Source organism: Varroa jacobsoni, unplaced genomic scaffold (genome assembly GCF_002532875.2).
Source record: "Varroa jacobsoni isolate VJ856 unplaced genomic scaffold, vjacob_1.0 scaffold_993, whole genome shotgun sequence".
NCBI lineage: Eukaryota > Metazoa > Arthropoda > Arachnida > Mesostigmata > Varroidae > Varroa > Varroa jacobsoni.
In genome coordinates, this window is record NW_019213895.1 from 237,056 (window position 1) to 360,503 (window position 123,448).

The following is a 123,448-nucleotide window of genomic DNA, read 5'->3' on the forward strand; positions in this document are numbered from 1 at the left end:
TGGCGGCGGAAAATAGTTACTTACATGAAAATTCGCTGCAAACAGGCAAAGCACCAGCACTATCACCCCGATGTTAAGAAGAGAACTCCTTTCATCGACAGCTGGGATATTTCTCCTTCTTTTCACGTTCAGCAGTCGAGATCCACACAAATAAAACACCAGCCGACGTGTTTACCATACGCCGTCGACTTGACGGATATTCCATTTTTACTTTTGGGGTAAGCGAAAGCCGTAGTAGTTTTCTACCGATAAGGAACAGAGGGGCGCAAACATCAAACGAATTGCTTTCAATTTTTATTTGACACTTTCGTCTGGGGTCCTGCTACCATCAGCAGTTAGTGTGTTGTCTATACTTTAAGTAAAAAGCGATTGATTAGAACTTTGTCAATTAATTAATGTGGTAGATGTGCCTACAATAACATATAGTATAGCCATAAAGAAAGGTGGTAAGCGAGCAAAACCATTGGTAGACAAAGAACTTTGTTTAAGCAGTCGGTGCAAGGATTTGTGAGTCTTATTCAAACTCCAATTAGAAATTCTAGCATCGTTTAAACTTTCCTGTTTTTTTTTTGCCTTATTAAGGAAATTATGACCGCTTCAAGGTTCCATTGTTTAGTTCACAATAGGCATTAACCGTTTCCTAACATGAGATAGAAAAAAAAAAAAAAAAAACGACAGCGAAGTACATAACAAAGCCATGCCAGCAACAAAGAGTTTTTTTTATCGTCGCAATTATTCGCGATTGCCGTTGCTCCTCTTCACCCACTTTTCTATTATGACTCGGCCTGTGCAAACATAAAATCTATCGGGTCATTAGGAAACGCTTAATTGTGGGTTCAGCCTAACGTCTAACCTATAGTTAATGGTGCGAAAACGTTCCACTAATATAAACCAGGAATAACATATATTCTGCGGAATTTTCTAGTATATGTTAAGGATCGCACAACTTTCGGCCTGATAAAAAAAAAATAAACATATTTCGATTCTCGTTTTGCAATAACATTGCTCAGCAAAATAGTATTTTTTCAAAGTCTGTTTGGTGGAATACTTCGTTGCTCTTGGACCTGTTGATTTTTTGCAGAAAGCCGCTACTAATGTCTCTACTTAAAAATGGTGAAATATGAATTATATCTAAGTTAATATATAACCCTTTAATACATAAGTTTTATATATGAGTTAATATATAAGTTTTCGTCGGCAGTCTGACGTTGTTGGAAGAAATCCAAAATCTTGTGGGCGTACAGCTTGTTGACGGTGAAAGAAGTTGGGATCCTTTTGTTGGGCCAGAGGTGTCGATAACGATGATTCTAAACGAACAACTCCCTACAAATATGATTTTTTATAGCTAGAAAATTGCCATTGACGTCATCTTCAAAAGGAATATACCAATATAGTTTTCATTCGCTATATATATATATATATATAAATCGATAGCTTCTCGCGAAGGTATTTTGCCAACGATTTCAATGTAGCGTTTCCAAGCAAGATCGGGCGTTTTCATCGCCCGAAAGGCGTTCTTCTTCCGGTAAACATTTTCTCGAAATTCGAAGTCAAAACGTTTAATGTTCATATTCAGACAGGGCCGCTTACGTATAACAACGGTACTCCGTTTTACGTTACTTCCATTCACGTAATCACGACTCTGTTTATTGTCAGTAATAAACTACAGCTGTAAACTGTCACAGTTACTATTTATGTTTGTATTTACTTGTTGTTTAAACTTAATCTTACCAAAATTTCCGCTATTGCCAAAAAGTTCTTCTCTTCATTTGTCTTCCACGAACCAGTCAAAAACACGCAATAGCGTATTAAATGAACACGCTGACCTTAGTGAGGTGTTCAGTTCAATTCCTCACGATGGAATAGAGGTCGATCCAATCGACACCTCAAACGATACTTCATTGTGCACATGGGTCCTTCAATAAGCGCGGGTTTGTCAGCTAATACCATTATCGAAGCTTCAATTGAACTGAACAGAGTACATCATCAAACTGCCAAGATCATCGGACCTTATAATAGTTATCGGAGCAAGGATAACTGCGATCCTCTATTGTTGACGGCATACATTGCTAATTATAACCAAAAACATTGGAAATATTAATATAAACAACAATAATAATAGTTTCAGTGCTTGTTGTTTATTGAATATTAATTCGCGTTTCATTCTGACCTTCGGTCGTGATGTGCTATAGTACACCGATAGCTAATATAGTGTTTGTCGGAACCCTATTATAAGGCTAGTTCTCGTTGTATACTGGTACTTTTTTTGGTGCAAAGTGCCATTATAAACCGCTATGCTCGTTCTTCATTGCCGAACAACCATCACCAAGCGAAACGATCCACGTTGGCGAGACAATATAGCCATGGTTCTATAGAAGTGGTTGCAGTTAAGCTACGAAGGCGGTCAGGGCTAAATGTCAGCGCTCGGCCACTTACCATGCGACTAGCGCCACTACCGGTAGCACATTGGTCTGCTCGGTTACTTAGCTGCTGTTTGGTCTGCCAGCATCGCCGCCGTCCGTGCCACATTTCTTGCCTCGTACTAACGGACAAATCTTAATTATTTTAACAATGTAAAACCTGGGACATAAAACCAAGTCAAACTAGTCATTATTATAGTGGTGTGAACGGCTCCGATCGCGTTGCATATTCAACCTTCACGCTACTGCTGGCGTCCGAAATCTTTGTTCTACCTGTCTTCGCCGAAAAATCATCTTAGTAACACAAGTAATGAACAGATGGATTGGCTGATGAGTGATGTTGTCATGAAGAACTTGAACAGATTAACGATTAACTATGTATTTATATCAGTACTACAGTGAATGGTACGAACGTAAATGCATTGACGTATAGAACATCCTGTTCAAGAAGGGCACATTTACCCTGGCGCTAAATTTATAGTCGCACTGCTTCCATCGTTGACGATATGGCCGAAGAACGGCTCGAAAGGATTAGGAGAGCACGAGATGAGAGGTCATGATATGAGGATTTGAATGATAACTTCATTGCAAACAGCACGATCTGTTAACAGAGCCGATGCCGACCTCGTTACTGGCTATCGCTGTAGTCGCGGGTTGCGTCAGCGTTTTGTTAGAGAACCTGAAACATTATCTTTCAGCAGAAATAACAGGCATCGAACCTTGGTGGTGGTAAACTTCCCATCGGTGTTGTTATAAAACGAGAAGTCCTCATGATAGTTCAGCGGTAATTTGTCTGCTTGTGAATGTTAGAAACATATATGCGATAGCGGATGTAAATACGATGTTGTTGCTGAAGGAGAAAGGCGCGGGGGTGCTATAGCAATTATGACTAACATCTCAGTGTAACGGCTTTGAAGGCAACACCCGAGGCGTTTAGCTATTATGGTGAAGCAGATAGAAAACACGCTCTGAATGAACCTAATCTTAGAAATGAATGAACTTAGAAATGAATTAGCGCAGAATTATTGAGGTATATAAGTTAACGTATTATTAGTTTTGAGCACATGGAGACCTTATGCAGTGTTGCGAAACAACAATCGAGAGACTGGTTATTCTGCTGTCTAATTTCCTATAATGGCGTCCGAAATATTTTGTTCCCATTATTGCTATAGGATCCAGATCCGCTACAAAGCTATCTATTGTTTAACTATAGACAGACAGCGAGCGGTTCGACTCTGCAGATTGGTGCAAAATTGCCTGGACGTTCGCTTTCGCATAATTTGTTTCAGATAATAAATCGCTAAATTAAAACTAACTTCTTTGATACGTTCATTGTGTAAAAGAAGCAAGCTAAATCAGGAAATAGCTAGGATATACGTTTTCAATATACGTCAAGGTAAGAGTACGTAAGAATCGCGCGAGCGTACTTTAGCGTTGTGAGACGGAGCATACTCAAAGGTCCATCGACTTCGGAATAACTCTGAACAATTTCCGAAGAGAAGCTTATTTCTAAAAACTAAAGGCAAGACTACAACGTATTTGCAACAGGATAAGCTTGCTACGTTTCTGTCATTATAAGGTATGCAGCGGTCGATTGTACAGGCCCGATATAGGGCCATAAGACCCCTAAGTTCCTTCAACTAAGTTTGCCAACTTTGAGGTCACAATAAAATATAATAGCACTGTTATAGGTCGATTCTCCTCGAGGAGACAAGAATTCTAATCCAGCCTACTTGGATGAAGTGAGTTTTTTTACTCTAATTCGACCGGCTCATAGCAGATTACGCTATACAAAATAATATCACCTAAAAATACAGCTCATCATGGCGCTTTACCCTCTCTTTCAAATTTACAATGATATCTGACGCCAAAGGTACGACTTCCTATGCTTAAAATATTAGGGGCTAAGGAGATCTTCTTATCGACATCTGTAAAACCTTTTGGTTCATCGAATCTATTCTCGGGGTACGTTGGAAGTGCGGACGTTGATCCGTTTCAATCTATTGCCATCCATTTAAGACTTATGTTATCCGTTTCAACGTAACTCGGCTCTCATCCCATGGGACAAAAGTCAACTTCTCCATACAATTTCGGCTAAACATAAACAAATTTACTTTTTCATTGGTTCACGTTCATACCAAGCCTTTCCTTTATAGACCGACTACAATATAATAGAAATAAATTCATTCTCCTTTAATTCTGTATAAACCGCGACCCCAGAACGCACCCAGAATCACGATGCCATAGATTTCTTAGAACCTAAAATGGCAACCTTTTGTAAAAGTGCTGAAGTTCTTACCGGCCAACGCAGAGTAGCAATTTGCAATTCACTGAGCTACCAGCGTTATAAACCAGCATGACACGTAACCTTCTACGGGCGCGAATGCATCACATGACCTCAGAGAACGCACAACGAGATTATCGATACGTCTCTGCTAGGTTGTCTTTATTAGAACTGTTCCAGCTACTGCTGAGACTGCCACCGTACTGCGTTGGTTCCTGTTTCTCGTTTTGGAGGAGTGGCGATACCTTCTCGTTGTGTCAGACGCCCGTTTCCCTATAGTTTGTTGTTGCTGTTTCTACCAATAGCGGTTCTTGGTTTCGATAGCGAAGGTCGTCAACGTCTCTTCCTACATAGTGAAAATCAAATGCGTTATTATAATAAGTTGTCGCCAGCCATGATGTCTTAGTATCTTCACACATTTACTGTTCTACGGATCGGGTTTGCGGATACAAAATCCGTCTACGGCTGGGTACACGCTGTTGGTTTCTGATGGCGGTGCCGTTGCTTGGCAGAACTATGAGAAATGAAATCATTCTAAGATACAGCGAGCTTCAATGCAATTAGAACGACAGTCGTGCTACGCGCTTCGAAAATTAACTAGCGTCGTCGGGCGATCGCGGCCATTGGCCAATTAACAGCAGAAATCAGATCAAGTCTTCGGGCCAGGTTTTTGTCTAGACGAAGACTCGACTTGCTGGTTGCTTGGTTGGTTTTCGTTTGGTGCTGTCCTAGGCCCGGGATTATTTTGCCTGGGTTTGATCCTGCCGCTGCCGCTGCTGCTACTGCTGCTCGTTCAAGGCGTCAGGATGCTTCGAAAGGACTCTGGTGTTCCAGCTCAGATAGACCCCATGGAGGGATCCGTTGAGCCACTGCGAAAGAAGACGCAGCAACGGAGAGGCTTCTTGCTTTTCTGATTTCTTTACGATTTTCTTTTTTTTTTTCAACTTCGTTCAGTGCGATGCTTGGCGGCGCAGTACGCAGAGTGACTGCACGATGGGCGCCATATTTAATGCATACAAATAAAGCTGACACGCGAGGGCTCAAAGGCGTTTGATTTACAAAGAGAAAGCCTTTTGCAAGAAGCCCTTTTTATTACAGAAGTGTAGTAGAATCAACCACCGTCACCGCCGCTGCTGCTGACCCTAACAAACAAGCCACGCTTAGCAACGGTGGTAAAAATTCGAAAGCCAGCTGTGCACCGGCGCCCCTCATCAAAGGTGACGCTGCAAACACCCCTGGCCCCTAAGATAGCATTAAGCAAATGTCCTTATCTATAACGTAATCATGCTTTCTCTAACTAATTTCATGTAGTAGTACATCTTTAAACAGTAACTGCTGTAACTAGAAGAAATTTTAACTTCTTACTGGCCCCCCACCGCCGATCAAGTTTCTATCAATTACTTTCCGACTTTTTGAAACTTCAGCTGAATTTTTCTCGTTTACACATTATTGTTTACAATATAATGCCTACCCTATTTTGAGTAAATAACATTTTTGCGTCCTATATTTCTATCGCACACCGCCGTACGGAAAAACGTTCGTGTGCAACATTCGTCTGTATGCAATTTCGGTATTCTCGACAGCTGAATTCTGACTTTTCAGCGTCCTACATCAGCTCTATCGAACCACTGCTTACCAGGCCGAAACTCGCCATACGGGTTTTACTGCGCGAAGAAGCTCGTGCGACGTTGAAAAATTGTCTGAAAATTACCATGTTGATATCGAAATCGAAGAGACGACCACGTCTTTTACCACGTCCGCTTCGTTGGTTAGTCAATCTGCCCGCTGGCTATCTGTCGACCCAAGCTAAGCTATGCGATGCTATACGAGGCTACACATACAATCGCTACGACCGAAGTCGATAACGCTGCAACGCCAGCCTCGCTATTACATATTACCGCACCCATACGTCATCACCGCCAACGAAGGAGTATCCGAGATCCAAAAGAACTAATGCGATCCCGCCAATGTAGCTAACAGCCGGCTGAGCACGCAACTGGGAGACCAGCCAGTTAGTCCACTAGCCGGTCACACAACTACATTGCGAACTGCCGTAACAGCGCTAATAGCAGAGGCAACAGTAACTGTCGCAACACTGTTGGCCTAGCTAGAAGTTACTAGGACCGGTGATGAAAATGCGTTTATTCGTCATGACTGACTATTAACCGCTGACCTCAAGGACATGACATTCATGCAATAGACTCAAATAGCGTATATTGAAATTCGGTTACGATTGTTCGTCTTCCTGAGACCAAGAGGTCACTATTTGTAGGGGAGATTTTGGGTACCAATGTGCTGCTCCCGTAATCGAATGCAGTACTCGATAGCGGGCGGTAACTGTAGACTCATGCTTCACCCTCGCCCTTATCGGCTTCGTCAGACGAAAGATAGTCAGGAAACAGCCGAATAAACGCTTTTATGAACATCGTTTCGGCAGACTTCAGTAAAGAAGGCGTCTGTCTCTCGTCTTTGTCGATGTCATTTGCCGTTGTTGTGATTGTAGGGCTGCAGCAGGAAAAGGCTGATGTGAGTTCAACTGGGTGAACGCCGCAAAAGCGACAACAGTGGCTCTTAGTGGCAGCAAAGAAGTAACAGCTCGGCTCCTGGCAGAGAGGTGCTGCCTTCGCCAACTAACCAGCCATCCAGGCTGGCGATTGTGCCAGCTTTAAACAACAGTGGCACTTGACTTCAGCTTGAGTGCTCTTGCAGCAGCAAAAGGCAGCTTCACGGCGCATATAGTGCTGCACATACACACGGAGACTCACACACGCACGCAAAACACTCGCCGCGGCCGCTCAGATCCGACATTCATCGTCAGACGTATCGCCTTGTAGATCCACCAGCACCCGGTCATACTCGCGGCACTCCACAGACACATATACGGACAGACAGACAGACAGACAGACAGACAGACGGACACACACTGCCGAAGCCTGAACACTCCCGCCGCCATCGCGGCCGTCGCATCAGCTGCTTCGGCTACACTTCTTGACGGCAGTCCACAGCGCCACGGTGAACACTCACGATCCCAACAGCTGCAATGGCAGCCGCCTTTTCGTAGTCGGCAACGCAAGACTGCTACCGCATCGTCACCGTGATAATCAAAGGCATACCACCGCTACCATTCGTAGGCAAGGCGATGCCGCCGTCACCAGATCGGCCGCCGTCACCGTCGGCGCCGCCGCCGCCGCCGCAGAAGCATCACTAGTGCCTATCGTAGCAGCAGTCCAACGAGTGAGTGAAGCTGGCAGTCAGAGCGTTGCCAGTTGCCACCAGCAACAGCTGGTCAGACGAACGCAGTGCTGCCACTGTTACTACTTCTGGCTCTTGGCAAAGGCAAGCACCCGCTACGCTAGCCATCCGGCCAACGGCACCCCCAAAATCTGCAATAACGCTATCGAAAAGGAAGGCTGCCTTGTCGAACGCTGAAACGATCAGAAACATTGTTCCGTGTAGTAGATTTGCACTCGTCGGATTAACAGAGTTCTAGCACGACTCATCATACTAAGGTTACCGTGGAACATTGGCCAGCGCGTGTGCATTTGTGCGTGTACAGCGGTACTTTTAGTGTAAACAGAAGCTTGCTTGTACAAAAGGAAATACGACGGGACCTACTATATACATATATATATAGATATATATATGTATATATACACACACACACACACACACCCATACTCTACCTGTGTGACTTCAGTGATATCTGACACAGGGTCGGATTCCGACGCACGGATGTGCCATTGAAGAGTGTACCTATATCTATCTGTAATTTCTTCGGAACAGGACAACGGGCTCGTGGTGACGCACGTCAGCGGTAAGTTCCGGTAAGACTAGACTAAGCTGCTAATGATAGAATTAGATGATAACATGTGTGGCGCACATCCATCTGCCTGTAAAAGTGACGGCCAGATGCACGTCAGTACCGCAGCTGGCTGACAATGTGCCCTCACCTTTATCCACGATCACTTTTAGCCGCTATCTTAATAAAAAAAAAAAAACTCTAAGGAACTAGCGAATGCGATTGGTTAGGTCGTATGCGTTCCTCATCACACCTGAGAATTGTATGACACGACACTTAGTCGTAACGATCAGCTTAAGAAACGTAAAAGTAGACGAGCCGATACATTCACTCTCAATCTTCGACATTACTTCATCAGCTGATATTGGGCTCAGCCGCACCAGCTGATGTTTGTTGGAACAACTGTTAAAATTGCTAGCTAAGCGGGGACAATTTAATCGGCTTGCTTGACGTGCAGCGCCACCATCGGTCGTATTTGGCGGCGCGCTATGTTTTGTTCCGAGCACTACGGACTATATGGCACAGAGCGTAGATCACAGAGACTAGACGTGATAATGGCCATACCTGTCGTGCTATGCTGATGAAAGCTATTTCTCACTCAGCACGCTTAACGGGACTTCACCGCACCATTAGTCGATGCTATCATTATCAATGCGTGCGCCATTGCGACGACACGGGGCCATTGCAGACAGCGGCGATGCCGTACATCCTGCTGGACGCTATACAGTGACTACCTCTTGTATGCGTAATAGCGGCCGTCGCCGTCGCCGTCGGTGTTTCTACGGCAGTCGGTCATAGTTCTACGGGTGGTTGTAGTTGCACAACCACAGTTTGGCTGTTCGTTTCCAGACGCCGTTGCTGCAGTCGACCGTCCCGGCCTCCTCACCCCCCCCCCCCCCAACTTTCATTGGCGACCAAAGAAGACTAACCGAAGACGACTAAAATCGTCGCTGTCTTCCGGGGTTGGCGGACGGCCGGAGCCGCTAACGTAACGTGTTTCGCTCGTCATGCTGCTGCCGCCATATTAGCAATATCAGATTTCCTACTTTTTGCCGGCAGGAACTGTCGCTCTCTCTCGCTCGTTTCAGTTACTCTCCGGCTAGCATATATTAAGCACAATACACACGTATGGCTCCAGACTATTTAATTCGATTTATAGTAGTTAATATGACTTCTACGTGTATGATCAGAGTCAGATCGTACATAGACCCAGCCAAAATCTACACTAACTACGAATTACATACTCAATTGTTGTTGATGGCTAGAAATTTCCGTCTGCCTCGATCTGCGTGATGCTGCTGCTGCTGCTGCTGCTGTTGTTAATATGACTTTGTTTGTTTTGGCTGATTTAAATCAGTTAGGCAAAAGAAAAAAATACAGTTGTTGTAACGACATCCGCTCTGCGAACGACAAGGCGGACGGGCTGTTTTTGTCATTATAGTACGGTGGTAGAAGTGTACCACTGGGCCATCAGCGAAACCGAGCAGGCAGATCAGAACAGAACAGCGGCCGAAATGGCAGTCGAATCAAGTCGACATCGGTGGCGAGAGCGAAACCGTTGCTGTTATAGTTACCGCCATCTTCTCATACAACAATATGAAGAAGACTATTGTGAGATGGTTATCTATCTGTTGAGTAAACTGGTAGAAGAAAATTTCAGAACGAGTTGCGGATAGCCTCCTACAGCCCAGCGAACAGCATCAACTGCAATCGATGTACCAGCTCCTCCGTAGATTCGCTGTTTAGTTGGTGACGAACCGACGGATCTGGAAGAAATGAAGCAAACGAGCGAACGGCCGAACCCAGGAACGAAGCTGTCTTACTGAAGAGCTGAATGGAACTAGAAGAATATAGCTTGTCTTCCGGGGTTAACGCTGGATTCCAATCAGCTACTATCGTCTATGATTTGACAATCATGCATATTTTATACGATATCTCTATATAAGATGCGTAAATTATATGAAAACGTCGTTAGAAAATAGAACAGGTACTGGCCAGTGCTGGTCTAAAGGTTAAATAGGTTTCGTCAAGCAGTTTCTTAATGTCTGATGCCGGACGCTGAGTCGTCAAGCAATAGCAAAAACAATGGAAGCTAGCCGAAGCTGCAGCGAAAACACCTTTTCCGAGCATCCGAAACGATCTGCCATTAGCACAACTGGCGTTGGGTCTTACCGCTAGTGACATACTGGACGATGATACGCCTGATTTACAGTGGAAAATAGTTGAAAAGCTTTCACTCCGATCTGTACTCGCCGGTAATCACACCAACATCGTGCGTAAGCTGTGCTGCTAATTACGAAAAGCAACTGATGACATTATGCGTACCGCACACTTTTGGCAGAACAACAAATACGGATTAGGATGCTGGAAAGGAACCGCTAGGTACAAGCATCAGTTTCATTCTAGGCCATTGAATAGACTCGAGTCAGGTGTGTCCTTGAGGTCAAGATGAAAGACGCTAGCCATAAGCAAGCGCACTAACTAGTCCTGCCACCGCCGGCTGTTCATACGAACAAATATCGCCGCAGGACATAATCGAAATCAGTATCTTCAGCTCGCCAAAAAAAAAACGAGATACCTTTTCACTATTGGGTGAATAAATGCAATCTGCGATATTTCTCTATATGTGCCTTATATAGTTCGGCTAGCCGAGATATCATAACGTGGCTTGGCGTAGTATGCCCCCGCCTAGTGATGCCCTCAATAGCAAGAGCGATCACAATTTGTGGTCATTCGTGCAAAGCGTTTCGAAAAAAAAACTTAGCAATGACAATTGGGTCATCATGATTATTAACTAAACAGACAGTCAAACTCTTGATCCGCTGTTGTTTTTGTCTCGTCCACTGATATTTAGCTATTACGAAGATATGCGATAAATCTTTTTTGCGCTTGCTCAGGAACGATTGCCTATTGTTTATAAGGCTAATTCACCATTTCGTCGTTGCGTAATACATACATGGGTCGATTCCTGATACGGGTACACCCTGTCGGACCACCGTGAAATAATTTCTGGCCTGTGATTTATTATACCTGCTTTTTCCACCTGGAAATATGTCACCGAAAAATGCATGAATATATACAAGATCATTTTTCCGTAGAGATAAGGGATAAGTCACGCATATCGCTGGTTAACAGCTATGTCAGCAAAGGTCAATGTTTCTCTTCGAACGAAAATAGTATCACCCGATAGCGAAACAGCTGATGTTTGGCGAAATGTTTTTTTTGTATGATTCCATGAAAAACCATGTCGCTGTTCTTGGCCCCCATTCTACTGAGGAAAAGGGGCATAAACAAACAGAATAACACAGCGAAGCTACAGCAACTAGTTGTATCCCACTAAATTGTTTCAAGTATCAAGATCATGATAGTGCGTGACAACGCAAGGAAAAGAAGAAAAGCTGCACACATAGCGCGCGTTGTACATCGCAGGTTAGATAGCTTCAATTGGGAGATAATGATTTAGCTAAATAAGGCACCACGTACACATATATCTATCACAGGAATATGGAAGGTTATTGAATGGACGAGACTGTTTTGTATATAATTTTAGAACGTACCTTTCGGAGGCGTACGACAACAAAATTCCTAGATCGGTTAGCGTGTACAACGCTGAACAAATACCTAAAAGCAAAAGCACATATATATGCTTTGCGGATCGCGTTCGTCCAGCTTCACCTGTCGTTACTTTCCAATAGATAAATTTGGTTACTCGGCGAAATTACTAGCTGACGTTAGCAGATATCTTGATAAATAACATTTCACAATAGTCTAATCATCAAACATCAACAGGACATTGATAACGGTGCGTTATTTCGGACCACTATTGTTATTAGACTAGTTAATAACAATAACTCTGTTTTTTTACCGATAGAACTTTCTATGTATCTGTTCATCATCAGGTCGAGCTTATTATACTGTACTGTCAGTTTGTATGAGCCGGTAAAAGCGTAGAGAGATGTACCGGTTGTAAATGTCAGCTGGCGCTTATCCAAGCTCGCTCACTATGGCAACTTCCCGTGTGATGGGATAAATTGTGGCCTAAATACTCATATAAACAGCATACGGGTATAACCAGCTGCGTGAGAAAGATGAACCGAAAAAAAAAACACTTAGAGACGTAAGGAAATATACTTAAGCTTTTTTTTAGTTCCGCGTTAACAGCGGGACGTTGGCGCATGAAGATGCAGAAGACAGCGCCATTGTAATTTGCACATAATGCGTTCGTCTTGTGTCTAGGTCAGGTAACAGATGACTATCGATGCGGTACTATATATAGATACAAGCATGCATCCGCCGGCTATAGACGGGCTGCGCAAATTATCAAGCGACGCATAAACCATATATTAGGAAGACACGAGTTGCTCTTATTGGCCCTCCTTTTCCTCAGCTTGTTTACTAAGTTAGCGTTAAGCAAGAAAGAAAAATGGATGAACTGCGAGACTTCGTGGAGATGCGCGCTGAACGGAATGGTCAGTCTGTAACCGTCTAACATGCTGCTACCGATCGTGTCCTGCACGCCCATAAATTTGAATTAATTATTTTATTGTCGGATATAAAATCGTTCCTGCTTTTTCATTCAGTAAGCTTCTTCATTCTGGACTATTGGTCGATTATCAATGAGAACTGTGAGCGATTATAGATTATCTTTCACCATTATGTTGTTTCATCCCGTTGGCCTTACCGTGTAGCCGCGGTCCTGTTCGATCAGTTCGGGCTGATAGTTAGTGCCGGTTGCTGCAGCACGAATGGCCGATCGATAAGGCTAACTTTCTGTCCGCAGAAAGCACAGCAAGCACAGAAACTTCGGCAAGACGTTGCCGTCAAACACGAGACCGAAAGCAACAAGTACCTACCGATAACAACAGCAACACTAACAGCAATACTAGCGACATCTGTCTCCTTATTTCTTACACTTCCTTCTCTGATTTCGTGATTACTGTCATTGCAATGTTCAGTTAGTTTGTCTGTTTGGCCATTCAGCGATGTGTCATCCGTTGGGTCCGAATGGGTCGTCCTATGTCATTGCCGCCGGCTGATGCTAACAACAGCTGCAGATGTCTGACACCGCAGCTGGCGCTGTCACCCCTATCCATAGTGCTACATGATGCCACTAGCTCCAGGCATCATTGTTGTTGCAGCAGCAGTTGTGGTGACGATAGCCGTAGTGGTGGTCGTAGGCGTCAGTCCAGCTGCCGATGCCGGCCGCGCTTGCCACTATGTTAAACAGTCGACCACCGCTACTCCAGACTTTGATTGTATTAGTATAGTGTTCTAGCGGACTTCGACGATGTTGCCACACGGTGCGGTACTACATGAACGTAACGTTCGCCGAAGCACGCCAACGACTTGACCCAGCTAACCGGCCGTTGCTTCAGTGTCTGTGTGTCTTTTGCCCTGCTTCAACGCCCGACGACTCGTTGACCTACCGCTTACAGACCGGCTGGCTGGAGCGCCCTATACATATATGAATATGCTATGAGCAGCTAGCTACGTAGCAAAGCTCGGGGCTAATCACAGCTTTGTAAACATGTTTAATGCTATTATTGCCCCTGTCGTTGTCACTGCTGCGCCACTACGTCCGAAATTGCAACCAAGAAACAGCCGTTCATACATCGAATCGCTCGCTTGCGAACATTGATGTTCCACCATCACTTTATGACCAATTATAATATTCTATAGCGCTGCCAATACTAAAAAATGTTCTGAATTGTCACGTTGAGCGTCGTTTCAAGGCGCCGGGTCCTTTTTTTTTGCACGAAACGAAACTCGTTTACGCCCCGTTTTAAACCTAGCGTTTCTCTTAAATCGCTAGACGAACGTGCTACCGCTACGCCGTGACAGTATAGTGAACGTTTCACCAGTTAATCACTGCTTCAGACGAAGACTGTATTAGTTATGCAAGGATTTATAATGCTGCTAGGAAGAATTGAATTTTGGCCAAAGAAGTTAGCACAGGACCTATTAACGTCCGAGCAAAACCTTAGGCAGAAGCTACTGTTAACTTGCGCATTTCCGATGTATGCCATCTCTACCGTTGCTTCGACCCGAACTCAAGTTTCTTTTTTTTTTTTTTTTTTCTAATATCTACTCCATTTTTGACGATCCCTGTCACGTTAAGCGTTATACATATAACCGACCGCATAAGTACCCAATGGGGAATCATTGTATACTTTTCTCATTTCATTGGCTGGTTCGTTTAGTATTAATCGTAGAAATAGCGATAGGATTTAATTTAGTCAGATGTTCTGAGGTGCGTGTACACGCGATACGTTGTACAGTAGATCGCGAGTTGCACACCTCAATGAAACTATCTGCTACAAGGACATGTTTGTATTCGATTTGTGTTTGATATATTGACAGTTCTGATCAATAATTTTAAGGGGATTTTTGTTTGTGGTCGGTTCAGATTTCCGTCATGGTAGCAGATCAACCCTGACCATTTATTTTCCAAAAGACACAAGGAAATAAGTATAATAATATTTATTATATTTCTTTTGTATAACATTTCGTTCATTTCTTGTATCTTGAGCCTTCTTCTTAAATGTATCGTACAGGGTAATTGGAATATTGAGAATATACCTTGATTTACAATTCGTCTGACGCAGAATAGTCCAAGTGAGATAGTCTGTTTATCGTCAAAACAACGAAACTATATATTGGATCATTTATGGAAGAGAACTGAGGATTAAAACGAAGTCACGAAACGTGAATTCGAATGAGGTCGTGTTCACGGCAAAATCTATATCTTGAATCTGTAAGTTAAACAACTATTTTCAAGCAAGCATAAAAATTACTTTTCAGCCTCTTACTATTGGCTGTTACAATGGGCAAATCTAATGAAACCTATGGATAAAAAATCGCCATAAACCGTTTTTTTACTTCATTGACTTATAATAATAAAGAATAATGATGATACGGAAGGAAGATGTTTTCTTTCCACGTTTCTAGGTCAATTGTAAGTCGTAAGTAAAATCTCGTCTATTACTACGTTCGGAAATGATCTACAGGCCATTTGTGCCTGATTAGGTAAGCAAACGTTCCTATTTAAAGCCAGTTAGGCTGAGCATGGACAGCAAGTTAACATGCCATACATCATTTGTATGTTTATTCTAAAAAAGTTGTAGTGCTGTTAGACGCTTGATCTGAAACCTAGAAGTAATGGCAGACCTAATACAGTTGCAACGTAAATGAATGTGGTCACAACGACGAAATACGATTTGGTCCATCGTGAAGATTTATTGTTTGGTTGTCGCTCTGGCCCTCTGTTAATCACAGCAGAATCATTACTATTTTGACCTGTTTGAAGCGCGACCGTTTTGCCCTCCTCAACGATTACGAGTAAAATCATGATGATAAATGTCTGTTCTGATAATTAGTATCCGTACTCGTACTACACTATTACGTTTATTCATTCCGCCTGTAACGTAGCCGCTGCCGTTAGAGACGGTGGCCACACCATTTGTCAAGTCAGGCCTCGAATAAGGACGTCACGACGCAGACAAGTAGTAATCGTTTGGCCAGCCAATTTTTCTCGTCTAATTCAGTATCGCTACGACGAGCGCGTCAGCAGCGGCTGCCTTCGTAACAATTGTATAGCAAGCAATTGCTTAAGTGCCGGCCCACACAAGCAGTGTTTGGCTTTTGACGCCGTCTCTGATTATTGTTACGCCGCATTTCCGCTGCCGAAATAGTAAAAGTACCTACTAATTTTATTTGGTTTTTTTTTTCTTCGACTTCAGCATTGAGTCACTTGTCATGCACTTGATGCCTTCAAGCAATACAAATAGCGTACAAGCCAGCTAAGTGAGAAATGGCCCAATATATGAGGTATCCATAGCAGTTTTCCATATTGGTTAAACATATTTTAATAATTGCTAGATTTACTCCTGTTAGAAGTGGTTTATTTTAAATATATTGAACGAAAACTACAGCCACCATTACTAGTATCACCAGTCGCAGTAGCAACGACCGACGCTACCCGTTTCACTTGAATAAATCTAAAGTTATGGAAGATTCCGTAACGCGATTATCAAGCGGGAGCACAGGCCACTACGCCACGTTTGTTTAGCTGGGTCTAGCTTTTTTCAAGTCCCAGCTGCTGGCTGGCTGGCTGGCTGGCTAAGCGGGAAGCAGACCGACATAAAACACTTGCGGGGTTCGCCGTTCTGATTCAACGAGTTCCCCTATCATCATTTAGCGCAGATTTTCGTACTATTCTTTTTCTATGGCTCTTGTTGTTATGATTGTTGTTGTTGTTGTTGTTGCCGGCTGGAGCTCGTAGCTGCTTCAGTCGCTCATCAGCCTTTTTGCTGAAATGACGAGCTGATGGTAAGAGTGGAAACAATTTTTGCAGAGTCGATCCTCGCTATGTGGATTTTGAGTACATCTACAAATGGACCTGGTGCCGATAATGACATTTCACTTTACATTTGATTTACGAACTGTGTATAATAATAGTAGTAGGACATGTCCGGGTGAATAAACAACAATAGATTTTTTTGTGTAACATAGTTTCTTCTTTTCTGCACCTCGCAAGAGTTCAGTCAAAGCAGGCGTTCGGGCTGTCGCTTATTGCCAGTAGGCCGCAAGAGTAATAGAAAAACAAGTAACGGAGCAAGTATCGAAATATACCTAGATGCATTATAGCTGGCTTCATTTGCCAGAACAAAACGTGGGCTTTTGTCCACATTCTGGTCATCTATCGACTTCTCTCTCTCCATCCTTTATTCTCAGACTCAAAGTACAAACGTAGCGAAATTTAAACGAATGACACGCTCTCATGGCTGCCTTGCTACTGCCAATACATATGCACGTGTACAGCAGAAAAGTCGCATAGGACATAGGACCGATGCAATATGCAGCGGCATCGCGATCGTACCTTGACGCAAGAAGAACCTCGAGACACGATCGATCGACGGACCAGATGCCGCGTTGGCGAATAACCCCACCGTCAGCAATACCGCCTAGAATATGATTTTCTGTAAACGACCACTATCTTCAGTAGCAGGCGTAGTCGTAGAGCGGTACCGCTGGCTGTGAACCATAGAACGACGGCCAACACTCAATATATTTTAGTACATTCATACGTTATGTCCTTTTTTCACTTCGAACACATCGGTTAAAGCGGGAGCTGCATGTCAGCGTGGTTAACGTTACGGTAGCCGCTGTGTTCAGTCTTCCACGTTAGAAAACTATCCGATAGTTCTGCCAGAGGCACCGCTGTTTCGTCCTGATACCACTATGACCCCCATACGAGCTTCTATAGGGCGCCTATCATATGGGAAAGGGATCGGTATGTTTATCTTAACCGCTTCGTCTATTTTCGTTATTAAGTAGGTAGGCAGCAATTTATGCAGCGACTGCAGTACGGGAGACTTTCGTTCTTCATTTTGCTATCATGCTGTTTACGTACGCCATCGAACGGAGTCAACGACTGGGGAACGAAATATAGACAGAAACGGATACTACGATCACACTTAGACCACCGCGGCGCTAAAACGTTTTCTCCGTAGGGTGACGACTGTTTTCAACATCCGTCTGAGCTGCCTCAAGCACGCCTGAAGGGAATGAGACAGAAATTCTGTATTTTTATTTCGTAAGAAAAATAATTACCGTTGCCTTTATTACATACCGGGTATATTTCATATGTATGAAGAGAATTCATATAGCAGTAGAGCGACAAAACAGACAACGTCTGGCGTTTGGCACCGATCTAATAAGAATAGTTGGATATTTACTCATGTAGAAATGCGCTATGGTGCAACAGACCACTTTGGACAATGTTCAGAGATCAGGGCGATGTCATCACTTTAGTACATAGTAATAACCATAATACTAATCATAATAATCATATTACAGTTCTCGGGAATTCAAGCTGAAGTTACTATCTTTGGCCAGCTGACGAACTCTTCTTTCAGAAGTACGCTGAGATGAAGTCAAGAAGCAACTGCAGCTGACATTATATATCATGCTGTACCGGAACGGCGCAGTTGTCCATGCTGAAATTTGTATTTCTACCGATTGCCTGAAGCCTCTCTGATGAGCTACGCTCTGTACAGAGACATCGAAAGACAGACATTTGAATACGAACTAATAATACAGGAGAAATAACAGGCCGAGCCCGCTATGAAGGAAGTATAGCAACTGGCAGTATCAAGCCGAATGCATTAGAAGAATTGCTTTAAATTCCCGCTACGAAGCGCGGCAACCGAGATTACGCCGTGTCGTCTCGATCTACGACAGTAGCTGCTGAACAAATTGAGTAATCTATACGCGAGCGGGTTACATAGCTAGAATCTCGAGTCGAAACGACAACAAATTCAGAGGAGACCCGGCGCCCAATTTGACGCCTCAGTCGTTGTGTGACGCACGTACCTGGACGGATTTTGTCATCGGATTTTCTCTAGGACTGAAGACGCCACGGGACAATTGCATCGACCCCTCTGCTATGCAAGGCGATGGCATTTTGTTGTGGCACACAGTCTTCCATAGAAGGGATAGCGGTATACTGTGGTGAAAATATGGCCCAAAAAATCGTCCATTAAATGCAAAATAAATGCGAGAATAAGAAGCAAGCATGTATTGCTTGTAGGAAAAAAGTCAGACGGATCAGCGACAGTAGTAATATAAAGCGTAGTCGTAAAATTAATATTGTTTATATATATCTATAGACGCTCATCGAATCAAGCTATTTATATCCTTAAACGACATCCGACGCAGACGATTTACAATGTATAGCTGTTTAGTTTTTATTAGACACGCTCATAATCTCATCAGCTCATTAATGCTTGTTGACGAAGGCCAAGTCTATAGGCATCGAAAACGTTCTCCGTTGGCATACCTTTGTTGATGATGGCCGCCGCACCGATATCGATAATCATATTCTCTAACGCCGAGACCTTCTGTCACTACGGCCGCCGCATGCTACCACTACTGGGCGTTAAATATTATAACGGCCATTGCAGCAATTCCAACGGTGGCCGAACCGTCTCATAGCTATAAAAATAACCAACTGCTAATGGTTAGTAACGGAACATCATTATGTTGGCAAGGCTTGTCGGGTCCTGGTGTCAGCTCATGCTGTCAGTTACCAGTGGCGCGGTCGAGGCTGCAACTTTTTTCCACTGATAACGTTGTTTGCTGGCATATGTCACCTATGAAATAGCGCCCGTTTCCGTTTATTGGGAATGCTGAGGATCGGGTAGGGGGAGCGGTATGGGCTAATTTAAGTAATAATGCGTACCTAACTCGAAGCGGATGCCAATCGTGGCAGTCGACGCGTCCACGAGGTGCCATGTCGTACTGTTGTTGTTACTCAATTCTTGAGTTGATGTTTTTGCTGCTGGGGACATGAGCAAATAAAGCGTTTTGTTGCACGTATGAAACTGTTTGTTTCGATGAAGGGCGGTTGGTAACGCAGTTGTAGTGGTAGCACTTCCCAAGGACTTCAGCTGCTAAGAAAGATGGACGCAGCAGAAGCTACTTCGTACGACGGCGTTAGTACTAGTACATGACTTCAGTGGACGCCACCCTTTATTCGTGTAAAACTTAGTATTACACGATCTTCTTTGCGTATCCGCTTACTTTCCGCTGCCGTCTATTCAAACCGTTTTCAGTAATGGTATTCACCTTTTCTGGTTTATTAGTCGATTTTTACAAGAGCCTTTACGATTAGTAAGACGGTTGTCGTTGCCGTTATTGTTGACGTGGGTAAAACTTGTGGGCGCTGTTTCTCGCTCTTTCAATATGTGTTTGCCACTTGAGTTATTGGCGAACATATATATTTTCATAGCGTAGCCTTCAATTTACGTCGATCGTTTCATTGTGGACCTTATCTCTGTGCTTCTTCGCGTACTGCTTCAGCCTGAAACAGTTGTATCGGAACAATATTGTCATACCAATTCCAAGCATTTTTTAATCTTCCACCAACAGACAAATACTCCGTATCATAATACGGCTTACCTGCAAACTGGCTTAAGAGTGAGTGGTCTTTTGAAGGTTTTCGAGCTATCGAAATTTACGGTTTTCTAGGGACAGTAACACTTGTATTGAAATGCGTAGTTTTGACCTTCTGGGTTTATCTCAGAAACAACTTATTGGGCAGTGATGCGAAACTGCCTCAGATCGGTAATGTGGGGAAAAAACTTGGGCCACATATTTAAATACGGTCTATGTGCACCAATAATCAAAAGCAAATCGCGCGCATAAGTATAGTTTTCTGCTCCAACTTACATAGTTTAATTTTTTTAGTAAATTTCTCTTACCATTAAGTGATTTTTGCAATATCAAAACATACAATACTTCAGCTGCGCCATTCTAGCATGATTGTCCTTGTCCCTCTAAGATGCCAATCGGGTCTAGTTAACCCAGTTTCTTTGACGCGATCGATAGCCCCTATTGTATAGTGATAACCTGAATTGTGTTGGGTCAGTACAGTCAAACGACCGACAAATTGGCCTTGTTATTATTGCATGTATGTGTGTCTGCGGAATGAGCGAGCGGACGTCGGTCTGCCATCGGAGCTTATCATCAGCACGGAACTCCATCGTTCCCGAAACTGTCACTTGTTCAAATTTTCAATTATTTTGTCCAGACGAAAAAAAGTCATAGGTTGCATTCAGCACAAACCTAGTTCTTGGGATTTCTTATAGGAGGTCTAACATTCGAACTGTTTTTTGCTACCATCTCTCACGAGCAGAGTTCTACATGAAATATTAGCATGCAACAATAACATACAAATAAATTGCTGGTACTATTCGGCGTTAAGTGCTTGTCGAGACCCAGGACCGTTGATAGTTTTGGGTACAGGAGCCGCTGCGTAACTGACACCCATATTCATAATCTAGTTCTTTCAAACCGTCAAAGACCATAAATTGCTGATGAATTGTTCATTTGCTTTGCTTACGATGCAAATATCAATGCAAAAATGGCGCGTTTTTAGCATTTTGAAAGTAAATCAATTCCTTAACTTAAAAAGGAAATGGTGAACTTAAAACGGCCGTTTGCATAGCGATTTTTTTTACTAACTATTTACATTCCGTTGTCTATTCCAATTCCATTTACTATTTGACAAGGTGCGTTACGTTCGTGAGTGGAGGCTTTAGCTGGCTTCGAAAAAAATTTGGGTAGTTTGAACTTTGAACAGTTTCAACTGGTGACACTTTTCGAAGTAAAACTATCCTTGTTTTCCGTGCTGTGCATCTGTGGCAGTAGCCTGTTGCAGTATATCGTCTGCTATCTACTTGGGTCGGGTTCATTTAAAGTAACGGCAGCATTTTGAAACGGCAGAACTAAATAAGTCCTTTGATAAATTCACATACAGTCGCGTAAGCGATATGTGTCAGTATGTATCCGCTTTCGTAGCCGCCACAATGCTGAATTGTAGTGGGATTACCGTTAAGAAATGTTAACTCGGATTGTCCAATTGAGCAATAAGCCTAAGCCGCAGCCCTATTAAATGCAACCCAAACCCAACATGATTGTGCCTCTGACAGAGCCGTATTGGCTACACTGCCTGTATCCAAAGCGCTTGCCTTTCATAGCTCTTTCTTTACTATTTCGACTGCTGTTCCATCTTCGTCACTAGCATTGTGCACCATTTTGTCCATTGGCTTGATCATTCGGTTCAATCTGTATCTTTTTGCTAGGACGACATTTGTCTGTCGTCCTGCCAGTAGGGCAAAGCGTCTACCCCATCGTCTGCCAGCGCGGCCTGACCCTGAAGATACGCATCACCTGCATTGCATTAGCTTCTCCCTGGCAACGGCCAGCTGTAAAACTGTTGCTACATACAACCAAGGGATGTTTGGCGTTTACGTGAGAGCTTATGTTGGCTTACAGCTGCCAGCCGTCGATCGTTTCGTTTTTAAATATTACGACAGCGACAACGTCTACTTAGTGTCGAACAACGCGTACCCCGTAGCCAATGGATCCTTTGCATGCAGCCTATATTTTAACCAGTGTAGCGAAATTGCGGTCAGGGAAAGTTGCTGGAAGCTGGCGGTAAGACATGGCGAGAATGGCCAGCCGCTGTAACTGAGTGTTGAGACGAAAGGAGTCCTGCGGCCGACGATGACCGCTATTATCTGCGCCGAAGGTGACGTTGCTTGTTAGATTCCTCGGCATGTCGAACTGAAGAACTCAATTCTGCGAGCCTATAACCACTGCTGCCACCTCTCCGGTCCCTTGGGACAACTTGCAGAAACTGGACGTCTTGCCTGGCTCAGCCTTTTATGCTGCAATCGCTAGTGAACTGCGGCCTTTAGTTTCAACTTCAGTCAGCTGAACGCTAATATTTGCAGGGCTGAAAGAGCTATCGTTGTATTGTATAAGTTTTCGTGTACATATGCTGAATCGCCAATATCGATTTCTATGCTGATATTAAAGAAATAAAGAAAAAAACGTGTCGTTTGTCCCAACGAAGACAAACAAAGCAGCTAGCGTTGCTTTGTGCGGACGACTTTCTATCGCAAGGCGTTCACTAAGTTTTATTTCGTATTTGGCACCGGCCAAGGCAAGTCTGCGAAATTCCAGTTGTCGAATGTCTGACGATAGAGGCTTTACAATCGTAGTCGATTACAGCCACGAAGGTACTGTTTTTAGATTTTTGTTTAACCCTTAACTTAATGGGGTGTCTTCTATACCGAACCGGACTGAATGAAATAAGCATGTTTTTCTAGAAAAACTAGCGCAGCTCAAGAAGATCCACAAAGGTTTCCGCAGCAGGCTGCTGATACCGTTGGAGCCGTTGCACGCCTTCTGCACCTCCATGGTGTGCGTGCACCACGGCATATACGCAGATACGCAATATATTAGTATATTATATATATATATATGTATGCGTTCGAACGAACTTCCAAGGTCTGATAGACGTTTGACTCTTGTTGCGACACCGTCTCCACCTTCAGCACAAAACGCTTAGAGTCAAGAAGAATGGCGCAACTCTATAACTAAGGGGTACAGATAAACAGCCCTTTGCGGCAAAGCTCGGCGGCAGGTAAAACCCAAAACCTGTAGACTTCAAATAAGGAAATACATGTTGGTAGATGTCTCTGTCCTTACATAAAAGGAAGCAACATATTCGCAGAGTTCACCCCTTTTCCCAATAAATGCATACTACTTGTTCACTTTATCTATGTACAGGTTGCTCCTCTCATATATGTACACCGCATATCAGAGACACAATCCTAGACTAAGTTATATGATATAAAATGATTTTAACAGGAGCAGTACTACCACCGAAACGGGCAAGGTTTGGTTACGAAGAAGACTAAATATACTCTTTATCTATAGTTAGTAGTTAATGATACAGGGGCCTGGCGGGCGGGTCGTAATTGCCTCACTTATGCGACACTGCCGCGTTACGGACGCTGTTATCGATCGGCGCAAAAGGATAGGTCGACGTCAATGTATAAATTGCAAATCGGGACAACGCTGACTGAGATGAATCTAGACACCGCGTCTTCAGCGTTGTTGATTCTGCTACTACGGACAAAAACGAGGATTGTCGTTGTCTCAGACTTTCTCACGTTTCTCGCTGTCGATGACGATCGTTCCGTTGCCTGCGTTCGACGCTGCCTCCCCACGACCGATGTATAAAGTTAGTTGAGCTCCAGCTTCTGTTGGTGTCATGCGACGCGGTAGCGGATGTTTGTGAATGTACCTGTCCAGCTGACGCTTCGTATGAGCATTGTGGTAAGGGGCTGATTTTAACGTTAGGGATAAATAACACAATGGGTTTCGACTGCCGCAAGGCGAACTGAGTAACGATGACTATTCACAGGAGTGATGATAGTGATTCCATGGGTCCCTACAGTCACGACCGAGGCATAATTTCAATCAATGGCTGAACTTGTTGTAGTTTACGTGTAGCATATGAGAGGATGGATCTTCGCTCAAGTGCATAATGGGCCAGTAACAAAAAAATTACTGGCTAATCCATTGTAGTTTATTTAACACATGTAAGTCTCAGAAAGACAGTATGCGCGCATTGCCTTTTCTACTGGGGCACTGGGTCAAACTCAAATGCACCTGAAGTCGCGGTTTCTTCTGAACGAGCCTTAAACAGCACCGTCCCAACGAAAGATAACGGGAAAGCGCGCTTTGAATAATTTAAGCCTCTCATATAAGCTATATAATATATATATATATATATATATATGGTGACTTTTTTGGTTACTTGGACGTCCATTTGGTTGCCTACGACCGTCAGAAACATTATGGGAGATGACAAATGCATTAGACTTGGCAGCTGAATGGACAATGAGGCCGACAAAGCTTTTGTCTTTTGAAGAACTTGGTATTGCTATTGTTAACGTTACCATCTTCTTGTAAATTTAATTCAATTATGGCATTCGAAGATATATATGCCTGTGATGCAACGTATCGGATGCGCTAGATCGTTTATGTTTGATTTGAACCGAAGTACGAAAACATTCGGAACACATTTGTCGGTTTGCGGCAAAATAGATTTTAAGAGCTCGTCTTGATTATGGAAGTTAGTACGCCGACTGATGTTATCTAACTACGCAGCTCGGTGTTCAATGTTACGCTCGGCTCTTTTGTTGGGACGTTACTGTGTACATATTTGGCCAATTAGTCCATACTAAGGTTTGAAATTCGCGCGTTTGCATTGCCGAGAGAGCGACTTCATTCAAATCACATAGGTTAGTAGCGGTAATTGTTCGACTATTAAGATACGAATGCATTACTTCACTATTTCGCTCTGGTCCAACACGACGTATCCAGAGCCTACCAAAGATATATTAGACCGGCTTTCAACAATGGCCGCTGATAGGCCAATCATCCGAAGTGGACATGTTATGTTACGTAGCAGTGATACAATGGAAGTACAATAACACAGTCGGCAGCAACGAAAAGATCGTTAAGCCGCTTCCAGTAGGCCGCAATCTATGTCGCCGATCACGGTTACTACAGATGACGTACGAATTGCTATATTTAAAAAATACATGCATCGTAACGCTTCACATCGTTGCGTCTGTATTGTTATGGCGCGTTACGGAAACAAACAGCGAAAACCTAGTCTACTATTAACGCAAGCCGTACATAATGATAGTTGGAAAACAGGAAACAGGAACATGTTTTTATCTAACAATGTACAATGTGAAACACTATTTTTTTCAGAGTACGTTTCAGAGCTACCTGATTACGGTAGCTCTTGGGAACACGCAATCGAATAATGGATGATCAATGAATGTTTACATATTCCTGAACGGATCGAGGGCCACTATAGGCAATAGAATGTTGCGCAAACGTATTAACCTCTGTCAGGCTGTTTGCACGATAAGGTTATCACAGATCGCATATTCTTTATTCGTTGCCGTTTACATTATGATAATGAGGTTAACAACAATATGGTAGATAATACGACGATGATAAGGCCATGCAGATAATGGCCGTCATCAGAAAGCCCGCGATGAGGAGAAACGGCACGTTACTGATTCAAGCAACTTTGTTTCCCGTTACGTGAACGACGGCGCTTAATTTTAACATGCTTTAAAAATTCTCACAAACAGTGAGCTCAGGTAAAGAGTTGTACAAAGGTTGAAGGCTAGAAAAAACAAGGTGGCCTTTGGGAAGGACAAACAAGGAACTAGTCTGGGAGAATATCGTGCGTAGGTATGCTTTCCGTAAAAATACGTACGTATGTTCAATAGATAAATTATACTTGAAGGAATTCTCAGAAATATTCGAAAGAAAATAACAGTAAGCGGCTTGTCTTCGTTAGTTGTTCCTATTTTGATCCTCTTATTAGTATCTAGCTTCCACATTATCTCACTGTGGCAATAAATCGAGTCAGCCAAGGTCTTAAATTACTTTTTTGCCAATTCCACACGCGTTAATATCGTGAAAACTCAGAGCCATTTATCTACGGAACGATCTAAATGTACACGTAACACTTGTGCTAGTTGACACCGCGACAACATGCCGTCATATCGATAAAAAAATAACGGTACACTTTTACACGCTTCTGTTCGATTGTTGAATATTGATGGATTGCGACCGTCGTACGATACTTGTTAAGTGACAAGGTCATTCATTTCACCCCTGACTCACTTGAGTAGTTCTACTAGACACTTTGTTGCCTGATCCCTTGACGTCTTTGCCATGGCAGATTGCTTAGATGCCCCCAGCTGCAGCTGCAAAAGCAATAGTAGTAGTAGCGCTTCTTATACGGATAGCATCATCGTCATCAAATCTTGGTAACATTCTGATGCCGCTTGGCAGCCCAGACTCGTCCCTGCTCTGTTAAGCCAGCATCCCACAGACAACAGCCGATTCATTGCTGCGTCTGTTTAAGCAGCTTCTGCAGTTCCTGGTCGTTGTTGCTAAGCGATGAGAAAACGGAGGATCTTATTGTTGCTTCCATCGCAAGCCAATGGGCCCCAAGGCGAATACTGATGCTGGAATTATCTGATGGCACGCAGCAGTTCCGCAATACGGTAGCAAGAAGCACCAGGAACGCTGTTGTTGCCGCTGCCAATAGTGCTGTTGACGCGCTTGAGTCGAAGTCGTCGACTTCGTTGATATCGTCCTACGACCACACGAGCAGCTCCAGCGCCATCGCCACCTCTTCCTTATAGCACAACCAATTTACATTAGCGGCAGCTTACTACGTCATTCAGAACGACTAACGTAACATAACTGAAAGACAAGACGGTGCTGGGGCGCCAAGTATTGGAGGATGAGGGGTAACCTCGTGCGATTTCTTTATTCTTTCTTATTTTATAGTTCCAAAATGCTACTATAGCCGCAAGCACGATGCCAACAGTAGCGCTAGACGCAAGCGTTTGTAGGATCGTTCACGTGTTTACCGCACGACGCGACACGACAGGCGGCCACCAACGACAATTTTGTATAGTTAGTCGGTTAGTTATATTGAAGGTAACGCTACTGGCAACGGTTTGGGCGACTGATCAGAAGGGCAAAAAAGTAGGCAAATACTATCTGGCTAAAGACTTTATGATGACATTACTCAATGCAGAACGTCAATCATGTGCGTACGTTAATCGACGTAAATTTACCTTCTAACAATGTATGTAAATCTAACCTTTTTTTGATATGTACATTGAAGTACTTTGTCTTTATTGTTGCTTTAATATATTAGACAGATTACATATCGATGTACCCGTGTTCGTGGATCGAGGATTTCTGTTGAAAAGATGATAGCATAAGGATAAAGGACTATCAAACAAAAGGATATAATGCATGTTATTAGCTAGCATTGTTCTGACATTTACACAACAGCGAATGGTTCAGAGTAGCGGATAGAAATAAGACTTCTGCAGAACTGCAATGCTATTTAAAACGATCCGAGGATCTGCAACACTATCGGCAAAAAATGGTGGCATCTTTGATTAAGATGGCGTGAAACTCTACGAAATTGTGCAATTTCACCCTTTGTATGTGTCTGTATCAGGTATAATAATGTGGCTCAATGAAGAAGACGTGATGTTTCATTCGACTGTTGTGCTTTAGTAATTACTTGTAAATATTATGTATATTAGCCAGCAGAATTTTACCATTGACATTGCTGTTTATTGCTACATGTAGGTTTCAACTGACCTGTAATTGTTGCGTCGTCGCACCAGGAGTCGGAAAGGAACGTTAACATTGCCTATCGACATTTCCCAATCGAACGCTTTCAGGGATAGCTGTTTTTGTAAAGTAGAACAAACAGATTTTTTAATTGTCCAAAGAAATAGAAGGCGCCTAGTGCTGTCTAACTAAATTCAAAAGGAAGAATGGGCATTTTTTTATCGGACTAGCGAAGAAAGTGCGCACTTTTATATACTTTTGCATCCTTTATGATATACAATGATGAGTTGTGATGAGGACTGAGGACGAACAATAACGTCGCGGCCTTACAGCTTCGTTTTTGTTCGATAAGCAAAAAAGCAGCGTTGGTATCGCCATGCGTAGAAGACTGCAGCCAAGTATAAGTTGTTCATTAATGTTCCACCATAATGATTTTTAACAAACAGTCTAATAGACTCATCTTGATTCATTCAATCTTTCATTTGGTCCTTCCAAGTCTATTGCTAAAATATTGATGTGACAACTATAGTCGTCGTGAAAAGACGTCTCCGTAATTTAATGGTGTTTCACTTCTTTAGCAAGTCCTATCCTACACGTGAAGCTTATCATTATCTATAGCTAATAATTTAAGGGGCAAACAAATAGTGGCAGTGATTCTATTGACTGACAGATCATATACCTTCTGAGCTCTTGTAGCTGCTACTCGTTGCTAAACGCAGGTTGTCGCTCAAACCTTGGATTTACAAACAGCAATTTGAATCAGCAATTTGGGCTTTATCTGCTTAACAGTCGGAGCCGCAATCTGCCCTTAAATGGTACTGTACGTTCTCTCACCAGGTGTACAGGCCGTATCATTGGTTTGGACCGATCTTTTTCTAGAAACGTTTCATTCTATGAAGTAATCATCGCATTCTGTTTTACAACACCCATTTAGATATCGGTCTGTTTCCTTTTCATTCAATACAGCATGAAGATATTTTAAATCTACCATGTTTTTCGTGATAATGCCGTGCACTCGAGCACTGACTTAACGTCCGCTAAAAGAGAGATGCTAAAGACGAATGACTGACTATCCTGCTGTCATGCACAGCGACAGAAATGAGGTAGAACTGGAGAATTTATTGATCATTTATTAGCGCGTTGTAAAAATACTTATGATGGCTTCTTCGGATCGGTGCTTCATAGGAAATGACTCTTCGCGTCTGGCACACGTGGCCATTTTCAATGTAATAATCGTAATAACAATAAAAAGTGATAACTCCATCCATTGTAATTGTGCATCGAGCTTTGAGTGAGTATGGAACAGTGCGCTAGAACGGAATAATGTGCTTTCTTTTCGATGTTTACCTTCCGCAATACCCAAAAAGGGCACATGGGTGAATATAGTTGAAAGCAATGAAGTATAATTTACTAGAGCTAACCATAACCGCTAAAAATATTGCGTTCCGAATACTATTATGGATAGTGTTATTTAAACTACGCTTTCTCAAAAAACTCGGACCGCGCATGATGCCTAACGTTACTAGGATCCTACGATTTTCGAGTCGTTTCAGCTACGTAAAAATCGTATAGCATTCAGGTTAACCAGTCAAAAGGATCAAGCAACTTTGGATGGGACCTCAGATAGATGTCAGTCATTTCAGGCTAAGGTAAACGCAGCTTGGCGATACGCTGTCGTATCACTGTTAAGGCGTACGCGTATTCGTTTATTTTCTTTAGACTGAGTTGTAGTATTTTGATTTCGACGTTTCACATCCCACTGATCTGTGAGCAAACTGACTTGTCGTAAGCAGGCTTTAGGACCCGTTCTAAGATAATTTGTCTTTTCTACGCAGAGCCTTATATCACATTATTTAATTCCATGTCCACCTGTTGACTAGAGCGTCGTGCATAGGAAGCTAGTTTACTGGAGTAATAAAAACGGCGGGTTTGCTTCGATGCATAGAAAGTGCTAGGTCATGTAAATATTTAATGGATCGTTGCGTGATACGTCACACGTTTCGTTCCCGAAGTAAACCGGCATTCGGCTTCTGACCTAGCGTCACATGTAATCTAATGGCGATGGAAGACGCTTCACGTTGTGAAATATCCTGAAAAGCATAAGTGAAAGCGTGGGTTTTTATTGATTCTAGGCGTCTTGCGTATCGAATGTAGTCGCTAATTCAGATATGATCCACAGCTAATTCAAAAACCGAACATTTTCCAAAACGAAAAAATCCAAACATTATCAATTGTTCAAATGAAATGTCTGTGTTGTATATGTAAACACAGTCTCGGTAGATCCTTTCCTAACGTTGTCATTTACCAACTATATCATTATAAACTAAGGATGACAACGACAGATTCGTTCCTTTCGGTCCTGTTAACCGAATAGTTCCGACAAATTGAACTAGCTTATCAATTCGTGCTTATAGTTTGTTTTTTTTTTTTGGTTTTGGTAGCTAGAGATTGCAAGTAGATCTACTGCTCGCTATTATCTATCGATGGTTGTTGCGATATCCGCAACTTGTGGATTACTTTGATGTGACTTATCGCTTTGCCGGAGAAAACCAGAGAAATTCAGGATGAGCGACGACGCAAGTAAAGCAAAAAAAAAAATGTAAATAATAATTGTTCCTCTTTTCAGGCCTAAAACGTTTAGCGCACTTGCATGGAGTAAACTTTTATTGTAGGACAGGTTGCCTGGTCAAGGATTGCTATATCTAAAGGAAACAACTTGCTATAAAAAATCTAGTGACACGTAGATCGTTTGAACGGAGTTGGGTACCTCACATGTATGTCATGCTAGATAATATGATATATTGTTATTATTATTATTATATTGCATAAACATTATGCTGCATTCGCCCAGTCGGCTTTCGTGTTTCCGGTCAACGATGGCAGGATCTGGAACGTCGGAAAGAGTGGTCGACAACAGTCTATCAAGGCATCTCTTCCGATGACAAGTGGTTTACGCCATACCAGTGTAAACACACATATATATATATATGAAATAATGTTTTTGATTATGAGATGGTGACGTTGAAAAACAATGATGAAAGCGTTACTCTTATTCTGCGAACAATCTTAAAATAGTTCCACAGCAGACTGAATTAGTAATTTCACACATATTTAATATTATCATCTTCAGCATAGAAAATATACGCGACGGGATGTTATGGATGACCAAAACAAATACCTTTATAAACAGACGCATTATTTTTTTGCGTTTGTTTTTCACTATACATGGATGCGAAGGAAAATGCTCAGTTATTATGTATCAAGATCTAATTCCCATTAAAATCATTTCGCATCCTGACTTAGGGCGTTTCTAATTCGTCAGAGAAGCGAACAATTAGGTAACGAACGACCTCATTCTAATGATTATTGCTCCGCTGGCCTATGAAAAATCTTACCGGTTACCGCCCATTCTCTAGCTACGATACTTTAAAACAACATCGCGGCACGGAATAAAAAGGAGCCTAAATCTCAGCTGGATGTCCGGTACAAGCTTTCTTCTTTTTCTTATTTCGCTATAAAGTAACAATCGTTCTTTAGTCCTATTATTGTCATTATTAGAAGAAATATTCTATTTAGTTCTCTCCGTCGTCCTGCATGGAAATATATACTATAAATATATTGATGGTTAGTATTGCAGATGGCGATTTATCAATGAAAGTCTAGTAGAGATGTTCGACGCCAGTTAGTTTTTGTGAAAAAAAAAAAAAAAAAAAAAAAAAAAGAAATGAAATACTGAGTTAGAAGAAAAAAATAGAACGATGATAATAATAATAATCATCATCATGTAGCATGTTAAGAACAGCACTGGTGATTGTCAGTTCTATAGCAAGAACAAGATATCGAATCAAGGAGGAATAGTTGTCTGCCTGTGCGTCCATTGCACGCGCTCAACAACAACAAAGAAGCGTTAAACGTTGAAACAAAGTCGATGCGGCAAAGAACTCAGGAAAGAGAGTGGGCAGGTAAAAAAGAAAAATTTGCATTTACGTTGTTATCACCATTAATATCGTGATCAATAACAGCATTATGATGATCATCGGCAAACGAGCCAGAATCACAAGGTGGCAAAAACCGGACAAAATGAAAGCTATCTTATATTATCATACATATTATACTTACACAAGAGCAAGCACACGGGTGACAATCGTGGTTGATGATCTATCTATTAGAGAATGACTGGGATAGAACATGTACCTTGTTTGCTTTCTGCCATCCTTCTTCGAACTCTGGGCTTAACCCTGATATGAGACATGCTGCAGCTGTCTTGCGGTTGACCGACACGACTTTTACAATACCTACGCTGGACTGCCCTCTGTAGCTGAACATCAACAACATATAATGAATGTGGTTCCGTGCGCAACTACCGCTGTCCACCCAGCTCTATATGTTTTCGACTATGCCCACTTATTATCCAGCGCACATAGTTTATATATATATAGTCATTTAAATAACGACTGTCAACTACAGCTTTACCTATAATCACATGTAACTCTTCTTACGTTCTTTACATTATACGCTCTATATATACGCTCTTTAACATTATAGGAAGTCGAAATACGGAAAACTGTTCGATAGACTGTTTGGGATGTCTCTCCATAGCATTGTAATATCTTTCCTATTAATATTATGGTAGAATCATGTAAATAAACGGAAATTGTCAATGAGCCATCTAACAAAGAATGAATAAATGCGGTTTTGGCGTATTTACCAATGAGGTTCATGGAATTCGAACTAAAGATGCTTTGTTTGTCCTACACATTTCTATTGTGTAATATTTTATACGACTCGTTGTCCATTGTACAGCGGGTTACTGCTTACTATGCGAGTGCGTGCTTTTAGATATTCTAAACAAATATGATACGAAATAAATCAATTTCATGTATTCATAGATATATCTATGGAAGCGTAGATCGCATGCCATAGAATATAAATATGCATATCAAGTAAACTGGATTTTATATGCTGCATAGTGCTTGGCACCAACATCCAGTAATGATGATACAAGTGCCATGCTGGTTTCAGTTCAGCATGCCCCGTCGTGATGTCTGCGCTGCCCATGGAGGCAGCAGGATGTTACCTCCAGCTGAGCAACTTCTATTCGTTCCGAGCCCAAATGCAGGCGGCGCTGGTTTTCGTTCGCTTCGTAGTCGCTGTGATTGTTTTCATTCATTACTTCACTACGACCAACACAATCGCAAAGAAACAACGGCGGTAAAACTGACCGTGTGGTAGTGCCACTCCTAACGCTGCCTGGTTGCCCGCAGGCTTCTGTGGTCACTCGTGTCGTCGACGGACCGATCATCAGCCGTCGCACAGGGGCATTGTGTCAGCTTGGACTGCGTCGTTAACGTTGGCCGCCAGTGGTTCAATAGCTGGCAGAGCTGTGTGCCGGTATAGAGTTGGTGACAGTGGATAGTAAAGGCGTCATGCAGTAACAGTGGCTTTCAAGTGGACATATATAGACAGACAGAGTCGCTGATTCACTAAGTGATGAAGTGAGTGACTGACGGATTGATGTCCATGGTTTTCTATACCCTGTCTCTCCTGATGTGTGCTCAGTCCAGCAAGGTTCATGTGCTTGCACTATTGTCAATTGAAGTGGTCTGTACGGCGCAATGATGAGCTCATAGATACAACGTCCCCTTCCAGTAAACGGACACACGCATAGACGAAAAATTATAGTTAGCTCACGTAAGCCGTCTAAGTGTCAGGCGGCCAGCGAACAACTACAACAACAGCGAATCGTTTCGTGCCAATATGGCATCACTGATCAGAGGCAATGATCCTCTGCCCCTAACGTAACTACTGCTGCAAGACCAGGCGTAATAGCAACGGCTGCACATAGCAGCCGGCTGTCTTTGTCGTTCAGATGGCAGAAGCGCTCAGTGGTGAACCGTTTTTATGACAGGACGCCCCTCCTACCCCCCCCCCCCCCAGTAATTGCTGTGCCCGACCTAGTACATCATAGTACAATTACAAACCTCAACTATTTACCCTGATTCACAAGCATAACGATTCGACCACCAGCGACAGGTTTAACGTGGCATTGCCATGCAAATGTTGCTTGCGCCGAGTCGTACCCACTATAGCAATGACAGTTAGACTGTATTGTAATAATAGTAGGATTTAGATGAAAGTCCAGTCAGTTGCTATCTTGAACAATTGGTGGCGAAAAGGTGCTCACGAATAGGTCGGCAGGATGAGTAAAGCAGACGCAGAGCGGGTCCCATTTCGGCACTTGCATACGGACGAATTTTATTATATATATCTTGTTTTCATCTGAGAAGAGGGGTCGTTCCGACTCAAATAGTATCCTTTGCATAGAACATCATTTTCGTTACGACTTCCAGCATGCTGTTGATTTACAAAAACACATACCGCTATAATAAAGGTTATGGAAATTTAGATTTGGTATGGCTTATGACACAGTTCAATTTGGCTTTTTGTCCTGCGCGGCATAACTGATTACATCGTAAAATACGGTTTATCGTTTACCATGCACTCCTATCAGCAACACTTCACGTGGAAAACAGACCTTTTTTCACGCTTTCCCCCATATAGTCGCATTTTTTTTTTGCATTTATTACGTTTATGCGGCATTCTGAAGTTCAAAACTATTCCTATGAATGATCTTTGACAACAAGGCGTTGTTGGCAAACGGACGGAGAAGCGTGAGAGAAATAAGGTGGATGTTCTACCAAAATGTTGTAGACACGTTTTTTACCATAATGTCTAGATGAATTCCTGCTTAAGTATCCGAGCAGCAAACGGATAAATTGACCGATGGTTTACAGAGTAAGCTACAATTTCAAGTGGCACGTTTACTGTTGTTGTTGTTTTCATCTGAGAAGTTTACTTTTTCAAAATATCCGCGCAAATACAACAAATTCTTTCCGGCTCATTTAATCCTTTTATACTATATAATAAGAAGTTGTCTAAACTTAGTTAGTTGCCTTTTTTTATAGATTTCCCACTAACACAATGAAAAACAATGTTTACTAATACTAATTAGTTTTCGTACGCAATGTGTATAAATATCGAAAGCTATTTTATTTGAGTGAATAAGTAGGCCCAGTGGGCACATTTTAGTGAATTTTTTTTAATAAATCGCGTAATCGAAGACAGAATAGTTTAAAAATTTGCAGTCTGTCTAAAGCTCATTCGTAAGTTGTTTCATACGTTGAGTCATACGTAAAAGTGTTCGCTGTTATAGGCAAACTTAGCTTTGAATAACTTCTGAACTACTTGCCGCTAACATGACGAAATTCCGCTGGTAAATACTCTAATTTTCTAAAAGTGTGTGAGATCCGGTTAAGCTTACTGCAGGAATAAATAGTTAAAGAACTTTTTTTTTGGTCTCGAATCCGCGCAAAGAGGTCAAGTTTTTGCCCTTCAAAGCACTGCAAATATTCATCGGAGACTGAAACAGACATTCCGCCTTAAGCGAACACACAGTACGTGAAGAGCATAAACACTTTTAAGAACGAAGATTAAAGTTTTGAAGACCAACGAGGAAGTGACGAAATGTCGGAACACGAAGGATAGGAACGGACGACCACAATCGACATGGCTTTTCAGAAATCAGAGCTTGAAGTTTGAGAGCTCCATGGGCTAAAATTTGTATTCTGCGTACAATAGATTATAAAATGATAACCCGAATATTAAAAGTGAGGAAACCGAGCAAAAAATGGGTCCACTATGAATTGACTTCGAACCAATTAGAAATGCGTATAGTGTATTTCACCTGCAATTTGTGAAAATTCAACAAAAAAAACCCGCTTGGAGCATACGGTTATCACAAATGGAGAACGGTTCGGTCTCCACCGCCACCAGAAGAAGGACAAGGCAAGAGAACAGCGTCGCCCTGGAGAGAAATCGAATTCGGTACTAGTGTCGAGTAGGTTCGAACGTAAGGTGCTGCTACTCGCCGAAAATAAAACAATGAATGCAGCCCGCTATCTCGAGTTCTTCTAAAGACTCAGACTGTTAGCACGGTGGCCAAAAGTGGACGGCCTGTTTACCTGATGGAAACGCTAGCAAAGGGGTATATAATATTGGCTTCAACGTGCTTATTCTTCTGATATAAATTCGTGCGATGACACGGCTTTCCACGCCCGAACAAGGGCAACGCATATTTCATAATCGATTAATTCCGAGAAGCCATAAATAGAAAATTTACATATTGAAACACGGATAGTAGGTATATATATATATATATATAAATATATATATATATAGCTCTCTAGAAGGTGTCAGAGCACTGGTACAAGTATGTCAAGGTAAGAGAAAGCACTTCTAGTACGTATGTAAAATCATCGTTCTAGCCCAACTAATTCAAAAGTTATTTAACTTTAAAGTCGACAGAAACAACCCTATGCATATGTGAATATTTAGTAGATGTCAAAGGACTAGATCTACTGCAATAGTTAAAGCGATCCACAAACGAAACTACCGTGAGGTTGGGTATGCATACTAGGCCGAAGTATACACATAAGGCAAGAACCTAATTTGTTGACTAGTTATGGTGGCCAACGTCTAGGACAAAAGTACGCATAAGCGAAACACCATTGCTGCGCGACATTTTAGTTCCTGCAGATTCTAACTGTGTTTGACTATGATATCATGCAATGTCATCGTATTATCGTTTAGCTTCGGCGTGCACACCCTTTTAGCTGCTAACCATTTAGCAGTCCATACGACACTGCTTCCATCGACTTCAATTAACGCGTTTTCGTATTAAAATTCGCTCTAAGCGGCGTGCGTAATGTAGTGGTGCCGGCGAAAATTATGAACGAGACAAACTTAGTTGCGTAGACAATAAGAAGAAGCCATGTAATAGCACAAATATATACTTCTTTACGTATAATAAAAGTTGGGAAGGTCCACTTGGTCGAGTGTAACGAATGTAACAAAAATAAGTACGGTTTTGTACTGGGGCACAGATAATCATGGTAGGTATCGCAATCGAAGAATTACAACGAGTTCTCAGAATTTTAAAAAGGTTCCCCCCGAGGATCACGGTGAGTCGATAGTTGCTCTTTTGCCCTATTGGACCTTCAATGGCGCCGAGGGGTAAGTGTCTTTTTAGCGTAATGGTAGTCCGATAGCTGGACCCCACGATAGACATTAAGAGAAATGTGTCCGGGATGGTCAGACGTTCCGCCAGACGGTTTATAAACGAATTTCTTATACTTCCTAAGAAAATAGCAGTTTATTCAAAATGTACGAATAAAACGCTTTGACGTGCCTCATAATTTTTTCAACGTAACACAGTAAAGGAATCCTATATTTTCACCAGACCATTTATTTTAACTGGAAACGGCGAAATTATTATTACTTAGGTACCAGAACAGGAAGAGCGTAGCTGTTCCTTATCATTTTATAAAGGAAATGTCTACATATTTTTCGTGTTATTTTTTAGAATTACGGAAAAACAAAAAGACTCGCTTGCCAAATTTGATTTAGTAGGTTGTTTCTAACACCACTTTCTCATAGTGCTATATACAGGTTCTAGCAAATAGATACGACCTGCATGTACTAGAGACGCAAGCGTTCCTTCTTCATAATGCAATGCAAAATTCATTCTGTGTCCATACATCGAAGCTCATATGAAAAAATAACGTTTGTTTAATGAAGTCATTGTTGCGCGTTCTTGGCCACCATCCATGAATAGTCGCCGTGGTAGTCGACAAAGTAGTTTAATTACGTTTTAATTGTTGTCTTATTATTTGTGTACTAGTTAAGGTAACTTAAGCATGGCTCTTTCTTTTTTTTTTTTTATCATACTAACATCAGTGTTCACGTGATTGGCTAGTCCTTTCTGAAGGTGGGGTAGCCGCGTCACAGCAAATATATTATGATATAATTCAGTGAATGGCATCTGCGAAACACGTTCCCTTATCGCCACATTAGTTATTTAGTAGAATATCATTTTTAAATGACCCAGCGCAGAACATCATCGTAGTCAACTACATGGACCCATTATACGGCAGACCGGCCTTTTTGGTATAAAAGTGGAGAGAAAGCGATGTGGAGCTAAAGATATATTCATTTAGGATCTACCACAGAGAACGTTTAGAGAAGGTGTACCGGGAATACTATAAACAGTGTTTGATAAAATCAATGAAAGAAAAAGGTTTAACCAGGGAGTTCACTTAACTAAACATGTAAATCTATTTTTTAGCTGGTTGAACCTATTCTATCGCATTAAGAGATGTACCCGTTTGGAGCTGGTCGGTTGCCCTTCATATCCGACGGTACGTAAAGCCTGATTTAGAAAAGCACTCTTCATATTGGGTCTAGTGAAGGTCAAAGTTGTTGTGGCCAATAATGTAAGGTTCACTTCGAATCGGCTGATCGTGATAAGTGTTCTGCATCAACTCGATCCGTTAGCGAGATGGACTTTTACTACCAGTAAATTTTAACGGTGACTTTATTAAATAGCGGTTTATCTATTAGGCTTACGAAGCAGAACGGACAAGGAATCTACACAGATATGATCAGAGACTCTCTGTCTAAACAGATTTGGCAACCCTAAATAGAATCTTCTGTCCGTGGAAAGAGAGATGAATCGGATCAACTTCAGGTGCTGACCGATAAAATGGCATAGGTTTCCGCAGTTCGAATTCAGTCAAACAGGTGACGGTCGAAAATAAAGGATATACCATATTGGTATCAGCTTGCACCAGAGTCTATTCGGCACTGCCGCCGAGTAAAATATCGATACGATATTTATAGGTAGACAGGTGTCACATTAGCACGGAGCCTTCTATCACTCATAGATTAAGACCAAAGTTGCGTGCCATTAGTCCCGAACTACCCCGGCCTAAAATGGAGAAAACGATGCTTTACTTGGTACGCTTTGATATTCATTCCTCTGTTTTGTACAAGGTATTTTCTTGGATAGTGATCAAAGCAGCCAATCTCTTCTTGCCCCTTGAATGTGATAAAAGGTCTAATACATGAAACGTGATGTTTTACAATACGTTCTCACACTAGTCTAGTTCAGTAAAAGCATTGAATTCTATATGTGAGAACGGTTAGCGAAAATTCCTGCTCGGCTAATAGTCAGGCTTTATAAAAAGCTATAACTGGAAAATTCCATGCTTATTCACCACATAATGTTACGTGTTGTGGCTATGAAGCATATCATCTAAAAACGGTTAGACTCTGTGGGGTGATGAGAGGCCAAACAAAAACAAACAAAGGTTCCTGTGTGTAGTTATTATCGATTCATGCTCGACGATTCGCAACAAATTTACAATCGCGCCATGCGTTCTTGAGCTATCTAGTAAATGACCGAAAGAAAGCCTCGCTTACTGCCGAGTCCCTGCGCGTACTAATCAGTTACTAAAGTTTAATGTGATTCCGATGGCGGCACAGCTCCTTTACTATCGGTGCTGATTACTACACTACAACGACCTTGAGTTTACAGAGTCGAAATGGCTAAGCAAAAATGAAGGATGTGGCGAGATTTCACTGACGCCGAATAATTAAATAGGAGCTAGTTTGGGAAATGAACGAATGCAACACGAAGTTCTCGTAGCAGCAGCGAATCCGTTTTCAAATCAGCCACGCCTGACTATTAGCTGAGGCTGACCGTCTTGTGTTGCATATGGAGAACCGAATAAAGCCAACGGCTTGCAGAAGCTAGGCATACTTGACCGGCGGGCACGACATGACAAAAACGATTTACCTTTCTATTTCCTAGCAAACACTTTCCATTTTATGTCCTCAAAAACAATAGAACAGGCTTGACGTCTACGTATAGCTACGACGGCGAAGAGGTCGACAGCCATAGATAGAAACATTTGTCTTTACTTCATAACCTATTGGACAATATAATTATAGCTAAATTTCTTTGCATTCGTACCACGCTGATTGGATATCGTGACGCTGGATATTCATTAGCACATTGTACGGAGTTGCCGTGATATAGTCGCTTATCAGATTTGCCAGTGAGAATTTATATTCAATATCAATTGGTCATTATGATTAAATAGATGATTAAGTGTTATCTGAAGAATCTCGTAGTCCTTGTCAAGTGAACCCAAAAGCGTACAGCTGATTACCAATACACTCAGACGTATCTGTTACAGGTAACGACCTTAATTAAAAAAAAAAGTGATACTATTATTATGCCAATTTGCTACTAAACAGATAAAATAACAGAAAATAGTTACTTTATTAATTTAATTAAGTTAATTTAGAGCTATTTTTTGGTTTTATATCGTTCTATTTCAACTTTGATGTTAATTTCACCAAAAGCTTGATGAAAATAATAATAATAGTCTCGAAACGTCAGGAAGATATAACAACTTTAAAGCTTTCTCTCGTTCATATACTTTACTCAGTGCTCAGTGCAGTATTGCTTTTCCTATCCCTAATACATTTTATTGCAAACAACGTATTATTGCTATCTTTGTTCGAGTTAAATTCATGGTTATTGTTTCTCACTCAACTTATCCTATTGGATATTTAATTGGATCAATCTATCCTATAACATATTGTACATTAGCTAAGCAGCTATTCACTTCCTATAAATATATAATATGACAATCTGTGAACCAACTTCCCTATTTTATCTATTTATGCAAAATGGCAGGATAGGAACGGACAATCATAAGGAACTTAGCCATTATACAACTTAGGGACAACCTGAGTGGCGTTTATTCGTAACATCGGTGGCTTTAAACCTTACCTCATTTATGAAATTAACAGCAAAACATTTCGGCTAGTTAACTGACAGCCGCTCACGCTATGATTACATGTTTAGCCAAGCAAGGATGTTTAGCGTGTGACAGATAGAAATGTTATTGCTCTCACATATAAATATTGTCAATTATATATATATATATAAAGAGAGATAAAGTGCGAAGGCATCAAAGTGAAATTTGAACAAACTAACATTTTTTTAGTATACTGGTGTAGTTGTGACTAATAAAGTGTAACTGGAATAAAAAAAAACATGGAAGAATTACTTTTTTTCAGCAATGAGGCTAATAATATACTAGTGAACTAAAATACCCCAACAGTGTGAATCCACTACTGAATGATGGCCTGTTGTTAATGTTAATCGTGATGATCATCGCGGCTAACTGACAGTGTTTCATTTAATTTATTTTTATTGTTATTTATTCTATTTTACAGTTGAAGGCGCTGTTGCTTAGGGTGCGCCTTTGTGGCGATTCTACTGACAGACCAGAACAACCGGACTCCGGCCGGTTGTTGAGGGGGATTGCGTGACGATGCAAACGAGGTGTATTCTTATTTGGGTGTTCGCCGTCGCCGTCGCCGTCGCCGCCACCCAGGAAGAGCCGACGCCAGTGAACGGTGCCGCTGTCAGCGAACTGACCATTCGGACGGTCACGAGCACGCCAGCCGAGCCAGCGATCGAGGAAGCCGTACAGGTGCCCGCCACCGACGCCAAAAAGGCCGAAAACGAGAATCCCATTATCGCTGAGCCACAAGAGCAGGACATTGTTGTCCAACCGCAACAGCAGGATGAAATTAAGGTTGTCAGTCAGACTCAACCAGCCGCAAAAGAGCTGAGTTCCATGGAGGCGCCAACAACGACGACAGCCACCCCGGACGATGTAACAACTACAACATCCAGTAAGGAGATTTTTAGTTACAAATTTTAAAAGCAATTGCCCACGCAAATCCGGCCAGAACAGCGGCAAAATATCATATCTGTAAGAGATGTATATATGATAGTAATCAAAAGTCATATTCGAAGACTAATTAATCTTTTCTGCTTGCATTTAACTTTGATCAAGTTTCGTCCATATAGGCTAAAATCTTTGAAATCTAAAAACTCAATAAAACGCTCCAATCAGAGCAACGAAATGAAAACGTATTCCAAAATTTTATGCCTACTATCGAAATTGATGCCACTGCTGTCCTTATTGACGCCAACATGGACATTTTGCGGTAATAGTTAGGATAAATAGAATACAACTTTTCAGCCAGTGTTGATATTCTTCTTCTAATTGTTGCATTCTATGTTGAGGTACAGGTCAAAATGTTAGCATCACAAATAGAGGATGACCTTCCATAAAGTGATGAAATTTTTGGCGATATTTTTCAGTGTCGCGCTTTTCACTATATATAGCTTTCTTCCTAGTATACTTTCACGGGTTGCAGATTTTGGAACTATTTTTATCAACATACGTTAAATGATTCGATTCTCTGCGCGACGGTCGGTCGTAGCGTTGTAACAACATGAAAGACATGCGCAGGACGACGCAAAAGTGACTCAAGGAGTATGTTATCTAAATATCACCCGGACAGCCTTGATAATTCAGAATTAACGTGACTTCACAGTCAAAGAGAGGGGTAAGAGCAGCTGATACTATCCTATCTTGTTCGCCGCATATATTGTAAATTTGGTTAGCGGTTGATAACCTGGAGTCCTGACACAGCACGAGCCTTTTCAGAAAAGATAGGTGATCATGATCCGCACATCGATCCGTGTCCGATGTGGTTATGCTCACGTAAATGAATACGCACTGAAGTGTGACACACTAAATTCTAATATTTCTAAGGAGCCACAGCAATAGTAGTACCACTAAGAAAAGAATATGATATTAGCAAATTTTATGAACGTATGGGTATTAAATTTGTATGGTAGAAAAATATATCGGTCAGTGTGGAACAACTAACATACATTTGTGACGCGAACTAAAAATATTGTCGAACGGCATATAGATCTTTTCGTGATACTGCTTTAGACCAAAATAAACCAAAATAAAATAGCATAAGGGAATTCGCGTATGTTCTTCGGTGATTTATATATTTATGCAGTGAGTCTATTAATATTACTTCATAATATGAACAGGCGGTCGTAATAGGCAACACAGTTCTTGGTAAGAGGTTCTTTGTTTCACGCACGCTTAGTCATCATACTTACCGATATTTCATAAGGGTATGCAAATATATTACCTATTTTAAGGTAATTTATCTGAATTTGTATTTCCTTGTGCACTTCAGTGAAACATGAATGTGACTACCTATATATACAGACGTTAGCCTAGACGCCTTGGTGAGGAATTAGATACTTATTTCCTCAGTGTATTTCTACTCTCAGTTTTCTAACGATGCCCGATTTGTTTTTTTTAATGTAGGCGTTGGACCAACATGCGCGCCCCACACCTGCCGCATGCTCTGCCCATTTGGTTTCTTAACAGATGACCGCGGCTGTCCTCAATGTGAGTGTCGTCAACCTTGCGCCGGTATCCAATGCCCTGGTGGTCACGAGTGTCATCTTGATGATTCTAACTGTCGGCCTGGCGAGCCTTGCGTGCCAAGCACAAGCTGTCGACGTGCTAAAACTCTTCGTCAATGCGCATTCGGTGTGCCACTATCGGCCCCGACGACAAACGGCCAGACTGCTTTGCGACCTCTGCTCTGTGGCGTCGCTAAAGGTCAACCGAAATGTCCCTCCGGTAAGTGAACGTGCCCCTTTTTTGTCCAGAATTTTCGATTGAGTTGTTCATAGCCAGAAACTCAAGTTCACTAAAATGCATAACGGATTAATTTCTAAAGTTTGCCTTACTTGCACAGTTTACACAACAGACTTCGCCTTCCACTAAATTGACGTTAATGTTATATTTTCTTTAGGTTAAGAGATGTCCTCGTAGATTTAAATGCGAGTTAACGCGACGGTTAAACTCTAGTTTATACGTCACGGTTTAAAGCAATGAAGCGCTTTCTCTGCTAACTATTTCAAATGTGTTAAACAATTTATGTTTTTTTTTAATCTTGCCGTGTAGGCTACGAGTGCTCGGTTCCGTCTGATGCTGAATATGGATTGTGTTGCCCAATGGAAAGTTCGTCGAGAGATCAAGAACCACTAACCCAAAGGGAGAGGAACGATCAGGTCCATGAAGGCGAGTGCCCACAGAGCGTAGCTGCAGATTTCCGCTGCGAAGAGAGCCTTACCTGTGCCATCGACTCAGATTGCCAGACTTTCCAAAGGTGTTGTGCGACATCGTGCGGTACTCCAAGATGTCTTGAATCGCGGAACTCAACCACCTGTGAACAGCAACGACGCCTGGCGGCGCTTTTCTCCGAAACTGTCGAGGAACCGGGGTACATCCCCCAATGCGATTCTAAGGTAAATTGACGGAATGCAATTTTTTGTATATATGTAGTTTGGTGTCTTATATGACTGCTATATATCATATTATATGACTGTTGCACATGTCCTGTTTCTTTTTCTCCTTCAAATCACAGGGTGAATTCATGCCACGCCAGTGTTCTTCAAACGGCAAAATCTGTTGGTGCGTTAATGACGCTGGGCAGCAAATGACAGGATCGATAGGCCCTGCAGAAGAAGTCAATTGTGACACCGTCATCGAAAAGCAGTCCGGCGCGGGGCTGAGTCAGGGGCGTGCTGCGTTTGCCCGTTCCCATCGCATAAATGACGATAACGAAGACCAGCCCAAGACAGACAACGAAGCTGTCGCAGTTGAAGATCGAGCGAAGAATGAACGCATGTCTCATCACGCCTGCTCTCTACTGACATGCGATGTTTTATGTGAATATGGTTACCGTACCGATGAGCATGGGTGCAGCCTTTGTGAATGTGTCGACCCGTGCGAGAATAACAATTGTGCAGCCGACGAAGAATGCGTATTTGTTAAGGTAAATTTTAATTACGGGTTAACTAAGTATTAACCGACATTGTGGAGGGCATCTATCCTCCAGCCGTTGTTCTTTTATACTAACTTTACCTTCTCTTCGATTAATGAAAAGGCCATTACGATATATAAAGTAAGTGAAATATTACATAGCTGTTTCAATAGCGATGCTTTTTTGTTGTTTCTTTCGCAGGAGGAGCCTTGCAAGGCTGAATCATGTCAAATGACTGCGACTTGTTCCAAGAAGGTAACACCACCGGAGGCTTTTGGTGGCACCGGTACAGAAGGCCATTGGTTTTGTTCGTCCGGCCGCCCACAGCTGCAACAAGTCCAGCAGCCTAGCGATAATTCGAGCGGCAACTCGAGTCCTACAATTGTCGTCGACGTCGTGAAGTGCGCCGACGCTGAACGCTGTGCCGATGGATTCGACTGTGAGATTCCCTCAGGACAATCCAGCGGAATTTGCTGCCAAAGAGCACAGGAAAGCATCGGTATGACTACTGTAAATATAGAACTAGAAAAAATTTTAATGCGCTAGGTTATGATTTACTGAATCTACGTGGGGGTATTTAGTGTCCGATACCTTTTTTCAACTTATCTTTTTTCATTACGGCTCTACAATGGATAAACTTGTAATCGACGCTTGAATTTCGATGACTCAATTGTCTGAACTGTAAGCAGTATACCTTCAAATAGATTTAGGTTTTCGCGAATTCGCGCTGCCTATCTGGCAGCGAGTCTACCTGTCCACCATCTCGAGGCTAGAGTGCCTATAATAATTATTATTCAACGAAAGTGAATCAAATAGTGCAAAATGTGTTTCGGTTGTAGAACCTCAAATATTACAAATACTACCCATGTTAAATTCACTAATCTTACCACGACGCTTGACCTGCTGTTTCCAGTTGAGCCAACAGGACCTGCAGAGCGTCGCGTCGTCAGTGACGCGATGGTTGTCGTTGTCAACAACCGACGCGAGCAGGAGAGTAACAGCGAAGAAGAAGAAGAAGAGACTGACACAAAAGCTGCTTCAACGCAATCGGCTGGCCCTGCGGAATCTGCTTCCGTCCCCGCAGTTGTGTCAACCATATGTGAGTATTTACGGGAACTGGGATTGCGCGGTGAGAATCTCGCTGTGCCAACGCCAGTCTGCAATGAAGAAGGACGCTATTCAGCCCGTCAGTGCGATACAGAGGGATGCTTCTGCGTTGATGACTTTGGTGTCGAGATCCGCAATTCGCGAATTTCCGCCAGCAGCGGAAACAATTCGAACGGTAACAGCACCACGGGCGGTGCTGGAAGTGAAGCTGAGTGCCGTCAAATAAGATCTGCCAAGCCGTGCTACAACGTTCTTTGCCGTCTTGGCTGTGACTATGGTTTCGAATACGATGCTGAGGGCTGTCCACTGTGCGCCTGCAGAAACCCGTGTAAGAATGCTCGATGCACACCCGACCATATCTGCCAACTCGCAGAACCAGATGCTCCATGTAATCACCGTTGGTGTCCTCCTGTACCAAAATGTACGTTTTTAATATTTTGTTATTTTATCCACTGTCGTGATGGGATATTTTGTATAACTGCAAAACCATTTTTCACCCGCTATGTTTATCTTATGAAACACGCATATATGAATTAGTGTACTTTTACCGTCTCGTAGTAGCAAAAACTATATACTTATACTTTTACCATAGCGTCTGTTAATATGACTTTATAGAAGTCTGTACCTTGTGTGCATTGGTAAAATTTAGGTGTGAGCAAAGACGCCGCCCAGAGAAACCTCGAGCTAATTTGTCCTTTCAACGGTGGCTCGCTTGCACCCCTGATCGATGCTGAAAGCCGTGAGGTCGTTCAGTGCTACGCTGACAGTAGCCGAGAAGACACTTGTCCCGCGGGACATCACTGTGTTCCTACTAGTGATGACGCTGAACATGGTTTCTGCTGCCCTAATTCAATTCCGGCTTCGTTAAGCACCGTAGACCAGAGTGTCCCACCAAACGATGGTCCTGTAGGCCGTCATGAAGGCCGTATCAAGCAAGGCCAATGCCCATATCTGATTCCGCTGGATACGCCTGTTGCCGCGATGTCCTGCGAGGTGAACAGTAACAAACTACGTAGAGCTTCTCCTACCTAAGTCACTATTATGTATGCATGTAGCTAATAGATAAGCCATTTGATAAGTACTTTTTTATTTGCTAAACCAACATTCGTTTAAAATGATGTTACCATTGCAGGTTCAATGTAGCGCTGATCAACAATGTCCCCATGAGCTAAAATGCTGCTCAAACGGTTGTGGCACACAGTGTATGGTCCCCGTACAGATGAGCGGCTGCGAACACACTCGAACAATCCGCGAGCACCAGTTTCACGCTGGACAGATGAATCCGTCTGAAGGCATGCCAGTCCCATCGTGCAATCCGCTCTCTCGAGCCTTTGAAGATGTACAATGCCATGGTGAATTCTGCTGGTGTGTCGATACTGCTGGGATTGAGATTCCGGGAACGCGAACCAGCGGACCACCACAGGTTAACTGCACTGCTATACGTGAAACCGGTAGCAACCTCAATTCTACGTCGTGCAACGTCGAATGCAACGTTGAATGCGAATTCGGCCAGAAGCTGGACAGCAGGGGTTGCCCGTCATCGTGCGAATGCATTGATCCCTGCGAGCAACTGTCATGTGGCATGAACGAGGAGTGTCACCTCATCGAACTCGCTTGTGTCTCGCAGTCGAAACAACCATGTTCTCGTCAGGCCCTTTGTCGACCCAGGGTCGAAAATGTCTGTTCGGTAGGAAGTTCACTATTCGTTAACGATAGTTTGTTAACCTGTGGCCCTGGTGGGGTTGCATGTCCTACTAGCCACAAGTGTCAGCTAGATATCTTTGGCAAGTTCGCCCAGTGCTGTCCAAAGCCGAGAGAGATATGCTTTAGTGCTCCGCCCATGTGCGTGCAGACACAGGATGTGCCCACAGATGTCCATGAGCGTTGGTTCTACAACCCGATGGAGCAGCAATGTCAGCCATTCAGATATAACGCCGACTACTGCCAACACGGGCTCAACTACTTCTCGAGCCTGGAAGAATGTGAGAGTGTCTGCCCGATATATACAGAATGCGAGTTGATGCGTGAAAAGACTCGTACGCGGGTTAAGAACAGCGCAACAATAACGGCTCCAGTGTACATACCTAAGTGTAATTCTCGCCTGGGCACTTGGGAACCACTGCAGTGTATGCATGATCTTGGCCTGTGCTGGTGTGTTGATCAGAAAGGCAACCAGATTGCCGGAAGCATGGTTCGTGGTACGCCCAACTGTAACGATCCTACGACTACTCGTAGCGGACGCAACATTACACCCGCGGCCATCTGTCCAGGTGGAGAACCGGTGCATATCTGTGATGCCGAAGAGATTTGCGGAGAGAAGATCTGTGCGGCTCGCACCAATGCCACATGCCGCGTCGATCCTTGTGGAAGCTGTAAAGCTGTCTTCTTCGATGAATTTAACAATATTGTTGACTGCAGCAAGGGCCTGACTGCTTGTCAGGAAGAAGCCCAGCAGGTGGTTAACTCGCGCGCATGGACCAACCAAGGGCTCAACACAATCAGTAACTTGGTGAGTGCACTTCGCGAGCTCTCTGAAGGAATGCTCCAGGATGAGCTGGCGCAATCGTCGCGTATCTTCGCCAACCCCATTGAAATGATAGCCAGACAGGCCAGTAGTATTATACCAATGCCGCACGAACTCCTTCATAGGGTTCGTCGTTCACCAAAAGTCGTTTTCGATGAAGCCACAGCTAATCATAGACGCGCGAAGAGAGAAACACTTTCTGATGAAATTAGCGATTATGATGACCCAGCTGCAAGAGCCATGGGCGCTTATCATCAAAACCGGAGGCGTGCTCCTATTCAAGAGCCAGTCGCTGACTATTCTGCTCCACCAAAGGTGGTGGTGCCATTGCGGGCTCCTATTATCATGGTCGTTCACCGACGTATTGTTCCGCGTCCTCCAGTAATGCCTTCTCCATTAGACATCATGCAAGCGTTGTCGTCGACGGTTCCCCGTATGCGTATTCTTGTTCGGCTTCCTGCTGACCCTCCAACGCAGCACACGGTCTTTTCTAGTGAGCCTCTTCCGCAGAAACGCATGCAAGAGTCCCGCGAAGAGGTTACGACAATGGACCGATCAGTTAGTCTTCCAGGCGGTATCGACCCTGCTATGTTCATGAGCCACATTACCTCGATTATGGAACGCTTCATTGGAGGTGAGGGCTCTGCTCCTGCTGCTCCTATTATACCACAGGCCCAACCAAGTGGAGGAATCATTGTTGGTCCAAACTTCGCCGAAGTGAAGATGACAATGAAGTCGGAAACACCGGTCCCTGCCGTTGCAATGCGTCATATCGAACAAGGATCCATTGATACCTTGCTCAACTATCTTTTTGGACACAACCATATGAATACCAATGCTCAGCAAGAGCGTGAGGCAACGCCGCAAATGACGCCACAGATCATGAAAAAAGGTGAATGCCCCCGAGGAGGTTTCGCTGAGACCATTCTTCATTCAATGGTATCTGGGTGTCGCACGGAATGTAACGATGATAGCGACTGCTCGGCCTTGGAGCGTTGCTGCCGCTACGGATGTTCAACGGCTTGCGTTGCCCCTGTGGTTACCAAGGTGGCTGAAAGTGAAAACAAAGTAAAGCCTGGAAGCTGCCCTGTTCTACCGATTACTCCTGCTTGTCTGTTCCCCAAAGTGCAGTGTACGGAGGACAGTCACTGCCCTGCCGAACAGAAATGCTGCAGCGGACCCTGCGGAGCCATGTGCCAGATGCCGAATGATGAGTCACCTGAACTTGAGGCTTCAATGCCGCCTACAATGGTCGTCGCCCCGCCTGTGTGCTCATCCGACGGAGGATACGCTGTTAGCCAGTCTCAAGGCCAACTTGCCTGGTGCGTCAACCGCTTCGGTGTGCCCATTGACTCGACCCTTACCAAAGGCCATGTCTCCTGTAATGTCAACGGTACAATTACGAAGCGGGTATCCTCTGGTGACATTTGTCCTGAAGGCCAGGCCCCCAAGGTCTGCCGCGACGAGTGTAGTTTGGCCACCTGTTTCGCTCACCCCGACGCAATGTGCGTGGCTGATCCGTGCAACAAGTGCGTACCTTATTTTGTTGATGCCGCTGGTGACAAAGTGGATTGTACTGCCATATGCGACCAGGAAGCATTCAAGACGGCGCCATGCCACGTCAATTCCGGAATTAGGCGACGAATCCGCTTCACATTCAACCAAACATCTCAGAAGTGCGAACGCTTTGATTATCAGTGTAACGGCAACGATAATAACTTTGAGAGTGCGGAAGGATGCGAGCAACAATGCAAGAAATTCAAGTCTTTATGCGAATTGCCGAAGGAACGAGGTCTATGCATGGGAGCCTTCATGAAGTGGTGGTACAACCCTATCACCGCACAGTGTGAGGAATTTCAGTACGGAGGATGTGGTGGTAACGCCAATAATTTCGAAACTAAGGTAAGAAAATACTTGTACGGTACAGTTGAATACAGTTGACCAGTGAAACCTGAACCTCCTTCCATTCTAAGATGAAAACGGTGCATCATGGCTAAAGAAAAAAATTCCTATCTTGTAAAGGGGGATACACTTCCATACATATCGTACTACATCAACTATTAGCATAGAACGCTACCAATTAATGTAGATACATTTGCGTGAATTTTTCAGAAGGAAAGATATCGATTTATGAAGCAATGGAGCTAACAAAATAACGTTTAATAAACGAAAGCGTGTTAATGCTATATCTTTAGGCTGCCTGCGAGATGCGCTGTCCTGATTTGGTGCTTTGCCCCTATGATACGATTACAAAAGAGGGACTCACACGTGAACCATGTGACCGCGTAAAGGCCTGTGCAGCAGCAGCGTGTCCAGGCGATGCCTCTGCGATGTGTCAGGTGGACCCATGCGATTGTCGTGCGACCTGGATAAATACTGACACCGGTGAACCGGCGGACTGCGATCGTCCGGTAGACCCAGAAAGCGGCGCCAATCTCAAAGAAATGATTAACGCGATTATGCCTAAATGCCAAGCGCTTCAAAAGAAGAACGCCGTTCTCGGACACGTGTACGTTCCCGAGTGCGATGGAGAGGGCACGTTCCAGCCAACCCAGTGCATTTCTCTGCCAACTAAGAGAGAATGCTGGTGCGTCGATGCTGCGGGACATCAGATGGGAGAACCATTCACAGCCGGTTCAAAGACGTGCGGTAGGTCGTCGTCTTCTTCGGTTTTTTCTTGATACAAACCTTTCCAATCGAAAGATGGCATACGCTGTTGTTATTAAATTGCCGGCCGAAGTGCTGGTTCACTGCCGTAGTAGACATAAAACTCGAAACGTATCTTTCTTGCTATTAAATTATACGGGCAAATAATGCAATGATAAGAAATCTGTAATCAAACAGTAGAACACCAACGTTAACACAAAAGTTATACTTTTTCGCTTTTATTGTTGCAGCTGCTGTGAAGATCTCTCGCGTTGATATGGATCTGGCATTCGATGGCTCCGAATCCATGACAAGCACGGTGGACAAAGAACAGAATGAAACCGCGCTGGCTGAAGGACTTAAACGAGCGCTACGCTCAATCGATGCTGATTTCCGCGAGGAGGATGTCCGCATTCAGAGCACCAACGATGTCGCCACCCCCGAAAACAACGACAAGATGATTCATGCTCGTTTCACACTTCGAGGAAACAATTGCGCTACTATGGCCTATAAGATCGAGCAACTGGTACGTGCAATTAAGTTTCGTGTATACGCCTCATTAGTATTAAGTAATAAATCCCTGTTATTGCTTTCCTTCTAGCAACGCGTATATTCTCCTAACGTACGTATATCCTTAAGAAATACTTTACTATCGGACAGCATGTAATGTACGAAAGGTATACTGATACTTACGTGAGTGTTCTCGTTGATTTAACAGGCTTTTGGATAATTCATGTGATAGATACTAATATAGAGTATATGTATACTTTTTATGCGCAGATAGATGATAATTTTTATGAGCCTGCTATCAGCCCAGCTGACGTTCCTGTTTTCATCTTGGGGTTTTGCCAACTGTCATTGCTCACTTTCGTTACATTCAGGTTATGGGCAAGATGCTGCGTGTAGGCAGTCAGGTGGCCAAATACAAGAACTCGAGGTTCACGTACATCGCTAAGGAGGATGACCGCGAGAAGGAGGAAGATGCTCAGGATGCTCGAGGACATGGTTCAGGCCGTGTTGAGGTCATCTACAGCGCAGACCGCAATGAAGTTCTTGCCGTCAAGCGACTCCTTGAACCGCGTACGGTCGACGCTCGAACCACCACTCTAGCTGCGGCAGTACTTGCAATTACCGTAGTTATGTGCATCCTTTTACTGCTTACACTACTTATGCATAAGCGAAACAAACAGAAGCAGCTTGCAAAAGAAGCAGTAGATCCGGCTGACGCCCTTCCACGTGGCGCCGTTGCTGTAAGTAATGTAAATTGATAAAAAAAAACTGTAACAGCCTATTTCCTTTGAAAAAAGCTTGCTCACAGTTTGAGACTATGGTAATACATCGAAGGATAGTACATACACCTACACGTGACAACCAGGAAACATCTATTGTGATGAAGCGAAATAACTATCAAAAATAGTTGTGTTTGTCATCGTCTAACTAACTCCCGATTTCTGTTCGCCTCTCAATAGTTTCCGAATCCGGTTTACGCGATCTGGACAAACCGAGTGATGAGCGCTGTATGCCGTCGCTCTCCTGTCCCATCGCCTCCAAAATCGCCCGATGACCTCGCCAGGATGGAGGCACAACAGGGCCACTCCAATGATAGCCATCTTGATAATAACGATGATGTAGATGATGAGTTTAATAATCCTAGTTATGAGGTGTTCGAGGATCATGGCACAATAGTGGAGGGTCATGCTCCATCGCAAGCGGGCGCAATCAACAACAACAGACCGGGGGTTACGATTAATTTGAATGGCAAGCGGCCCCCCATTAACGCGTAAGATATGACTCGTTGACTGTACTTTCATCTGTTACAGCACATGACTAACACGATTATTCCGACTAGATAGCTATATTGAATTTTTAGCCGATTGATTATAGAGTTTAATACAATATTATATTTACAAAAGTATATCATATCCTATGGAAGACAAATATAAAAAAAGCACGTTCATGTAGACTCGTAGCTCTAAGTTAAACGACCAGCCTGCTACGCGTGTTAAATGTTCCGTTGTAAAGATCTGAATGCTAATATAATTGTTTTCATTCATTTGTCGTTTCAGTTCACCCAAAAAAAATTAAATTCTTAAACGTCATATCAGCCAACGAGAAAGAGATTACAGAACAGCGGCTCGGCGAAAGAATAATTAAACAATAGCACGGACATAGTCAAATCGGCGTCGATCACTGGCCAAAGTCCCCTTAACTGCTTGCCGTTGGTGGTCCATTTAACCCTACTCGACCAGCAGAACACCACGTGGCCAACAAAACACCAGGCGCCCATAACCGTTGCACCGGATTACCGGTTATTCTGCACGTGGTATATGTCTCCTGACCAAGTAGAGTTTTCTTTTTACCGAAAATAAACCAAAATTTTTAGATGAACACTGACAATATTATAATTGTTTAAATGACTTAAATGATACAGCGTTTCATTAAATTCTCCACTTCAAAATCACTTCACAGATTTTAACGAGCACAATAATTTTTTTCACTACTCTCTCCTATTAAAAACATCATCTAAAGTAGCGAACGTTTCTTCGAACGAATTCGGTCTAGTTAGAAAGTACCAGAACACACTAATGAAGGCGATTAAAAAACAAATCGCATATTTTATATATGATCAAAAGCAAGTGGTTTGCTCAGCTAGGGGCAAAATTTTCTAAAATTAAGAAAAGAGGAATTATCATCTAAAAAGCGTGTGTCAGACAGGTTAATAGAGAGCTGTATGTATACTTGACAATGGAGAAGATAAATAAAATGATCAGACTCTTCATTTGTTTCTTATTATTAATATTATTATTATATACTAGTTTTCATCAATAGCCTCTACGCAAATATATAAGTGCCCTATTGTAATGACATATGATGTCACACAACTTACAACCAATCTTCCTTTGTCTTTGTGCCTAAACAAACTGATAAAAACGATGTTAGTATATACAGTTGAGTACGGATTCACTATAATCGGTGGCTGGAGATTTAAACGAGCGTCTGAGTGGAACAAGTTGTAGGTAGTTTTTTTTCTGTGTATATGTCCTGAAGTTCCATCCACTTGCTCCTTTTACAGCAGTGATAGATAGTAAGATAATGATGTCTTCGGAGTGGCGCCGTTTCTGTACGTGTGTGACACAGACTATCGTCAATCACACCTAACGTCGATGTCGCTAGTACTACAAAATGTTAGTAACCAACTGCAGTACAAATTAACTGCGTTCAGCAAAACGGAAGTGAGAGCAGAGTCGTAAACAAATTAATAGAAAATTGCGACTTTTTAATTAGACTATACCAGTGCTAATATATGACTAACCTATCAAACGGCTACAAAGCGGAGGGCAAATGCTGTGAAGAACCGATTGATGAAGCGGATATTCTGCTTTAAGTTGTTGTGAACGTTTTTTCGGAAAAGATCAAGAGGTTATGACATAGGCGGCGTCTTAATAATAGTGTTCTTCAAGGTAAAGGTCGATTGGTATGATAAATGACGTTATAGTTGTGAATTTCATACGACTTAAAATGCTTTATGCAGTACAATATATATATATATATATATATATATATATACACAGAATTACGAACACACTGAATGCGCCTGTTGTTTCATGAGGGTCTGCTAAAAACCCTTTTGGTGGTGAAAGCTTTTTCCGGGACCAACAGAAAAATGTTGTATCACTTGAAAAAAAATATATATATATTTACAAAATATCGTCTTTTTCGGTTTCAATATTTTAATAAAAAAAATACACGATAAATATTACATTGTATTCATTCGAGTAAGAATATCAGTCGCATATAACTCGTGCAAATTAAAATAAACTTGTTTAACCGTTTATAGCTATGTTTCGATTTTACTAACCAGAAAATATTCACTCGACTGTAAGTGTATCAACATTCAAAGCTTAGAAAGCGTGATTTTATAAAAAAAAAACAGAAAAAAAAGAAGGTATTTGGAACGATCAATCGTGATGCAAGCGCGTGTTCTTATACCAGAATTCACTAGAAATCCTGCAATGATTTACTAAGTAAAAAAATCAGCTCATGATTAAATCAATCACATAAAAATAGCTCCTTGGTTCAGTTTTGTACAAAACAGTTATTTATTATTAAGTGAATATTCTTTAAAACACGGCTTGTGCCTGGAGTTGGTCATGTACTCGAACATTATTAAAATAGTTATGCGTAACATTCGCATACGTTTAATATATTTTCACATACTGTTTGTTTATAAAAGAGACTATTTATTGCCAGAGACACATACGGAGCAACGCATTTTCTGGTCTACCTTTACAGTTCATCTTGTTTCATATATATACTCTAATTGCCCAGAACGCCGTGTGTGTTTGACGCCTACGACACCTGTAAAATATCAGTGCAGTCTTCAATTCAACCTGCGCAGATATGTAGCTTTGCATATATCTTCATCATTGTTATGTTGAGCATGGTAAAGCTTAATGCAAAAGTTCGAAGAACACTTGACCCGGTGCGATGAGTAAGTACGTCGAAGTGTTTCCAACCAGTCAGTACATGTTACGTGACACCAGTAGCTGCTACAAAATATCGCTGGTGCGTTTCTTTACTGCTTTGGCTCAAATTGCAGTTCGGGTCAAATGTGAGATGACCCATGGAACATACGTTTGAGCGGTATTGGGCGGGTCCGGAATTTGTTTGTGACAGTCAAGGATTGTTACAAATGCAAGGCGACTACCTGTTCTGATGAATCCTAAGATCTAGTTATCTAAATGCGTCCTAGCTCCTTGAGTTTACTAAGCATTTCGTCTACGCTCTCGACTTTCGCTCCAGCCTCACGAACTGGTGGCTCTGCAACTGATATAACCTTGATTCGAGCACTAAGGTCCACACCAAGATCCTTTGCGGTCAACTTCTCGAGTGGCTTTTTCTTCGCCTTCATAATATTTGGCAGTGTCGCATAACGCGGTTCGTTGAGTCGAAGATCAGCGCTTACAACAGCTGGAAGCTTAACCTAAATCGTCGGAAACACAAAATTAGCAAAATAAATAACACAGAGAACAACATTCTCGCCTTATGTGTAGCTTGAGTCCCGCCGTTCTATATGTATTATTGTGGATATAGAACTACTGCAATATTTGTGTGAGATCGCAAAGATACAACATAAGTTAATCAAGCTACAAGCTTTTGTTACCTTGAGCCGCTTGATAGTTACGCTTTAGTTACAAAAGTCTTTCTCCGACAATTAAAACTGTATTGATATTAAAACTATGAGATGCTTGTAAACTCCTGGTTTCTGGTATTACCTGTAGCATTGATTAACTGCGTGGTAAACTGTATTAACCACTAACAAAGGTTTGCATTGCACGTTGTTTTCGAAAAAACGGCTGTCGTTTAACATTAATTAACTTAAAGAGGATAGATGGATGTGCCTGTGAAAATAATTCACTGATACATCAACGCGTTTAGGTTAGAGACTTAGTCTTGTGAATAGTTCCGGCTTGACATCCGTTCGTGTTTATGCATTACAGATAACACACTCAATGTAAAGGCTGATGAAAATCAACACAAACCTTAATATGCTCGAGTCCACCATCGACTTCACGAACAATGTTTGCAGAGTCGCTACCTTGTGGCTCAATCTTCGATACAAATGTGGCCTGAGGCCAATCCAAGAGACCAGCGGTGATTTGCGCAGTTTGGTTCGAGTCATCATCAATTGCCTGTTACATTAATATAGATTTTATTTGAACAAAAGAGCGTAGAACTGACAAAAGAGCTGGACACGAAAATATCAACCACCAGGGCATATGAATGAAGTTTAAGGTTTTTCAGATGCTGTAATATTTCGTTTACAACTTCCGCTATAACTAGCAAGTATTTTCCCGTGTCTTTTTTTGCGCCTGGGTCAATACTACATATCACTTACATTTACAAATATATAATTATGTTTATTATTATTTAACAGCAAACAATTCCATAACAAGCTCTTCCGTGAAGAATCAAGTTACCTGCTTTCCTACTAAAATAAGGTTAGCCTGTGTCCTCTCCGATAGCTTAGCAAAAATTTTGGCCACGTGCAGGGGCTGCAGAGTTGCATACTCTGCATCGGGGACCTCTACGTGAATTGCCTTATCAGCCCCCATTGCTAAAGCTGTGCGCAATGTCTCTTGGCATGCAGGTGGGCCACATGAAACTGAAATAGAATACAATGCAACAAAATGCATTCAATTATATTTAAATAAATTATAATTGACCGTTTAACTTAATAACTGATAAATTATAACTGATTAGATAAATTTATAAATGATCTTATGTACAGTGTCAATCATTAACTTAAAACAAGTTATGATTTATACATACAGTATATATAAGGGATATTCCTTCGTTAGTCTTTTCGAATAAAGAATATCCACTGTAAAAAAAAACACATTTTTAAAAGTTTTTTTTTATTTTCTCGTTCATTTAGATTCGAATTGTAGGTTGAAAAGTGATACCACTACTTACAGAGTTCATAAATCTTTTTTAGGTCCATATTTTTGTATCTTGACGACATAAAGGAAATTTCGAATAGATGCACTGACTTTAGCTTGAGAAGTCATAAGTACTATTACGTCTACAATTGTTACTATTCTATCAGCGTCATCTATTCAATAAAACCCAACACTAAGACTAAGTCATCACCATTATAATATTCATAAATTTTATAATACTGTTTTACATTATTTACGTTATTCGAAATCACTTTAAACAAGTAATTTCGATCAACTTTGGCCATTTACACTATTCGTAGATATACATGACCTTGTTTTAGGACTCCGCAGTATGTTTACGTTTTGTAAATAACATACTTGTACTGTATAGTCTAAAATGAGTTGTATTAAGATATGAATGTATCTACACTTACCAGCAATGATCTCCTGAGCTAACTTTTTCTCCTTGAGTCGGACGGCTTCCTCAACAGCAATTTCATCGAAAGGATTGAGAGAGTGCTTTACACCCTGTGTTACAACTCCGGTCTGATCAGGTTTCACGCGAACCTGATTAATCAAATTCGAGCGTATGAGTGAATTCAAATCAGTAAAATAAATACAAATACAGCCTAAAATGTCGAATTACCAGTGGCATCTTACAAATGGTAAAATTCTAATTAATGCATGCAGGTGACTTGCATTAATGAAGCGCGCCCGCAGTAACTTACAGAGACCCGATTTCGTTTTCAGATCATCATCTTCGCTGACACCGCCGCTACCGCCATCTAGCACATATGTAGAAATTACAGCTTTCAAGTTCAACCGTATTAACTATATGGCCTATGAAAACACGACGACAAAATATTATCAGGACGAAAGTTGATGCGCTGGTTTTAGTTAAAATATTATAGAGGGCTGCTAAAACGGACCTGGTGAAATAACCAGTGATATTCGATTATGTTTTGATAAAAGTACTCCTTTGTTGCTACTACTATTAAGCTGGCCCATTAAAGGAAAATTATATGGAGTAGATAATATATTTAGACTTGTTTCAAAATATATTATCTACTTCATTCATACATACAAGTTACTCTTGCCTTTGTTCTATAACTTTTGTCGACGATGAAGAACACAGAATAAATTCGTAGCCCAACAGTAACTAAATAAAACCACAGATCCCAGTTGCGTTGGACATCGTTGGGTATCATCTAATGGCGCCATCTAGGCAACGTCAATCAAGCAGTACTCGAAAATATTTACTAACTAGTTGCCTATTCATCTGGTAGAAAAACATATTTTAATTTCATCTAAACTATGAAAACAATTAAAGCCAGTGAATCATTATAACATGTCACTTCTTTCTAATTGATATATTTTATTCATATTTATAGCACTTTTAGTGCATTCGATAACATTCTCGGTTCGCGCGGTGCATTAACAAAAGGCGATATATGGTAATGGGGATATACTGTGCATACACTTTATTGTGCCAACTGGTAACCCATCACAAACCACAGGTGCCATGTCCATTTTTCAGGAAATAATATCGAAAAACAAAGTTTGGCATTTACTAGCAATACACCCTTTTACCTTAACTGCGTAGTCGACGACACGCTTGCATCCGACCAAAATTCTGAGGGACATTGTAAACTCAGTCGCTTGCCTTCGATCAACGTCCTTTCAAAAGCTTGCCTTAACGCCACCCAAACGCACGTCCCGATATCGAATCTCTATATGTATATATATATATACATATATATATACTGTGAAAAAAAAAAATAATATACTGTGAAAGAAAACAGCTAGGCAAGTCAGATTTGATTAGAAGGTTCGCACTACAAAGATAAGGTCCTTCGCGTACTACTAGTATCAAAAGCTTTACAAGAGATCCTTTTAATAATAGCTACAAGAAAGCAAACAGCTTACCGGACTCACACAACCTTAATGAAATGTTCCCGGCGGTCGTTCGTCACCAGTAGAAACGATCAAAGCTTGCACAGGTCAAAGGGAGACTGTTTTGACAACAGACGAATACACACTAAGACAGAGATAAAAACATGGCGAATGAACGCATTTGTGTTATGGGGAACTCGATTGGATTAGGGCGATCCACTGGCATAATAGTTATCGGTATCGGAATCGATACGGTTAGCTAAGTATCGCACGTAAATGTAGGCACAATTAAATATCTCAAATAGGAAATATAATGGAGAACAATGAAATACGAGTTTTCGTTTGTGCTTTCTAAAGCCTATCGAGGTGGAGTACGCATCACGTGTTAATCCGATGAAGAACTACTCAAAGTTTGGTTATTATTGAAAGCTTGATAACGGTATGCTTTAATGGAAAAGGACTTCGGGTGAAAATTGGTAGAATATTGCTGCTTACGACATCAGCCGTGACTAAAATAAAACATTAATATAGTCTAAAGGCTTTGCAATTAGTTTTTATTTTAGGTGACATGCATAGAGTGCACATACAGTGCACAGGGTGTCTATTAGCTGGCGAAAGGACGTGATGTACAATCTAAATGATAGAGTAATACGTAAAATAATTCGATAATAACGTAAGATAACAGATAATTCGGTTAATCCGAAGATAGACTGTTGTATATAAGGTAATACTGTGGATGAGTTGCGTAATCAATGTTTTTTTTTCGAGCTGCAGCATCATGAAAGAAGTTTACACTAAAGTTTGAGCTAAATGACTATTTTATTAGTATTATAAGATCTGCGAATATATGCAGGGAATAAGGACATTGCTGGAATTATGCAATAAATATTGAGCTTTACTGAAATGCACCTATCGAATGATTTTTGGAAAGCACATCAGGACCGCCCGTACTGATGGCACTACTGGCATCTTCATAAAGTAGTTCTAGTAGTACTAATTTAATAATAAACGCAGCACTACTATAATATGTTTTCTCATATAATGTAGCCATAGAAGTATCGCGCTTACCAGCGGAAAACGCAGTTTATAGAGCTATCCAGGTCTAGATTCTGCTGCTGGCGTAGCATTCATTCAAGAAGATAATGTAGGATATTTGTTTTAGATTTCAAAACAGGTCGTGGATCTGTATGTTTTTGAGTTTCATCAATGTTTTATGTGCTTTTTCTAGTCTCAACTATGTGTCAAGTATTCAGCTCGCCAATGTCGCTACCGGCAGAAGTTAGGCGACATTGTAAGTTCACGGAGCGTGAAAGTATAATAATACTTATAATAATAATAATAATAATAAAATGTCGCCGCGATGAATTGAAAAAATCGATGATTGAAGTTGACAAAGGCCCAATAATGTTTAGTTTTATTTGTAGGAAAAACTATTTTATGCTAATCTTCATCATAAACGTCTTAACTTGATCAAGCTGCAGTCTGATCTTGTCTTGAAAGACGGAAGACAAATGTGCATCTAAACTATCACTAATAATTACTTTGTGAAGCACTATGGGAGTTGGAAATACCTGCAAAGTAGGCCAATTAGTGTATTTGTATTCAGGAATATCTAATTTTTTCAATGTCCGTCCGGCAATATTAAGACTCGAATTTAGCATCCAAAGTGGACACCGTTTTCCTTCATTAAATCCCTATTAAAGATGGTTCTTGCTTGAACTCATTAAGAAGAATTAGCTTAGGACCGGTTTGCCAGGCCTTGATTTGTTAAGCAACTTTAGAAGAGAGCAGCGGGTCAGTTCAGTAATAACATACTACTTCACGGGCGTCGGCAAATTGGCCAATCTGGATCACCCTCAAATTTTGACAAATTCACAATTTAATCTAAACCTAAGACAGGAGTTAGGTTCATGCTTAACATATACTTTTTGCTATTAAAACATTTTTAGATTAAAATTGTATATCTTTCAGTAGGACGTGTGAAGCGTGTCTTCCGATTTAATTAGTATTTGCTGATTTCAGTATGAAGACAACTTTGTGGAGATCGTAGATTTTTTTTCATTGATGGTCGTTTCTTTCATCCTGAATATAGCTCACATCGATTGCTAGTGAAGTGATGTTTGTTGAACATAGCGACAAATTTGCTTTAAAATCTGCAATAAAAACAAACTTAAGGAACAGTTACCTTTAATGAAAGACCAAGCCGATATTTTTTAAGAAATTGAACTAAAAATTCAGCCTTTTTCATGCCGTTTAGTAGACTGTCTTAAGCATTGCGTTTCACAATAAACAGTATAGAAATTTAAGAATGTATCAAAATATGAGAGCAAATATGAGTCTGATAATAATCGAACTCTTTTATTTAATCACATGCGTGATCATCATATAAGGTAGATATATACATTTTTTTGTAAGTATCTCGACGACTCTGACTATGTGACTTGCGTTATTACGACATAATATTAGTTTCAGATTATCGATTGGCAGAAACTCTTAGAACATTTTTTAAGCTACTTAAGTAATAATTGAGTGATACATTATCAAGTAATTAAGGTTGTACGTGGAGGCAGAGTTGCCCAAAAAGCAGTGTACATCAACTGCATTGTTACAGTATCCCGGGCCGTCACTGGTTCAAATCATGACGTTGGCAAACGGTTACCATGGCAGACAATTTGCGTTTCGTTCTCATCGGTTGTTGGAGAAATCCAAGATAGGTTCAGCAGATTCCGCCCTAACTAGACCTTCTAGTAGGAGCAGGTTTTTAGTGTAAAGGTGATACAAAAAAACTTATTCACATAATAAAAGTAGTCAAAAGTATGATAGAAAAAAAGGTAAAGCCAGAAGCAAAATAAACATTTTGCTCTAACCACATATCTTATTAAAAATTAAAATAAATTAATTGTAAGATTAAGAAAACCAAAGACGTTTTTTTATGTGATGAGTTCATTGAGAATTGCCACTACTCCCTACAGGATTATTTTCCTTAGGCCTTTATTAAAGCCTTTCGTAGGAATTCCACCATTGACCAAGAGTGTAGATGTTCACTAAATTGCAGCAAACGTTGATTGACCACACGTTATAATGATAGATAAATGCGAAAATAAACAAATGATAATGCAGTTAGTTACATAATAGCTAATTTCCTTTATTAATGACGTTTAATGCACGTGTGATCTATTACTTACTCGTCCTCGACGTCTAGCAGGAGCTTCAGCGGCTTTGTTCCTATGCCGCAGCAGAAGTTCAAAGCGCGGGCTCTCGTCCTGCTTGTGGGAAAAATCGCAGGGTGGCGTTGCGATCTTACTCTCCGGCAATGTGTGCCATGTCCGACGGCAGCGTCCCGTGGGGGTGGGAGGCGGTCTGGGAGACCCGAGGACCCGAGACCCCCCGGGGACAACATGAGACGTATGGGTTTTATAAATTGTGCAAGTACAGGAGTTTGCCGGGGCCAGTGCGTCACAAGCATTAGAGTTTAGCTTTGGGGAAAAGCGAGTTTGTGGGGTTGGCTCTGGGGTAGTCTGATGTTAAGGAGAATCGGGGGGCGGGGGGGGGGGGGTAATTGAAGACCCTTGGCGCATGCGTACGACGTCCTCACTGTCTGTTTTGACTGCGCGCGCATCCTGCGAGCATAGATCGAGCGGAGCGACGACGGGACCCGAAGCTGAGTGCTAGGCTCAGGAGAGCAGGAGTAGTATGAGTGGGTAGCCCTTTGCTGCAGCTGCAGTGCCAACTCTATAGGAAAAGCACACTATTCTGAAGCGCTGTCTGCCTGACTGGCAAGGTAGCTAACTGGTTCAGGTGCTCGACACCGCGCACAGTCAGTCCACTAGCGTCGCGCTGTCGGTAACTGAAGATTGAGACGTTAAGACAGGCGAAGCTATGATGAGCTACGAAGTCCTTGTTTAGACGATCTTAAGCTGACGAGTTATATAAATCATCACCAGCGGCGCCGCACGGAGTTCGCCGCGACCGCCAGGTCGGTTTGACCATTAGCCGATTGTCCTGGGGTACTGTGACTGTGTGGATATTGAGCAAACAAGGATATTATAAGATAACTGACGTAGTTACATGAACAGCGACAGCTGAACTCGAGATGTGCTTCCTACCGTCGTTTTCTTACCTTTATTCGTTGGCTTTGTCCTATTTGAATCTTTGCGGCACCGCCGTCATGTTGTCGATTCTTATTGCTTAGTGGCGGCTGTGTGAGAAACGTGAAGTCGTTAGCCAGAAGAGTAAGAAAAACTGTGTGGAATATTCGGCGCGGGGAAGCAAAATTCGCAGACTCAGAATCGTAGATTACGTGGCGGGTATTACCTACGCCACAACATTAGAAATACACAGAAAAGAGGTCCACCATCCGTTTCTATATTGGTTTTTCGAAATCGTGGAATTCTGTCGACAAAAAAAGAAACTTGTGAAGAATGATTACTATTGTCACTATTGTCGTAAAGGAAAACGCATTGAACGACTTATAACCTTGTAAGATCAAAATTATGAATGTGCCCTAGAATCACTGATGAAACGGTTGTTAGATCCGACGGTTGTGTGAACGGTGCCCTAAAGCCTTGCTAGTTTGCGTAGTTGAATTAACCACTCAATTGGATTGTGTAAGAAAAAACACTCAAAAATTGTCTTACCAATGTATCCTGAGGAAAAATGGGGCTTTATGCCTATGGCGAGTCGCACGATTCTGGCACGATAATAATAAGGAACCTCAGCGGTTTGCAACGGTATAAAACTGGACGCGCGTGGCTACGGGTTTTGTCTTCGTGAAGCACCACTGAGCAGTTTTTCTTTCTACCTATCTAAATTTGACTCAGGTTTTACTACTCGCAGACAACGTGCGAGTGAGTCCAGGTTTGTCTCCACTGTTCGCTTCAAATGGTTTGAGTTCTTCTGTCCTAGAAAACTTTTTTAACGTTCTTCAAGTTGTCATGAGTGAATCAGTGGCCAGACCGGATACAATAAGTTCTGACGAGCGGGCTAGAATTTCCTCCTAGTTTAAAAAAGCTACTGAGAGATATTCCCTCAGCGTATTCAGCCATATACGGCTTCGCTGCACTCGGAAATTTATACTTGAATTAGCTTGTTGTTCTATCACATTTCGGTGTCGCTGCGAACATTTCGAATGTATATTTGTTGCGCATATGTACGTAAAAACAGGACCTAAGACGGTCACTAAACGAAACAGGGTGCCACGCTTCAGAGCCATGGATTTGCCAATTGATTGTGGAAAGCGTGCGTATGTGTCTAAAAGCTAGCGAGAGCTACTCGATCACGGGGTCACCGATCGACCAGGTAAACATCACTAGGAGAAGCATACAACAACGGAACGCCGAGTTGGCAAGCAGCCTAAATTAGCCGTTCGCCGCTTGCGCTGTCGTCAACTGAACACCAGCAGCGGCAGCAGTTTCGACACGAAGGGATTGAGGACGTAATTCCGTGTCACCCAGCAAATACTGTGAAGTTACATACTCGTTGGATCACGACATCAGTGAATTAGTCAGATGACCTATACAACGGTCGCTGAAGGCAGGTAATACAGTTATTGATTTCGTCACTGGTGCCGAATAGTGAACAGTGAAATTAGGCGCTGCAAGACGTCAACGTTAAAGCAAGGATCTCTTCAGACGCGGAACAGGATTTGCTTCGTGACGCTTGACAATCTCTTAACAGAAACAAAAGCGCGCGTTAGATTTAATCACGGTACCGGCTGAACCGCGCTGGTGCTGCCGCTGTAGCCGTGGTGAGGATTTACGAGGTTACGCTTAACACTGCTGGTGCGGGCAGATGAGCGTGAAGCTGAAGTCGAGCCATCAGTGGAACTGGTTAGTGATTTGCATTATACAAGTGGATTATTAGATACGCAGTGCGAAGACAGCCTACCACCATCTACATGCTATAACTACAACAACTAATCGTGTAGCGGTGATTTTACACAAATAAGTGGTGAATGAAAGCCAGTGACCGCAATAGCAATTAGCGGATGATTAGAGCAGCTTGAAGTGTTACATGTGTGCGTGTGGGCGTGTGTGCGGGGTGCCGAGAGATAGCACTTTTGGATTATCAGTGACTGACTCCTATAGGTGGCTTGTTTACGATTGACTAGGAGACCAATTACTGCGCATATAACTTGTAGATAAACATATTATATATATAAAATTAGGAACTTGTTTCGTAGGTGCGAATGTGTGAAGGCCGCGAGAGCTGTTGACGCTAAGGAGTAGTGCCGAGGCGTCAACGAGGATAGACACTCACAAAAATGCCCGTAAGTGACAACGAGGTGCATGTTAAAGGAGCAGATGAGCTTAAATGTATTTTTTTTTCACAATTGAGAAGTAGAAAATTAGGAAACTTGATTTTTTTTTATTGACAAACACTTTTCGGTAGAGCTTATATAGGACTTTTTAATTGCAACGTCGTGACTTTATTATATATGACGAGCAATATTTTCGGTTTCGTAGCTTCCTATAGTTGTCTAAAAGGTATTACTATTCTAATTCTATATACGATATTTCGAGCAAGGAACATCGTCGCCTGGCTTAAAAACTACACAAATCCAGCTCTCGTCCTTTTACTTATATTTGAAAATAATTGCTAGCAAATGAATTTGTTAAACACTTGCAAACGTCAAAGTAAACACGGTCAACTTCCACCGTTCTTGGCAGCCGCACTCATGCCCGAAAAAGGTTGTTATTTAATTGTGATAGTACTAAGCATAAATTCGACACTTCTCTAAAAGGATCACAAGTAAGTTGTGGTCCGATCAAATTGAATGGGCTTAGTTATACAATCCCCCTACACAGATGGGCGGCTAGAAAAATGATGTGCTCTTAAAAACAATTCCCCTACCTTCGCGTGACACAAATAAGGATGAATCATTGCTTGCTAATAATAAGACGTTTCTGACGATATTTATGTCTATTCTTGTGTGTCCGGTAAACATCCGCTGTAGTTCACTATGGACCGGTAAGTGAAAAATAAGTTGAGATTACGTTGAAGGAAGTTTTTGAATCGCCGAAAAAGAACAAGTGTTCAATAATAGCTCAAACAATGATATAAACAAGTAGGTATAACAGGTACCTTTAACGAACAGAGTCTTCATATTCTATAAATATTAGATGGTGTGTACGGCAGGTAACAAACGACTTATCGACGACTGCGAAATCGGGTGCGAAGTTAAGCGACAACGTGTTCCTGAGGTTAGCAGAAAAATACGTTACCCACTAAGCCATCACCGGACCATCTACGGGGTGCTCGTAATAAAATGTTTAGACACTGCGTCGTAATAACAGGTCAAGGCCAATTTAGCAGACCTTGAATAGATATCTGGTCTGTGTTACCAGGAGCAATAATATCAAAGCTAACGGATCCCAGGTAATTTGGTCGGTCTATTGAAGTGTCACATTAACAAAACTTGTAAAAACAGATAAAAGGAAAAGACGGGCTTCGCTAAATATTACCTGATCTTATAATGTAGCAAAATCTAACTAAATTCGGTATCTAGTTGTTATTTGTCTTACAATTATCGCTGTTCTTTGCCGTACTTTGAGTTCTAGTTTTGTCTATATATTGCTTACCAGCAAGCGATGTCATTTTAATTTATTAGGAAATCGTTATCGAAATTATTGAAGTAATGAGTGTCTCTAGTGTCGCATAAAGAGCGCTAAACGATTATTATTTTGGTCTTGGCACGCAAGTGTCCTAGCAAGGAAACCTCCTTATTGCTCTCCTGTTCTTAACTGGCCCGGCTTAAACATCGTAGGTCTCGTCTCTCGCTGCGTGGAAACGCTTTTGAACGCGATTTGTCGCTTTAAGCAGGTTTTGCTACTCAGCTAGCCAGTGGAGGAATTTGACGTTGATGACCTCTTCAACATCTGCTTAAGATTTACTCGAGCACGTACCGGGCTTCATCAGATCCTATCCAGTCGCTTCCGCTTATGTCACACGGTGTTCCACAGGGACGCATTTTTTTATTTTCTGGGTAACGACTTTAACCGAAAGTCGCTTAGGTGGCCGTCTTTCCCCTTTTGTTTATCTACTACTAGATTATTTTAAGTTTCGGTAAGATTAAGATTGTATACAAACAGCGTCACATCTTATGATAGCCACAGACTAAATGATTACGTAACACTAATCTACATGTATTTTCTCAAAAACACGCACCCATATATACATATATATATATATATATGTGTGTATATGCACATGGCGAAATAGACGCATCCTGGGCATCATATTTACACACTGTCTTCAAGCTGACTGAGCCACTATTGCACATTTTTGTGCCTTCATTTTAAAGATTATTCATACGATAACAATAGAAGAGGCGGCACACTTTATACATTTCTCTGTGACAAATTCTCAGAAGATCTACGGACCAAAGTTACGTACACGCATAATAACTTAAAATTGCCAGTTCATGTACAAAATATGAGATTCTGTCGTAGTTTTTGCCCAAGGTGTAACGGCATCCGTTTGTGAAGTAATAGCGCTCAGGGACGCTAGAACATATCTCTGGCCTGAACGATTAAAATACAAACGCAACGAAACGGATGTTTTCCTAAGATACGGCGCGCTTTTCCGCGATGTCAAGTGAAACGAGTGGATACGTGAGTACTTTCCTTGGTGTGTTGGTCCTTCTTTTCTGGCAACTAAACTAGCCCAAGAAGGCCTGATAAAGACAACTCGTTCTCCCACACTGGAAAACAGCTTGGCCTAGAAAGCGAAGGTCCGTACGGGGCAGTACGATTTGTTTCTTTCCCACGCAGCAAATAGTCTAACCCGGACTCGTCTGTTTTCTGCCGCCCGCCTTGGAATGCATCTCGCTTTGTCGTTGCCTCACTTTTTGGTTCCTTCAGCGGCGCATAGGCCGAGCGACAGAGTTCCGCCGTACCGTTTCTTTACTCGCAGAAAAAGAAGAAGTCATTTGTAAGTGCTGGCTCTTTCTTGCCATTCGGAGTTTGTACTTGGTCCAGTAACGTGAACGGTCCTTGCTTGGCTTGGCAACCGCGTCAGTGACCGGCGTACACTAGCGTCGTGTGCGAGACGGACGAAACTCTATGGAACGCCCGGGCCTAAACATTCGATGCTTCTTAGGCGAGTGTGGAGGTTCTAGTGCGCATTGGAGTCGTGGTCTGTAATTCTGTTAAGTGCTTGGACCCGGGCTGAAGTAGATTCGTCGAGGTGGATAAATGAATGGAAAGGAAAAGACCTTGAAGCTTCGAAGGCCGAAAATAGTAGCAACAACTGTAGAAAAAAGCAACCCCCGTAAAAGAACATCACAACAGTGAAGGAAAAGAAAGGGAAGGAGCAAACGACTAAGAGAATTGTTTACGGATGTACGCGCGCACCTCTAGATATTTGCCGAATGCGTGTCTGTTCCTCTGCTATTATTGTTAGTTAGTTATCTAGTTAGTGGGTAGCTGGTTCGAATTGCGTCAGTCTTCGTCGTAATGTTAGCGGGTGTAGTAAACTATGTCGGGGCTATAAGAGGCCACCTCTCCTGATGTTGCTGTTGATGCGGGACTCTTTACTCACGGAGTCTTTCAACTCTGATGGATTATCTGAGTGAATTTTGCTGACAAGTGACGTCCCCCTATTTGAGCTGCAAAAGCAGGAAAAAGCTTGAGGTCGCTAACATGATGGGCACTATGGGCGTTGTATCGATTAGGAGTCGCTGCTAGCCGGATATGTGAGAGGAAATCTTCGAACCTGCTTTAAAACAGCTAGCAGATATATATCCTTGTTGACATCCACTCGATTGTTTTGCAAGTCGCAAATTCAAATGACAAATAATACAGTGAAGACCCGATGAGATCTTCACTTCTATGGCATAGTGCTCCGAATTAAAGAGCAGGACCATCATACGTGTTGGGCCACGGTAGACAAACAATCTAATTACGGATTCATATATCAAATATTGATAATTTATGCTCCGGGCATTTTTAGGCACACGAGTTGCTGCGAACGCTTTCAAGCTAATAAATCAGTGTACTAAATAATATCTGCAGTGTACTAAGTAATAATAGTAATAAAAAATCTTAAACGAATCGCGAGTTAAATATGGTATTGGCGATACAGCGTAGTGGACGTTTTGGATTATCAAGGTCTTCTCGCACGTCAGATCGTTTTCAGTGGATACAGAATTTCTACTGCTTCACAATTACGCGCGTTTCTAGCCTGCTATTTGATGCGCAAATCATCACATAAGGCGTTGCTACTTAACTAAGCGCAGGAACTCCATATGAATTTCCCGAATCAATAACACAGATATCGTAGGAACTTCTTATTGAGCTACATCAGTTACACCATCAAGTATTTAACTTCTGGCTGATCTCAATCGCTATAGACGAATGCGGCTTTGGCGTTTATATTTTGAATAAAGTTTATCTGAATTGAACCATATCACCTTTTTTTGTCAAATATGAGATGGTAAACAATACAACAACCCTTCGTAATATCTCAGCCTGCACTGTTTGATGTCTTTTCGCTTTCGTCAGGCTTCTGTCCTTCCTGTATTAGTATTGGTTCCAGATATATTATCATTTTTTTAAGAAGCTTCTTTGTTCTGAAGTCACGTTGAAGTTATGGCCTCCTAGTCACGCAGTTTTCACATGTGCCCTTTTGTGATGGGCGTATGGTAGGATTTTTTACGCCAACATACGTGACTAACAGATATCAGTTAACTAGCAGTTGTCATAATATATATATATATATATATATATATATATAATGCAATAATAATCAAAAAACAAACAAACTTATCGCACCCTCACATATATAGACATATAGTGTGGTGTATTTCGCCTATTTTCTCGCACTCAACAGAGGGTATCTGCTTAGGATGGACTACTAGCATTCCTATGCATACTTACTTTGCATAATTTCGAAATACAAAGTGGTTAACGTGCAACTCTTTTGAGCGCGTTGCCATGCTAATGATGGACGTAGGGCCACCGCTTACCGTCGCCGAACGCTTACCATAACACGAAATTATTAGATCTACTAGAGAAACTTCGAATGTGCTCAGAAAAACCCACTACGGTTAGACTTTCTACTTACGGCGACGTCCTAGATCCCGAACACTTGTTCACGCAGTAGACAGAGGTGGAAAAACTCGGTAAAAGAGTCAAAGAGTTTTTTTTATCCATCTGCTTAAAAATATCTTGTTCACTGTGTCACGAACGCACCCGAATAGATTATCCTGCTTGGCCTTCAACTATCTAAAATGGTTGCAAATTGTAGCATAACATACGATTTTCCCAGGTTGATCTAAGTTCACTTGTCTCAGATAACTTTCGTATATCGAGAGGGTACGACAAGCCTTACTGACTTCGCATTTGCTTTGTACTCGTTTAGAATTAATTAGCAGAGAATGAACGGACTTTTGTGTTTTGACGAGCCAAAGAAGATTCTAGGTGTCCATTAATCGCACGGATAGCTCTAAGCTTGCAGGTTTCTAATACACAAAAACTCCCTACGTAATTTTTCTGTCTTGGTCATCGAACGTCATCTAGTTCGATCGATGATAATGGCGATATCTATTCTGTGCTGTAATGATTTTATGACGTTTATTTACTCAAAAAAAAAGTTACGCTGATAATTGATTCAAATTGCAATCCTACGCTATCGGTAAGTGCGAGCACTAACTTATTCGACTTTGAAATTATTTGAAACTTACTTGATAAGGCGCAATCAAAAAAAGACTTTATCACTTTGTACAAAGATAAGTCTTTGACATTTTCTTAGTGTTCTTGGGCGTATATATTGTCGACAAAGTCCACGATTGCTTTGTAATAAACAGGATAGTTCATATCATTGTGCGCGTATGAGATACGCAGCCAAGAGAGCCTTGAAGGTTAAGTTTTGAACCCTGCCATGACGGTTGTAAGACGTTTAAGCTTATGTCATGAACCGACGCACGAATAATGACTCTATTAGGGCCGGATAGAAGGACATGTCGATGTTGTGTACAAGAGCGTCGTCATCCCGGTGAAACTTCTGGCAGTAACCGGTCGGTGGCGCTGGCTGTACACGAAGCATTCAAGCGATCAAGATGGCTTTGACAAGCGATGGGGATGTCAAAAGAAGTTGCAACGCGGAGTGTCCCTTTAATTACCATTCTTTGCGGGAAAAGGGTTAACTTCATGACAACAAAGACTGTATGCGATACAGTCCGGTAGGTGCTTGATCTACGCAGAGATTCTTCGCATGAAAGCCAATGACTGGCTCGCTTTCTGACTTGAGGTTTACATCTTAGTCACTGTGAAGCACGAAGTAATAAGCACATACATTTTCAGAGAACTCTATCCTCGTATTTTCAGTCATGTACTTGTCATGAACCGTCATACTTGCAATCAGTATAGGCGCTTATCACCCAAGCTGAGATGGTTTGAATAGCAGACACAGAACGCTAAATTAGTATCGGACTGAGAAAATCTGATTAAAACTGTTCCAGTTAACTCGATGCAGTAGACATATATTTTATTAGACATACCTCTTTGGAATTCCTCTTTTTATCAGTGGCGATACAATAAGCTTTCAGCATGATTATTTCAACTTGTCCCGCCTGCGCTAATATACCGGTAGGTTGATAGAGCATTCTTCCGCTTGTTCCGTGGTTATTCCATAACAAAGGCATTCAGCGACACAGAAGGGATCCACAGAACCCGTCTTTGAACTACTGTTTGTCTGCCTGTACAAACAACGTCTGTGCCTGACCCTTTAAAACGAAGACTCTTCGACGGCGTTTTACCTTTTGTCTCAGATGGATGACACTCCTACTTGTCTTACACTACCCGGAATGAATGACTAACAGCACAAGCGGCTTTGGATCCAACGGCATACCACAGACGCCTGCCCATGTTTTCGCTTTTTCTTTGTTTACGTCAGCTGGTTTGTGTACAATGGCGCTACCGCTTCTCGGTTGCTGGTTCAAATTAGTTCAGTTCTTCCATCATTCCCTATGTTTCGAATTTTACGTCCAGTGTCGCTGTTAGGCATCCCATTAGACGACTGAGCTCCAACCTAGACCACCACGTGTTCCTAAGGCTAGCAGGCAAGTACGTTACCCACTAAGCTATTGCGAGGATCCTTCCAACAATTCGCAGACCACTGCTGCTGTCCAGGACTATCCGCCCTGTCCTCAGGTACAATGAGGTGGCCGTCCTAATCATCAAGGATGTAGTCGTATAGTCCTGCTGCTGCCACCGGCGCTGCGCCCGTCAACCGCTCCCGATTTTGCCCCGGTTGACCAGTAAGCACCGTTCTGCTGCTGCTGCTGCAATCTTTTCTCTTCGTCGAGGTTGAGATGGGACACGGACGATTTTTGCTAAGAAACTTCTCTTCTAAAGTGACCATTGGTGCAGGGGGCAGGGAACAGAAAAGGGAACGGAAAAGAGGTAAAGAACCGTCTTGCGCCTCTTTCTGACCGACGTTTTTTTGAGCTAGTGAAGAGAAGCTTTCCTGCTTGCCTTTGTCGGTGAGGCAACGATACAGAGAAACGATCCGCTGCTGTTCGTCAAGCCGCCACTCGATTCCAGTTCTAGTAAGTTCCTCAATCTACTCTACTTCTCGGCTTCCTTTGCTAAAATTGTCCGTCTGGCTCTACAGTGGCCGTTCCTGTCTAGCTTCTTCTATTTTGCTCGGCCGAATTGAGAATGGGTATGAGATCGGCAAGTTGTCTCTGCTCTCTGCGAGGCGACGTCGTTTGAGTTCAGCCGATTTCATCTGCTTGCACGGCAGCCGCCTGCCGCCAGCTTCGTCTCCCTGCTTCCGCCATTGAGATCGAACTATTCGGTGGCGTTTGGTGGTTCCGCGCGGTATCGTGCTATCATCAAGTGGCTATTTCGATGTTGCTGCTTTCCTACATCTGTGGTGTTTTGCAGCCAGCCAGGCGACGTCCTTAGACGACGGGCGAAAACGGAGCTCTGCTACGGCTGGTCTTGTAGTAATAAAAGACGATGTGAGCGTTGTGTCGCTTCTTCACAACCTTTTCTGTGTTGTTTTGCGTTTCCGAAGACGACAGAATGAGCGATGGAACAAAACGCAAAATCTGCCCCTATTGGCGGAACACCCCGAGATCGATACGGGCGATCTATTGAACATCGGGCGATAAGGAACTTAAGCTCTTGTAACTGTTGTTGTGGAACAGAACCTGCCAGCGAAACCGGAGGCTGACTGTTGGTATGGTCCTACCAACGACAGGTTAAATCATTGCGCGCGGAGCTTCCGGCCGTGTCTGCCGACAGCTGACAAGGCAGAAGAATGTACTCGTTCGAACACAACAAATATATAGTTTAAAATCGATGTAGTTTTCAATCAGTCAGAAGCTGAGGATCTTTATTGACCAGAAACGCTTAAAACTATCGAGGACCAAACTGGCTAGAGTGTCGGTCAGGAAAACAGTTTTATAGACCCAAATTGTAGCCCATCTTGATCTGATCGCAGATTTCTTTGAAGCCAAATCTCGCTGCATAATGAAAAGTATAATGGATTCGGTTTCACGTATATTATTTACTAAATTTCTGTAGTCAGTTTGTAAAAACGCCATGCTTTTTTTGAAATGTTTTGAACCTTCGTTAAATTATCAGCTCACGCTTCTAGTTATTAAATAAGCAAAGCTTAATATGTTCCGACAATTTTTAGTAAATACATTAGCGCAGTTATGGAGAACCAATAGCTGTACGTTTACTGATGTACGTTTCTGGTACCGACTAATGTATACTTTAAGCCCTAAGTTTATTCTCGTCTGGAACCCTTGTGAAGCTTAACAATTCACGCTGTTGCCACCTTCAGCTAGATCTCATTCAAATATTTAAACCAGAGTTTGAAAACTGTCTATCCACTCATTCCTATCTTAGCCCGTCTTTTAAGGAAACATCTGTTTGTTAGCGCGCCTATGCCCAGCAAATCTTTACGGTGGTTGCTTTCGTCTCGATCTTTACTCGTCTGTCCTTTCCTTACACTCGCTAGGAATGCTGGACTTTGTTTGAGAAAGGGTAATCATTTTAATGTCCTGATGCTCATAGGCCCCATAGACTAGCAGGTCGGATATCGAACGAAGGCTTAGAAGTTGAAGAAATGGCGGCGGCACTGGCTGGACGCTGTCCTGTGATTGGATTGTAAGGCCGCTTCTACAGGGCTTTTCCTACAGTGGCACGCTTACCGAGACCGTGAGTTATTGGAAGCTTTTGTGTGACTGCCTTCTCGACGCAAGCATAATGGTCGCTTATCTTGCCGAGGAATCTTGAGAAAAACTGGGCCTCCTAAGGGCTGGGTCGACTGTTGTGGGTTGACTCGGACTAGATGACGTTGTCGCCTCTGTCTTTCGCCGTCGCGACCAGCGTTGGAATGTCCCTTTGTTGGGTCATCCACGCTGAGTGCAGCAATGAAAAGCGGATGTGGGGTCCTCAGGGCCAACATATGCTCTCCCTATATTCTGTCCCATGCGAATAGGGACAGGCAATACGATGCGTGCATTACTGCTTGCATTCCCCTTACAAAGCGGCCCGGCATTGCGCGTCAAAGACGAAAGAGTTCTGGGCGAAGCCATCCTGAGGGTGATGCCGCCACTTATGTTAAGCTCGTTCCCTAGCAATAGCAATCAACTATAATGCTGTGGCTCCGTCTTGGGTGTCCATGCAGACGGGTAAGGCTGAGACAACCGGTGCCAGTCTTAGGCGATGCACAGACGCGTGCACGCACGCCGGCACACAATTGCCAGCTTCCCAACACGTCTAACAGCTTACTACATGCAGTGCTACCGTGGAGGAAAGTTGGGAAAAGAAAGGAAGATAGCTATAAAGCATCATATTGGAATGACGCCTAATAGAGGTAATTTCATTTTCTTTCTCGCAGATGCTAGTAGTAAGCCTGTTAAGGGGCCTGTGATGAGATGCAGAAGAGAAGTTCACAGGGATAAATGGGGATGACAGGCTGCGAACGGCCATATCTACGGCCATACATAAGACATAATATATGCACATTTGAAAAGGGCGACAATGAAGCGACTAATTATGTTCATGTATTTCATACTTGCATACGTTAGTTATCCATTGATGAGACATTTAAATACTACAACTTTGTAGCGAAGACTACATCTACAGGGAGACAGAGGGCAGAAATGACAGTGTCAAATGTCGTTGTTATTTTTCAAAATTCCAATTCTTTTGCCCAACTAAATAAGATAGATAGATAGAAGATAATGATAAATAAGATGAAGCTTGAAAAACACGAAATAGGAAAGTTTGGTTCGAATCGTGTGGTGAGAATGTTTCGCTTAAAAGGGGTGCGAAGTGATTCACGTGGACATGACGCTATCGTCCGTAGCGCGATTATCACCAAATTTTTCGAAATTGATCTCAGCATCGAGCGATACTAACAATGCTATAGCGGCAATGAACATATACGTAATCAAGTATACCCAGAGTCGGCGTGCATCATTACGGCGCTGTGTGTGTCATCTGCACGGCTTATTTCAGACAACAATAGATAGAAACAAACGGCTTAACATGTTTTTAAGCGTGTTATTAACAATCATATTAAAACGGAGGTCACAGCTTGAACAAAATGCTGACATGTCATGATTGAGTAAATCATGGAGCAGAAAGTCATTCAGTGAACATTTGCGTTACCATGAAAAAGATATTCCCTTAATAACCTTAAATAGCTTCGGTCATAAGAGTGTATATATATAACGAGTTTTGAACAGCTTCTTTTTATAGACACACTTCATGATCATAGCTTAACCATCAGTTAGTGAACTAGTCCATTATAAGGTACGTTATAGGTTGCATATATATTATCGTTGATAAGGGACGCTCCTTTGGATCGGTGCTTCAAAAATTATAATAATGGCAATTATATTTATCGTTCTCTGTACCAGGCTAGCACAAGATAGGTTCCTAATTTAGATTTACTGTAGAACAGCGTCATTTAGTCCCTGATGGCCGCTCCATTCTTATAATTGAAGAGTTTCTTCGCACAGGAGCCCCAGTCCGTTTTTCGTTTGTCTTTAGTATTATATTATATATCATGGGAGTCCTTTCAAAAGCCCCAACAACCCGACAAAGCGTGCCGGCAAAATGTACGGCTCCACAAGTAAGCTAAAAAGAAAATACGCCCAACCAAAAATAGGACTCGCCTTGCACAAGTACTCCAGCCTTTTTTTCATTTTCTCCCTACATACTCACTAAATTACTTTGATGCCCTTCACAATCTGACAACGTATCTCAGATAAATTGCAGTATAAATACTCTAAAAGTTGACTAAAATTTTAGCAAATATAATCAAGGGGAACTCTTTTCGCTGGCTATTTGAACAGGCCTGAGTGGAGTTCAACAGATTCTGCCATAGAAACTACAAAGGCAAAACTCGACACGAAACGCAGCTTAAAAATACAGCTCGGATTTACTAGTAGATTGAGAAAGAACACAAATGAACCCTATTACTTATGCCGCGTACAAAAAAAAAAGTGAATTTGCTCCATTTTTGTCTGGCTAAATTCAGGCCTGTTTGCAAAGAAATCTTTTAATTGTAAATGTGCTATTCTTATAGTTGGACCAGTGCAGACTCCCACTCCAATCTGTGCAAGTGGAGACCTAAATCAAGGCGCCTATAGATCCTGATCGACCGAATTCCGAGAAGAACTGCGCCTGTAAGTTAGCAGCGTTCATGTAGCCTGCATATTAAACCTGCATATTTTTTGAGCTATAAAGTGCGATTAACCGTAGAGCACAATCTACTTTAGTGACTTTTACGAAGTTTCGTCACACTCGGTTTTTACCAATGTTTATCTGTCGAATAAAATTGGTTTGTTTGTCGAAGATCACGAAAGACGCACGAAAAGACAGGAACTCACTTTGATCTAGTAACGCTATAGTGTCCTAATAACATATATATGTACTCGAATAAGTTTACGTTCAATCTCAACAAACAACGTATGACTCTGGTCCGGATTTCAGCGTGCGCCAAATCAAGCGGCATTTCAAGGAGAAACTGGCATCTTGACGTTTTTCAAAGACGTGAATGAACTGCGAGTCTCATTAAAAACATTAATTTGCTTGAGAACTTAACGATATGGATGTCCCATTCTACACAGTAGCGTTTTCAACTTCATTATGCTTCACAAAAACCATTTAATCGCCAACTTCAGAAGTAACTTGCAGCAGTAATAGAGGTAATAGGACTCGTAACTCAGGAGCCACAAGCTCATTCCCTTTTAAGTCAATGGCATTGAATACTTAACGAACACATTTACATAACACTATCCGAATATAGAGCAAAGCACAGCTGATCTAGGTGCGCGCAGAATCGCTCCTGTAAAAGTACAAATTGTCAACCGTGTAAATGCCGCTCGCATTTGGCTAAAAAGTTTCCCCTCAGGACTAGTTCCTCTTAAAATGCCTGTAGAGTTGTTTTGTCATGAATTAAAGACGAAGAAAAATGGAAAATCGGTATCGTTCAGATCGATAGATCTTTCCAATAGCAGAACGGGGAGGTGTCTAGAGAGGCTTTCGACTGCACTTTTAAGCAGGCTCCTCCCAGCCCCTTAAGGTCCGCCGTAACAAACAACCGTCGGGGCAGTGACGTCGTTCCACGCACCAGCTGCTCCGTAGCTGATTCGAAGTGTCTGTCACCCGCAATCTGCATCACAGTCATGGGTTCATTACGGGTTCGGTAACGGAAAGGATTCTAGTGTTTATAAAAAGTTAGTAAATACCTTCTGCACTTTGAGGTGTGCGTATGTTGTCTGCATGTTCAAATATATGTCAGATCTACTTACTTCCATTATTGCAGCATCTTGTAATTACTTCTTACGGTTTTGCTTGCCAACCGAAGTCCGTCTGTGTACGACTATTGGGTAATTTATTATCATAGAGATTTTGCGTTACAAAAATGTACTATCGTCAGAATAGACACACAAATAATCATATAGATGTTACACAAGCGCGCTAGAAAACATGGAATGTTTTCCTGACTGGCTTGCGCTTCTGAAGAATGCATTTTGACAGGAGAACTCACATCAGTGGAACGACCATTTACCATTGTCTAATAGTAGACGAGTCAGAAAGGTCCAGAGGTGTACAGTCTGGTCACCGAGTTGATGAAGCGGGCGAAGCTCACATATTTATAGCCCGCTTCAAAAGCGTGTGGATGCTTCCTTTCCTACACACAATGGGCATTGTGTAAGACATTCTCAGATTATTTCGCACGTGCCGTCCCGCAAAGTCCTGCTTCACGACCTATCGTAATATCAAAGTTCTCTTGAATCTTGCCAAAAGACACGCCATACGACCTAGAATGATCTCGAGAGTGACGCAATCTGATGCAATGCCTGCGACACGGCTTAGTCAACAGTTAGACAGAATTCAACGGCATCTTACCAGGACGATTGTGTAGAAACCCTTGCTAGGATCTTGAAGACGTTTTGCTATCAGTATTCTTCACTCGGGCCAAACAGATCCTACGCATCGAAATATAACTTTCAAATAAAAACTACTCCTATTATTGCTATGGGTGCACGTCGTCGTTTAAACGCCACGCAAGCCCCTAAAGTGTAATCAGAAAAATGAGACACTGAAACCAAGGCTAGGACCAAATCAATTGTATATGCACTGTACAATCCGCATTCAAAGAACAACTCAATCTCTTTATCCCATTGATTCTGTTGTTGGTATGAATACACATCTCGTCTAATGGCGCTTTAGTAGATTCACGGCAGACGTGCAAAGTACGTTTACCATTTGCCTTGCGGCCATCGATAAAACTATTAAATTTTACTAAAAGAAACTACTACTGGATCTTCTAAATTCTGTCCCTCTTCGGTCTCGCCAAATTTGTTGAACGCCGAAGTAAAGGCAAATACCCTCAAAGGAGAAACTGGAATATTAACTGTGCCTGTGACAGGAAAACAGTCGGTACCGATTCTGTCTTCTTTATAGGTATAATCCTATTGGGCTTGAAAGTAGGCCATACATGACTGAACAATGTAAGACGGAGTGCCTGCCAGCCAAGTGGAGGAAACGATCAACTATCTTAGCTGCTGCAGCCCGTGTACACTTCAACTATGATACGATGTGGACATTGCTGCATAGGATCAATTACGTACGATTCGCTTTTTTTCACGTATGCCGTTATCAGTGTTCTGCTATTGGTTACGCAATTCAGTGATTCTTGTGAAGGCTGATGCTCCTACCAGCTAGACGTGTTAATATACTTCAACGGAGTACAGGATGTGACGACAAGAAAACAGTGAGAGCTCGGTTCGAAGCGTGCTAGAGCATGCCGTTTTCGGCTTGTCAAAATTGAAGCTGCAGCTAAACTGACTGACTTTTGTTTTCGTTCGTCACTAACCGTTTTGATTGCTATAGGAGTGCAACCAAGCTTTAACATATTCCTGGACAACGATGATTCTTAGCAGGGCACATGCTCTCGATTCGAGCTTAGAAAATATCATCATAGTACGCGATAACTACTACGATGTCAACTACATTTAAGGTTCGTTCGACACCTATATCTGGTAAAATTATAGAGGAGCTGATCGAACAGTCTTTGTAGTAGTGGTAGTCTTATTTATTCAATAAGCCGGGGTTCTTGAATTTCAAAGAAAAAATGACAACCTAAGGCCACGAGCTACTTATTAAAGGAGAAGGATAAGCGTTTGTTTGATTGGTACGTTGGGCAATGGGATCTGATATGTATTTAGTGCAACAAAGGCTTGTCCGTGTTGTTGGATTGCGCAAAATACGCTAACTCTACGACACTTTAGGGGTCGATATGATCGAACATCACGTATTCATATCATTTTCATGTTAGCTGTCACTTTGCGTGCAACCCATGTCCCCCATTTCTCGTATGCTTAATCACAAGTGTCAACTATACATAGCATTCTAACAATAGATTCCCATTGATTGACCTAGCTTATTTAACGAACTGGAAAAGACATTAACAGTTACTACGTTGAGAGCTGGCTAGCTACGTTAATTCCCCATGTGCTCAGATCTCCGTGTTCATGGAATGTTGAGGGAAAGGACCGTTGAGTAGGTGACCTTTGGAAGAGAGTCAATCCCCCAGCTCCCTTAGGAGAGCGAGAGAGAGAGAGAGAGAGAGAGAGAGAGAGAGGATCGTCGTCTGTCCTGCCACTATTGGCGTTACTACCGCCATCACCACGAATCGCCTCTCCTAGAGTCCTGACAAGAAGAGATATCTGACGACAATATTATGTCGACCCCTCACGCGTTAAGACCCCTGGCTCTTGATGTTTTTGCGGTGTTCTTCTCACCTCCCAATGAGCCGAGTCACGCCAGCCTTATCACACTCGTTGGAGCGATCCTCGTTGCGTTGGTTGCCTTTGGGAGTACCGACGACCAGGATTGGTATCTCGTCATCTCTCTCTCTCTCTCTCTTTTATACCTGCCCTAGTTGGCCTGACATTACCTCTTTTTTTGGTGAATGAATGAGCGTCCACAGCCAAGTGAGTGGAAAAGGATTCCTTTTTACAGTAATCGCACCCCCTTGTCTTCGCCCTTCAACGTTAAACAACTCCACAAAGACGTACCCGGTGTATAATAGTGGATAGAAAATAAGGCCGTTACTTTGTTTTATCGGCGGATTTGTTCGTGCTGCTGCCGCCGCTGCTGCTGTCGTGGGACTGAATTTTCGTCGACGTTATGTGTTTCCCTCAGCCTGAGTTGCGGGAACGTTTTCTGTCTTAGGCAGCTTATAAATTACTGTAATAGAGGTGGCCGAAGAAAAGATCGAGAAATGAAGTGTTAGCGACTGACAAGTTGGAAGTTGATGGACGCGTTTTATGACCAATTACTGTAAATATGCAGTAAATTATGTATACATAGCGGTATCTTTGCCGTAGGAAGTTGACCAGTGGCCAGTTTTCGATAGTGGAAAGTAGCTTTCCATCGAATGGAAAAGTACCGTCGTATGAATGCGTACAAGTTCATGACTACTATTTCCACGAGTAGCACTTCCTTACTCATTGACCGAGGTTTCTTTAGGTCCGCTCCTTAGAGCCTGACTAAATATGTGATGTTTTGTTATGACCTGCTAAGTGCGAGTATTCTATTCTACGTGGTTTCCCTTGAGTCCATTTACCCTTCTCCTAATAAAACTATGCGTGTGCAAAGGATACACTCATCAACATGAGTATAATTCACTTAGATGGTAGCCATCAGAGTGGTGGCATTAGTAGAAATTCCATTTTCTGCCAAAGGTGACGACAGGCTTACTGGAAATGTCTTCCTTCGTTGCTGTGTGAACACCCTTTAGTCACGTTATCATTAACTAGTGGAAGTTCAACACCAGTTAAAAAGATGCTTGTTGAAATTTAACGTTTCAGGTCGCCTATGATTCGGACAGGTAACGCGTATCTGTTATCAGGCATTCCGCAGGTTCTTTCGCTAATAGAGAAAAAGTGGAATTAAGTGATTTAATTGACAAAGAAAAAGATGGCAAGTTAACCTACTAGACAAGCAGCATGAAAGATCGCAATTTTGCATAAGCTAAATCATTCCCGAGCGGTTGCTATAGGAGCAGAGTTTGCTGTGATGGTATTAAAAAGAACAGGTGTGATTGGCCTGGCATCGAATTATTTAGGTCAACACATTTTTTTGTACCTGCCGCTGCTCCTATCTGCATGTGTACACGGGTGTCAGCTAATTATAAAATCACTAAATTTCGAAAAGAATAGCCTGACCCAATTCTGCCCAGGCGCTACAAACGCAAATCAATTCGTACGAGTGTTCGTATAGCGCTCGGTACTCGCAAACGTCTTGCACGGTTGTAAAGCGAATCGTGCGCTGGAGTGCGGCAGGCTTGAAACTAAAAAACCGATTAGAGGACGTACCATCGTGGAATAATTGCGTTCCAGTTCTCACAGAAAACCCCCCCCCCCCTCTGGGCGGATCCTCCTCTGGATGGAGGTAGTGATAAAATAATAGACACAAATGCGGGATGACAAAAAAGAAAACGCAGCATGACTTTGAAACGTTCCCGACAGGACCCGAAATAGACTTTGAGCGTCGCCGTTCACCCTTGCCGACAATCGTAGCGAAGATACAAACGCGGCGGCATCACGAAGCTAAAAAAAATTCTTACCCGAGCAAATTTTTCCGTACATTCACCGGAGAACATTTTAACAATATGCCTTTCTTGACCCAAATTTACTGTGTGTTTTATAGTTAGTTCATATTGTATTATAATGTTTGAATTTGCATCGTTCAAATATAACTAGATTGGTGTTTTTTTTATTTACTAGATTTATATTTTACTTTAAAAAATCCCAATCAACAAAAAAAAACAATTCTTTTAAAGAAACATTTAAGCGCTGTAACTGCTGTATGCAGTTTTGTGTATCACTTGACAATGGTAAGTTTCACAACGAGCGATCATCTGTCGAAAAGAAGTAACATACCCGTTTGCTTACTAGATACTTAGTCTTTCTTATTTTTGCTTTTTTATTTTGCTTTCCTCCTCCTCCTCCTCCTCCTCTCTCTCTCTCTCTCTCTCTCCCTAGTGATCCATTTGTTCACGAATTACCGCAAAGTTAGCACCGCACACAGGCTGCGTATGTTGTGAGTGCTCACCTAAACCGGTCATGTTGTACTGGATATCGATCCTATTTACTGAGGCCATGATCCGGCATCGGCGACACCGGCCAAAACAAATCAGCTGCCTGTTGGTAGCGAAACAGACCAACCAATGGCTTTCATAGTTGTTGTCGTTATTGTCGTTGTAGCTGCCGCCGTCAACGTATTGGCTGTAACTTGAAGTCGATTTCAGCTGGCAGAACGGCCGCCTGATTGCCTACCTGCCGTTGTTGCAGTTGTGCACGTTTGATGGAGTGGCCTTGATACCTGACGGCGGGCTGGCTTGACCTGGATGAGGACGCTGGAGGGAAATGGGGTATAATTTTCCGTGTGGATAGAGAGTCGTTGGGTGAGTGCGTACAAGGGGATGTTGACGTGATCCGCTTAACGCGGCGGAGCGCTTGCCGCTGCTGTCGTCGCCTGCTGGAATGCGGCTGCAAGTGCTAGGGGACCTCTAGTCGCTGTTGGCACTCGTCATTCTTCAATACTTTCTACCTCCTCTGACCTCCTATAACCTGCTCGCAAGTTTGAGAATCGAGTACTCGCACTGGAAAGAGTGGTCGGTCGTTTGATTTCCACACGGTGAGTGGAAAGATCCATGCACATCCATCACAAGACGGCATGGACATGACGGAAGGAGGATCCTTCACCGCTACACTTACCGGTAGCGCCATTCTCGCCTGTACGAGTGGTTATTAGAGGTGTGAAATATCGAGAACATATAAGAATCAGGGTGAAAAAGGCGAAGCGGAGAACTAGACGACGAACAAGAGGTATTTGTCTTACGGCAATCGCTGCAGCTTGCAAGTTACACAGGGGATGGGAAATCAGACCGCAAAACCTGCTAGTTTATTCCCGTACGTAATACAAACACGTTCCGGCGATGATATTTCTGAGATCAGCAGAATACCTTTACGAGTTACTATAGAAGAAGGTTCTTTTAGAAGGATGGTCTATGCGGCATTCGAAACGTGGTCTATTGGATTTGTCGATTTGCGGCTCTTTGTTTGAAAGCCGTTATAGTGTACACGAAAGATGGTGACCGATGATGCTTGAGTTGGACAAGATAGTTGTACTTAATGCAGTTTATGTAATTTAGAACTTACATGAGAAAGGATTGCTTGGAATGATGCGGGCTGATTTTTATATAGTTTAACTATTGATTATTATATTGTTTGTTCAACTGCGGCCTGAAAAGTACGCGATTTTTTCGCTAGTATTGTGAATTTCGTACCTAAAAATCTCTCATATTGTCCAAATCTTAAGTTTATGCTAGAACAATAATGATTCGTGTATAATTACCAGTGGCCAGAGAGAATTTTGTTTATGCGCTAATTGGTAATCCTCGACTGGGGTAATGCTTAAACAGTACCTGTTGTACATGCGACCAGATCTCGCCATGTCGGGTGTCGCTTATCATCGTATTTACTCGTCGTATGACTAGGTAGTGCGCGACGCCATTGTTCGATGAGGGAGCATAAGAAGCGGTAGAAAGAGGCCACTCCAAAGGGCAATCAGGGAGCACCGTTGGAGTTTCTTTGTTTTGATCATTTTGCAAAGCTTCCGTTTCTTTCTACATCTTTCTTGCGTTCTTAAATAGATAACGTGTCGAGGCGAAAAACTATCGGCCACGTACTATTTTCACTAAGAACGGCCGGAAAATAATTGTGTGTACTTATTTAGCTGTTCCAGCTTTGATGGCGGCAAATTTAAAAAACAAAACCGAGAGAACACAATAACCCTTCATTTCAAAAGTATGTAAGTATAGTGATATTAATGCGTTATTAAAGCAGAAATGCGAGCTTGTGTAGGTGATGTTAGAGTCATAACCACGAACCTTCTGTCTTAGTTCAAAGCACAGGCATATAGTAAATTATTAATGGTTATCTTATCGTCACTTTGTGTCGTTTACCATTTGAAAATCATCCATGTGAAGATATTGTCTTTTGCTTATTTAACGTGTTTTCACAAAATCTTAATTAAACTACATAGCCATCTACGAAATGAGGCGATGTCTGGCGCTCGGTGGAGCGAAGTTCAGCCTTCGTCTCGACGAGGGCTCCGCATTTCATCCGTCGACGAGCTTTATTCATTTAAACCTTGCAGGGTTTTTCTAAATGCCTGGTATTTTTAAAAAAAAAAATGTTATTAAAAAGCAGATTCGCTGAAAAATAGCATAAACTTACATTGTCATTAATCTAGTATACAGTGGTACTACAGTTGCCGAAGTTAAAGTGTAACTAGCTTAATTTTAATATTATTAATGCTGCCGCATCTTCTGGGTACGTACTTTGCACAAATAGCTAATTCAATAAGTAGAATAGTTGGAATTGAAAATGAAGGTTTTGCATGTCCAAAAGAAAAGTTGCACGCCAGGCTACGATGCTAGTCCACACGTTCTCCTGCGGACGAGCCTTATTATACGGCCGCATCATGCTCCGTAGATAATGCACCAGTTCTGAAATGTCTATAGTTATTTATATCCATGGAAAGCAGCTCTGTCTTCAATTTCCGGCCGATAACATATGGAGGACGTCTGAGCGCAAGCATATGCTGACGTTTCAGTCTTTCTGTTTTAATTGGTTGATTTGTTTGTATTGTGGTTCTGTTTCCGCAGACATACGTTCGTATACCTGTACCTGAGATTTATCCCGTTATCAAATTTTCTTCATTGACTCCTATTCAGTCATGTAATAACTGATTTCATTGCTTGTGACTGTCGTCTAGGAAAGCCATAATCATTTCCAAACGTGGTCGAGCGGTCAGATCAAATTTTGAGGCTCAAAATAAGTTGTTCATTGTCATTTAGTATCGAATGTTAGTTCTGTCAAGGAACGCATGTACATATATGTTTTGTAGTACGTTGGCCTGAGCCCAGTCAAAGGCTCTATGAAAGCTGTACGCAATACTGTTCTCGATAGCGGCCGTTTTTTTCTCGACGTCTTACACGTCTTGGGTATCATGCTTTTCGTGTATCGAATTGATTATTTCTGATGAAATATGCACACATAAAATACGGCAAGATAAGGGCACGGTACACCGGCACGCACAAAGTCTTGCTGCCGTATGTGCTTACCTAGTAAAAGTGTTTATCTTAGAATCGGCGAGCGCACAAGAGCTAAAGGCCCGGATAGGCCGTGCATAATTTCCTGATACCTTTAAGATTTTCTTAAAATGTCTAGAGACAAGATCCATATATTCCGTTTATGTCGTACCCACGAACGCTTCTTCGTCGTTTGTCCAGCGCTGATTTGAATTATGTTCGAGGTCAAAGATATTATTAATTGATTCAATTAAACTCCATAGGATAATCTAGGGAATGTCAAAGCACAGTAACAATGATAATAACATTAGACTGCTTTATATCAACTTGTTTCAAACAGGCGCACGTTACCGTTTACGGTCACCTCTCTCCACACGATTTTCATTATCAACAGAATTCGGTGTGTCATTATTTTACGTATATACTAGGTCCTAGTTATCACAATAGCTTCGTCCTTCACTGAACACACTATCTCCTCGCATCAATATGAGGTCCGATAGTCATCAGTACGTATTCTATCAAGCGCCGCGACTCTGTGTGTCTTCATCTACTTATCATTGGTACATCTAAAGCTGTGCCCCTTAATGTCAATAATTCCAGCTGGCGACAACGACAGAAACAGTTAGCTACAAGCTGGCCAATCTAGGCCATACGCGACGACAAAAAAAGTCCATTTCATCACAATGACTAGTAATGTCAGTAGAGATAATGCAACACATATTGTCATGCCTGTCATAAGTGTCTCCGAACGATTTTACGACAACTATCGGTGTCGCATCGATTTAGCATCTTAACGAGTATGGAGCATTCGAGACGAAGTAGGACAACGTAGGCGGATGCAGGCATCAGCAATTGTACGTCACGGTTTGTTACCATACATTGTATGAAAGCGAGAGATGGTCGTCGCTACTCGTAATTCTAAAATGTCCTCTAGGTGGCCCTCTGTGTCGTAAACGTATAACTCGAACATTCACTGGTCAGTTATCCTAACGTGACCGCACGTTGAACAATTGCGACGTATATAAATAAATGAATGAAAACAGATGATGCGCGGCCATAACACGACCCTGCGGGAACAAAAAATACACCTTACATTTATGTTGGCAGAGTATATCGAAGAAACAACAACAATGTACAGGCGGTTTGTTCGCGGAGTTCGAAGGTTTTGTCGAGGTGGCGAGTACGGTGTTATAATTATTGAGGTCGTGACTACTTTGGCTGCATTCGAGACGCGTACATCGTGCATGGAACGGAGGGACCGACCGAATATAAATACGCATAAAATTCTATCGCTAACGGTACGGAGATCGTGTACAGCTAAATCGATCGGCCTTGGGCAAGAGGCGGAATCAGGAACGGGATCGTTATTTAGTGCCATTCAACACGTGCATAGGTATGAAAGAGTAGCGGAATGATATTTTTTATCGTGTCGCCTTAATTTTTCTACGCTATGACATCGCAACTTTCAATGACTGTGATATGTGGATACGTTCCGTTGTATCTTATTATACATTTGAGTCCTTCCTATTGTAGATGTGTCTTTGACGCGAAGCGGCTTCATTTGAACAGCGCGAACCTGGACTGAGAAAGATAGGCCACAATGCCTAAAGGGTTGATGTTGGATTTTCTCCGTGAATGTATCTGTATACAGGATGTTTGAAGCTAGATTTCTACAGATCTCCATAATACTGTATGTTGTGTTAATGATGGGAGGCGCCTATTGATTTATCTGTGGGGCCCTTCGTCCGCGTGTGGAAGTCCCTAAGTCTGCGCAAAGACGACGGTGCAGACAATGTGAGAGAAATAAAGAGGAGTTTTCGAGAAGCGGTCGAATCGCCGTTGCTACCTTCACTGTTGTCACTGTTGACGTTGTTATCGTTGCGATCATCTGATTTATGGGTTATCATCATGACCACTTCGTTGTTATGGGTGGCTTGTGTCTGAGTGTTTTTTGGCGTTGGGACGAACTCACTACCGCAGCTGTACCACGCAGTTGGGGTAATGGGCCCAATATCTGCCCCACGAAGAAACAGTTGCGCCGACTGAAAGTTTTACTCACTACTTTTTGTCCGCATTTCCTATCGTGTGATTTCACAACCGGGCTCTTCTCGCTCCCAACGTAGCATACGAGATGAAAAGGGATTTTTATTTTGTCAGCGAGTTGTGATCCTGCGTCGAGATGTATTATGTTCCCCTCAACACTCTATCTGATCGGATGTATCCGTATTTCGGATTCAGTGTCCTCTGCGTAGAGCCGATTCTGGACTAGCCTGCCATGTGAAAAGCTCATTTTATAGGTGTAACTAGGGTTTTGTGATAAATATCGATGTCTGTTGCTTCCCAAAAGTAAACCGTAAAATCACGAAAGGTAGGTGAGTTCTTGAGGGCTAAAGGAACTGATTGTTATCAGAGTAACACCGACATTTAACGGCTCACTCAAATGTAATGTACGTCTGAACATTTATACGTCTACCGTTTTTGGCTAAACTAATAGCTTACCAATGTGAGCTGCTCAATATCGAACTGTACAAATAAATCCAAGTCATGATATTGTTTTGTATAGCTTAGTGATCTAAAATCTATTAATATGGATTTTTCAAACTATCAGCTCTACCTAATGATGTTTGTCCTCATCGATCTGTGCATAGACTGATGGTTAATCAAGTCCGGCCCCGCTACGTTCAAAGTGCTTCGGCGCCTCCATCATTAGGAATTGTATTACACTTTCTGAAGAGTGAAGGCATTCTGATTTCAATGCCAAATCAGCGTTCGTTTAAAATTAGATGTGTGGCGATACATGTTTAAGCAATATAATAAGATCTCTTATAGTGAACTTCAATTAAGCGCCGATAACAAATCAAGGTTGTCGGGTCATTGCCTCGGTGATGTTTTAGGCATTCCTTCGAACTATACAAGTCCGTCTAGGCACCTGCTAGCGCTAACGGAATGACACGTGGTCTTTTATGTATCGAAGGATTTTATGTCTACCCCAGAATTGTCCACTAGTCCAATTAGCCTATGCATACAAGTATTACATTTACAGTACTAAGGAAAGTTGACGATTTAAAATTAACTTTCCATCCCTATTTTAAAGGGTTATAGAGACGCGTGAAGATTTGCTGAGAACCTCCCAACACACTACCTAAAAAGCCAGCGCTTTTAAATCCCACGTATTACGGAGAAAACGTGGCAAAGAAACGAGCATTATTATCGCTCTTGTAGACAGCAAACCCATGGCCGTCTCAGAAGCCAGAACGATGGATTGTTCTTGGCGCAGCGTAGCCAATGGAGCTCTGCGAGAGCGATTTTTAACACGCTTCCTTTTTTTTCCCCTGAAACGCGACTGTAGGCTAAGTATATGAGCACCATTCGTATAGCAGGCTGAATCAGTTCTGATAATGTACAGTGTGGCCTGTCATTATCTTCGTTAGTAACTCTCATTATCTTGATAGCGTAGAATCCTGACCGACCCGAACCGTTACGCTGAAGACGTTCTCGACAGCGTGATCATGGTCATCTAGCATCAAGAAAAACCTCTGTGAAAGCTGAAGTCCCAACTATGCGAATGCCAGCAGACATCATCACCATCATTTATATAAATATATCGTGTTTCGTGTACGATCTCGGGTCTTCTTCTCGCTATGATTGCGCGGAGCATACGTAATCAAATCTAAAAACGGATGGTTTCTCTAAAATTATTAGATTATTAATTAGAACCAAGAGTAGGGCGGTACAAATTAGAAACTTTCAAGTTACCCCGTATTACACATGTTTGTTTTTTGAATAGTGGTCGCTGTAATCCAGCTAATTATTGGACGGGTTAGAAATCATGTTGGCTGATTTTTATAAGAGTTTGTTTTTAATTTTCGCATACAAGCTGCTGAGGCAATTTTTTCTTGTAAGGTTACACAATTTATTGCCCTAATGCAAATAAGAAAATTGCCTCTTACGCCAAATCTCCCTTGTGCAGCCTTCTACATGTTCCTGAAATTTTCATGAATATCGATGCATCAATCCAATTCGCATCGAAGCTACCGAAACTCATTATCTGTACCAACGTTTTATAAATAATTAATCACTATGGTAAACTATATAATGATAAGGTGTCAAATAGATATACAACAACGTACACACAGATGTTCCACTTCAATGGCCTAACTGGTAATGGTCAGTGGCATAAAGTGACTCGGAGGGAAAACGCCACTGATCGAGCCTTGTGCCGTAATTGTATACCTTTCTCCTGTGTCCTCGACCGACTCAAATATTTCATTTAGAACTGCAAGCTAAAAATCCAAATATTCACTGCTTTAAAAAAAAAATGACTTCCAGTATTTTATAAATGTTTTACGGAACCGAGATAAATAAACAGGATGACGGAATCAATAATTCTTGTATGCGGTGATTCAGGCCTACCGCGCGTAGCCACTAATCGCCAATTCGCTCACAACCATAGGTCTGTCCGTCAGATTAGCGCCTTAATTCTGTATCTAGTTTTTGAGTGGTTAAACTCCTATCGGAAAGAAGACAACGCAGTACCGAAAATCTGATCTCATCTGCCTAGATATGCAAGCAACGATATTATTTGCAGGCAGCTGCCACCTTGTTGCAAACTTTCTAACCAGTAGTTGGCCACTCTCATGGACAACTCTGTGGGGCTGTATCATGCTAACGACGGCTTTCTATCGTGGATTTATTGGAAGGTGCTCGCTGAATTAGAAACCGCTGAAGTTCACTGGAAGTTGTATTCCATATTAGCACTCCATCGTATCGGTCCAGCGGCTCACTCGAGATTACCTGCACATTGCGCTAAGTTGGTGCAACTTTAGCGTCAAGCAGCCGCGCACTAATACCGCGGTACGGAGAAAGTCTGGTGTGGAAGGACCTAGCCATGAATGAATGAAGGAAAGAAAGAAAAAAAAACCGAAATAAACATAGTGCCTTAGTGCGTGAACCCCCGCGATACGTTCGCGACAAATTGCCCCCAACTACAACGTCCTTGTCGAAGGCTTCGAGGACTAGTTGCCGTCGCTACAGCCCCCGCTAGAAGATTTGATCAACAATGCGTATACATTCGCTCGCCCGTTCACTGCTATACATGACCGGTCTGTCTAGACCGACAAGGCTCGAGGCGTTGTGAAGTTAGTTGGGGAGCTAGCGGGAGTGAGAGGTTTGTACAAATCCTGTACAAATTTTTGTGGCGGGAAGTGCCAGGTCCCAGGAGGAGTGGAGGGCCAACTGAGTGGCGTCCGAATCCTGGTAGACGATGCCGTGGGATGTCGCTGACATTTCAATAACGCTCGCAGCGGTGGCGTGCGTGTATGATTCTATAACGGCACGATCCTGGAATCTACCCCACGGCGGTGGAAACATACGTACGGTTTATGGAAAGCAACATATGCATATTAGATCAATCGTATAAACTTGTGCCGCAGCCTTTGTGTGGTGTGGGCTCCACACTTATATTCTGAAACTTGAATTATAAGTTCTGCTTAAAGACGACAATTCAAGGACCGACGATCTCTGTTAAGTATATAAGAGAATGTAAAAAAAGTTATCGTTTTGTTGTCAACCCCGTACTGTTATGCTGATGATGATGCCGTATAGCTTTTAACCAGACAATATAGAATAGGACATAGTCCGTCTTATACGTTATGACATCTAAGTCAACGCAATAGGCTCTAGTTATGCCCAAGTGTCATTCTCGTTTAAAATATTATTAAAGCAAAAACGAACAACAGACCTTCGTTATTCCTTTTCTCTAGTACTTGATTATTGTTCTTTCAGCAACTTTTGTTGTTCCTAATTAGTGGTACGTTACGGGCGCCTTTGGTAGAAAGGACTCAGGTCATTCGATGACGAAAGATGGTTTGGCGCCCAGAGACACATACAGGTAACTTGCTTTACGATGTAATCTAGGTAGCTCAGTTGTTGAGTACATGCGGCCTCTTCTAGTACCCCCCGCGTCTTCATCAGGTGCCCGCAAGCAATAAATTCAGCCAGTAGTTTATTCGGTTAAATGTTCATCAAGGGCTGAGATATTCACGGTGACTACGAAAATTCGCGATTCACTAACACCAGTGGTTGGGCTGGGAGGGTCCTCAGCAGCGTAAATCCGTGAACGTAGATTATTTCAGCACCTCGCTTTTGCCTCCTTCCCACATCCGGCCTTTATTCAAATGATATTTAAATTCTTCAAAAGTATAGCCATTGTGGCTCCTTTTTTTCTCTCCCTATTCAACCTTAGCCCGCCTTGTCGCCTCAACCAAACAGTCCATGTTGGCATGTCCCTGTACAACCACATGCGTCATATTTTTCCCGTTGTTGCTGGTTCTTCTGCTATTCTTGCCGTCCACTGCTGTTTTTGAAAGGGAGAGTTGCGTCGATAGTTGGTTGTTTCCTGCAGCTTTATAACTGTCATTGGTGACATTGTTAGGTGAGTCTTCGATAGTCCCAAGGTGGATCCCTGCCAACTTGAATCGCTCAAACTTCCTCTCAAACTGTCTGGGTTTTCTCGCTTCCGGGCGCTGCCTTCCCACACGGGGATCTAGGGAACTCGACGCGTATAGCGCGGCGACCAAACAATGTGCTGTTCCCTTTTTCATCTGTCACCAACGAGTATGACGGCTTTCTTATCCAGCTTGCTTTGGCTTCGCCTTCCTTCTTCCACAACATGAACATAGTATTCAGGCTGACAAGCGCTTATACGATTACATAGAGCCCGTTAAGAAGTTCTCGAAAAAGCTGCCTTGTCTACTATTGGCATGACGCCATTATTTTTTGATTCCGAATTTCGGGTTAAATTGACCTAAAAAGTTTTACAATACCATATACTTCCACGTTTGTTACGCATGTTACCTGTTTTTTTTTTTTTGTTACTTCGATTTTTATTATACCTATTTGAGGCGGGCGATTAGTTGAATACAGAAAGACTAGAAAGCATGATCGTTACTTCAATCGTGTATGGTATGGCAACGACCTTATGGACTGACCCGCTAATTTGCTATACCACGAGCTCAGTTCTGTTCACTTCCAATAATCTGTTTATGAACCATTGTTATCTTTGATCGTATTCTGCATATAGCTTTCATTAGCTTAACCCTAATTCCGTCTGTTATCTCTGTTTACTTTACTCTTAGCGCTGCATCCTGCTTCTACGTATGCTTTTTGCTATACACAAAAAATACGTGTGGCTTGACATTATGATTTTTTATAGATTTTACTGTTGCAGTGTCATGGCAGATTTTTACAAGTGACAACAACGGCAATTTTCGCTGTGCATCATTTTTGTTTTTACCACGATCACCAGTTAGCCCATTTCAATTTTCCGCCTACTTGCCTCCTTGCTAATAGAAGCGGTCTCATGACTTTACTGCTGCATCTCATCCTTGTTGTCCTCCAGCTCTCTCTTGAACCCGTTTTTTTAAATCCCCGAAATTCTCAGCCCTCTAACCGATGTGAAAAGTAAACTGCAAGTAGGTGGATGTTTTTCCGCTGTCGCCGGCCTGTGTTCGCCCTAGTCCCTAGCGCCCCCAGAATTCCGTCGCGCTTTTCCTTTCCCCTTTTCCTTCTTGAATTCTGCTGTTTTCTTGCCTGTTCGCTTTTCTTTCTTGTTGCGTCTTCTGCTTCTTTATCGTCTGTCGGCGGAGGCGGCGGCAGCGGCGATATCGCTGCGCGTCTTCTCTCTGGTGACAGCCTTTTAGCCTCTTTTCCGCTAGCATCGGCGTTCCTTCGCTCCGTTCTTCCCCATCGTCTCAACCTGCTCAGCGTTCTTCTATTTTTATTCCATTCTACACCTTTTACCCGCAGCCCGCGGTCCACATCAACTCTGGTTAGCTTTCGCCCGCGCTTCCCTTTTTTTCGTTCTCAGGTGCCCGCGCAAGTTTCTTCATTCTCACTGTTGTCCACTGTTACCTGTGCCTTCGCGCTTCCGAGTCGTTTCGTTGTCCATTGTTTTGTGCCCTAACGGTGAACCATCAGATCTACCTGGATTCGCACCGGTTAAAACTAGATAGAGCAACTGCGAGCGGCCTGAAACGGTAGCTAGTCTTAGGAAAGTAGCAGAAGTTGCAGTAGCAATGGCGAGAGTAGCCGTAGTGACAGTAGACATTGGCGTCATAATACGAGCATCACGACAATTCTCTTTCCAGTTCGGCACTTATTTCTCTCTCTCCGTCCATTTCTTTGTCTCCATCGGTTTGCCATCTGCTTTGCAGTTTTCTTTCATGTCTCGCTAGTCAAGCAACTTGGCAATGTGTTCGTTTTCCTTCATCTCGGTTGTGGTGCCCGGTCGGTTGTAGACGCTCTTTCTTACCCCCGCTTGCTTTCTTGCCTGCCTGTTTGCTGGCTTGCCTGCTTTATTTCGCCAGACCGCTTTCTGCACAGCTGCAGACTGACAGAATGCACACCTTCGGATGGTTGAACAGCGTGAGGTTGCGGGGGTCGGGCTACCGGGGAACACGAGACAGCAAGGAGCAAAGAGAACTGAAGGAGATAGAATGAGATTCACGGGGGAACGAGAAACTGGAACAGTGAGGAAAACTTGTCGACGAATGTCTCTGTGGGGTTAGACGGGTGTCTGCACGCCAACCGAATGAACGGCATAACACTACTGCATACAAAGCACCATCCGCTTGGATCGGTGGCAGTATGGAAAGAAAAGAAAAACCCGTAACTAGAGAGGGACGAACCCCAACAGCTAGGAGTCGGGTAAGGACTAAAAGGAAGACACGAAGGCAAATAGAAAAGGGGAATTGGGTTGGCATAGGCCGGCGAGGTCAGGCCAAGAGAAATGGACAGTATGAAGATATTGAAAGAACGTGAAAAAGCAATAGAAAACTAAAAGGGAATTTGCTGGGTGGGCTAGAGTGTTAGATGCAGTCGTTTTAGTTCGGCGGTGGTTCTGCTGAAGGCGCTGCTGTTAAATCAAGCGTTGTTGATGATACCGTTTGCAGACCGGTGGTTGCCGGGTTGTCACTGTCGTTATCGATGTTGGCCAGCTCATTGGCTGTTGGATATTCAGGGGGGTAATCGGCAGGCCTGTACTAGGTTCAGGACCAAGCAAAACTAAGGTGACCAGTACGGGTAACAAGGCTTACTTACTTCCTAGCACGGAGTTAGGTACACGGTTTGCGTCTGAGGCTACGGAGTGAGTAAAAGTCCGAAAGGGTTGGTTTTCTCAGACGAGCTGTAAGAGTCTGTCGCCTAACCATTCATGAGAATAGCAGTATTCCCGGTTGGGACGCTGGCGGTAACGCATGTGGGGTGCGGGGACAGACTAGATTGTAGGGAGAGAGCGACAAGCGGCAGCGGGTTACGATGGTGGTGGCTGCGCCAAGCCCACCGATCGACAGACCGGTAAACGTCCATACTGCTAGTACCAGCTGCAGGGACGATGAAGACAACTTGCAGCAGCACTTCTCACACACAGGACTCGCTAGTAGAGACCCCGCTGGGGCAGAGTTAAGCCGCGGGCGAGCAGCGGTGGCCGCTAGCGACTGCCGGAAGTAGTGTACCCTCAACGACGCTTCGGACGTGGCAGCCTCTTTTCCACCCAGCGTCCACTCGGTAGCCGGAAGTTTCAACCTCCAGCCAGGATATCCACTATAGACTGTGAATGTGGCTGTATATATCTGTGCGAGTAGGTCTGTAGGTATAGCGACTCGGGAGTGTTAGTAGGAACAAAGGGCAGGCCGCTAAAGCAACTAGAAGAGGGGGGCGAGTCTTCTTTGATGTGATTCTTCTTCCTTTTTTTTTCTCGCTCGACGCTCGCAAAGTTCCAGTAGTAACAGTGCCAACGTTAACAATGATAACTAGGAGAGCAGAAATAGGCCGCATATGGAAGAACGGATAGATAGACGAAGTAATCAGCTGTAACAAGAATAACAACAGCAACGACGACAACGCCACCAGCCATCATCACATCAGCAATATGCTGGGTAAAGTTATTGAGCAATCTGATCGTGTTGCGAGACACAGTGAAACCAATGAACAAGAGGCAGATCATGGGAGAGGTTGGATGATTATGAGAATAGAAGCAGTAAAAAGAAAAACTAGACAAACGTACGGTCTGAATGTTGACTGGCGAGGCAAGAAGGCGTCGTATTTCTGGCTTGAGCTGATATCACTTCTGTCTTCGACCATCATCAGACAACGCACTACCGGTTATCCAAACCAAAACGAGATATATCTACAAACATCATCAGTGCCACAGAAAAAAAATAGCTCATAATGAAATATGGAACCAGCCTCCAGAGGCAAACGATGACAAATATGTAGGCGGAGTTATTTTTGTTGCATGGTGCCGTAACGTTCACTAACAAACTGGTATATGACTGATAGATAGATAGATTTTGGTGCTCTTTAACGAATCAGAGACTAGGATGTTCACGATTAACGGACACGCAGATAGAAAGATAGACGAGATCTTGAATTAGGATAGCTTATAGGCGCGGAACGGCTTTGCCGATCTGTTCCTACGCAATAGCACAATGAGGCGTGTCATACACGCATGTGCCCTTTACAAGCCTCAGATTGCACATGTTATCAAGGTTAAGAAAAGATCACCAGCGGCAGTATTATCAATATATATATATATATATTTTGTGACCATGTGACGATTAGCATGAAGAATCCGCTCTTCGATAGATTTACTTCAACGAGGCAATTTACATAATGAAACATGTATCCAAGAAAGGTAAACGCAGCATGTAATTTGACGTATATTTTTTGTATCCTCTCTGGCAAATGGTCTGTCCTATCTGGACCACCCGTACCGTCTGTACCTCTCGTTTAAGCCTCATGGTGTTACGCACAGTTACGCCTCATTGGCTACCCATTGACGTAACCGAAAGCGCCTGACTATCGATGTCTAATAAGCTTTGACATTTACCCTTTCTTTCGGCTGTGTCGCCTCAATGTGTGCTGTTTCTTTTGTATTTTTTACTTGTTGTTCCCTGCGTACATGGTGGCGTTATGTAAACGATGGTTTAATCTAGTTACTGCCCGAATAAACTACGCCTGACCTGGACATACTGATAATTCATTTATTACGATTTTGCCAAACAGTTTGACAGAACCGTGATCTACGTAGTCCTGAGGTGGCTATGACGCCTAAATGATCTCGCACTTTGCTAACAGACTCAGGGTGGGCCAGGCAACGTTGTTGTTTATCCAAAACTCGAAATAACAAATCGGGCTTTTATTGTCTTTTAGTTGCCCCAATTCAGGCAAGGAAATACATACATTAGCTTTAACAGCCAATAGCGGTAGAAGATCTACATATATAGGGTTAAGGATTAGGTTGAAAAGAAAGTTCCGGCGCTTAAAAAGGCTTTCTTTTCCCATTTTCTCACACTTGTCATTCACTTCTAATATACGGTTCGAAAACGCTTCTACTCTATCAGCGTATTGCAATGGTGTTTTATTGTGAATGCAATTTCTCGAAAGAACTTCTCAAGGATGGCTCTTTCACGTAAAAAAAATTGCCTTCTTGACATATTCTGTGTTATGCATTTCGTCGAGGCCAAAAAGCTGTCCGAGCAGCCTGAAACATTTGATTTGTCTACAACGCCATCACTTAAAGGACTGCTCAAGAGTAATTTCGCAACTTTGAACAGAGGATCTAGCGTAGAACGATGTTCCCCGCCCGGTTCAAATCTTCGAGTTTGAAAACGACCATCTAAACAGATTTTTGAAGGGAATTTTTTCCTTCACTCACTCACAACAACTTAGGAATCGGCCGAAAAGATGGGTTGTAGCCACACGACCATCATAAACTAACTTCAATCTCTTGGTATTTGCGAAAACTTGGACGATGGTTGAATCTCATCAGCTCTCTGGATCCAACAACGAACTACAGTTTAGCGCTGCATCTCAATATCTCGCCTGGTATCAAGCATTATTCAGTCACAATGATCGATTTTTATCAGAATTATAATCTCCTATTGAGAAGTGTCAACAAGAACTACAGGCTGGAGCAAGTGGCTCCAGGAAAAAATCCAAGTCTTAAGATTCAGCCAGATCTTCGTTTAAAAAACTTATGCTTTCCGTTTGATGAGACTACAAAAGCCTGATTCACTGGAAATTACTTCCTGCGAACCAGATAGTTGTTCGGCACGCTTACTTGATTGAGTCGCGTAGTGTCAACCAGGGTGTTCAAGGGAAAAGACCCGACAAACAAGAACGGATCATCCTGCGTCATGATAACGCGAGGGCACACATCGTTAAAGCTAGTCTTTCTGGACTTCGAATAGGAGGTATACTTGCAACTTCCATATTCTTCCAAATATACGTCGTCGGGTTTTGACCTTTTCCATTCACTGGGCACCATTTTCGTTGGTAGCCCTGCCTTCTACACATATCATTTCAAAACGTAGCTCAGAAACTCTTTCAGAAAGAAACCTGTACCATTCTGGTAAGACGACATACATAATTTGGTTGGCAAAATGGAAGAAGGTTGTGAGCAATGATATGAACTTACATAAAATAATAATCTATCGTCACAGGAGTAAAAATGCGATGTTTTCTACTCTAAAGTAAAGAAAGCGCAGGAACCTTCTTCAATATATATATATATATATATATATATATATGATGACGGCATCAGTGGCTTCTGTAAAGAAAAACGTATATAAATTCGAACGCAACTATCACTGTTTCTATCATTAAATAAATGTTTAACGTTTTTACATCTAATACTGGTGTTATCTATTGATTCCGAGTTACAGCACTACAGTTAATACTATCACCCTCCCGCCACTACCACTCGAATAATGCTGTTCAAAATTACTTATGTGAGATTGCTGCATTGTTCTGTTCTATTTTAATTGGATCAATGAACTTGTTTTTATTTTTTACCAGAAACCGCGTCAATGACGTTCTCGGCGTGGGCGCTAGGGGAAGAGTGTAAGGTTTACGTAAGGACCTTAGTGGGATGAAGTGGCCGGTAACGGTTGGAAAAGCTTACAGGAAACCATGGGAGTATCTTGGCCTCTTTCCAGAAGGGCACAGACTCTGTTGGCCTAAGCTGTGCTCTTCGTCAACGCTGCTGGGACGCCGAGTCACTGCTAAAGTTCATGCCTGCTAAGTTTTTTACCATTACTAAGAATTTCAATAGGAATACTTCTCCTGCATACATAAAAAAATATATCGTATACTGCACAATAGAACCGACTAGAAAAAAGACGCGGCCTCCCCTACATTAATTTATCTGCGCGGACTGTGTGCTCCCGTAGATTAACTACCTGAAAAATTTAGTCGACTACAGAAATTAGGTGTTGTTATCTGCATGACCGTAGAGCAGTTTCGAGATGGACGGCGCAACATTGTTCTTTACCGTAACAAAAACATTATTTTTATCTGCCGAAAAAAGCTTTTGGTTTGAGCTGAGCGAAAAGAAGAAGGGTCATGTGCAGCTGAGGCCGAAAATGGGGCGGAACAGGGGCGAAACTGCGCAGCACGTTGCGAGGAAGACACTGTGAATAGACCTAACGATACATCCCTGCCTCCCCTTTTTTAAGCAAAATAGAAAGGAAAGGTGATTTACTTATCACCTTTAAAAGCTCTTCCCTGTGTAACGGCTGAGACAGTGTTGAATAACGCTTACGAATATTGTTTCACTGCTAGTACTCTGTGACGCAGCACAAGGAACTGAAAGAGAGCTTACGAGCTTATAAGGTATTTTTCGAATAACGAAGGCCTTGATACGTCAGCTAACGCTGAACTAATGATTTGTACGATCTGATATATATGTATAGACGGTACCTAAGAATGTCCGAAGAATCAGATTTCGCAGGAGCCGACTTTCTTGAAATGCGGGCTCCGAATTTTATATCATTATAGCAGGTGACTCCTAGAGCCCTAAAGGGCCACCCCTGGAACCATCTGACTATCCAATACATGGATCATGACATTAGGAACAGTTTTCGGAATGGCTCGCTCGGCAGTTAATATTTAAATTCGGATTTGCTTGCGCTCTGATGAGACGAAATCTATCGCGGGCTGGAAATCATTCTTAGCCGCTTCGTTAACAACTTCAACGTAGTCTTCGTAGTATATCACACAATTTATCTGTAAACATTTTTCGTAAACGCTTTTGAAATTTCCAAGATTCTACAAGGAAGTAGGATATCTAAGGGGCTTAAAATCGAATTTCTTGAAGTGCATTGAAGGGGCAATGACTCCGATTATACAAACAGTCGAAAATTTTAACACTATTAGAGGAGTTCGGTCAGCCACCTAGCCGACACACAGGATCCTGTTTCGGAGGATCGACGAATTTGGAAGGAGAATGCTAAAAGCTATTCTATGATAGGCATGATAAAATATCGCGATAACATGCATCCGCTCGACTATAGCATATTTACAACAGTAGAGGGTCGTTGAGCTGTTCTTAGCAAACCAGTGTCGTTCAGAGCCAAAAAAACTATTCGTCGTCCAATAATGGTACGTTTACTATGCCAATCAGGACTTTCATCACAGTTAGTCACGAGATAACGCACTGCCTTCATTTACGAGATGTGATGACAACGTATGCGCAGAATGAAAGCGACACAACTTCTGCACTAAAGTTCCTTGTAAATAAGCTCGACCAAAGTGTCAGTCTGTCCACAGAATGGATGGTTGCTTTCCCTGCGATGATATGCGTCGGGTTTTTAATTTATGTTGCTTAAGATTTTATACATTTCATGTTCAAATGTGTCGTAGAGTGCTGAGGAAAAAGATCAGTATCCGAGCTTAAACGCTCGAGATTTACGATTTGAAAGGAAATGTAAAAGGCCTCAACTTTCTGGGAATCATCAAGGTTGGTCGGTCACACATGCGCAGATGGAGGGGTCAAGGAGAAAGAAACACAGTACCGCCGTTTTTGTGTTTTACATTTAACCATCTGTGTATAGAAAGAAAGGAACTCTTGGCATCGGCTATCTCGAGACGTTCCTCCTTGTATAATGGATGCGAAGACAAGAACAGAATCAAGACTACGTCTGTACGAAGGAGCAGCGATAAGCAGAAACTCGGGATGGCCGTGTGACACAATGGGTGACATTGTTCTTATCGTCTGCTGCAAGCTGGCTCAGAAATATGTCGGATTGTGTACATGAGGCTCGATAAGGGTTATTAAAAATACAAGGTAAAATGATGACTTAATCTAAGAGGGGTACCTTTTAACTAAGCACAGTTGATTAACATCTACAGAATAAATAAAACATGGCATTATCGCAAATCCAGTTAGGGGAACGTATACCGATAGTATTGAGTTTTAACCTTATCGATAATATGTACTTGCATCGTTTTGCGAATGCCGCTTTCGGCTGCATTTCGGCGTAAGCACAGAGACGTGCTTATTTGGGCGATGCACAATAACATTTAAAATGAAATTAAAAGAAAAATGATTGTGTCCCAGCAACTAGTCCACTACGATAGAGCTAGTATTGTTTCAAACAATTCTATGATACGCATCTGTCTTACAGACCGATTCAGTGCGTAACAGTCATATCGGTCCTTAAACAAGCCACATGTACCGTCCTGTTTCATTCAGAAGCCAAGTCTCCTAGTTGAATCCTATTACGTTAGCGCGGCTATTGACAGCAAGTATCATTAGAAATCCTATTAATAGCAGTATAGCGGCTAGGTCGGCGTGACAAGTAGGATCAACTATCAAATACAGAATGTTTGAAAAAATTTTGTTTTACGGTATTTAAATAATGTTGTCGCTAAGCAGATGATCGCTGAATTAAAAAAAAAACGGACATAAATGTCAACGAGCAGTGAAAACTTAGGTGATATGGGCACCCTTGGGCTTTGCCCTCGACCAAATTTTGCCTGTTCATCTGCTGTTATCTGAGAGAAAATATTAGATATTATGTACAATTAATGTTTTGCCCAACTAGACAAACGTTGCGTATATCTAACTGAGGCATCATATCAACGAAAACACTAGGACAAAGTTCTTTTGACCCCACTAAGGACCTATGCAGATCGCCAAATAGTCGATTTCGCCTAAACTGACCATGTAGAATTGATGCATACACAACCGATTTAACTGGAAAGGAGTATCACTTGATATATAAGTGGCAGAACGATATTGAATCTACCCTAGTTTTAAAACGGCTTATAAAAATATATAATAATTTTACTTTTGGTTTTTAATACTGGCCTATTTCGCAAAGATTGACAACAGTAATCTATCTAACTGGATACGTCTTATCACGATCTACAGCAGAACATCGTAGCGCAGGAGGCTAATCTGTAAAGAACATTCTCAAATTTACTTCTTGAATGCTCGATACAATATATCAGTGCTTACCACGAAAGCGACGATTTGAAGTCTCCTACGTCTGTCGCACCCTTTGTTCGATCAGCTAACAAAACCTTACTGACGCTTAGAGGTCGCACGTAGATCTCAACTACAAGTAGGGACTTTCAATGCTTGTCCGAGCTCCATGCTTCCGTGCAGCTAGCGTCTGTGGCATTGAACGGTGCGCAGTAATGCGACAAAAGCGCGTTTTTCCTTCATGATTTCCTTCTGGTCAAATTTAGGCACATCCAACGCTGGGAACTAACCTTGTCTTAAGTTCTCCTAGTTTCGCTGCCGCCGCCATTGCCATTAAACTCGTCGAAGTTCCAGCGTAGCCAAAGTTTTTATGGAGTTTTTACATTGCGTCGTGATGTTAGATCACCGTGTCGCGTATACGGCTTGGATACGGCGTAGATGGCAATCGGCAGAGTCGGCCCCATGGCGACTAGGGCCGTGTCCACAAATATATACGAACTCTTACACGTACTTAACCGCGCACCCCAACTAGTCCACCCCTTATTTTTTCTTTCTGTTACTCCCCTCTATCTATCGACGTGGTGTTACGCGACCGTGGATGAGCAAGCCGGGGAAACGTTATCCGATAAGGCTGAACCCAATGTGTGATTTGGCTTCATTGGCTCGACTGTTTCCCCCTTCTCCCCCGTATCACAGTGGCAACACTCTGCAGCTCTACAAAAGACTATAGCGTCAATAACAACAGCAACAACAACACGAGTTTCTTATTTTCTCCAACGACCGGGAAAGAAAGGTTGATGTGAGTGGTGCTGGGATCCAGCTGTGTGTATTTGCCCTTGTAGCGTTTAGGTGTTCGTTGCTTCCCTGCACAGAGCAATGGGTGTGCCTCGACCTGTGACCTGGCAGGCGGCAGGCCGCGAAGACGAGAGTGAAGGCAGGAAGAGGCACAGTTTGTCGCATTCGTGAGACACAGGACACGAAAGGCAGTTCAGGACGAAGGCCTAACGTAAGCGAACCGGGTAGGGATTGTTAAACTTTGCACCTTTGCACCGACACCCTGCCAATGCAGGCCGAGGTGGAGGAAATGGCACCGCGCCTGAACTGGGCTGGTCCTTCGACAAGCTTCCTGTGTAATACTGCTGGCCGAGAGTGAAAGTTCAGTTTTTGTCACCTTTTGCGAGCACATGGACTTTTGAGAAGTTTGTTGTTCAAGAAATTGGTAAGAAAGAAATTTGAAGGAATGGGTAGTCAGTCACCATTCGTTTTTAAGGATGAGCAAAACGTCATGTTACGCAATTAATTTCAATTAAACTTGGAAAAGCTTTGAAAGTCAATTCTGATAATTCAACTGTTATCTTGCGTGCAGGCATAAAGAGCGAACGATAGAAAAAAATGACTGCAGAAAGAAGCGACAGAACGAAAAAAGTCTTTTTTTTGGGCAGGGTCGTTTTTGTTGCTATCAAAGCTGCTTTAAGAAAAAATTACAGCTTTCATGCAAATTCATATGCTCCAAATAACTCAGTTCACCTAAGAGAAGATATCCTGGACATTTTGTATATTTCCTATTTTTTTCCTAAAAGAAATTGGAAAGTTCACTTGATAGATTTTTCTTTTAAACGGGACACGGCTCAATCTGTTTGATCTCTTAACAGGTCATTAAACAGAGAGCATAAGACACTAAATTTTAAAAAGACTGACCGCACAATTATGTATACAGTATTAAGATGTGCCTGAAAGTAAAGAGGTGTAAACATTTATACATACGTATATATTTGCTGCACCCCACCTTACGTTAGAAAATGGCATACAAAGAACCAGATGTGAGTAAGTTCGGAATCAAGGACGCCAGGAGTCACTACATGCCACCGCATGTGAAAACTGCTAAAAATAACTTCAGGCGCTCAGTCTTTCGGCACAATGCTCGTCAGCGTATTTTACACTGTCCCCCTAGCAAAAAAGTTCTGAACAGAACACGCTTGGACCTACTTCGAGTAAGCGCCTGGTACATTGGATTTTAAACGAATTCACAAAACTATGCCACGAACGCTAACTCTAGGGCTTCATATCTTTGCTCTCAGAATACAGGTCCTATGGTCGTGATTCATTTAGACTTAAGCAACATAGCATTTTTCTTGATGCGAGCTAAATCGAATTTCCTTTATTATATCGTCAGTGATTGACTTTTTGTTGTCTCTATATAAGTGACACCAGCGGTACTAATAGGTGAACGACAGTTCTAGAATGCGACGTATCAGCCATATGCTTTATGGAGTCCTTCTTTGTTACGTCTGTTGTCTAACGTGTTTGGCCTAATTTCGTAACGTAGTGTTAACCATTCTGGCCATTTTCTATTTCCATTTGCGTATCGCAGAAATCGAGTTCACCTATAAAACTGTCTGTTGATTCTTCAAAATGTCGACTGTCAGGCATTTCCAGTTAGGTGACGAAGGCCTTCTTCCGAAGGCCGAAGAGCGTGACATTCAGTAGCGTTCATGTTTTCCTGGAGCATCCACTATGCTGCACAACCTCTTTCATGGCGTTCGTAGGAAGTGCAAGCGACCGTTAACCATTATAAAAAAAAATAGCTTCGGGAAGACCGATATTTTTGGGCGAGGTTTCCATCTCGTTGTAATGTTCTATGGCAGGTACGTATTGATGATTCCATTTGGCTGTATCTAATAAGGACCACAAACTGTCGAAGGAGAGTTGCCGGCTTCGATTCCATTTTACCTTCTGCCATCTGTCATCGGGATACAATACTCAGTGCAGCATAATTATACACAAAACTTCGTCCAGACGCTTTCTAGTCTAAGCTCGTTTTGACTGCCACGGCTGGTAAGTGGGACACCACGCAATTGCCCTGCGCGCCTATTAATCGCTTTGCTCTGCAAATCTTCCTTCCATCCTTTTTATTTCCCCTGTTTGAGTATTCTCATGTGCTCCGAGATGGCGCCAGATGTTTCAACGACGCAAGGCAAGTGCTCTGAATCCTCTGCCGCTCGTCTAGCCAAGGTCTTCACTCTTAGAAGCACGAGCAAGTAATTTCAATGAGTATTATTTTATAGCAATGCGAAGTGAATAATAGGCAGCGGTCGACAAAATAATACGTAACTACACTATCACGTCAAGTATTGTGCTAAAAGTTCTGTTACAATTTCCCGTAAGTTAGCTATAATATCTAAACAGATAGAAAACGAGTGAACATTTATCACCAAAAAGATTTACATAGAGCACCTTCGTCTGCCAGCAGGGTATAGCATTCATGCGTTGGCACATGGAAGAGTTTTCTGAATACATGGGTGCGTGTAAGCCATCTATGCGAACTTTAACTTCGTAGTTATTGCGACAGGAAATAAACGGAGGTATCCCGCAGCGTCCTGCTAAGCTTCGATGCAGAGAACCGTCGCCAGCAACTAGGTATTGCAGCAAACTGCTTCTGCAAATATTTTAGCCTAATAGGAAAATAAACAATGAGCAATATGAGTAATGCCGGTCGATCGGCCCACTGAAGGCTGCCGTTATGACCAACTAGCTGGCACACGATGCCTGAACCCAAGGACAACTGAGTCGTTATCAGTTCCTTTCGACAATTTCTATCCTCTCAATATCGACCGCCCTCTATGTTTCGAGTTTTACGTACGAGTCTCAGCTACCACCACGCAACAAAGTCTTTCGGACGATTCGAAGAAGGATTCGAACCTAGATCACAATGTGCTCCTACAATCAGCGTGCATATACGTTACTCACTAGGCTATCATTGATCTAATAGAGTATCGAGTTCCCTAGCGTATGTTAGCAGGCAGGTTGATGTAGTGGTAAAAATGAGACGGTATTGGGTTGACAATATACCATCTGTAGACATTATTAAGGCATTTAGGTTAAAACGAACAAATGATTTGAACTAAGCACTATTTTGCATTAACTTTCTTGTGTATAGCTAATTTGGAGATCTTTTGGGTTCAAAGAAGCGTTTGCCAAATAACTTCAAATAGTCCAGAAGATGAAATTAGCAAGTGAAAGGTGGCGAACTTACAAAATGAACATTCAGACTGTAAAAAATTCTATTTATTGACACGTGCCTGAATTAGGGTACATAACCTCCCTTCGAGAACCTTAACGTAGAAGTAGTTAACGTTAGAGGAAAAAGTACTAATATTAAAACCCGTCCTGCGTATTGCGTTGTCTTTGGATGTCAAAGTCAGAACATGATAGACAGTGCGAGCCTGTTCCAGGACAGAGATGGGCGTCTGATCATCCGCATCCATTGTTTATTCACGTACATATCTAGGCAGAACATTGACATTATTCTGAATTGCAAAGTCAGAAATTTTGCCACTGGCATCTGCTATCTATGAATCAAAAATAAGGAGCAGATTTACGCAAAATTGAATGATCTGTGCCTTCGGCGTAAACGCCTTCGTTTACTCACTTTTAATAGCGTAAGCTAGAAAAACCCTTGCAGGACATTCTACGAAGTATGTATCCATTGAACTTTATTGTTCTTCATACGATCAGAACTCATATGAGGAAAAGCGTAATTGCGCTACCTAAACGTGTGTTTCATGGCGATCAGCTTTTGCAGGCATATTAGCCCGTCTCCCAGAATATTTCTCTTTGATCGAATATATACTTCCAGCCTTGACCAGCCTCTTTCATTTTTCCAATACAGATCTGAAGAACATTTCCCGCTTGATGACCGTACGCCGCTGTTGACTACGAATGCGTTATTATTTTTTTATTGAGTTTGGCGCTCGCTGAACGACCAGCTATACATAGATTTGTATATACTCCATCCAAGAACGTTATCAACAAATATAAGTGCTATGTCTTACATACGGCCGAGTGCGTTAGATATGGAGGAAATCGGGTTGAAATTAAAACAGGCGAATAGCATAGACTGAAATCTGTCAGCGTTAGCTCTGACTTCCTCGAGGGCATGACCCTTGATGTCGCTGGCACGACTTGTTGGCAGGAAAATACTTCATCTAGGTTGAGATGTGGAAGGCATAATATGATAATGGATCTTTAGCTTTCAATATTCATGCCTATTCCCTACCGTGAAACAGATATAGCCATCAAACGAGTAAGTAAATTAATTACTTTACTACACAAGTCAAAAGCTAGAACGAGTTGTCTTTGCTTTACCTCGATACTATGAAGAGCCCCCGGATATTTTGGTGGGTAACGTTCTTGCCTGCTAACCTGAGGGAAATGTTGTAGTCTAGGTTTGAGGTTCGTTTCGTGCCGGAAACGAGTGGTCTGGTAGAAGGGCTAACGAACTCGGCGGATTATAATGAAATCGTTTTAACCCTAGCAGTCGCCAACGTGATTACCGATAAACCTCTAAAAATATGGTTTTCAATATAGTTTTAAAATATACAAAATATGTACTAGAAAATCCGCCAACTAGGTACGTGAGCAAATGAATCCAAAAACATTTTTCTTCCGAAGTAGTTAGAAGTAGGGGTGAATTGGACTATTACAGTTTTTTTATTTCGTGAATCTACGACAATTATTGAATTACGGTTGCTTTTCAATACAGCTGTGTCTGTATTTGATAGCTTTTTCTATAACTTTCCTATAGCAATAGTGAAAAATCAATGCAAACTAGTAGACCCAGCTTCGGAAGGCATTAATTGTACAAAGTACTCGTATATATGTTGCTGACATCAATCAATGAACCCGCTTCCAAGTGAACTAGTCATACACGTTAGTAGTCTGCGTTTCTGTTTGTTCCAGATAAAAAGTATTCATAGGCCAACGATCGTTCACTATTATGTATAGGTTACTATTGCAGTAGGACCTAACATCACTGAAACTAATGTAATCCCAGAAAGAAAGGAGTCGTTTTTGGATCGTCAAACTTGTCTCTGATGGCTTGCATTACTTATTGGGCCTACCTCTGTAATTCGTGCCAGAAGAAAGGCTATCAAAGATACAGCTCAAACATGGACACTACATTGTTGGCAAAAGAGCTCAGTGCGAAGTTGTTCAGGCCTTTCACTACGATGATGCGCGACAATTCGTTAAGTGCATACACTGTTAATGAGCTGAGAATTCTCGTAAATGAAGGAACGTTGGAACGCGTCGAGGTGCGACAAGTACAGCCAGAATGTGTCTCGCCCATTCTTACTTCAGTGCAAAGACTGCTGACCCGTTTGCCCCAACACTGCCGCCATCGTAATGATTTCCGATGAGCACTTTACGAGAGGGTCGACGCAAACCCCCCAATTTCAGCCGCTTAATTCGCTAGTGAACAAATGTATCAATACAATACATAACATCATCTATACGCAGTTAGATCTTTATGTTCAACTATTTGCTTTGCAGTGAGAGACTGCCGCGAAGATCATTTGATTGCCTTTTGCATAAAAGGTACTTTCAGGGTGGGTACCCTTGCTAATGCTCAGTCATAGAGCGTTGCGGTATTCGCACAGAAAAATGTATCGGCATAACTTGTTTTATGTGACCGCTTAAGTTTTATTAGGTTTTTGCCAACTTTTGCTCACAGTACTTGTCGTTCGTTACCGTATCGCGGATCTGATGGCAACACCTATAAATGAATGTTGGAGTCTGATTGAATTTGTCGAAAGGCTACAACAGACGAAAGACCATCTGGGTGTAGCCTTTATCGAGCAGCGACAAGTGAGGAACTCCCTTAAAAAAATTAGATGATCCTAGTGGTTACTGTGTATTTGTAGCGCGTATTTCACTTAACAAAATTTACACTTATCCGTTCGAGTACGTTCAACGACACAAGCGGCACTTGTGGTTTAGTGCACGATAGGAAAAAGGCATTGGTTTTGCAATTAGCATTACGTTTCAAGGCAAAGGCGGGAAGGTCGACTTCGTGCATCACCCAACGGCTGTTCACCCCCAATTGGTTGAAGTCGCCTTTGAGTTTATGCGAACTGCGGAACCTAGTCTAAAACAAAAACAAGAAGACAATCTGCTAGCTGTCAACGGGCAGGGCACGGCTCGTAAACGGCAGTGTTACTTTGGACAAACGCCTTATGAAAAACCTGATGCTTCGAACAATGACCGCTAGGCTATGTTAACAGCTAAGAATAAATCGAATATATTCATTTGCCTCAAAATGAAGCGCTAGAAAATACGTATCGTTCACAAGAATATATCTGTAATGAATGAATGAATGAGTCGTATCGCTTTTGTGTGTACGGTTGACCATTCATCAGTATCAATTGCCTACAAACGTTAAACTGGACCTCTGGTAGCAAACGAAGAATTTGCAAGTCCCCGCCATAGTCAGTTTCAGTCATCTATTTAACAGCTGTTGATAAAATGAATCTTTCTATCTCTGCACTGCCAGTCTATATAGGTCAGCGTTATAACGTCAATCAATTGAGCTAACCTCGTTCTCTTTCTGTTTTCAGAGCATGCGGCGGCGTCCTCACCGCTGGGCTCCCTGGGCATTAGCATTGGTTTTGTCCTCGGCACTAGAGATCACCCTCAGTGAAGAATCAACGCTGTCAGAGAGCAGCATAATTAGCGAGAAATCACCACCGGGAGACGTTCCAACGTCTACATCAAAGTCGTCACAGTTCAGCGGGAAGTGGTACGCAGGACCAAATGCTTCGCTGGCGTTCGAATTTCGCTCGTTGCATGCCAATGGCCTCTTGTTGTACGCCGACGACGCAATTGGGCACGGTTTTTTCGTTGAGGCGAAGCTCGTTGATGGAAGAGTGACGCTTCGGTATAGATTGCCGACAGGCAGCAGCACCGGGAGTGGCGACCGCAGCTTAACGAGCCAGCAGAAGCGGGGAAGTCAACAAGGAATCACCTCATCGGCAACAATAGCCAGCCGAATCACGTTCGGTAGGTTTGCTACACTGATGAGTCACAGATGTTGCAGACATGTCTCGAACCTTGAAGTAAATCGTATACTTCACCTACACAGAGCGGAAATTCGGCAGTTAGAAAAGACTAACGACAAGCTGGACACTTCGTACACGACATTCTGTCTTCCTTATATCCAAGCAGTATTCTTGCTTTCATTTCATTCAAACCTAATATCTTGAATTAATTCATAATCGAGCCTTTATTCCTTTACACCTCGGATTGAATTTTACAGCCGTGTGTAGTAAAGCCATTTACTTTAAGATATTGAAATCGCGATGCTTATACGTGGAGAATAGGCAAACGAAAAGATGGGACCTCAAACAGTAGGGGGCCAATAAGCTTTTTTAGTTTTTTTTCAAGCTTACGGCTGATATTTAGCTTTTACTTATGGTGTATTGAATCGTAAGGTAATACCACCAAGGAAATCATTAGAGAAAAGACCTACGGCACAGCTGGGCCCACTTGAGTACCCTTACATTGTGAAGCGTCAGTCCCGATATGAAGTGCTTCATGCCATATTTTTCTTCAATCGGTTGTAGTCTGCGAGTTTAGCTAAACGTATCTGGGTTCGAATAGATTTATGAAACGATAGGGTGACAATATGCCATGGTGACCATTTACTGACGCTGAGATCTAAACAAGCGATGGCTGTATGTCTATGGCTACGTATTCGAAGCGATGCGCACAAGCTGCTAGCGATGGATAACAGGGAGTCCTATTGGAACCTTACCCAGGCAATTGCTTACAACGAACAATGCCTCTTGTTCAACGAAGAGTTCAGTATTTTTGTCATCGCCAGCTTTTCCTCGTTCGCCTCCCCTGTGAGCAAATTTTCTATTAGATGCCCTATTATTAACACGGCGCATAATGGTACAGTGTCCAGTTAATGTTGTCCTTTCCCGAAGCGCTCTCCCACTAAATCGTCACGTATTTGTGCTCGTAGAGGACGCCATCAATTGTGTCGGCAACAAACCGTAGTCGAAATTATACAACGGTTAACTGTTATATTTGTTCCTTCAGGACGAAACGTTTCTGACGGCTTGTGGCATCGACTTGAGATGTTCCGCTCAGGTACAGAATTTACACATTGGCGATTAGATGAAGAACTGCGATCTGATGTCAGCACAGCATCCTACATAGTATCGAGTTCAACTCCGGACGCCGATGAAGCAGACGATTCCATGATGTCAGCCGACCTGTTCATGTATTTCGGCGGTCTGTCCCACCCGTGAGTCTCGACCTAATTTATTCGCACATCTGTATAGCCTTAGCATGGTAGGCCGGAACAAATACTGTGTACGTCACTGTCAAACGTACCCATGAATATTTATATTTACTATTTTTTTGGACAACCGCGAGCCGTATTAATTGAAGTTTTCCAGTCATCAGTTTGTTGACTACAGGGGCAAAGGTAGACTTCTGTCAGCATAATAATGCAATATTTTCATATTGAAGCATGGCGAATGCTTCAATTCTAGTAGCTGTTTATAGACCGTTTTGGAGTTAGGCAAATAAGAGAATACCGTTAAACACGATCCGTGTCGTTCAAGCTCAGATCGATAATTGCATGAAAATTCTTCCGTGCTTGATGTTAGATAATAACTTCGATGTAATATAGTGAAATGTTCAGCGTAATATAGTGAAGTTACAAATTTTTGGGAGGTCACAGATAGTCATTGGTGAGGCTGCTGAATGTTGAGCTCCCGCTAGAACTATATTCGATACGAAATGCCTGCAGGATGTTGCACGTTTCTAGAGTCTATATGATGACGTTAATTTTTTACGGAGCGATCGTTTCCGTTCTTCTCTGTTGTACGGCGTTCCGTGGCGAATCGTAAAAAAGAGTGGACTACAGAACTATAATTTTCAGTTGTAGAACATTAAAGAAACGCATTAGTACTATTGCTCCATTTGATGACGCCATCTTGAGTTCGAATGAATGGGGCGAGGAGAGCTGAAGTCGACCACGCGCTATCACCAGAAAGCACATTTACGTCGTTTCTTCCTTTGGAAATTTAACTTGATCTATTGATCTTCTTCTTTGTGGACAACAACTGTCTTAGGCGAACGTGCATCAGTGCGGAGTATAATACGTAAAAGGATCAAGCTCGAATACGCATGATCCGCATTCTACTCTAGGCAGGCGGATTAACATTAATCTTCGATAAGTTCACAGTGACGTGTAATACTATGTGGTAAAAGTTAGAAATACGAACGAATTGGTCGCAACATAGTATGACATTAGCTGTAAGTTAACTAGCTTAATTTGAATGAAATGTACCTATAGATATTATATGTCAAGTCGGTCGACTCGTGAGGTTTGCACCAAGGACTTATCCGCTTTCATTAACTATCGACACCTCAAGGTTTAAGTACGTTTCAATTACATAAGCCACACTATACATAAACACTAGAAGTTACGTAAAACTATTCGATTACCTTTGCCGTAGAATCTAAAGCAAGAATTGTTAGAGTGTTTAACTTGAACTCAAATTCGTGTTTGTTACAGCTGTTGTCCTGCCGCATCGAACTAATCCCGTTGATTTGTTACGGTTACCGTTTTTTACGATACACACGCGTCACCGGCGGCTGACTGAGTTAATTGTCAGACTGGCAAACTCACAGTCCTGATTCCCCTAAGAATCAAGACTTTCCTGGCGTTACACTTATTCTGATTGCATTGTTGCAATCACAGATCTCGTTTTATACTGTTTGGGTTAGGCTATTGTGCCTTTTGTGTATAATACGTTGAATTGTTATACTTTTTTGAGTAGATGACCTTAGTAGTTTTTTCAGTGTGCTTCGATCGTTCAGTTATCCCAGTTCAGCGCTGGCCATTTTGGGCCTGCTGGTACTGTGAAGTTTCAACTGTTCAAATAAAAAACAGGCTAAGTCTGTTTTAGCCATTTCGCTACCCTAACCCTGTGTCCGTCGTGTAGAAGTAGATTATCTGTTATACTTATCTTATATCTTATTATTACTTATCTGTTATAGCAATAACAGTTGACCAATGCCATAGTTAGCATTAAACTCGGTTATTAAACCAAAAAAAAAATATTAAACCGTTAATATTAAGGCTCTATAGATGAACGACGATGGAACATGATGGATGACAACAAAATATTTACCTAAGTGTATAGTGTTTCCGTATGTGTATAGTACCTAAATAGGGTATCTGTGGGCCTGAAACACCCTCTGAGATGAGCAAAAGAAGATGTAGTCACAAATGAAATGCAGAAGTGCTCAAGTCTGTCGCATTTATTTGAAACGTAAGCTTTTTCTCCATGAGAGCCCTTTAAGCATTGTGCTATCGCTATTTTAATTTAGCTTCATATCTTATATTGCAATATTTATTAGAGGACTAACAAAGTATCTATAAAGCTTATGGCGATGGTTCATGATAAACAACACATGAGCTGTTAATATCAACGTAGCGACGTGCATGACCATCTACATCTATCAGAACTCTGCTTTGTTCCTTCCAGATCAATAAACACATTTGCTCGTAAAAGCAGCAATGAGAAACCGTTGACAGCTAGAGACCTCCGATTAAATTCGTGGTCCGTTCCGACTGCGTTTTTCGAGCGACCGTTCATAGGCGAACTGCGCAATATCATCCTATCCGGGCCGCCTGAAGGACCGGCCTTGACCGAACTGCGACCGAGCCACGTGCGAGCGTCGGCCGCACTTGAACCATCGTCAACGTCACAGAACCAGGACGATACAGGATTTCATAGTAACGCCGGAGGCGCGCCAGCTATCTGTGAACGGAACACGTGCGGTCGGGGTTCAAAATGTATAGACACACCAGACGGGCCGATATGTCCCGATGGAAAGAATGTCCAAGACTGCAAAGATAACCTACATAATGATCGATTTTGCAATGACAGTTACAAACGTGAGCAGACGTTCGTTATACGTTTTAACGATTAGTTCACAGGTTCAAGGAAATGGCACCCGTTGACTTAAGCATACATTAGTTTCTTTGCTTTCTATTTCTAATGTAATGATCTGAAAAATACTTCTATAGATATATATATATATATATGTGTGTATGTGCAGTTAATCAGTGAACGGCATGTTTTCAACCATCTCTCTGTGCTTCAATGACCACGAGTAGCAGAGAAGGACAGCCCACCGTCGTCATCGGCTGCAGCCGCTGGAGAAGACGTCATTCAGCTGAACGGGGCCGCATCTTTCCTTCGTTTCAATCAACGCGAGCCGATCATCTCCTCAACGGAAAACATATCATTACAATTTCGAACTACAATGGCAGCCGCGTCCGGCACCGTTTTGAACGATGACCCATCAAACAGTAGCACAGGCAATGGTAAGTGCCTGCTCCTTAACCTCCTTGAGCGCTACAATTATGATGACGATTATTATAAGATATAAAAACATGCATATGTACGCGAATCGTTGGCTGGTCATCGGCTGATCGTAGACGCATCTGCTGCCACAAAGCTTTGGCTAATGGTACGCAAAGCTAATACGAATAGACTGATGGATACGAGCTGCGTTACAATATTATAGTTTAATGGAACGCTACAACCCTCTATTTACTGGGCAGCTTAGCCGACGGAAAAACACGGTGCGAAAGGTAAAATCATTGTAGCTATGAGATAGCCGCGACGTGGGTCGCTATTTCAATTCTAGTTTCGGAGACAAAGATAAGATCGAAATATATAGATCACAAGATAAAGGGAGCGCTAAAATAAAGGTAAGTCTATACCCGTTCACTCCCGCTTTTGTCTCGTGGTGAGGACTACGACCCTTAGAGTCATGCAAATGTATTCCTGTCCAAGTATTCATCAAACAACAAACAAATTCTGATTTCATTACGGCACGAATGCCGTTACACTTCTCGTTTTATATGACCGTAAACTGTGTGGCACTCACAGTTTTACAAGATGGCGAACTTGTCAATTCGAAGCTGGTGTTCATTCGTACGACAACAAAAGATTATGTAGATGCCTATTAAATTGGTTAACGCTCGTGTGAGTCATCTCATCAGCTCGTTGAAATCTATTTAGTTTCAATAGGCTGTGACGCGATTTCGCCAAGTGATAGCGTTTTTTCGGCACGTATACGCCATATCTCCCACTGGCCTCATTAATGAGACTGCGAACTAAAATGGTCCGCTCGATAGTTGTCAATATAAATACGCAGATGAAGCCGTCATGTAGGTCGTACTTAAATCATAACTCAAAATTGCTATTAATATTACGATTTTGTATTTGCCAGAGCATTTATAGGTATAATTGCACCGTAGCTTTAGCGCATAAATAAATTCATTAATCACAGAGGAACCGAACCATGAAAAAATCCGAAAAATTTTTATTTCGTTAAGAGGAAATATACCAGTCCGGCTAGGATTCATAATACACTTAGTTCTCTCTCCCTGGTATTGGCAGCTATCCCAATCGTAAGCTTTGTGTAGTTTGTCGCCAGTCAAGCGGCCATTTACAGATTGGCGCCCGATTTAAAACCCCTTACTCGTAGTGACTGTTCTTCAAACGCGTACTGCAGAGGAATTGTATTACGTAGACTGGCTTTGTTAGCGCTATGCAAAAGATCATAAATCCTATTCTAACAGAGAATAAAGCAACCTATGTACGGAACCGGATCTACATAATTGCTGAATTAAGATACGGACACTCTTCTTACCGTAATTAGATGTAAATGATTCATCACCGATCGTTGCCCTGTCAAATATTTGTAGGGGGTCGATTAACAAATATCCCGAATGTATCGTTACGTTGCCTTCACGAGGCTACCGGCCCGAGCATTTTTTTCTCATGTGCCCCTCAGATTCGTCAAAACGCTAAAGGGTAACAACTTTGGCCTTACGTAGTACAATATATAAACACACGTTACAGAATACTTGTCCTCTGCAGAAGGCCTCTAATGTTGGTGGGCATAATAACGGCCAGGCCCTACGATAACCAAGCAGCCTAGAGTGTTCTCGTGCTCGCTTCAGAAAGACCCTTGCTTTATTCCCAGTAACCTATAATTAATAACGATATATCAAAGCACTTATGCACAAAATCGTAGAGCCATGTTGGGTGCATATGTTGTAACACAAATCAACGGTTATTTCGTTTGAATAGGTGAAGTTAATTTCTAAGACATCGAGGGCTAATTGGAATTGTCTCTGATACCGTGAACATCTAGGCTTGGCTTTTAGAATAATAAGTCAGGGTAAAAAAAAATAGGCTCCTTGGCATGTCCAGGACTCCATCCATATATGACTGCACCTTCAAACCCAGCTCGCCGAAATGACCAATAGCGTATGATAAAACAATACTTGTACTTCCTGTTATAGTTCAATGTATCATTGTGCCGCCTTATTAAAATCAGCCTAATTAAATATGGAGAATTCTATGGAAATTATACTAATTCCTACGTGTTCCTCTTACTGCACGTTTTTCTTTTGCCAATTACCTGAGCCCAACTCTTCGACCGCTATTCACCAACATCTTCTTTTTCTATTAGTGTGCCGATATCTCTATTAATCTGAAAGCTAGCCAATGCCCACTGTCACTAGATTTCTACTTCTACGTTGTGGTCGTTGCATTTGCTTTACTACGGACATCTTTCAACTTTGTTTACATTATCTCGTTTGTCACAAGTCAACACCCATCTGGAAATTCGTTGAACTTTCATCCTTTTTCTGACGCTCTCTGCGTTTTCTTCCAAGTTGGTTTACCTTCTTAAGTGGCTACTCAGCGTTATCCATACATTTCAGCACTCCGTATTGATCTCTCGATAAAAAGTTCAATAGCATAACTATCATAGATACCAGCATCATTACCACCTTATGATGACGCTCCGTTATCAGAAAAAGTAACAACAAGTTTCTGAACGCAACTGTTATATTCCTGGCGAATAGACATTTACAATGCCTTCATGTAGATATCGCTTAGTCGAATCTATAGTCAAACCTATCCTATGTTAATTGTCTTGGCAATCTACTCATATATGGTCCAGAAGGGACACGTTATCACAAGTGATCTGTCTGACCCAGAAACACACCTCATTCCTTTCCGATCTTCTCAGTACGTCCACAACGAACCCCATTGCCTCACACCAGTGTCGGTCACTCTCGGTGACCATTCATCGGTGCCTTTTCCGGTTACCGATACGTGGCTTAGGGCTCTATCTGTGCAGAAAGATGTCATTAATCACATATGATGGTTACTTAATTAATTAGCTTGCCGGCACCAAACACGGCGGAAGTAGTCACCAATCGTGTGAGCATCGTTTAGAGCGACAGAATGAACACGCATGAAAAAATCCGAACGAGAAGAAGCAATAGTAGGGTAACAAGAACGGGTAAATGTGCAAGGGGTAAGATAGTTTAAGCAAAATAGCCACATAGATGGTCACATAAGGCGAGAGGTGGGCCATGCGCTACTGCGTATAAGGCAGTAAAAAAGCAACGGGCCGCGTAGAGCCTTGCTGTAATCAGTGAGGCTTTTTTAGAGACGACGAGGGGCGGGGGGCGATGGTGTCTTTGTGAGGGATGCTTTCTAGGCGAAGGGAGCTTGAAGGCGAAAACTCAGGAGCCGAGAAAGGGAATGACAAAGAGCGAGAAAGTTAGGAAGTTAAGAGAGTGGAGTGGTGTGGTAGACTTTAGGACTAGCTTGCTTGTCTAGGGTGGTTTGGCTGTTTGTGGGCTAAGGAACATCAATCAATAATCAATAGCTGATTATGCCTTCCCCCAGACGCCAAAGGCGCGGAGGACCTGAAACAGGCACCAGCCGCAGATGCAGCGATGCTCGACAGCTGCCGCCATTGCCTCCGCAACTGCCATCCACGTTGTCGGCGTCGGTCCCGCTACTATCGCCGCCAATTCCGTGCCGGCGGTGTCTAGGACGAAGGCTACCGTCACCCCAGGCCACTGCCGCGGCTCGCTCCTCGCGATCGGGTAAGTCGAAGCTGAACAGAGCCGTTTGTCCGCTGCTGCTGAGCCAGCCGTCACCATTGGCTGGCTCCAATAGGGCTCTCGTCGAACAGCGCAGTTAGGAATCAGGTCGATTTATATATCAATCCGTGCGTTCGACTGGTCACGACGTCAACGGCAAAAAGGACAACAGCAATAGCGATGATGGAGGACGATGATGTGGATGAAGAGCAAAACGATCCCGTTGCGATTGGTCCCCAGCAAAAGTTTCTCATCGTGCGGAGATCGGTCGTTCGTTTCTTACATGAATCGGCGGCGTCAGTCGATGCCTTCTTTGACTGATTGCTTTTACCGCATTCTGACGCTTTACCGCCTGACGGTTGAATGTGAATCAATTGTGTATATATCACCTACTAGTGGGAGTGTCTAGTGGAAGACACTATGACTTTTGGATGCGGCCGAGGGTTGACGATTTGTCCGAAGACGTCAGACACCGACTTGATCTACTTCGCCTGTTTACTGAAATACGTCAAGCTTACTTACGAGAATGTCTGCAAGCAAAAAAATCTACCCAGTAGTAGAAGATGAGTGGTTCTGAGATACGGATCGGAATAACTGTCCCCGTTCGTAGAACAGTTATCATGAGTTGTGATGATCCAGATATTAGGCGCTCATTAAATAGTTTATCGTTGTTGGTGCTTAACCATCGTACCATTACGACAATTAAGAATTCCTGTAAAATCTAGTTCATTGATTGGTTTTAGCTCGAATTTGTTCAGCTAAATCAATTCAATCTGCGCAAAGCGGGCTTAGGTGTACCTCAGCAAAAATTTAGATTTTTAGACAGTTGAATAGCAGTGTGAACCTCATGCTAGATATGCATTGACCTTCTGAGGGCCGCACACACGGTCAGACTGAATCTCAACAGGAAGTAACACAATTATTCAAAGAGCTCGTAAACGATCGACGTACATAATGATATCCAAATAAAAGTAAAAAAATACAAATGCAAATAAAAAAGGTCTTCGGCCGATAAATGAATGGATCTGAATAAATTCAACTGCTTAATAATATAAATTAATGTCACAAATAGGCCACGAGGTGTGTATATTTAGTGGTTCGGTTTAGGCAGAAAAGTGCACGTGTCACAAAAGTATCCGATAATGACGGAAAGGGGTCTACTGCTTATTTCATAAAAAGGATATATTCATCCAGAGATTAGAATGATCAATTGATTGATTACTTGCCACGCAAATCATTGTGGAGTGGAAAATACGAGACGCTCCGATTCCTTTTTCAGGTAACGCGAGCGGAGACCCTAGACTGATACCCTAAGGAACTAACCACTTCCAAACGAGCATTTTATTAACGCTATGGCGTGTTATGGTAAAATCGATAGATGAAACAAAGCGAGTATAATACAACATGGGTAGCAGTATCTGCTAGGCCGAAGTTGAGTGCCTGGTATTGCAACATTCTGTAACTATTTAGCCTGCAAAGGAAGTTTGATGAAATCTACTTTTGGTAGAGCCGAAGTAATCCGCAGCCACTCTTCGGGGTAAATCCGTTTTTGAAGAGTATTTCAGCAACTACTTCCAAATGACTCTCTGCGTAGAATCTATGCGCGTTTCGTTTATATGAATGAATCGGGAATATACAGTTTCGTTGCACTAAACAGGCGGAATGAACACAGTATCACCATTAGGTCTTCAGTCATTGATCCTTTGCTAGTTTAAAAGGACACTTGAAGCCACTGCCTGTTGAAGTAATCGTACTCTAAATAATCAGCGCTAAGCACCTGAAGATATTTCAGGTACATGTTACAAGGGAATGACTAACCGAACATTGTTTGATGATGCCTTTAACGGCACAGGGCTGAATTGGCCAAGCGAGTCAATTTCGAAATCCGGTCGGCAAACCTATTTTCATATATATCGTTCTTTGCTTATTGCATTATCAATAAGTAACTTCTAACGTTGGAAAGCGAGCTTTGTATGACCATATATTTTTGCGTTGTTATGGGAAAAGCGCATCTCTGTTATTACTTATTCGTTAATCTCAATAGCCCACCGTTCTTCGCCTCCATAATGAATCATTCGCCTATATAAAAATTCGTATGTAGCTTATATAGGGTCGTCTATAACGTCCCATCACACGCTAGCTATCTTGTCTACTATACCAGCTTAGAAGATAGGCTCTGGGCAACATTCACATGAGTTCACATCTGCTTGAAAAAAGGAAACGTAATATACGTATAGGTTGAGACGCGGGTACATCAGGCCTATACGAAGCCTTAGAGGCATGCGTTCAGGCCGAAAGCATTAGGGCCATCACGAATTGCGCCGACGTTTCATTGCTCGATTTATCTTGTATACACCTACATGGAAGCGTGCTACCTTTATTTACTTCGTCGTACAAATACACAGACAGTTATTCCGTATTCACGTAAACGAGCCATTCATGCGACCCGCTCGAGCCATCTTTGTCAGCCAGTCAGCTGACTCATATACATATCATAGGTGAACGTAAAGACGTAGCGTATTGCGCTACGTGTTTTTGGCAATAGCATGATTGATAAAAGTACACCGATACATTCAATCGATTCGTTTAAACTTCTCTCACTAACGCTTGTACAAATATATCGCCTAGTACATCTGTACAAGCATTACAATACATGATAATAGATTAACAATCGTTATCAGCCCACTGAGCGACTGGGCAGATCAAAGCGATCTGAAGTCCTTTTCAACGCAGAAACAACAGGATTGTATTCATAATACGTGAACATCGTTAGGCCACGTAGGAATTGGTCCTACTATTTTTACTGTGTTTTCAGCCACACTAACGTTTTCATGCTGACAGCTAGCTCGTTCTATTTAACTGAATGACTTCATCATCTGGAGTAGGCAAAAATATTGAAAAACTAACTCGTTTCACAAACATATTTTAATAGTTCCAACCTACCCTGGTGGTTTTACAGGCTCCATTACGAAACGTAGCTTTCAATTCTAGGAGCGCTTTCCCTGTCGCGAAGTTCACCATACCGACGAGAAGTTCGAAGGACAGCTGTAAGAGCAGAGGTTTGACGAACCCAGCCTCGCAATAAAAACTTGGATCTAGCCATATGAATTTGGGTCTACTAAGATCGACCATGCCTAACAGACCCAAGCGCACAATGGAGCGCGGAACGGAATGGGAGACGAATTCCTTATAATAATACAGGGTCGGAATAGGCCTGTTCGGCGGGGCGACAGATCTGTCCCGTTTCAGTAAAGCAACGGCTTATAGACATTGGGTACATAGGGGAAATGTTAACGCGCTGTTGTCGAGATCAGCGGATAGTGGCCAGGTTTCAGATGATATCGTGCATATGTGTGAGAAAATCTTCGACACACACATATCCATCAAGTGGACTTGTCCACGCAGGGAGGGTTTAACTCCCTTCGAGCTGACATTGGACAGTAATGTACTTATTGGTTCATATTCCCCCCAGAGGAATATTTGATACCATTCACAGACACACATATGGTATATATATATATATATATACCATGGATAGCGTCTGCACAAAAAGGCAAACTCAATATGAACACGCCTTGCACTGAAGATGGACCTGCGACGAATTCGGATTGCTTCGTAAATAATACAGTCGGAAGGGCGTTCTTAATATGCTGAGCTTATTTGAAATGATCCTAATATTACTGTGTGTCAAATACCGTCGAATAATTTTATGGAACCGTCGAAACTGCAAAGCAATCGAGAAATGTCGTCCAACGATTGGTAAAGTCTTAAACGTACACCGAAAAAAGATGAAAGCTGCGAAAGTCTCTTTACGAACGTCTATTAAATCATACAATATAACTTGTCGTGCTTTCGTGATCTCGAGCTCCGGTACTGTGGTCGATCCGCCTCATGTTACAACCAAACGATTAACACACAAGAAGACCAACTCTCATCCAAGTTCATTCATGAGCTCGTTGGTCAGCAAATTCAGGCTCTATTCAGGGGACCAACATTCAACCAAAATGCTTGGCTTTGCTTTTCTGATAAGCAGTCAAGCGTACCCGTCGCAAGCGTGGGCGGTCGGCGGGCGTGCGAACCCGATGAATGCGGGGAAGGTTGACAGGGAGCAATGGGGGATGCAGGCGCGCTCGGGTTATTTTATGGGTTATGTGCCCGTGACGTCAGAGTGTGCAATTTAGCGACAGCAAGTCCCCACGCAGAGATACCTTCTAAGTCTTGTGCTCTAGGCATTGCTTTGGCTTTTTTCTCACGTTGCGGTAGGAGCAATGTTAGAACTGTTACAAGCAAATTCGGCAGCGGACTTTGAAACTGAGTAATTTCTCAACTAAGTGGGCTAGAATAATGCTTTTAATGTGTATTAATAATTTTGTTTTTACTCACTTAACTTAGCGTTTTGGCAGCTTTTGGACATACTATATGTATCTACGATTCCCGTTTCCCTATGTAATTTCTCTATGTGTTCCCGAAGTAATTCGATAGTGGAATATGTTTGCCCACCAGGTCCCTTTGCAGAGTATGGTAAGCTTCTTAACTAGACTGATTGAGGTTGGGTTGCCATCGTTGTATACTCTGTTACTCAGTACAGAAAATAGTTGAGGAGTAATGATGAAACTTCACTGACGTTGTCCGTAAATAATGCTACTACGTGTTTTCGATTACCGTGCCGATGGTCACGAGTCTCCGAAGGAACACAAGACGCCGAGCTGTAATTATTGTTTTATTTTCTGCAAGTATATCACAGTAGCCGATGGTCCTTCGAATCTACTGGATCCTATCACCAAACTCGATATTTTTAGGCCGATGCCATTCTCTCCTCTGGTCCCGTTCTGGCTGGCGATAGAGACCGAACCATTCTTCGTCTATGGTGACCGTATGTTTAACGCAAACTTTTGTTGATTAAAGTTCCACAGATTTCATGTGGAATAGATTAGATGCATTTCTAGCTGACTTGGAGTTCATTTGCGGAGGACCTATTCTTTACAAAGCTTCCACATTTCCAGTACTTGGAAATTATAATTTTGTAACATGCTACATGGGAACCGTAAAGTTTTCGTTCCTGTCCTTCAGGTTCCGACATCTGGTCGCCTTCTTACTGGTTTTGAGCACTCCAATTCTCTCTTCGTGTAACGTTCGCACCACTCATGTATTGTGCCTTTGCCTGGGATTTCGATGCCGAATGTTTCCACCAATTTTCGATGAATTTCACAGTGCTGTGGCCTTCGAGGGACAATAACTAGCTACCGAGCATTGATTTCCAAGGCCAAAAGATGTTCCTTCCTCTGGACTCATTTCTTCTGGAGTTAATTTAACTGATTCGCACTCACAGGTTTCTAGAAGACTGGAGGATATCCCAGCAAAATTTCATCTACTAGCGACGCATGGTATCCAATTCCAGAGTTCGCCGTATTCACTTGTAACGGCCACATATATA

General features: G+C 42.4%; 3 protein-coding genes and 1 long non-coding RNA gene across 4 annotated transcripts; 3 read left to right on the top strand and 1 right to left on the bottom strand.

The window, feature by feature from the left end:
* The first annotated feature begins 8,415 nt into the window (after positions 1 to 8,415).
* On the top strand, positions 8,416 to 53,751 carry LOC111265629 (uncharacterized). The gene is made up of 14 exons (XM_022842469.2): positions 8,416 to 8,518; positions 41,210 to 41,674; positions 43,186 to 43,506; positions 43,834 to 44,177; positions 44,297 to 44,707; positions 44,897 to 45,194; positions 45,609 to 46,223; positions 46,452 to 46,795; positions 46,935 to 50,228; positions 50,522 to 50,975; positions 51,224 to 51,498; positions 51,854 to 52,222; positions 52,442 to 52,752; positions 53,039 to 53,751. The coding sequence occupies exons 2-14, from the start codon at positions 41,308 to 41,310 to the stop codon at positions 53,055 to 53,057; spliced, it is 7,422 nt and encodes a 2,473-aa protein (XP_022698204.1). The 5' UTR covers positions 8,416 to 8,518; positions 41,210 to 41,307; the 3' UTR covers positions 53,058 to 53,751.
* On the top strand, positions 28,354 to 31,549 carry LOC147752785 (uncharacterized). The gene is made up of 2 exons (XR_015313112.1): positions 28,354 to 30,659; positions 30,912 to 31,549. It is a non-coding gene; the product is annotated as an uncharacterized LOC147752785 (long non-coding RNA).
* Positions 53,752 to 55,048: 1,297 nt separating the features above from the next.
* Positions 55,049 to 59,451, bottom strand: Etfb (Electron transfer flavoprotein beta subunit). The gene is made up of 6 exons (XM_022842471.1): positions 59,342 to 59,451; positions 59,006 to 59,178; positions 57,850 to 57,982; positions 56,954 to 57,138; positions 56,516 to 56,665; positions 55,049 to 55,956 (listed from the first exon to the last, which is right to left on the bottom strand). The coding sequence occupies exons 2-6, from the start codon at positions 59,057 to 59,059 to the stop codon at positions 55,711 to 55,713; spliced, it is 768 nt and encodes a 255-aa protein (XP_022698206.1). The 5' UTR covers positions 59,060 to 59,178; positions 59,342 to 59,451; the 3' UTR covers positions 55,049 to 55,710.
* Positions 59,452 to 65,491: 6,040 nt separating this feature from the next.
* Positions 65,492 to 114,417, top strand: LOC111265630 (neurexin 1; the record flags this gene model as incomplete). Its single annotated transcript, XM_022842470.2, is given in 5 exon segments — positions 65,492 to 65,576; positions 109,622 to 110,063; positions 111,108 to 111,315; positions 113,573 to 113,985; positions 114,208 to 114,417. Coding segments are annotated over 5 exon segments (1,279 nt in total), but the record flags the coding sequence as incomplete, so codon positions are not given.
* Positions 114,418 to 123,448: the final 9,031 nt, after the last annotated feature.

What these genes read in the sequence shown, in the direction of transcription:
- LOC111265629 (XM_022842469.2), top strand. Translation starts at nt 41,308, where the DNA reads ATGCAAACGAGGTGTATTCTTATTTGGGTGTTCGCCGTCGCCGTCGCC. An exon ending in TGTAACAACTACAACATCCA is followed by an intron (nt 41,675 to 43,185) that starts GTAAGGAGATTT and finishes TTTTTAATGTAG; the next exon opens with GCGTTGGACCAACATGCGCG. An exon ending in TTCCACGTGGCGCCGTTGCT is followed by an intron (nt 52,223 to 52,441) that starts GTAAGTAATGTA and finishes GCCTCTCAATAG; the next exon opens with TTTCCGAATCCGGTTTACGC.
- Etfb (XM_022842471.1), bottom strand. Translation starts at nt 59,059, where the DNA reads ATGTCCCTCAGAATTTTGGTCGGATGCAAGCGTGTCGTCGACTACGCA. An exon ending in TTATTTTAGTAGGAAAGCAG is followed by an intron (nt 56,666 to 56,953) that starts GTAACTTGATTC and finishes TTAATGTAACAG; the next exon opens with GCAATTGATGATGACTCGAA. An exon ending in GTGGACTCGAGCATATTAAG is followed by an intron (nt 55,957 to 56,515) that starts GTTTGTGTTGAT and finishes CCGACGATTTAG; the next exon opens with GTTAAGCTTCCAGCTGTTGT.